Consider the following 117,157-nt stretch of genomic DNA (forward strand, 5'->3'; position numbering starts at 1 on the left):
AACATAAAGGTTTGAATTTCTGAGTCATTGCCCAGCGGGAGACTTAAGTGAGAGAAACTCTAGGGATCGTTTCATTGGGTATGGATGTTTTTTTTTCTGTTGTCATTCCAGTCAAGTCATATGACACTAGGGGCCGTTGCCAAACAATGAGAAATTGTGTTGATTTGCGTGAATTGCACGATTCATTCAGGCAAGACTTAAAAAGGGGGGTTTATTCAAATCAAATGAAAACACGTCTGGACTATGGCTATAAATTGTGGTCTGGGCACAAGCTTAGCAAGGAGTTGACTTTTCTGGGTTTGCTTCAGTTTGTGTGTGTTTAGCTGCTAAAGCAACTATGCGTCTGGGATGAGGCTCCCGCAAACTGCGTCCCTTCATCTTACTCGAGATTCGTTTTGCATTGGCCTATCTGAGCTTTCCAATTATTATGTTATTTTTATTATGGAATTTATAAATATCAAAAGCAGTGTTTTCGTATAGTGAGGGCCTTGTGATGTGTTCCTGCTTTGGTTACAGTGCAGACTGGAAGAATGAAAGCCACACAACTGTCCTGAATGATTAATCACGTTTTGAAAATACAAATCTCAGCTTATGAAACACCAAAAGCAATATTCTACTTTGACTCTATTGAGTGGGATACAAGAAAATCACCTTCAACATCCACTTTCGTTGAACTAGGAGTATCTCTAAACACCTTTTTCTCATTGTTGATGTAGTGTGTGTGGGTCTTTGCATGACTTGGCAAAAAGCACTCCAGCCCCATCAGAAGAAAATGCTTCCGAGATCCAGACTTATGTTTTCAGAGTCAAGGCTGTCAGAAATTCAGCTTCTTGAAATTTGAGTGGAATGAACTGAACAAACTATTTGTTTGAGCTTGAGCAGGAGAAATCTATCCCAAATAGATCCTTCTCTGTCAACCAAATGTTTGTTTGCATCCCACTGCCAAACCAGACAGCGTCCAGGGAGGAAGTTTCTTAAGAGCTTCTTGTGCTACTTGAAGAACATGCTTCTAGGCAATATTGGCTTTTTAGTCTGAAGACTCAGTAGTAAAGTAGTAAAGAATCAACAGTATTAGATTTCAGAGACATTGCCATAAAACCTCCAACTGAGAAATATTTCCAAAAGGAAAACAGGTTGCATATGGGATAGGTGCATACATGACACATCCCCACCTTTCCCTTGACAAGCAAAAAATGGCACATTACACAAGCAAAATAAAAATGCAAATGATCCTCCAAATTACAGTATATTGCTGTTCATTTTTTTAAACCTCTGTAACAGGCAGATATACAAATGTTAGATGATTGGACAGCTGTACAGAAGATGCTACAAACAGCTTTGGTGTTAGCTGTATAACAGCTGTACAAATGAAAGCAGATGGTCTGGAGAGCTGTACAGATGCAATGTTACTGATGATACAGTCAGCTGTTCTTAGACAGCCCCGATAGGATCTACAAACAACTGTATCCAGGTTTGATGTTACAAGAGTAATAATACAACAATAACACGAATAAGTTAAGAAAAAAAAAAGAAAGAAAAAACACAATGAAATAAACCCACAGCCTCGTGAGCTCCCGTTTGCAGCCTTGCTCCTGTTCCTGACCGGCCGGAGAGCCACGCGCCGTGCGGCGACGCTATAGCAACCGCGCGTTTACTTCAGTGCGCGTGTCAGTTTCCAGGGTAACCGGGTAACTGAATTCAGTAAGCGACTTTTTCCAAAGGGGAGAAACGTTTTGCGAATTGGCCGGTAAGTCAAAAATTAGTTAGCAAGTGAAACATTCAATCTATATTTTAGCAGGTACCGCTTTCGATTCCTTTGTTTATAACCATGTTTTGCATTTTTAACTGGGCTGAGATCTTTTCAGCCGTCTGCAGTTCACGCAGGTAAATTATGGTTACTCCGAAGTTAGTACTTTGTCACCGTAGAAAATTAACGGGACACCAATAAATATTAAAAGTCAAAAGTGCCATGCTCTGAATTAAAAACCACATATTTAAGTAATTTTCGTAATATGATTAAAGGATTTGCTTTAAATAGGTCGCCGGGCAAATAAACTATTTAAAGGGTAACTAGCTTCAGGTGTTTTACAGCTAACTGGTTAGCTCGGTTAGCCAACGAAGATGAAGGCTATGGAGGATTTTGTTTAACTAATCTGCTTACCTATAGCTGCCAGAAGTGACAGTCTTAATGACCATTCAGTGTTAGGGTAGACATAAATTGCTAATTTGAAATACTTTTATAACCTAACTACTATGTGTAATTGAGTATTCCATTTCATAAAATTAGATACACGGTTACCGCTTGGAAAGAAAAACACTATAGATTTTGTACGCTATGTCCCGCTGCCCGTGGTTCGAAACTGGCGAGGGGATCACGGTAAAGTGTGTCATTCTCTGAATTTTCTGCCAACTTCGCTCAAGGAGCTAGTAAGTAACTTCTCATGAAGGCTCTGTTTGTTGGCTTTGTGGTAAACTGGAACTAACAGTGGATGGAAAGAGCTACTGCTGTCAGGATGGTTTTCATGGAGTCACACTGCCTTCCCTGGCCTAAATGATGGTCTCTGCACTGGCGCACCTCAGTCCCTTACCAAGGCTTTCCAACAAAATGCTGGAGGATGCAAAGTTTAGAGTCTTGTTATCTTCGGCAAGGCAGAGGTTCCCCAAAGATCTAAGCATAAAATAAAGGGCTAAGAAGGTTGCATTATCCTAAAATGTGCCTCTCTTCCAGAGCACACCTGCATCTGTTACCATGGGGATTGCACTAACCAGAGCAGCGCAGTGGACCACGGCTAGTTCTGGAACTGGCAAACTAGAAATCACTCCTCTTAATGAATCCTTGCTGAAAGAAATACTCGACTTTGTGGAGAATTTCAGCTCCAGACACCCCCAGGAGGCAAATTTGGAGTTTAAGGAACCTCTGAAGTGGAAAACAACTTTAGATCCTTGCAATTTTAAAATGGAATATGAAGTCAGGTACTCATCCTGGACAATATATACTATACAGCTGTGTGTATGTGCATCTGATGTTGTGTGAACCTATCCCTGGTCATTCTTTTTTCCTTATGAATACATTTGAAATCAATGCTTGACTTCCATAAATGGGATTCATGTGTGTTGATCATTGTCATCATGAATTTCACATTGATTTCAGAATACAGATATGTGAAGTGAGCAGTGACATTATGTTTTATTACTTTGCAACCGTGTGTTGTGTTCTGTAGCGGACAAACTGTAAGGTCAGTGGAAGCCAGCAGTGACGGGCAGCCCCTGCTTCATCTGTCCTCTTCCACCATCTGTGTGTTGACTTTTAGTCAGCTTACCAAGATTGTACGGATAGCAAATGATAAAAAGTTGAAAGAACTCCGGACTTGCCTTGAAGGTAATGTGAGACCACATTTTATATACAGTAGACTAGCTTTATATATTGCATGGAATATATTATTTTCCTTACATCTTTGTCTTTCTTTCTTTTGTCTTAGAAAACAGAGATCCAGTTGCAAAGATTCTGGGGCCCAGCTTCGCCACCGTGGAAGGAGAGGACACCTCGGTGCTGCGTTTCTTGGAGAAAGTGAACAGCAATGAGGACAAGGAGCATGATGTCAGAATTAAACTGCTGATCCTCCTGAAACAGCTGGACACACAGCTGCTGAGCAGCTTGCTGAAGCAGATCTCTCAGTACGTATGACTCCTATTGCATGGCAATTGCAATATGATGCTGTGAGAGTGATGGACAGTGAATCGCGCATGCGGTTGTGTTGTAGGAATGTGCAAGTACATTTGGTTTATTAGTGAGGATATGTACCTTTTTCCATTTTTCTTGTCGGCAGAGAGATCAGACTCAGCCCAGACACCGTAAAGAATGATGTGACCCTGCTGAAAAGCTTCTGTGGAAACGGGGAGCAAAGGGTGCTGATTTCTGTGCAATATACATCAGGTTTGAATTACTCTAGTACTTCTAATCTGTGACAAAGGAGGTAATGCTGGTTATTCTTAAATACAAAGATGCCTGCATTCTCTTGGCTTGGAAAATATTACCATCGAATTTCAGGTTGGCAAAAAGAATATAATTGGTGTTCTATCATTAAAGCACCATTAAAGCAAAACAGTGGACAGATTTGAAGAATCATAATTAACCCTTCATAGAAATGTATTTCATAGCAGGTGATAAATGCATCCATTTGAAAAATGTGTCCCACGTGCAGAGGAAAATTGAAACCTTCTATGCAAATACTTAGGATTGCAGTATGGCTGTTATTAATATATTATATTGTCATGATGGGGGTTGATTTGAAAGCTTGATTTATAACAGCACGGAATTTAACCTATAAGCCCTGTTGTATTCGGCAGTGTGTTTCAAAGACACCCACCATCTATCCTATCCATTCACACACCAGTAGAACCTGTAGTTAATTTTCAGTTCCCAACTTTCCATAGTTTTGTTGACACTCAGTTTTATTGACTAAGGTCACTTTGCATGGTTTGAAAGTTTAATGTGAACTCATGACAGGATGCATGACAATATTCTGTATTGTGATGATGGGGAAAACCTCAAATGTAAAGCTTACCAGAGCTGCACCATACTGCATCATGTTTTTCCCCCCCCAACAGTACAGAATATGACTTATACAGTCTTGTAATTCTGTTTTTCCTTATTTTTTTTTAGATTATGAATATTTGAATGGTTGTCGAACGCCTCCTTGGCGTCAGGTGCACGGGGAAATTTGTTATCTTGTCATACACACGTGTGACACTGATCCTTTGTATGTTACTTGTAGTACAGCTGGAGTCTTTCTAAATGGGGTAAGTTAAACATTAAAAAAGTAATACAAAAATGTTAATTTGTTTGACAAAAATTTGTTGTTGGAGGAATCTTTTTTTTTTTTGTGTGTAAAATTGTTTGCATGCATTAAAATGGCAATGCAAACTCCTGTCTGGTTACCATTTAGCATGTAATGATTTTGGGTTCTGGGTTAATTTTGTATTTTTTTTTAAATGTACCGATTTATAAGAGACAGATTTTTCAGAGACAAATTGAATTGCAGCAGCACATTGAGCAGAATTGCATAAAGTCCACTTTGTTAGCTCCCGTTATGAACATTGCACAGAGACGTGGCAAGTTGTCAAGGAACTTAATCTTAATATAATTTACAAGACACACAGTGACTCTGTAATGAGCTTAAATTAATGATTCTTACATTGTTTCCAAAACATTAGCTAAGTGTCACTGAAAAGTTTAGTGACTTGTATCAACATTTCAGTTCCAGATTCCACTTACTATAGCATTGTTAAGGAACTGCAGTCACTCTGCTAACTACATGTAATATCAAAAATGGCAAAGCTTCCACATTCAGATTAATAACTTAAAAACAGAGATGTAATTAGTACCGATGGCCTTGTGAACATTTGGTAAAAGGGTATTGGTTTTATGTAATTGGTGCTTAGCCACTGCTATGTATTTTGTGAAGCCCTAGACATTCATCTAAGGAATCTCTAAAGAATATGCAAACTATTTCTCAACAAAGCTCATATTTACAGGGAATTAAACAGGAAGGGGATGAAAATGCCTATGAAAGGAAAAGTGACATCTATAAAGATCTTGTGACACTTCTGAAACACCATTCTCCTCATTTTGCTGAACACATAAACAAACAGGTATTTTAGTCTTTTTTACAATTCTCTACTGCCCTTATACTTTACACCTATCTTTGTTCCTCCCTCTGATGCTGTCCTGAATAAATGGCTATGAGATGGATTAATCATTGCTGAAAAACATGATATACACATATTTAAAAATTATGTTCTTTCTCAACTCGTAGTAGGTGCTTTGCTTAGTACTGCTGGAAAACTCAGGCAGAGGTTTGTTATACCTTAGATAATGATAAAATACCCACAGTGAGGTCTGCCAGTTCTTGGAATCCAGCTATTTAAATTTTAGCTGGAGGTACATTTTCTCTCCACAGATTTAACAAGAAACTGAATTTGAATAGTAGTTATTAAGTATTAGTGGGTCATTTTGGAAAACTTTGATTGCTTCAAGCTGTCGAATACAACAAAAGCATTTCACACTTGGTGTAGTTTTGTTTATAGTAGCAAAATAGTTAATAGAGGTAAAGTATGATTTTTTGGACCAATTAAATCATTCCTGGGCAAGGTAACAACAGTTGTGCCTTGCAAATAAATGTAGTTTCACGCAGATCAGAATATAATTTATTATTTTACTGGGACATGGGACACCCTTGCAATTGCAGGAAAGTTGCTGCAACTACAAGGTATGCAAATATTTTTGCTGGCAGAAAAATATGAGAATATTGTACTGGGCAGTTCTGAGCCCCAAGTTCAACCTGACAGAACATGGCTTGGTCAGTTTGGGACACACAACCGTGGGCAGGGCCAGGGTGGTGTTCTTTATCAGCACAGCATACTGAGAAATGTGTAGGATGATTTCCGCAGTGCACTGAAGCAGCCAGAGCCAGTGTGCCGTTCATTTCAATGCATAACTGCCCTTCTCAGGTTTTGGTGCGGTACTACAGATAATACTGAAATTGTGTTGGTTAAATGTATTTATGTAATGTCACTTCTGTTAAACTTAATTTGTAATTATTTAATATGTTTGTTTAGAATCAGTTATAATCAGAAGCAAATACTTAGCTTTTTTGCATAAATAGCAAGATGAGCGCAGATTTTTCTGGTGTTTTTGGGCCACTTTTGAAATATATTTCTGGCCTTGAGCTATCAAAATGGAAATTCTATTAGAAAGGCCGATTTCCTTTTACTGTTCCTGCAAAGCAAGTTTTTTTTCCTTTTTCGAAAGTGCAGATGTTATCTATATACTGTATATGGATTACAGATGTAAACCCAAATAGACAAGAATATTAATTATCTGTTGTACTGTGGCTTAAATTATAATTCAGAATAATGTACAACAGAAAATGAATGTATTGCAGAGTTTGATAATTGAGATTCAAGTAAATCAAATTTAGAGGGCAAAAATAAGCATTTTCCTGGTCTGTTATGCAAAACGGAAACTACCAGTTGTTAAACCATTTAATTTGTGCTTACAGTGAAACAAACCTTGACCAATTAAAGTGCAAGACGAAACAGGATACATCAGTCGTGGTTTTGTCCTATTAGAGGTACCTGCTGACTAGTGAGATGTGAATGACTTTTCTTATGACCTGAGAGAATGAGGATTGGCCAGCTGTATTACAAATTGTTTTATAAAGGTAGACCTGCTGTTTTTTTTTATGGTTACGTGACTTACAAGTTATTTCATGATGTAGTGTGTTTGTGCTGTAGTGCCTCCTGAATGTGACTTTTCATTTTGTGGAAAGTTCATTCTAACCGTTTTAATCGCCAGGTCTGCAAGTCCTGGAATTTCAAGTAAAACCAAACTCTGCAAGGTGACATCCAAAGCTAACAAATGAACACATCTGGATGTTTTCAGTGTTAGAATGCATATAATTTTGTAATTTTATTAGATCAGACATCTTCACTAAATGATTAAAAGGCTTCTAGACAATAGCAAAATCAAGTGTATAATGAGTATGTAATGTTGGACGATGCCATGCAAAAGTCAAAATTTTGTCTTTTCCCATCTTTCTATGTGAGTTATTCTGTAAGCAATGTTGAGCACTGCGTGGTTTTTAATGTTTTCTTTTTGTGTTCCTGGAAACCTTTGTTTTAAATAGTGGATTGGCTTGAAAGCTGCAGATTTTTGTACCTTCTAATTTCACTTTTCATATTTTTGAACAAAACCATTAAATGAAGTATTCCAGAAAGATCTGATTCTGACACAACCTCAAAATGAGCACAGACCTGCATTACAGTAAAGGAGCAGAAGTGTGTACTGTTAACACAGTTATGTGGAAAAACACATTGCTTGTGCAGCCTGACCACTTCTGAATCATCTCAGTATTTAAGTAAATAAATATTTCCATAAATATTGGAATTGAAATATCTAAGTATTTTTGTTTTAAAGTGTAAATCTAGTAATTGTTTAGCATATTTATCCTAAACGTGCAATTCAAGCTTAATAAATTTAGCACAGGCTGTTTTCTGTACAGCAAGTGTCTGTCATTAAAATCTTTCCTGCCTGCAAACCATTCATATGTGTTTTGTTGGCATGCTGGCATGGGTTGTAAAGGGGGGGGGGGTTCAAACCTCTAAAATTATCACTGAATAACCGTGATACAAAAGCTTTACTTTCTAAATGCCAAGCTTTAGGTTTTAGTGTCTGGAATGTGAAAAAACAATAAACGTTTGATATTGTTCATCAAAGTAATTGAAGGGCCCTCTCTAGTGTAAAGTACTGAAGTGTGTTACGTATTCAAACTTTATTAAAGACGGCATTGTTCCCCCATTCTTGGAAAGGCAGTTTTATATCAATAGTTACTGATATGTATTCACAGTTTAGTTTTATATGCACTTTCATGGGATTGATGTCTACCCTTTCAGACATTCATGTGTGATGTGTCTTTCAGAAATGAGTAAAGAGTCTACAGTACATGTCAGATGTAGGAAAATATGCCATTCAGCTTTGATAGAACTTGAGGTTTTGTTAAAAAGAGCAATCATGGAGAGGAAGAGGTTTTAACAACTCTAAACTGCATAGAATTTTACTAGGAAAATTTATTGTGCATTTTAATGCTAGCATTTCTCTGTAAATTGAAGAAGGTTGTCCCCTCCCCCACACTACCACCATTTTTTAACAGGATTTCAGAGTTCAGAAAGAGCCTCCATCGACACAAAAGATTGAACATGTGGAACCGGTTGGCGCTGAGGAACAAGGCCAAACCCAAAGGTCTTACGAGCATCAAGAAAAGAATGTGCATGAGAAGGCAAGACAACAGCCTGCACAGAACAAGCCAGGAAGCAAGAAGAAATTAGAACCATCTTCAAAATGGAAGAACCTCGGCTTAGGATCTCCTTATCAGTGCGTAATGAGTCCTTTTATGGAGGTCAAAAGCATTAAAATACTCCCACGAACCATTCATTGTATGCTCTAGAGCCAATATGACCACTGCTTTAATGGGAATTCCCCAATGACATGTTTGCGTGCATGTATGCTGTCTGTCATGTTTCCATTATGCTTCAGGACTTACAGAAAAAAGCATGATTATTATACACCCATCTAGGTTAACATTCTGATGAGCACAGCTCTCTTCTCTAATATAGAAGATATCTGGAAAATTAATGTCAGAACAATCACAAGCATCCCTTGATAAAATAGGATTCCAAATTAATTAACTGAGAGGCAATAAAAAAAAACCTCACAATTCTTAAAAATGGACCGCAGACTTCGGGCTCTGGAATCTATAAAGAGTTGAATCAGTCCAATTATCATAAGTTTTTGATTTTGTGCAAAAGGCATTGTGTTGTTATGATAAACTGAGTAATGATGTCACCACACTTACCTCAAGGCTTATTATTACTTCAGGGAAGAAGATGATAGAAAGGCCTCAAGGAGTAGCATTCTGGAAAGTTCTCTGCAGGGCATTGGCAAGAAAAAGGCAGAATTGTCCTCATCATCTTTACATGGACACCAGTCTTCACAAAAAATGTAAGATGCCTAGATGTTTTGCTACCTGCGATTGCTTAATGTAAAAAATAATTTCATTTTGTGTCCATTAATTGGCATTGCCGAGTCTTTTCAAATTCCTGATAACAAACTTCATATATGTAAATGTATGTGTCTGTATATAGTCTACCTGTTTCTCTGTGTGTGTGTGTGGCTTTAGCATTCTTGTTAGTCCCTAAGATGAAAACCTGTGTGATGTGCTGTGAGTCGCTGAGACCTGGTACACATACAGATGGGTCCTTAGGGTCCACGGCATCACAGAACAAATATTTATCATCATCTATACTACACTGTGTGGGAAGTGGTTGTGTTTGCTGACGAAGGGCTCCCTGGAAATGGAATCTCAGTCTGTGGGATTTGTGTCTCTGTGGCGCAGTTTGTGTTGGTGCATATGTGTATGTTACAGATTTCATTGCTCCATAGTGTATCATCATGATGCTGGTCTTTTAATGTCCCAGTTTACTTAAAAAGCCATATGTGTGCGTGTGCATGTTTAGTGCATGTTTCGAATCTACTGAGTGAAACTTTTGCTATTTTGCTTTACCTGCTACCTGCTATTTTGATTTTGAAGATATTGAATCCTTATAAAATCTTTCTGAAATAACAGTCAACCCCTACGCTGTTTGTTTTTATAATTTAATGGGTTCAGGAACCAGATGTATCAATGGTGCAGTTGTAGGGACGAGCCCACACTCACCGCTTGCAAAAATAAACTGAAACAGTTGGAAAGATTTGTTAATAATTGAAAATAGGTTATATATTTTGTACTCACTGGAACCATGTTTGTGTCGCCATCATTATGGGTGTTTAAGGAATTCCAAATGTGCACTTAAATAACATATTAGATAACATTCCTGATAAAAGATGTATCACTAAACTACCCCACACTTCTCCAAGTAAGTTTATTGCCGTCATTTTTAAAGTAGGCTAAATGTATTGTCCTGCTAATGTTGAATTATTAGATTTTGATTTTCCTTGTAATTAATCTTTTTATAACTATAGCAAGTTTGGTTTTATAGTTCAGTTTTAACATTATAAATACAGTTATATAGAAATTCTATATACTGTTATATGTTTGCTGCTCTTTCTATATAGCTTATGTTCCAGGATTTAATACACTAGTAAAAAATTGGAATTTGTTGTACTTTCAGCCTTAATTGATGTAGTGAAGCTTTAGGTACTGCTGAAAGTGGAAATAGTACTTAAAAAAGTGAAGCTGAAGTTGGGTTTGGCCAGTAGTGAAACCTTAGATGGATGATGCCCAGCCTTGTATCTGACCAGCTCTGGCACGCTGTTTCTGCACTGGGATGTTTTTGGCTTTTCCTGCTGTTACCCCCAGCTTCACTCATGTGTGCATTACTGGCCCAGTAAAACTCATATCAAGACCAGCATGTTTTACAGTCTGCTGTTTCTCTTTAACATGCTGTGTGCTAGTCTAGCAATGCTCCTCTACCCTATCCAGTTCCTAAAAACACGAGCTCTTCCTGTAGATATTGACTGAGTCTTGTTTCTGTAAATAAGCAAGACCCCTGGAGGCGGGCCCAGCTCTGAGGACCAGAGCGAGAGCTCCTCAGAGGACGAGGAGGACGAGGAACAGCCAGAGCGCAGGCCAGAGAGCCACGCTGATCTGCCCTCCGAGTACTGGCACATCCAGAAGCTTGTGAAATACTTAAAGGTAAAGGCAGACACGTTTCCTTCATGCAAAAGGTACTTCTAATAAAAACTGTTTGCCATATAAAATTGCCTTTAATTCATGCAGTTTACACATATCTTGCTTTTAAGGCTGCTTTCTGCATCCATGACAGACTAGAGACTGAGTATTTATCAGTAGGTAATTATACTCAGTACAGCAAACTGGCCAAGTTAAAAATGACACCGAATAAAGGAATGTGCTGCACATCAGTGTCAAAACCCAGTGGGAAAAATGTCTGATTCAGTCTCACTGACACTAACACTGCGACCTGTTGTATATCAGCATTTTCACTGAGAAGCCAATGCTTACCTTGACTGGGTCACATGACAATGAACAAAACGGATTGCAAAGATACCCCTCTCATTTAGAAATGTTCCCCGCAGACTGCATTAGGGCCTGGATTTAATCATAAACACTGGTACGGGTTGCCCACAACTGAGAGCTCTGGAGCCCCCCCCTGCCAACACAATTATTTGGCTGACTTGCTGATATTTTTGCAAATGAGTTGAGGTAATTCCCTTTCTCAGGTCATTTACCAATGCAACAGCACCACAGGCTGCAGTGAAATTCTGTCTGATTTTGTCAACTCCTTGGTTTCTTACAACGTATCAGAGTACACAAACTAAGCAGAACGTGTTATTATTTACTGAGATTGACATGACAGCGTTTTACGGTAGCGTGGCGTTCTATCACACACAGATGTGTAGGTTTAAAGGGCACTATGGAAACAGTTTGGCTTACAGTATTGCTTCACGCCACTTCAGTTACTCGTCCTCTCCCATTTCCTTCCAAAAGAGCAGCATTTAAAGTGGATCGATGCCTTCTTTTATTGCACTGATTATCTTTATTACGTGTAAACATCATCACACCATGTGACAGATGCTTGTCCTGTTCAGGATGCACAACCAGCTTATGTCTTATGCTTCTTGTTATAGACTTACCACAACCGTAATTAGTCCTGAATATGGATGGATGTAGAATTACAAAACAGTTATGCAACAAGGTTTGCCATTTTTAAAGGAAACTAAGCTACGCAATCTAAGGCATTAGTGTGGGGAAATGGAATGCAGTCAGCCTTTAGCTTGTACTTGCTTTTTTGCTAAGTTCTGTGAAATTGCTGCTCATTCATAGGAAAGCTGTGGAATAAAGCTGTAAGCAAAAAGCCAGCTGATGGCCCTGGAAAAGCTCCTTTTTAAAAGCGCACCCAGCATCCCCGGCCTACTCTCCGCTGGGCCCGCCTTTCCTGCATCGGCCTGCTGATGGAATATACTGTATAGCCACTAGCCTGCTGTCAGTGCCAGCTTTCACTGGTGGCTGCTCTGCGTCCTAGTAAACACTCACTGTTTGCACTAGGCTGTGGAAGCATCCCCACATGATGGATGGCGGTCGGCTCGAAATAGGACATAGTTTATGATTTCTGAAGTCAGAAATATTTTCACCCTTTTTGCTTCTTACTAGGATTATCTTTAACGCAGCTATAAACCATTTGTACGCAAAGTTCAGGCATCTTAATTTTATAACAGTGCAAACAATATACTGCATACTTTCCTCAGCAGTTGCATTTTCTCTTGAAACACATAAAATTCAGCAGGATTCTTACTACTGTGCCAGACCTATTATATTGTGTTTAATCATTATAATTTGGACTGGAACAGAATTTTCTGAGTTGGATGATGTTTGTCCAGTATATTCATTATCAGCACATTCACTACCGTGTTTCTGTGACTGTAGAAAATGCATTTGTAACTTGCACCTCCCAGCATTCTCTGTCTGGAAGGCGTGCTGTGAAGTTATTTATGGGAATTGTCCAGTAGTCATTTTATAATATCATTACCATCAGAGGTTCGAAGGAACCCTGAGCCAAACTAAATATCTGCTTTATTTTAGAAGCACATTTTTTTCCCCAGTGTATATAGGACATTCGTATTTGAAAAAGATCAAGATTTTCGTAAAGTGACATAATAATCTCTATTAATAGTGCCATCATTATGGATTTGTGTGCAGGTTAAAAAAGCGTATCGAAATATCCATATGAAGGAGTATATTTTGAAAACTGCCTGCAGGATTGGCTTTCAGTACAGGCTTTCATTCATTTTTTTTACAGCAAATTAAACCAGCACATCCACTTGACGCCAAATAAATGTAAGAGAGTGTATTTAGAACTACAGTTTATGGTCTCAAACCTGAACTGTGTTCACTTACTGTGTAAGTGGTCAATAAGCATGCATTATAGTTCCCATACTGTTTAATTGGCATCTACGTGCAGGGAACCACAGGGTGTTTGTTTTACAAGCAAAAGCAGACTGTCTTATTGCTTAGAACTAGATATATATGGCAACAGAGGACTTTTTCATAGAGTATCATTTTCACATCAGCTGCTGCCAGTTATATTACACCCCACTGTTTTGTATTAATATCCTATATATGTAAGTTGCACTGCACGTTTGATTCGATAATTGTTGCACGCACGATTTGATACAATAATTGAAAAAATGTGATTCCTATTAATATATTTAACAATTTTGAAAACACTTTCACTTTTTCCTAGGAACCAGGACTAAAAACAATTTGAATAATTCAGCCTTCACTGTACTTTGTAAAAATAAAAAATCACTCGCATGCAAGAAGTTTTACTTGATAGACTCTTTATAGCTGAAGTGTTTTAAAAAATAAGTGGAAACATATGTACTGTACTTTAAAAAAATCTAAATTAGAAAAATTTGACAGACAGTTAGTTATTTTTTTAAGATTTTTTTTTTACCCCAAAAAAAAGTTTTTTGCCAATCCAAATGCATTGTCAGAATGTTGTAGTAATTTGTAGGGGTAGTGCAACGTTTATAAATTTGTCATAAAAATGTTCAGAACAGCTGTGTACAAAACAAATAATTGAAAATTTTTTCAACCATATGAATTCGCATGCTGAAACAAAATAGTGCATCTTCTCCGGCCTAGATTTTGACAGATTTTAACCCTTGTTGAAAATATTACCCCCTGCTGGTACTTTCTGGTACTGCAGGCTCACATTCAATTCTTGTAAGAAACGATCCTGTTATGTCAGATAATTTCCAAATGCTCTGCTTCTGCATGATTGAAACCACAGCTGTATATGTGGCACATAATTTTGCCAGATTATTTCAATGGATTTTAAATTGCAGCTTTGTGCTCCTGCATTTTTTATTTAAAAAAATTGCTACAAAATTTTAATAGTACAATACACAGAAATTATTATTGAAAATTAATTACATAATTAAATACAACCTACAAGGTAAATACAGTGTATTGTTACACATTGGACAGGATGCCAGTCTATCGCAGGACACATACAGGCATACACACGCCCACATGCAATTTGAAAAATCATAATACATTTTTAAATATTTTCTATTGAGGAAACATGCAAATAACATACTGTAAGAACTGCATCTCAGCTCTCAAAGACAATGTAATTTGAATATTTTTTTCAGTAAGAATTTACACCAGAATTTCTTACAGTTTTTCCCTTTCGTTACATCGGACTTGGCTGCAATCTCGTAGTCTTTTTTTCATCCCTAGAGAAAATCTGAAACCCTGGGGAAAGAGAGAACAGCACAGAACAGTCGAGACATGGTATTAGCCACAGCGGCTCAGAGCCAGACTCTGAAGCGCACGTCATGCCTCGTCTCCAGTAGCATGGGTCAGAGAGTGTCCCAGGATGTCACCACCGCTTTTTAAGGCATAAGTGCTCCGTTTCATGCTGCCAGCAGGGCATGCTTCACCCCCTGGAGGCCTAGTGGGTGCTATACCTTTCTCTGATTTTTATCTTCTCCATTTACTTTGGAGGTGATTTTAAGTGAAGTGCATTTTAAAATCCCGCCTACAGTATAAATTCCAGGAATGATCGTCTGTACTTATATGGTTGATTTATCATGTAATCTGAACGTGTGTTGTCGGAGTGGTGGAGGTGCTGAGTGAGGTTTGCCCTCTGATACATTACTAATTGACTGTGCGTCCCAGACACTGAGTAAATTTATGAATTGCCTTCATATTTTCCTACATTGTAATGTGTGATATTTAAAGATATTTTTCCTCAGGATGTAATTTAAGAGGACATTTAGTCACTGCTATTGTTATTGCCAAGTCTAGCTGGTAGCAAATGTCTTGAATGGTGGTTCTGTGGGTTTATGTACCAGAGCCAGGTGTAGCAATACAGTCCAGAGACACCTGCACAGTACAGTTAAACAATCTGAGTCAAATGGTCATCCTTCGTGCAAACTTTTTTTGTTTTTGATTGTTTAAAGGCAAGGCTGCTTACAGTAACTATTCATATTTGAGTAATGCTGGCACATGATATGTTTAACTAGAACACTGGAAATAATACTGCATGTGTCTTAGGAATGGATGTTCTGCTCTCATATGAGTATATTCCAGGACATCATGAGTATTCCTGCACCATAAAACCCGTGAACTGACACATCTGCCGTTAACATGCTATAGGAAAGTCAGTGAGTGCTATTACAGCCAATTTTCCACTGTTGTCATTGTTTTAAACAGTGTCAACACTGCTTTAAGGGCAAAGGTTTTCTGATTTTTGTTCTCGACCCAGTTTTCTGTATTTACAATGTATGATCTCAATCCGCTGAGTCCTTTGAAGATTAAAATGGTGAAGACAAAGGAGTAGTTGATCAGCTGCTGTTTATGGACAAGTGGTTTACATTTGTTCTGAGATTATAATATGGTCTGCACATGTGGTGTGTTACTCCGCTCTCTTATTCGCCACTTAGACCCATTTGTTAAAACTGATGTCCAGAACAAGCAAGCAGTATTGTGTTTGATATGTTTTGAAAATTATATTTATATTTCATTATTACCAGTTGCAGAAGATGTAACTTATTTGATTTACAAAAGCTTTCTGTAAGTAATTTGGAGTTTTTTGTCATCTTATTCTCTTAAGAAAATTAATCAGAAAGCCAACCACTTCTCAGAAAGCAAACAAGTACACTGTTTCAGATGCTCTCGAGTTAATGTGTAGTTGTATCTAATTCGTAGCAGCAGCCACAGAAGCAGCCTGTACTACAAAGCTTTAGAAAATGAAAATCCGATTGTTCCTGTGCCAAGAGATATTTTACCTTTGTGTGGAGTGTCACATTTCAAAGTCGCAGTACATGTGTTGTGCTATATCAACCTTGGGCTCTGCTTTCCACCTGCCTTGTTGAAGGTCTGTTTGTTTTCAGCCATTTTTGCTTTTTGAAATTAACTGGATTTATTTTCGGGAAACCCAAACAACCAGAAACACAATGTGGAAATGTTTTTAAAAAGCTGTGTTGAAGGGCAACTTCTCTGGCTGCCCTTTGTACAAAAGTGTGTTTGATTTGTAGCACCGTTTAGAGCAAAAATATAAATGCATAAAGTAAATAAATAAATTAAGAAATTAACCAGTAGGCATACCATACCACTACCTGTGAAAACCTCTGTATTTTCTCTTGCTTTTAATTGTTCTTTTTTGAGAGGTAAAATTTTTATATAAAGGTTATTAAACCAAAATAATTCCAGAGTACCCTGTTTTCAATATTGCAAAATGTTTTAAAATATAAAAACACAAAGCAGTTGTTGACTTTATAGTTAGTAAGTTTCTAATTTTAGGCAAAGGAAGTTAACGGAGTGTGTGTATATAGCAACTGTCAAAACACTGCATTGAAATGTAAAGTCCTCATTATCTTTTAACATTTCAGAATTCATCTTCCTGGAGTTTCTAACTTAGGTCGTTGTCTAGGGTTTCTGGATGTCATTCAGGAGTCAGAGGGGAATTTGATTTATCAATTTTTCATTCCTCTATGTTTGCAGTTGAAAAACCAAGATCTTACCAGCCGGAGGTAAACAAAGTGACAGCGAAGGAGGGGAGCTCAGCGGCAGCAATGCCCCCTAATTCATCTCCTCCAGCTATTTCATTAATTCACGCTTTGAATTATTATTGCAGGGAGGCAACCAGACAGCCACTGTAATTGCTCTCTGCTCAATGAGGGATTTTAATCTGGCACAGGAGACCTGCCAACTGGCCATCCGGGATGTAGGTGGCCTTGAAGTTCTCATTAACTTACTGGATACAGAAGAAATCAAATGCAAAGTGAGTAGCGCTGCCAATGGACCTGGGTGCCGGCGTCATGCAGCTGTAGCTGCTGCCCAGTGTGGGTCCAAGGCACAGCCGCCTGAGCCATGCAAATCAGACAGTAATTAAAGGATGTAGCATAACCTTTATGTCTGCCTTCAAATATTTCATTAGGTATATTTTTGCAGTATGTGTAATGGCAAATTCTTTAATCTTTCTGTGTGTATGCTTGGATACTTGGGCTTTTGCCCCGACTGCTCACAGCATTGCTGCATGCTTAACTTTTAACCCTTAATTCACCTTAGCAAACTTCCACCAGACCATGACAATGTGGAACTCTGGTCAATAAACCAATTCACTGACTGTATTACTGTCCATTGCACTTATTACTGCGTTGTACTTCTTACTGCTTTATTTGTCTCTAAAGTTGCACACTATGTATTGTTGCTGTGCTGTATAATCACTGCTTTGTACGCTTCCAGGTAGACTGCTTGTGAGAATTAAACACAAATGTTTCCCTCACCTGCATTCCGACAAGTGTTAAGTGATGTGAATTGATTTGATGTGAATTTAAAAATAGCCATAGTTATGTAAACTGGTATTTTATGAACTGTTTTATGAGGCCTGGAAAACGAAAATGCTGTCTCTCACTATCAGATCGGGTCACTGAAGATATTGAAGGAGATCAGCTGTAACTCGCAGATCCGGAGGGCCATTGCTGACCTGCAGGGTCTGCAGACCATGGTGAAGATACTGGATTCCCCAGATAAGGAGCTCAAGTGTCTTGCTGCGGAGACCATTGGAAATGTAGCGAAGTTTAGGCGGGCCAGAAGGACTGTGAGACAGCATGGGGGAATCAAAAGGCTGGTGAGCTCAGAGAAGGAAGTCTGACTTGGGATTTAATTCCAAAACACATTTGCAGTCTAATTACACAAACAACAAGTACAGGGACATCAAAGTCATCTTGCATAACAGATAGAATGTCTCCGAGCACCCTGAAACCAGTTTTGTTTATTGACGGAGCAGGCTGTGATTAAAACTGCTCAGATGTATATTTTCCTAAGTTTTGTATCGGATGTATTCATTCTAGATGCCAGATATTGCAGCTGGAGATCAATTTCATACAAAAATTATGGGACCACCTTTGAACCTATGGTGTAATAGCTGCATGCGTCATTTAAATGCTGAGGAAATATGGTTCAGCACATGGTACCAGCCAGTCATTTCACCAACTCCAATTCCTGCCTGAAAAGCCCAATAATTCCCGCACCAAATGGTGTATATATAAATAATGTAGAATCATGGAGTAATTGTACTGCAGATTACATGTAATGATGCCTATCGAATTTTATGGGCACCGGATATCAGTGATGATGACACTGGAATTCTGACTTAAAGCAGATCTAGCTGTTGTACCCTTATGTGGGGTTGCATGACCTGAATTAATTCAGCATGAAAAGTACAGCAGGTGAAACGGTTGTACCTTCAGAAGAAGGTCAGCTGAGTTCCCAGTAAACTAGCCCCAAAACTTGCTCTAAATGAAGTGCTTCTCTTACATGTTTAACCAATTGCATATTTAATTAATAATTACGGTTGTGTCGGTGCTCTGTCCAGTCAGTAAACTGGTCACCAACCACATGTCATGCTGTTTCTATAAGGTGGAGCTCCTGGACTGTGTTCCTGACAGTGCCACCCTGACGCAGGAGCAGGAGAAGGATGTGGAGGTGGCCCGGTGTGGAGCGCTGGCCCTCTGGAGCTGTAGCAGGAGCACCTGGAATAAAGGGGCCATCCGTAAGGCAGGGGGCATCCCGCTCCTGGGCCGGCTCCTCAAGTCTCCCCACGAGAACATGCTGATCCCCGTGGTTGGAACACTGCAGGAGTGTGCCTCAGAGGTGAGTTACCTCCCTTACCTACAGCGACCAGTCCAGGGAGGCCACCTCCTCTTCACTTCTGAAACCGAAACAATTTATATATACAAAATCTCCTACAGAAAACATACAGGATTGCAATTCAGACTGAAGGAATGATCGAAGATCTTGTCAAAAATCTTAATTCGGAGAACCGTGAGCTTCAAATGCACTGTGCTAGTGCCATCTTCAAGGTACAGTATGAGCATTTAAAGTAATGCACCTTACTGAAGAATTTTGAAATAATTTCAGTGATAATCATGCAGTTCATTAATCATCCAGCTTCACTGCAAGAATCTCTAATGTGTTACCGCTTCAATGTCTCTGATCTAGTGTGCAGAAGACAGAAAGACACGTGATCTGGTCAGGAGGTACGAAGGTCTGCGGCCACTAGTGGCTCTCCTGCAGGAGACTGAGAACAAGCAGCTTCTAGCTGCTGCTACAGGGGCCATCTGGAAGTGTTCCATCAGCATGGAGAATGTAGAGAAGTATGGCTGCAGCTATTGACCTTCATTAGTGTGGTTGACTTTTAAACTGCACAGCATTTACCGTTCTGCATGTGCCACGCTGATTGTACCTGACAGTGCAGCTCCCACCTGCCTTTGGAAATACCACCATCCCCTCCGGTATTGCTAAATTAATCACTGTTACTCTTATTTTGGCTTGTGGTATTCATTTTATGCACTAAAGTGCTAAATTCAAGTTTGCGTGTTTGCTTCAAAATCCAGGGAACTGCTCATTTAATAAACTCTGGTACTTTTTATAAATTTTCTCTACTGCTAATGCATTTCAGTTTTAAAAGCAGTAGTTAAAACAAATCACGTTTCAAGGACATCATATGTCATACATGTGAATCCAGTACTTTGAGACATTCTTGAAAGCCGTACTGTAGGTCTGGCTCTGTCTAGGGTGTGCTTGTCCGTCGTGTGAAAAGGTTCATCACAGTTGTAATATGTTGTGTATTAGTATAGTCGAGTCCTGGCTTTTGAAAGTCAGTTTTTCCACATCTTATTTTCAGAGTTGGGTAGATGTGATTATTGGACAGCAGGTGACATTTCTGTATTTTGTGTTAAATATAATCTTTTATGCTCTGATTTGTAAGAGAAATGCGTTGATTTTATAGTGACCGATGATGTGTACAGTTTTATTAATATTGAGTAGTGGCAAAGTAATGTGGCTTGGAATGACTGTTTAGTAATGTCAGATGAAGTTTAAAATAGCTTTTAATATAAGTCATTCTGGTGTTTTTTAAGTGTCATTTACATCCTCAAAGACTGACGTTATTGCAGGGTTTTTCCCGGTTTTATATTGTGTCCCATGATTTTTAGTGGATAACCTTTCCTCAAAAAATAAATACTGCCAAGGAACCGTATCCCAGCAGCCCGCTAACCTTGGAAAGGTACAGCCGTAAAAAATGATTTAGCTGTATTTATTTTCAAATGCTAAGTGAGGTCGGGGCCGTGAAGAGTCAAACTTAAATCTGCTTTAGTTTATTCCACAGGAGCCCTTCGACATAAATTCTAGGCTTCATTTGATGCAGTGCATCATAAGCAGCAAACTGATAAGTCCGAAGTCCCATTTTGGCAGTTTTAGGTATATAAATCAAATACAGTAAGTTTTTTTTTTTTTTTTTAAATACTGACATACTAACAAGACGTTCACATTCACTTTCTGATCTAGGTACTAATACATTTTGACTGGTTGAGGGTTTATAAAGGTTTTTCAGACATGTCCTGCATTCGCTGTGTTTCTTACAAAGTGTGATCTGTCGTTATAGATTATCTAACAGTAATGAAAGATTCGTGCTCCTCCCTCCCACCATGTCTTTGACCTGCTGGTCACCTAAGAGGGTTGTGACCCCCAGACTGGGAATCCTTGAATTAGGTGTATCATATGCTATATATCTGAGCCTGTTTAACCAGACTGACAGTGTGTCTATGTCACATATGTAGTGAATATTCAAATATGGGTGGTATTTTGTCTTTCTTGGGCATGAAGTTGATTCTGTGGTGGTAATAAAAATGTGATGTCTTAGAGAGAGACAGAGACGGAGAGATAATGTTTAGTAAACTGAATAAGAAAAATCGGATAATGGCTGCTCTCATCCATGCACACGGATTTAGCTGGGATTTGTCAGTCAGCAATTCAGTTCAATTCAATTTGTTTTTATATAGCGTAGTTAGTTTCTCAACATTACGTTGTCTCAAAGCGCTTTGCATTGTCCCTGCCCAGTGCCCCCCAGAGAATAAGACAGAGCTGATTATAGCAAGGGAAAACTCCCTCATCGAAAGAAACCTTGGGAGGAACCAGACCCAATGGGGGAGCCCATCATCCAGGGGCTGGCAGAGGAACTCCAAAATAACAAAGTCCTGATTTATGAAGTAGAATTGTGTATAGTCCAGGTATAAATGTGGAAGGTCCAGTGGAATTATGGAAGCTGATGTCTGGGCAGGCAGGTGAGGAAGCTGCTTCCTTTGGCGTGCTGGAGGGATGGTGGGTCCAGCAGCAAGCAAAGGAGGATGGCAGATGTGTAGCCAGGCTGGGTGGGCAGGCAGGGAACTGCCCACCATCAGGAGCTCCAAGACAGAAAAAGGAACAGTGCATCAATAAAACTGTGACAGATAGTTGAAAATTATACAAAGTAATTTGTAGTGCGGTGTGGAGGCTTCAGCATGTCTAATTAACTATGGCAGCTTAACTAAGCAGAAGAGGTGGGAGGGAACACAGGCAGTAGGAATCCCTGAGCACCAGCACTCAGCAACACATGGGAGATGTGAAGCCAGATAGACAGCACTGGGAGAGATGGGGGGCCGGGGACACAGGCAGGAGGAATCCCTGAGCACCAGCACTCAGCAACACATGGGAGATGTGAAGCCAGATTGACAGCACTGGGAGAGATGGGGGGCCGGGGACACAGGCAGGAGGAATCCCTGAGCACCAGCACTCAGCAACACATGGGAGATGTGAAGCCAGATAGACAGCACTGGGAGAGATGGGGGGCCGGGGACACAGGCAGGAGGAATCCCTGAGCACCAGCACTCAGCAACACATGGGAGATGTGAAGCCAGATTGACAGCACTGGGAGAGATGGGGGGCCGGGGACACAGGCAGGAGGAATCCCTGAGCACCAGCACTCAGCAACACATGGGAGATGTGAAGCCAGATTGACAGCACTGGGAGAGATGGGGGGCAGGGGACACAGGCAGGAGGAATCCCTGAGCACCAGCACTCAGCAACACATGGGAGATGTGAAGCCAGATTGACAGCACTGGGAGAGATGGGGGGCCGGGGACACAGGCAGGAGGAATCCCTGAGCACCAGCACCCCAACAACACGAGACATGTGAAGCCAGAGTGACACTGCACACCCAGTTCATCCAAAATTAATGACAGTCCCCATCCCCATTGGTACTGCACACTATAACCATAACTGGGGTTGGGAACTAGCATTCTACTTTGTCACCAGACTAAATAAGTGCGTTTTTAGCCTTGACTTAAATATCGTGAGTGAGTCTGAACCTCAGACATTTGCTGGTAGACTATTCAATAACTTTGGAGCCCTGTAACAGAATGCTCTGCAACCAAATGATGGTCCACTCTACGCACTTCCAGGTTGGCCGCCCCTTGAGGGGGAAGCAAGCAAGGGGCGATGAAATAATGGTTGTGGATTTTGAGGGTGTCATGTATGGGATGTAGAAAAAGCCAAAAAGGGTAACTCTCATATAACCCAAAGGTCAGCCATTTACTCTCCGCCCACCCTTGATGTCTGTCCGGGACATCTTTGGCCTGGGCCATAATGTCTGGGAGATTTACGGTGGCAACCCTTTCCTCAGGTAATGGTAACGGGGTATCTGGTACCCCACCATTGATGTCTGTGTCATTTTTCACCAGGACCAAAATCTCCGACTGGACTGTTCCTAGGTAATATATTTCCAGCTGCTCTGCCCAGGGTGTAAGTGTCCTGCTCAGATAACTGCTCTCTGATCTCACCCTGCCTAACCTTTCCTTGGCAGCTCTCTGCCATTTAAGAGCCCTCCCCATATGACCCTCAGTTCCTGGGGTTATAGTATAGCAGGTTACTCGTCATGCCCCCATTGGGTCAGAAATTCTTTCATGAGATGCCGAATGCCAGGAGTGGGTTCAGTCAGCTCCTTTTCCAGTCTGTCAATTTCATTCAAGATGTCGGGTGAATGTTTTAGATCATAGAGGAAAGCATCACAGGACCCTTCAGCCTCTCTGGCACAGCTTGGATGTTCCTGGCAGCCTGAATGTCAAAGCAGGGATGAGCCGATCGGTCCACATGTCATAAACCACAGAATCCAAGTGGATGCACATGTAATTTGGCTCAGGTGGGAGCAGGCAGGGGTGTTGTGTTTGACTGGGGTGGTTCATCTCACAGCCCTAGCAGTCTTTTACCTGATGCCTCCTGATGACTACAGGCAGGAGTATTACTAACAATGCTTTTATACTGTGCAGCATCTGTTGACACTTGGCAGGGCGGGAAAATCAAACTGCTGGCCCTTGTCTGCTCACTCAGTGACTGGTGATGAGGGGGGTGCAGGACATATCATAGATTCAGTGCTCACTTCATCAGATGACAGCAAGAATGCTTCATCGAGCGAATCTGTAGCAGAGGCCATGATCTTTCTTTTGTTCAAATATGTGTGTCCAAATCAGCATGGTACACAGACTCCAGCGCAGTGCATGTCGGATGATGAGTTACTAATACTATCCTCTTGGCTACATCACCAGTCAATCCCCTGTGATCTGAGTGGTCCGTTCTGTCCCATCAGCTGAGTTTTTTTCTGATTTCTGTACCATCAATGCTTGATTGACTGTCAGGCTCATTGCTTCATTTCAACATGGACATCACAATAAAAAAACAAGGTCTCCCATTCGGATGCTGACAGTCTCAGCCAACTCTTGTCAGATATCATGGGATCTGTTTCACTATGGTCGAAGGGGGAAGGAGCCTGAGCTGGTGCGCGAGGTTGTGAAATTCCGGCTAGATATAGTCGGGCTCACCTCGACGCACGGCTTGGGCTCTGGAACCAGTCTCCTTGAAGGGGGTTGGACCCTTTTCCACTCTGGAGTTGCCTGCGGGGAGAGGCGCCGAGCGGGGGTGGGCATACTTATTGCCCCCTGGCTGGGCGCCTGTACATTGGGGTTTACCGCGGTGGACAAGAGGGTAGCCTCCCTTCGCCTTCGGGTGGGGGGACGGGTTCTGACTGTTGTTTGCGCTTATGCGCCGAGCGGCAGTTCAGAGTACCCACCCTTTTTAGAGTCTCTGGAAGGGGTGTTGGAGAGCATTCCTTCTGGGGACTCTCTTGTTCTGCTAGGGGACTTCAATGCTCACGTGGGCAATGACAGTGAGACCTGGAGTGGCGTGATTGGGAGGAACGGCCCCCCCGATCTGAACCCGAGTGGTGTTCTGTTGTTGGACTTCTGTGCTCGCCACGGATTGTCCATAATGAACACCATGTTCAGGCATAAGGGTGTTCATATGTGCACTTGGCACCAGGACACCCTAGGCCGCAGTTCGATGATCGACTTTGTAGTCGTGTCGTCGGACTTGCGGCCGCATGTCTTGGACACTCGGGTGAAGAGAGGGGCGGAGCTGTCAACTGATCACTACCTGGTGGTGGGTTGGCTCCGCTGGTGGGGGAGGAAGCCGGCCAGGCCTGGCAGGCCCAAGCGTATAGTGAGGGTCTGCTGGGAACGTCTGGCTGAATCCCCTGTCAGGAGGAGTTTCAACTCCTACCTCCGGCAGAACTTTTCCCATGTCCCGGGGGAGGCGGGGGACATTGAGTCCGAATGGGCCATGTTCCGTGCCTCCATTGTGGAGGCGGCTGACCGGAGCTGTGGCCGTAAGGTAGTCGGTGCCTGTCGCGGCGGCAATCCGCGAACCCGCTGGTGGACACCAGTGGTGAGGGATGCCGTCAAGCTGAAGAAGGAGTCCTATCGGGCCTATTTAGCCTGTGGGACTCCAGAGGCAGCTGACGGGTACCGGCAGGCCAAGCGGGATGCGGCTTCGGCGGTCGCTGAGGCAAAAACTCGGGTTTGGGAGGAGTTTGGTGAGGCCATGGAAAACGACTTCCGGACGGCTTCGAGGCGATTCTGGTCCACCATCCGGCGGCTCCGGGTGGGAAAGCGGTGCAACATCAACACTGTTTATGGTGGGGATGGGGTGCTGCTGACCTCAACCCGGGACGTTTTGGGTCGGTGGAAGGAATACTTCGAAGACCTCCTCAATCCCACCGACACGCCTTCCGATGTGGAAGCAGAGTATGGGGACTTGGGTGTGGACTCCCCTATCTCGGGGGCGGAGGTCGCTGAGGTGGTTAAAAAGCTCCTCGGTGGCCGAGCCCCGGGGGTGGATGAGATCCGCCCAGAGTTCCTGAAGGCTCTGGATGCTGTAGGGCTGTCTTGGTTGACACGCATCTGCAGCATCGCGTGGACATCGGGGGCAGTGCCTCTGGACTGGCAGACCGGGGTGGTGGTCCCCCTCTTCAAGAAGGGGGACCAGAGGGTGTGCTCCAACTATAGGGGGATCACACTCCTCAGCCTCCCTGGTAAGGTCTATTCGGGGGTTCTGGAGAGGAGGGTCCGCCGGATTGTCGAACCTCGGATTCAGGAGGAGCAGTGTGGTTTTCGCCCCGGCCGTGGAACAGTGGACCAGCTCTATACTCTCCGCAGGGTTCTGGAGGGTTCATGGGAGTTTGCCCAACCAGTCTACATGTGTTTTGTGGACTTGGAGAAGGCATTCGACCGTGTCCCTCGGGCAGTCCTGTGGGGGGTGCTCCGGGAGTATGGGGTGCCGGGCTTCCTTTTAAGGGCTGTTCGGTCCCTGTATGACCGGTGCCAGAGTCTGGTCCGCATGAGCGGCAATAAGTCGGACTTGTTTCCGGTGAGAGTTGGACTCCGTCAGGGCTGTCCTTTGTCACCGATTCTGTTCATAACTTTTATGGACAGAATTTCTAGGCGCAGCCAGGGCGTTGAGGGTGTCCGGTTTGGTGACCTCAGGATTAGGTCTCTGCTTTTTGCGGATGATGTGGTCCTGTTGGCTTCATCAGACCGTGACCTTCGGCTCTCGCTGGGACAGTTCGCAGCCGAATGTGAAGCGGCTGGGATGAGAATCAGCACCTCCAAATCCGAGACCATGGTCCTCAGCCGGAAAAGGGTAGAATGCTCTCTCCGGGTCGGGGATGGGATCCTTCCCCAAGTGGAGGAGTTTAAGTATCTCGGGGTCTTGTTCACGAGTGGGGGGACGATGGAGCGGGAGGTCGACTGGCGGATCGGTGCGGCGTCCGCAGTGATGCGGGCGCTGCATCGGTCTGTCATGGTGAAGAAGGAGCTGAGCCAAAAGGCGAAGCTCTCGATTTACCAGTCGATCTACGTTCCTACCCTCACCTATGGTCACGAGCTGTGGGTAGTGACCGAAAGAACGAGATCGCGAGTGCAAGTGGCCGAAATGAGTTTCCTCCGCAGGGTGGCTGGGCTCTCCCTTAGAGATAGGGTGAGGAGCTCGGTCATTCGGGAGGGACTCAGAGTAGAGCCGCTGCTCCTCCGCATTGAGAGGAGTCAGATGAGGTGGCTCGGGCATCTGATTAGGATGCCTCCTGGGCGCCTCCCTGGTGAGGTGTTCCGGGCATGTCCCACTGGGAGGAGGCCCCGGGGAAGACCCAGGACACGCTGGAGGGACTATGTCTCTCGGCTGGCCTGGGAACGCCTCGGGATCCCCCCAGAGGAGCTGGATGAAGTGGCCGGGGAGAGGGAAGTCTGGGTTTCCCTGCTGAGACTGCTGCCCCCGCGACCCGACCTCGGATAAGCGGGAGAAAATGGATGGATGGATGGATGGATGTTTCACTATCCTCCACCTGGAAGATGTGCAGCTTCAGTTTGCTGTAGGAGAAGACACAGACCACTTTACTGCTGTCCAGTTTTTCTCACATAGTGCTCAGCTCTTCCAAAGGCAAAATCACAGGAACCCGTCTACAGGCCAGACATACCTTCATAGGCACCCCCAGAGTCTATGCACAACCTGAGCTGCTTCCACCATTCTCTTCCAGAGTCATAGGTAGCAATACCCATTCTGTACTTGCACCATCTTCATTTTTGTGTGACAGATTGAGAGGCACGTCCATATCTATTCTCTGCTTCACCACACAGTGTATTTTCTCTCAGTGCACTTCTTCAGGCTGTGTGGGTGCTAGTAGCAATATCCTCAAGGTACTGCTGAGCCATGGTCAGCAGACCCTAATGTGTGTGAGTGAGTATACACTAATTATTTTTACCTCATGCCACACAATGGCCAACATCCTTCATAATTTAAAGGACCCCCGCAATAATTCACTGGATATTGTGGTCCCAGCCGAAGATGTCCCGGACAGGCAGCAAGGGTGGGCAGGGAGGGGGGCTTGTACCACCAACCTAGTAAGTGGCTAACCATTAGGTTCTGTGAGAGAGTTTGTTTTTTTGGCCTCTTCTACACCCCATACATGATACCTTCAACATCTGCAACCATTATTTCATTTAGACATATTGTGCCTCATCCAGCCCTCCAGAGAAAAGAGACACAGACAAGCGTGTAAGCAAAGAAAAAAAACATTACTTTTAATAGGTATTTTTCCATGAACATTGATTCATTTTCCAATTCTCTAGTATTCTCAGGACACTTACACACCACCCCTGTGTTTTTTGTATGCTATGTCCCTCCCTTTCATTCTATGTTCCAGAGCCTTCATTTCCTGATAGTCTTTATCAGAACTACATATTATGGGGATAAGGTGCACAAGTGGCAGAAGTGAAAATCCACAGGTCTTGAACTGGCACTACCAACCTGATGCGATAATGGAATTCTTTATTCGCAGTGTTTTGAGGATCTGGAACCCTAGGCACGTTGCTGACTTTGCAACAGTAGCAGACCAAAAGAAACCACCTTGAATGGCGGCACTCGATCAATTACCCCCCCCCCCCCCCCGCCCCCCAGTCCCCCTAAGTTGACACTGCCACGGACACACACTTCCCTCTTAATGTGGCACTCCGGAAAACTGGAACTGCACTTTCTGACACTCATCAGAGACTTTTCTTCGTGGCGGATCACGTACAGTACATAACCACTGTCAGAGAATCATGATCCCACATCTCCATACCAGTCAGAATCTTCTTGCTTATTGATTTTGTTATCTTAAAGCATTGCATTCATAATACTTTCAATGAACAAGACATGACAGCTGTAATATAATTTAATAACAAACATTATAATCCTATAATTATATTTATTTTGTTATTAGTGTATATTAAAGTAATTAAGGTATGTTATGATAAGGTATACATGCTGCTTATGAATGTTCTATGAATGCATTACGAAGGTGCACTGAATGGTCTACGAATGCATTATAAAGGTATTAAAAAGGTGCCGTCAAGGTAAAGCTTTACTGAATATTCATAAAGTATGTATGTGACTTAATGACTATGTCACTGCTCGTGACCCCTATGACCTTTAGGTCATAAATCTTTGGGAAACAGGCAGAATCTTTATACTCTCTGTAAGGAATGACCAGATCTTACAGGCACAGGATGACGTGCCTTGGCAGGCAGATTACAGCATTTGAACGGACAAACATCAGGTTGACATTATTCAGGGATCAGATAAGGCATATTAAATCAGTCAAAGCGCCTTCCGCTCGAGGTGAAACGGACCTTCACACACAGGCCAGAGTTACATGGAGGCAGAAAAAATGGGCCACCTTTCAAGAGCAGGCCTGGCAAGGTGTTAAAAGGAGTTCACCGTGTTACCCCGAGTGCCTTTAGTCGCTCAAAAGTAACAGTGCAGTGATGCCATGAAATCCTGATACCCCATTAATACAGTAGAAAGTCATTTGGCCGTGTGATAAGAGCACAGAGTGTTTGCTAAAGTTTCTCCTCATTGGATGTTTTCCTATTTGCTATTTTGTTTTCTGGACACTACAGCTCGTTGGGTGTGAACAAATGTAACACCGGACACAGCTACAAGATGAAAGCAGCAAAATTTCGTGAGCGTGTCCAGTTGTAGAGTCTCCTAGAATTCCTTGAATAAGTTAAAGTGTTGAGTTTAAACTAAGACATTACAGTCAAATGAAAATCTACAACCGCAGTAGGTTTCTGGGGATGTTTTCAGGGTGGGTTCATTTCAATAATAATAAGAGCAGTTTTTCAGCAGTACATGAGCAGTTTGAGTAGCACTTGTGGTAGATAAGTGTTCAGTGTGCAGCCGTGTTTGGAAGCAGCGTTATATATAGGCTCTCAGATGTGGATGGGCTGCCTGCCTCCACACCAGATAACATATGGTAACTATTTGCTTGATTAATGATGCATTAAAATGAGGAATTATTGATGGCAACAATATAATTACATTTATAAATAAGGGTGTTTATTTAAATCTTCCATTCTGTTTTTATAGACGTATAATGCAGCAGCACAGCATTTTTTCTGTTCAGAGAATTTTTTTATTGATTTAAAGAAAATATGAAAAGACCAAACCTTTCTCCTTGGGGTAAAATTATATTCTGTAACAGTCACATTTCAGTAGGCATAAGAGATTAAACAAAAAAAAAAAGAGCTTTGCAAATATTAGGACAAGGGTTGATAGTCTTTGTGTAATCTAGTCACAGTTAATGAGCATCCTGCCTTTTAAATACCTCAGGACGTGATCCACTGTATGTAATTAGTAGACAGGGCTGTGCTTTAACAGCACAGCAGCATTCCTGCTGTTTCCCAAGGGGGCCGACATGACATGAAGGCTCAGTGAGTCCGCGTTGCTGGACAGGAGACTCGCGTGTTCCCTGTGTGTGGCACAGTAGGTCACTTTAACAAGCCGACCCCCGGTTGTGGCTCCATTACTTTGGACCTCTGTATGTATAGTAGTCTTGTAATTAGCCTGCATTTTGTTTTTCAGGTGACCATTTCAACAATTGAAAAAGGATGTCTGAGTGCATGAAAATAAATTTTTAAATTATTAACATTACTGTAAATGTTTCTGGTTCTAACCCATGTTCATTCCATCAGGAAGGAACTCCGCTTACTGTATAGTAAACATGCTGTTACATCATGCAGGAATTCACACGTCTGTGCGAGTTATAGTCACGCTCTGGCTTTGATTTATATACCGTGCGGCTCTTCTGTAGATAACACATTACTGGTGGCACATGAATAGTTGCTGGATTCGGCAAGCCTGGCCGCCTCGCCATTCATTACCGTTTTATGTGCAAGAGAAGTCTTTGTGGAACGGGACCAAAACCAAATGACCTTGGCCACATTCAACAACAGTCCCGTGATGCTTTCGCCAGAAACCATAACTGTGAATAAAGGCGGCCGTATAACTCGGGTGAACATCAGAGGTCTGTTGGCTTTTTGTGAAACCACAGTATATCCCATCATGCCGCATTTTCTCCCTTTACCTGCTGTTAAGGTCAACTACAGTAAAGTTTTGAAGCCACGTAGCTGAGTAACCTGGATGATGTCACCAAGGGTGATCATTAGAGTCATTGGTGTCAACGTTAAAAATGGCTTCTCTGTAGGTTTCAGGAGTACAAGGCTTTGGAGACACTGGTGGCCCTGTTGACAGAGCAGCCCGAGGAGGTGTTGGTGAATGTAGTGGGTGCCCTCGGAGAATGTGCCCAGAACCCCCCCAACCGGGCCGTCATCAGGAAGTGCGGCGGCATCCAGCCCCTGGTCAACCTCCTGACGGGAACTAACCAGCCGCTGCTGGTCAACGTCACCAGGGCCGTGGGCGCATGTGCCATGGAGCCGGAAAACATGGCGTGAGTCTGCCAGGGCTTCAGCGGTAACCTTAAGAGCCTGGGGATGCCACAGAAATGCCTCTGGGTGAAACTGGGCCGCAGTAGCTGTACTCATTTTAATTTACACTGTGCTCATAGCAGATATATTTGCTGTAATCACCCGGAATTGGAAAAAAAAAATCATGCATTTATTTTGTGTGCGCATAATTTCAATAGAAGACAAATTTCTCTTTAAAAGGAGAGGGGGGGTGTTTTCAAAAATTAACACAGGGAATATCGTTGGCTCCAAGAATTCTCTCATGAGCCATTTGAATGATTTGTATTTTCTCAAGGAACTATTTTTAGCTCTTTTTTTTGTAGCATTTACACTTAGTTTTGGAAAGACAGTCATTATTTCCACCGGTGTTTTTTTTTATATATCTTGTGGTGAAGGCTTATTTTGAGAATTGTGTACAGTAGTTTGCTGAGCAATTAACATAGTTCACATTTGATTATTTCCTGTCTGAGACCGATCTGGTCAGAGCTGTTTCTGAAATTAAGTGCGTGGTGTGACTCAGGCAGGGGGCGGTGTCACACACCAGCATGTTGGGGCTACAGAGGCGTGACTGGAATCCCCTTTGCCCTTGCTATTACCCCTTGGGGCATTTACTGTTCTCCTCCAATCTCACACCATTTACAAATGGACTATTTTTCTTACAGCAGAATTTGCCACCCCCACCCCCTGCATGCATGGATGACGGTTTGTTTGCACAGGAGAAGTGGTATTATGAAACCATCTAGAGAACATCATCTGGTCAGGGCAGGCGAACCGCAAGCCAAGGGGCAGGTCTTTGAGTATCTAACAGACGCTCTGACTCGCCCATCTGGTTAGCTTTACTACAAGACGACACGGTGCGTCAGCCTCAGCCACCAGCCCCCCCACCCAACCCCCCAGGCTTCCCTCCTGCATACTCTCCACATGCGGTATTTGAAAACTTCCTCAGTGCTGGGATGTCCGTAATATCCGTCATTCCCTAATTCCCGAGTCTCACTGCATTCATATTCCCGCCACATGATCCTAATCACAAGGAAACAGCACGGCAAAGGCAATTTTGAGATTTAATAATGTGACCCATCTGTTGATTTTCGGGGACACGCACCACGTCAGGGACCTTGGTCAAGGAGACACGTGGCCTTTAAGGCTCACCCTTACGGCTGTCCTGTCGGAAAATATCCATACTCGGAAACAGCACTAAACGGAGTGCTTCAGTCTATCTTTGTGCTCGATTTAATGGGCCCCACGGACCTTAATCTGACGTAATGGGCCCCCAGGCTGATTTATGTATGATGCCATGACAGATACCACGAGGAAGACGCCTCTCGCCCCCAGTCATGGAATCACTTTGATTAGAGCGTGTTTAAGCAATTAGGGCAGGGGTCTTGGTACATGATGCGTGGGCTGAGCGCACATGGGAAAGACGTTACGTGTTATTTATGCCAGACAGCAGACGCGCAGTGGCGGCGTGGCCACATCCCCCATCCTCGGCTATGGTGTTGACCGCGGCCGCGCGCCATGAAATATGGCCCGTGCTTAAGTAAACTTCACCCAGACAAAATGAAATATGGAGAAATCTGCTTCTGTAGCTGTTTGGCTTGGAAGGAATCACTGTTGACAATGAGGGGAGCGGCACCCTGTTTGCCTCGCCTTTTAATGGGTTTTTAAACACATATACGAGCCAATACATATATAGGGCTCAGCATAACATTCAGCGGGTCCTCCGTGTGTGTTTAATAACTTAGAGTGGACTTTCGTCAGGTGGGTAAAAGGCCCTCAGTCGGATGCATGAAGAAAAAAAACTATTAAAAGTTGACGCTAAATGCTGTCTTATTTTAGCTAGGCCTGGTGTGCCTTTCAGTGCTGGTAACGGCAAATGAAATCCAGGCCGAAGCCAACAAAAGAGGCCATAACCCACCTCTAATTGTGTTGCGCTTGGAGCTTGAAAACACACTAGATTAGATGTGCCTTTTGATAAAGTCCTGTTGAGGCATCTCCCCTTTCTCTGTGTTACAGGGTAATCGACCGCTTGGATGGCGTTCGCCTGCTCTGGTCCCTTTTAAAGAATCCGAATCCAGATGTGCAAGCCAGCGCGGCGTGGGCAATCTGTCCCTGCATTGAGAACGCGAAGGTAACGTGGATCCAGGTCACCATGTCACGGGCGCGGCCCTGGTGCTCGTCCGAAGTGTGAAGGCGGGATGCTGTTTGGAGATCGCCATGCCCATGCACCGGTGTGCCATGAACTCTCCAGATATCGCTTTAGAGCTGGGAAATGGTACTTAGGGGACACTGGTGTGCTTTTTAAGAGTGCGCAAGGACACCGTTACGAACATCTTGTGGTAGAGAACTTTTGAATTTTCAGTCTCAGGCTGCTGGGGAATATTAAAGAGTCAAAAATCATACTGCATCATATGATGCCTTTGGTAAGCTTGTATTGTAATTTATTTATTGTTCTTTAAATATAAACGTTCACCTTGCTGGCAGTATTCTCATATCACCTGATATTCTCTTTAGATTTTGAGTCCTTCAAACTCACTTGGCATAAAGGTTTATGTCTGAGTGTGTCTATGTGTTATATTTAACACTTCAAGCCGGCATTGCGCTAGCAGGTGCTGCAAGATGAAGATTTGTGTTCCTTTGAAAAGGGATTTTTTCTGGCTAAAGAACAACTTTAAAATGATGTATGTTAACCACATGGAAAAGAGGGCAGAAGATCTTATTGAAAGCTAACAGAGTTTGACAGTGTTTATCTGACATTTAGCGTGCCAATTTTTCCTCCTCTAAGAATACATGCAATTGCAATGATTTCTGAAGCGGAGGCAATGACAAGAGCTAAACAGTTCATTCCGCTTGTATAGGGCAGGAATCCGATATTCCTTGGTGCAGTAGTTTAGATAAAGCACATATGGTTCTGATTAGCAGCTACGGGGCAGATTTACGAGGGAGTCGTGCTGGAAGTCCAGCTGGATGCATCCTCTTCTGATACATTCTCTACGGTCAAAAAGAAACAGGTCCGAATAACACGCCGGCATTTATTAATAGAGGGGAAGCTCACTAATGCTATGCGCTTTCAATCCACTGCATTTTTCATTTGAAGCCGTGCTAATGCTAAACCACTGCATTTTTCATTTGAAGCCGTGCTAATGCTAAACCACTGCATTTTTCATTTGAAGAAACAGTTTGGATGTCCATGGACCCCCAGCCTGATAGCAATGGCTGTGAGACTCATTCATTAAGAGTCTCTGATGGACAGCACAGGATGGAGCGTCGATTTTAAGACTTTTTCTTTCCGTTTATGTACTGCGGGGTTTTGGGGTAACCTCCAAACGGTGAATTATGTGTTTCAGCCTCTTAGTTTCGGTGCTCTTGGCTATATAGGAAAGCAGGTTTACTCTGGTTTTTCTTTTTGGACGTCATGTGCAGGGGTCCATTATGTGGCGGGTTTATCTCTGGTCACTATCCAGGTCATGAAAGAGACGCTCATAGCCTTTCGCAGCTGGTGCCTTTAGAAAGCCGCGTCCGTCAGCTTCTGATCATTAGTATTCCTCAGGAAGCGCTTCCTCTCTGCATCGGCGGGTGGGGGGCAGGGAGGTCGGCTCTCTAACAGAGCTCATCTCCTGGCACGGCTTCTGAGGCGGTGGGCGAGGCCGCCCGTGCCCCGCTTCTGAGTGCTGTCAGGCCTCGGGCCTGGATGCTCCTCCACAGCATTGAGCGTGGCCTGCCATTTGCTCTTCATATCCCCCATAGCTGTGTGTTTCTGGCAGATTTCTGTGAAGGCACGGATCTGGATGAGCTTATGACAGACGTATGAACATCTAGCTACAATAAGCGCCTGATTTGTCAAGAGAAAACTGGCCAAAAATGGTCCTTTTTTGAGCAACAAGAGTGCACATTTAAAGGCATGTGTCAATTATTTAAAAAAAAAAAAAGCAGAACATCTTCAGCTTTTACTTTTTTCTGTATAAACAATAGGATTTTTCTCCTGGTAGAAAAAAAAGTTGATAATTTGGGCCCAAAGTACACAGTGGATATAAATACACTCCATTACACCTAGAGCACCATCAGTTGGAGCCAAACTCAACAAAGTGCAGCTTTATACACAAAAAGTGTTCAGGAAAGAAATTGGTGCTGGACAAGTAACCATAGAGTCATTGTACCTTTCAATATCTTTGCATCAACAAACATGAACAAGTACCTAAAAATGGTCCCATAAAATAATCATTATTGTTTCTAAGTAGATAATATCCCTGCGCTTTCAATTGATCATATGCACCCCACTTTTGCTTTGTTAGTGTTGGTTGCTGAGGTGAATGTGTCGCTGTTTAGCTCTCAGTGGTCGGAGTGACTGCCCTCTTGCTGCAGGATGCCGGGGAGATGGTGCGCTCCTTCGTCGGCGGGCTGGAGTTGATCGTTCATCTATTGAGATCGACAAGCAAGGACGTGCTGGCAGGCGTCTGCGCTGCCATCGCTGAAATCGCCAAGGACGAGGAGAATCTGGCAGTGATCACGGACCATGGGGTCGTGGCCTTGCTGGCGAGACTGACAGATATGGTGAGCGAGCAGCCAAAGCCACAAACCTAGCGCCATCACCTACAGGACCCTGCCTCCATACTGTAACCGCAGTGTTTCCTCCGGCAGGAGGATAACCTACTCCGTCGTTACCTGGCAGAGGCCATCGCCCACTGCTGTGCGTGGGGGGCCAACCGAGTGTCGTTCGGGGAGGCGGGAGCTGTGGCACCCCTGGTGCGTTACCTGAGGTCCGACAATGCCTCGGTTCATCGGGCCACGGCCCAGGCCCTGTTCCAACTCTCCAAGGATCCGGACAACTGCATCACCATGCACGAGAATGGAGTGGTCAAGGTACGGACCGTACGGGGGCTGCAAGGGATGGGGCTACGTGCTGAGCCACGTCTCCAAAGTCTGATTCGGGGTTTCCTCGTGATTTCCATCATCCCCTTTATTCATCTGTGCATAAATCGGTATTCGATGTACCGCACAAAAAAGGCACAAACTTAGCACTAAAAATCTAAACGCATCTCGGTTTGTATATATGCGGTTTTCATTACGTGCAATAAAAAAAAACCACTGCTAATAATACTTATAGCTATTCTCAGAGCCTTTGATCATTAAAGCTGAACAAGGCCGGCATTATTCTTCACGGAAGCACGGCCTCGTTTTCTAGCAGCCATGGGAATCCAGGAAAGTAAACATTTCAGCGTGTGAAGTACCACTTCTCCGACTGAAGATGCCATTGCAACGCCATTCTGCAGTCTGTATCTCGGGAAACTGTTGCCACGAGTTGCGCTGGAACATGGGAAAGAGCCGTCTGCCCACACTGTCACACACAATGGCGCCGGGGCACGGTGGGTCGGCGTGAAAGGACAGGGGCGTCATGGTACCGAAAGGATGTTTTGTTTAAGAAGTGCTAAAAATGCTTTTGACAGGGTGCATTAACTCGGGACAGTGCTGACAGCATGACGCCGTGTAGGGGAGCGAGTTTGGGGTGGGTCAGGAATTCGGTTTATGACCTGTGCTTGCAGGTGTAAATCACAACAAGGCTCAGCTCTTGCACCCCCTGAGAAAGGCAAATTGCTTGAACTCCTGCGTGACACATGCCACCTGCAAATTGTAAGTGAAAAATGCAGTAAATACTGTTAGCCACTAAAGTCTGCTCTGAGCATCTGTTAGGCAAATGAGTAATATTTTAACGAGTGTATCACACCTAGCATAACGCACTGCTATTAAAACACAACGTCTGCATCTATTGAGTGAGCAATAAAATAAAATAAAAGCACCAGCTGGTAACCTGGCCTCAGTCAGTAATGGTTTTAAACGTCATACCAATGATTTATGTAATGTAATGAAGGAGGTTTATGTCTGTATTAGAAGCAGACCCCAACATGTGTTTGTTATTGAAGAGAAGAGAAGACAACTGATTCCTGTGTGGTGTGGGGGGTCTAGGCAATGGAACTATAACCGATATAATGGTTGGGTAGGTGTATGGATGCTTTCAAATGTCGTAAAGGATGTTAAGGGCCTTAAAGTATGTTGAGATTCCCAAAATCTAATTATCAGTTAGTGCTGCAGTTGGCACCATGTCTGAGAAAGAGAAGCATAGAGGGAAAGTTTCTGTACGTGGACATTTGTGTGTGTACTATGCAGCTTCACATGAAGCCCCCCCCCCCCAAGTGTCTGTGCTGTAAATTATAAAGCGGTTCTGCCTTTGCAGCCAGATACTCTTTCCCCATGTTCACTTAATGGTGCACTTTAGCCTGATCTGCTGTATGTGGTTCAGCCCTGCCCAGAATTGCTCGCTGAAACGAACCCTCGGCATTCCGCAGGCGTCCTGTCCAGCTAGAAAAAGCCGCCTTAGTGTTTTTTTTTTACTAACCGCAGAAAAAAAAAATGCGACAGATTTTTAAAAAATGCATTTATTTTTTTTTTTATTTTACAAAGCAACATTTATTTGTTAATTAGAGAGGAGGAGTGAATATAATTTAGTGTTATTAATGTACTAGCACAGATTCAACATGTTCCATAAAGTATTTTGGGATTTTAATTGGCTTGTGAGAAAAGCCCCTATCACCTTTATGACTCTGAGGAGGGATTCTGATTAGAGATCCTAACCGCTTTAGGAGTGGAGAATGCATATATCCTGGCACATAGTGCATGTGATATATGGTCTGGTTCAGTGCACGGGGTGCTAAAACATCATTTCCTGCGGCTACGGAGACCACTCGACACGTTTATCAAAAAGCAATGCTGGCTCTCCGTCTGTCACTTGGCCAAATTTATGTTTGAGTGTAAAATTCAAGAATGCCTTCTGGTATTATTGCAACAGTATTTCAAAACCCCCTCTATTTTTTTGGTTCTCGCAAAGTTCTCAAAACACGCTCACCCACAAGCTTGTATAATGATTTCCTATGATTTCACTGAGCGTATATTTCTCACTCAGTATTCCGCTCAAAAGTAACTTTCCTCCCCAGTATTCTTAATGGTGTATAACTCAGTTCCCTAAGCTTAGGGGAGGAAATTAAGCATTGAAAAGAAAGCATTTTACACTGGAAAATGCATTACTGGACCCTCTTGATGCTTTTATTTTATCGGCAATTCAGTCCTTGAAATATTATAAGCCTATAGTTACTTTGTTTCACCGAGTGTCTGGACAATAGAAACAATTAAAATCACTTCCATTGTTGAAATCTGCTGCTTTCATTTATTCAAACAAATGTTTCATAATACAGTGAAATGCACTTCATTCAGCTATTCATATAATCAAAATGCATTTTGTGTATTTCCTAGATTGTTTTGTGCGCGGTGGTTTTGTTGTATTATGCGTATGCCTTTTGTCAGTGTGCTTATACTCATGTGTGTCCATCGTTTTTGAGCTGAACTCTATCTGATGCCCTGTGAATGCATTCCCAGCAGGGAGCGGATGGTCAGACTGTGATAGAGTGCCGAGATGAATTGCCCTCCAGTTTGGTTTGACATATATGCTTGGCATCTCACAGCTTTATAACGATGTACTTTATTTTGTTCACCATTCAAAATCAACACCCTCTGCTCCACGCCACACATTATGACCAGAGGGTCGGAGGCTGTTTGCTCACTTCATAAATCCCTATCGACAGCTTCAGGCTGCTTTTCTTTCTGACAGTGTCTTTCATAAAGGGGTCTTTGTGAGGAAAATGGGGCTCACTAAACACAACAGGATCTGCCACTTGTTTTCAGCTGTACGTATGTAAAACAGAAAGAAACAAAAACAGAGATAAGCTGCTACCAAGTCGAGGCGCACGTGCAGTGCGGCCCGTAAACCACTGCCAGCCGCTCTATGTGCCCCTGCTCAACTCCCCACAATGTCGGCCATTACTTTCGGTCCACGATTTATGGCCATTATTGCAATTGTGGGAAGAACAGAACTTTTCGGCTATGTAAAAGAGTATTTCTAAGCTTCCCCTCAGTCACACTATGTGTGGTACAAGGTGGAGAGCAGATGACACTGCTTTTGTACCACAGTTCCACTGTTCTGCCATTTGTGAGGAATCTGTTTGTTGTGACTTTGAGCAGTGAATATACAAATCTCAAGCCAGGCCTTTTAATTGGAGCCCTAGTTCATGATGCTCTACTTTATAAAGTCCAGCTAGGTGACATGGAAACACAGGACCAGCGCAGGTAGCATTACGGTTTCAATCTTCATTCATTTACATTTAGCCTAGACTAATTTAAATCCAACAGGTTATCTGGCTAAGCAAGAATCCTGCTTTCTGGAACAGGCCCCAGTTCTAGCCAGGCTCATTATTATCCATCGTTAGCAATGACAGTTAACAACAACACATTTCTGAGTTGGATTTCCACTCCGGGGATTTCCAGAGACTAGGAACTCAGAATTTCCAAGTTCCTAGTTCAAATGGAACACAGCATTAGATCAGAGCAAGGGCATAGGTTTGGTTTCAGCATTGGCAGGGACCAAATCAGCCCCAAACTCCCTGCCCGCGCAGACACACACGGTCCTCCCACAGTATCGGTAGAGATGCGTCCCTTGGATCATTGTGTCTACAATGCAGTTTGCATCTCAATAGGGATCAAGCTTTCCAGGTACCGAAGCACAGTTGATGTCAAAGGTCAGCATGGAAGAAAGACAACAAAGGAACTTTGGTCATGTTTTATTGTCATCCATCCCTCCATCCATCCCATGATTCTCAGTAACTCTTTATCCAATCAGACCCCCATAGTCAAGAACAGGGGTCCAAAACTACCAGCCCATGGGCCACCTCTGGCACGTGAGACAGCTTCACACGACTTGTAATATGTTTTTGTTTTACTAATGAATTGATTTAATTGATTACTGAGCTTTAAACAGTTTGTCCAGCGTCAACCAAAGGTAGCAGCATTCTCCCAGGCACAACATGCAACGTGGGTTTGTTTGGTGTCAGTACAAACATTATGGAAGGCAGTTACAGCACTCTGGGGATCTTCCAGTCTTTTAGGAGTACTAAGTCTGAAGTAGTCATATTTTGGTTCTTAATCTTTGTGCACACCACCCACTACTTCACGGCAAATGCCAGGTAAGTTAAGCTCAATGCATGATGCTTGAACTTCAGAATGGGGGTTAATGTCATGGTTTGTCTGTCTAACTTTGTAATACTTTCTGAATAATGTAGGCTGGAGCTTCCAGTGTTACCTCCTCTTGTAAGAGCACTATATGTCAGTGGTGTAGTGAAGATGGCACTTTTTTTGCCTCAGCCTTAGAGCTAGTTAAAAGCCCATTTGCTGAGAATGAATTCCATGTATGATTGTATATTTATTCTTGAAACAGAATGTAATATTACCGTGATAATACTGATAACTGATAATTTTGCTCAGTATAATCGTGATATTGCATTTTCATACCATTTCATCTCTACTTTGTACTATTGTATTCTTTCTTTAATTGATTTGAGGCCTGTTTTTTATAGGTGAATTTAAAATTTCAAGTTGAAAAAGATGGGGCACAGGATGGGGTTGAAGTTTAGGCATGCTGCAAAATAAACTATAAACCTTCCCACTGGATTGGAAGCTTACTAGCTTACTATTTCTTTTAAGGAAAAAATCTTGCTAGCTGTACAGGAAGCCTAAATTCTATTTGCCTTGACCTCCCTCAGCCACTTCCTCCTTACAGAGCCCTCTGCTCAGCCAACTCTGTGAGTCAATGCAGTTCTCCCATGGAGGGGAAGGTGAACATCTCAGACCACTCTGTTATGCTGTCAGGTGGGAGGGAGTAGGGCATTCCTCAGGTCCTCAGGAAGGAGCTAAACCTACACTGAACACTGCAACACCTATATGTGCAAGAAACAGAGATGTGGGGGATGGGTGGCGTCCTAGAGTGCCCCCTGCAGGATGCAGGAGCCGGTTGGTCCACTGCCTCGGGTTCATTTCTCAAACGACAGTCCAGTTATCGTGTTTCCAGGTTTTTAGAATATCTAACAAGCGGGGCATTATGGTTTTCTAAAATCCCAGCTGGGGGGGTGGAGGAAGAGAGACAGCCTTATCTCTGCAGTAACTGGCCGCTTCAGAAGTCGGTATTTGGCCAAGTCTGAATAACACGCAATGGGGCTGGCAAAGGGCTGCTTCTGGCACCTACCACGCGTCCTCTGCCTTCACAAAAGGGACTTGTCCGAGTCGGCCGTCCGTTTTCTCTGCCTGCTGAATATTAGTTTGCTTTTCTGTGGTGTTTTTGATGCTATTTCTGAAGCAAGCAGCCTGTGACAACCTCCACAAAATGCACTTACAAATGAGATATTAGGGGAAGGCAAGACCTCTTATGCAGTTTTCCCAGATTAAAAATAAAATAAAAAATTAATTAAACTAGACTGAATAGTGTAACATTTTAATGGTATCAATTAACCAAAGAGTCTGTCCTTACAGATAGAAGCTCCATCTCTCATCTGTTTTGCTTTCCATATTTATCTTTCAGAAGAAAATTCTGGGAATATTTCCTCTCCTTCTCTCCACCCTGGCACTCTGCTAACAGCATAAATATGTCGAAGACTCTTCTAAGTTTGCATGTAACATGTGAAAGGCAGAGGGTTCAAACTTGTGCATATAGACATTACACGGTGAACAGTCACATAAAAATATCACATTGCACACATTTAATTTAAAACATCTTACCAATGTCATTTAATATACCAAGAAATATAAGAAAATATGAGCATTTTTATCCCAGATGGCCAGTTCTATTTCACATACCTGTCATTGCCCTTATGGTTTTCGGCCATCAAGATCTGCTTCTGTTCTAATTTTTTAACATGCAGTTTTTCACTCTTACATTTTGTCAAAATTTTGTGGATGAAACGAGACAAAGTTCATTTTCTCCCCGTCTAGACATCTAGGCCAGGGAAAGACATGCACTTCCTGAGGAGTGCAATCTCACTCCCAAGGAGGAGTGCAGCGGGAGTGACGAGGGCACGTTGGGTGTCTCAGAGCTGCGTTTCAGGGCACTGTGACACTCTAGTAACACAAACACAATGAACAGATTTAAAATCTAGCAGTGCCAATTTTTTTTTCCATCTAAAGTGTGTTTGTTTCCCATACAAACCACAGTTTACCCAAAATCCTTTTGTCTCTTTTTGATGTGTATACAACAATGAATTTTCCACATCCCCAAAAAAATTATTTCTTAGATTAACACTACATAGCAATATACGAAATTTTTTAAAAAGAGTAAAAGTGTTTTTTCCCTCTTCCAGTAGATTTTTGGAGAGAAAGGAATCATGTCCTGGAAGCGGATTAAACAGCGTTTATTATGTGAGCCATTAAGGGCGGGATATGATCTGACCTTTGAGCCGCGGGGCCGCGCTCTTCGTGTTTGGCTTTGAGATGCCTGCGCCGCTTGTGAGACGAGCGCTTTCATCTGAACAAACTTTCAGAAGCACATGTTCGCAGCTGCTGCCAGCCCTTAATCACGCCTTTTAAAGTTCAAGTCTGTGACACACAGGCGCCTATGCTTGTAGTTTGGGACGCTACGACCCGCTTCCACCCGTCAGCTGCTTCGGTTATTCATCACGCAGCAGCGTCGCGCTCCACTCCCTGTAAACGCTCTACTTTTATGGATGAAATTCGCAGCCTCCACCATTTCATGCAGCCAGTCATAAGTAAACCTGTCTTGTCCCCTTGTCTTGACCAGCTGCTCCTGGGCATGATGGGATCCACAGACGAGCTCCTCCAGGAAGCGGCGGCCGGCTGCGTGGCCAACATCCGGCGGCTGGCTCTGGCCAATGAGAAGGCCAGATATGGATAAAAACAAATAAGTAAAAACGAATCGGACGTGGAGGGCGATGCGGATTCTGTGAGTCGTCCCGGCGTGGTCTATCAGCTACGTGCGAGGTGGAGAGCTCCCCCGGTAGCTCACTCTGGAAGCACATTAAAGGCCGCACTGTGTGGCGAGCGGCAGCAGATGTTACCAAGCTGATGTTGGCTTCCAGATCACCCCTCTCACACAGCAGCAGGCAGTCTGCAGATCCAGCCCATCCCCGGGACTCTTTCCATTGGGTTTTATGCGAGTGTTTATGAAACTCCTTTTCCTCAATGACTAAGTTAATAACAACATTACATGCCTTGTTTTTTTCTGTGTATGCTAATGCCAAATACTGTACACATTCCTTTCGGTTAAACAAGGCTTCACCTTGTATGGCCTGGACGTAATACATATGAGTGAGACAACTCTGAACAAGTCACATGTGTTGTTTTTTTAAAACCCATTTTAAAGTAAAAACGCTACAATATTTATGCATGGGGTGATGGTGTTAAAAGAAGCTGTTGTTCCTCGGTACATGAAACTAATTTAGCTTTATTTCTAAAATCTGTGCGATGAAAGATACCAGCTTAGCCCTAGAATGTGGGAAATGAATCACGAAAACATTTAGACTTTAATATCTGAACAATGGCAGCGTTTCTGAACGATTCAGGTTCATCTAAATATACACACAGTTCCGTCAGTCGGGGATCATTCGTCAAGTAACTAAAGACAAGTGCGCTGAGGTGCTGCTCTGCCAGTGTCTCCCTTCCCTCTTATTACTCATTTCTACACTCCCCAGTCTATCGTACTTTCTGAATGCAGCGGCTTCTCAGATGGTGCAGAAGCCCATTTGTAAAACGCTTTAAGCATGTCTCAGATTTGACGTGACTTATTTTTACTATTATTATTATTTTGTAATTTTCATTAACCTGTAGTTTCCTGGTCCTAATTAACTCCGCAGGATATGTGTTTGGCCAATGTCCCTGCCAGGAATCTCTTGGGGTTTCTATCATTAATATCAGAATAATATAAAAAATAATCTAAATATCAGAAATATGGGACTGAACTCTTCCTCATTCCAAAATATTTAAACAGAACCAGCTGCAGCTCAGAGGTGCAAGAAAACTACAGAGCAGGGAGGTCAGACAGCTTTATTTTGGTTCCGATTATTGTGAAGGGAACTCCTCCCTAAAGGAGCGACGTGGTGCAGGGGTGAACGAGAATCGTCCTGAAGTGATTCAAATTAAATAAATACCGAATGATTAATGGCATTTTCATTCCATGTAAGTGCACTTTACAACCCCCAGAACGTGCCACATTTGAAAACACGTAGGAAACGTTTAAATGAAAGCATTCGGTAACTTAAACAGTGAAAATAAAGCCGAATAAATATTTTCTAGGTGCGGATGCCAGTAACTGCAAGGCCAATAAATACAATTACTAAACAAAAATTGCATGTTCCACTAAAGCCAAGGAATTTGAGACAAAAAGCCTTAGTCCGTTTTTGAACACTTGCTGTCCATCAGCTAGCGGTGTTCACCTTGAAAAATTTATCTCTAATGCTTCCAAGATACAAGCTTACCAATGAACAATTATATGAACTATTAAGCCACATTAAATATTACTTTAATGATGTATTCGATGTACTGGTCAAACATAACAGTAATGTTTTATCATTAAACATGCTGTTTCTGAATGCCTGGTGAATGTAGATAATCTTAATTAAAACTTCTAGTCAAAAGCCTCTTTGCATTTGTCCCCGTTGCTTAAGGGCCTATAATTTTTTCAATAGATGTGCTAGTTTTGCACTTTCCATTATAAATTGGGAACGTCAACGTGAACCGGGTGACTGTTTTGAGAACCATCCAGTGCTATTTGTCAGAATTCCACAGCCCGCTGTATTAGTGGGACCACAAGTCCTCGGAGAGGGGAAACTACTACTTTGAGTGCAGTCCGGCCTGCACAGGGACATCATTCATGGGAAATTAGAGGTTCTCTTCTCGATCGCTCTTACGCTTCAGCGGAGGCAGCAATTAGGTGTAGCTCAGTCTTTTGGTCTCTGTTGTCGCGTCAGTTACTCATGGGACTCTCCTGAGGAGACACGAATAGGGGAAGCCCTACCACCGTTCCGTGACCCTTTTCAGGACATAATTGCCCATCTCAGCAGCACCACTCCCTGTGTTGCTGTGTCTGCCACCAGGGTCACCCTGCTGACCTTCAACCTACAGCTAACCCCAAGCTGACGGGGTTCAAACAACTCGCCAATGACGTGTGACTCAGTCATCATCTGACCAACTCTTTCAATCTGTCTCAGCCAGTAAATCATACCCACTCTTCAAGGATATGTGTGCACACTCGTTCAGATACCTATAACTCTCTTTTCAGGCATTCTACTGCAGAGAAATTATATCACCTTCAGTCGACTGTTTTGCAGACTCTCCAAATTATTACTTCATACTGCAGTATAAAAAACCAGCAGTGGCTCACACACAGTTATTTATTTACCTCTTTGTGTGTTTGTCTTGCCCTCATCACTCGCTCTGTCCTGCCTGTTGTAGGGTTTTCAGCGTGTTGCCTCAGGACTGCTTTAACGCGGCTCGTTGGAGCACCTCCGATCCCCACCGGCTCGTCCCACGCTGCCCTGGTCCGCATTCCCTAAGATTAAATACATCATGAAATATGCCTGCATGATGTTTTATTTGCCTCGTTGCCCTGATTTAATGTTGGGATGGCCATCTCAAATTATAAATAATTTGCTGACTAGACAAAAAAAAATGCACCTTGACTGTCTTGTATAGTTAGAACCATTTCAATGCATAATGATTAAATGTTTGGTCCCCTTGATGTGACCCTCTATTAGTATGTGGTATATTCTTTCATAGCAGACTAAAACACTGACTTGAAAATAACTAGAAAATGTCACCTACAGCCCCTATATAGGGCTGGGCCCCCTGATTCTACCAGCTAGGGTATCCGTGTCCCTCCGACGCCTCTGCACTTAGAGGTCCCTTCTGATATTTCATCAGAGGATATTACCTTTAAATGTATGGTCCTCCACCTCCTACAGCATCTGGTTACCAAATTAGGCAGCACTGAGCAGAACCTCGAGGTCCAGCTGATGCCAGACTTTTTTGACTCACAGACCTTTTACTGTTAGTACAATAGGTACCACAGTAACAGTGGTTCCAGGTTCAGATTCCAGGGAAGAATAATGTGTTTTTGGTGCTTAACTGCTTCCCATGGGTACTGTGGTAAAACTCCAAAATTCAAGTTATGTTAATTGTTCTTTATCTGACCGTATCTGCTATAGAAACAATATGGTCATCTTCAATGTAATTATACTGTGGCGAGGATGGTGTGCAGAGAAAAGAGAGGCAGGAGACCACATTGGGCAGGCTAGTGCCAGGCATTTTTTTTTTCATTCCCAACATTTTACCTTCTATATTTCCCTTATCTTGTAAGATTGCGATGGAATTGATGCTTAAATTGGAAGGGGACCCTGTAATATGTAGAGTATAGCTAAGCACTATCGGTCCGCGATTTGGGTTAAGACGAAAAATAGACTCTCATTTCTGCGACCTGCTGGAGACGACCGCGGGCTTGGAGAATGCTAAGCCGTAAACTCAGGCTGGAATTAAAAAGTCACATTTCATAGAGTGTGAACCATCGTGCAGCTGTTAGCCAAAGAGTGCTGCAAAGACGAGCGTTAAACACGGGGGGAAAAAACGAGAAACAAGCAGATTATTACTCGGCTGCAGCTGAAATCTGCTGTGAGATCTACAACATAAGAGCTGGCATCATTATCCCGGGCTTTCTCGTGTGATTGGTACGACACCCACAGTTGCTGTACTACAACACACAGGCGATTTATGGCATTGCAAAACGGTGCGTAATTTGTACTTCCCGCCTCGCTTAGTTATGCCCCGAAGGATGCTGACCCATCTGACTCGCGTAAATACAAAACATAGACTGAAGAGGAACACCTGTTAGTACTCGGGAGGTACTCCTGAGGTTTTAACAAATTATTAAACAGAAAATATAGGCCTACTATATTAATTTTCATATGATTGACTACCATCGTTTACTTTTGGTGAGTTCTAGATTTAATGATGCAATACATTTTAGAATAAATTCAGCGATTCGATGCAATATAATTTAGCCTGTTTTGGTGCAAATTGCATACTGCTACGTTCACCGCGCAAAGTAATATGAGTTCGTTGGGAAGCATTTTTTTCCACATTTATTTGTATGTAGTTTTACATCTCATAAAAACAAAATATGTTTTTGTTAAAATCACATTTACGCACAAGTTAATATGTTAATAACTAGATTTTAATTATTAGGCAAGTAAAATAAATTCACAGGACCAAATGAACCGCCGTCTCCGGAATATTCGCGTATGTTTTGAAATCGTTTTGCAATTACTGATTTTACGTAAACGTCAAAATAAAACTAAATGAATAACAACGAAAGGTATTATTAAACCAATTACCCACCCATTATCAAGTCAACACTAGATCATTTAATCAGTGATCTTTAAAATTCCAGATTCCTACCGAAACACCGATTTACATGCCTATAAAATGTCTGTGGTTTGCAGTTAATTACTCTGATCCGTCAAAATCTTAGACTCAAATGGTTTTCTATAGGCTTCCCGGAAAAGAGTTATCCTTCGTAGGCTTTAGGTTCTTCAGGCTTCTGAATAGTATTTTCTTTCTTGCAGATGGTCGTATCCTCGTGGATGTAATTAAGAAATGTATATACGACAACAAAACAGGTTTTACTATTGTATTGTTATCTAAAACTAAATTATCACTGTACTGGGTGTAAATATTGCGCTAATAGTGAGTCCCGTACTCAAGATATTCATTTTTAGGACAGACCTCCTACTTTGTAGTCTAATTATAGAATATATATTAGATCATTGCAATGCTTTGAAAGAGACAATGTAAGGTTGTATATATTTTAAAAGTTAACTTTTAACTTAAGCGCGTCCTAAGCTGTGAGCGCTCCTTAAACTTAAATCGTTGTCACTCGCTTAAAGTTCCAGCTATTTGCTTTGCACAAATTAGTCCTGCTGATTCGCTAGTGCTTTAGAATGTTCTCATCTTGAGCAACATTTGTTTAGGTTGCATTACCAGATATGCCTAATGTAATGTTATTTCTTCCAATATACCTAGGTGGAAATTTCTATCTGTCGAGGCACCGTGCGCAAACAGCCCCAGGCCGTTAATGTGAAAGGGCTTTGCAATGTGGATAACATGATGCGCAACCGGACAGGAACAGTCCAAGACAGTAGGCATGGAGTAGGACTGTTTGTCCTTGTGACTGCTTGATAACGTAGAATAAAATATAAATATAAACGCCTAAAACATATTAGGCTATTTGTCTGATTTTCACGTACTCATTTCTACCGCAGGTAGACTATATATTGTAGGGACGTTTTTGATCACGCTAGTAACTTTCCGGCTACAGGGTGAAACGGTCTAAAAAACAGGAAACTAGTTTTCCGACACAGTATACAAAGTAATACCTTGAGCTAAAGAGCAGTAAATGGATACGGTTCAGACTTGAAGCAGCGAGAAACACTGTAAGCGCTGTATCCCTATGCCCCCCCCCTCGCCCGGGCCACGGAACAGGCATACTGCATTAACTTTATGTTCGCAAACTGCGGCCTTTAGCTAGGAAACATGAGAACGCTGCGATATTCAGATTCCCGGGAGCCGTATCGCCAACTCGGTGAATAAAGCGGCGAGGCGAGCGCGGTTCGTGTGGTTTGAGCTCAGGAACTTAGATGGGGAGCATGTAAGAAGGGAATGGGACACTGTGAAGGGGATTGTACGCTACACAGAGACAGGTAAATAAAATCACTATCTGCAACACGTCACCGTGACCGCGCTTATGTTTTTATACACAATGTTGCATCTCGCGCTTCATATATGAACCGACGTTGTTTGTCGTGTGCAAGATACATTACAACTGAGAACGTTTTTCGGTACGCATACATTTTGAATTGTGCATTTTTAGCAGTCGACAGCTTCATGTGAATATTTTGGTTGTGTCTGAGTGAAGTATAATACCAGAGTTTCGCTTAAAAAAACAGAAATATAGGATTGATCAAAGTAATATAACCATGTATCAATATGTAAGATATTTTAAATATTTAAAGAATCTATATTTTTGTTCAGTTGTTTTTGTTTGTTGGAAAAGAAGAGTTACACATTGAATCGATTAAATTATACTTACAAGTTAGAATACTTGTTTGTACTTTACATATCCTTCTATAATTACAAACGTGTGTTCTTGTGCTGTGGATATCACGATACACTATTTGATAAATAGTGTTTATAAATAATATGTGTCCCCCTTTGAGTGCTGTTTTGGTGTATAGTTTGTTTTTAGTTGTTTTGAGGACTGGATTTAGGGTCCAATGTTTTACTCTTAAAACGATCATATAACGTCGGGACTGAAAGCCGTATCGCGTTCGGTTTTGCAGGGGAGGAAAAGGGATTCTAAGTGACAGGCTGAGAAGGTAGCGCGGCAGCTCTGGGAAGCACATTGGAGTAGCAGCGAACCAAAGATGAACACCATCGTGTTTAACAAGCTGAGCAGCCAGGTCCTTTATGAAGAGAAGGCGAAAGAAGTGGAGAGGACCAGCAGAAACTATTTAGAAGTAATCGATGGACAGCATCCAGACTTACTTTCAAATAACCAGGCGATCAAAGACAATTCTGGCATCAGACATAGGAGATCTGGGTATGTATATCACCTGACTATTTCAATTATTATTATTACTACTACTAGTACTTCTACTACTACTGTTCAAGAAATTAATTTGCGCGTTTCTTTTTTGAACATGAGCATGCAGGGGATTATTTATATATTTTGGTATATCATGGATTTGACCTTCACTGTTCGTATAATTGACAATATGAAGTATGACAGAGCAGTCATATAAAATCCAAAGTCTGTTTATATGTGTCCTGTACCCTTTTACTTTGTGTAAAAGTCCATTCAAGGACACATCACATCTGCTTCTAATATATGAAAGACATTTGAGATAAACTGCTTGTAGTATGTCATCAGTAATATCCAGATTTTATTTAGTTTAGTTTTATTTAGTTTAAAAATCGCAATATTTTTGTCGTCACGTTATTGTTTGGAAATAAAATTCTGGGTCAGTGGAACAAGTGGATTATATTTTTTCAGAAGTAATTGTTTACAAGTTCGTCAATTTCCGCATTAATGCCAGAGTACACGGAGTTATTAAAATAAGTGAAAGTATCCTACGATATAGTATTTTTAAAATATCTACACGTGTGTGGTCCAGTCAGTAGTGGGCACTTTTAGAAACCTTGATTTGAGAAGAAGCCCTGCCATTCATTATTTCTGTAGGCTTCCATAGTCACGGGCGCTGACACGCATTTTACTTGAGGACAGTACAGTAGTTCCTTATACGCCTGGACCTGAACCAGCAATACATCCAGCCCGACGCTCTCTGAAATACGAGTACACCTAAATAAACATCCTCGTTAGGGTTACCGAGACGCTCAATGCCTGGAAGAAAAGACTGAACCGTTGCACCTCTAGCAAAGGATACTCCATTTCAAAAGGAGTATCGATGTTAATAAAGTAGCGTATATTAATATAAATACGAGAGGGGTTTCACCAGAACTCTGTACAGGGACGAAAATGGTTTTTATTCTGTTCGCATGTATCTAGATTACAAGGATAATATTTGTGGAACATAAACTCGACCAGATCGGAGATTTGAAGGAAATACTTTAGACCTGCCGAAGTTTCGAGGTCCTCAAAGCTCCACACTGACATCTTCTGGAGCGGCAGAAAAGCCAAGTGCAGATAGCAGGTTTTCAGCCGCAGATGAAATCTAAAATGTTCTGTATTTTACATGAAAATATCTATCGTACAGCATTCGACTATGTAATGTGAAATGGAGACAGACATGCTTTTAGTAAGAAAAACCTGTCATTTGTAGCCTAATTGAAACCTAATTTAAATTTTACGCATCTGCAACAGTCTAAGATTCATCCATACCAAAATAGGCTACATTCTGATGATTCAATTATTTTGATATTTTTACCGCTATCGATGTACTTTTGTACTAATAAACGGATCTCCAGCGGATCAGTATTTCTCGGTAACTGACCTGCGATCGCGCAAAATAATGCATTCTTAGGTGCTGTTGGCGTGAAACCGTAACTCGGGAATGAAGAATTACAAATGTCCATTTTATTACCATTTAATGTGTTCCTCCTGAACCAGGCACATAAGCATAAAAGGAAAACGTATATATCAGTTAGTGAACTCCCGTCAATTATATTTGGACGGCTGCGTTATAGTTCTTACATTTGCCTTGGCTTAATAAAATCGCATTCGTTTTGCTTAAACGAATAATATAAATGTTTTGACAATTAGAAATACGAATATTATTCACATTTACCATACTTTGGCGTACATGTTTTAGCTTTTAATAGAGTATCAGTCGTATATTGCGGTTATAACTGCGCGATGAAAAAAAACAGCTATATTCAGCAATTCGACGTTTAAAAATAACTCCTCTATCTTATTTTTTACTGTTGCATATTTCCACGAGCTTAACTGTGGCGGATTGATGGATGTTTTCCCGCAAGGTCTCGCCAGAGCGGTGGGAAGGTGCGTCACAAGCGCCAGGCTCTCCAGGACATGGCGCGTCCTCTCAAGCAGTGGCTGTACAAGCACAGGGATAATCCTTATCCCACCAAAACCGAGAAAATACTGCTCGCTCTGGGCTCCCAAATGACCCTGGTACAGGTGAGTTACTGCATGGTTCCACCTCTACTCATTGTAACTGTAACCAGAGTTTTACTAAAGGGTACGATCGGAGCGTTGCCTAGATTTCAAGGATAAGATTTCAATGATAAAATCTGTTGTTAATTGTCAAATATTGAATTTGTTTAAATGCATTAATAAATATATTACCACACACATTATGGAAATGGTTTCTCACTTGTTAAAAACGATATATTTCTGCACAGCTTATTATCTTAAATTGAAAAACTTGACAGCTGCCTCTGTGTGTTACAGGCAAACAGACACAAAACATCAATTAAAAATAACATTATTTCATTTGTCTATTTTGTGCTGTGGTGTGTCAAACCTCTGGAGATGTAAAATGTAGACTGATAAGACAGAGCTGACATGTTTATTGATGTCAACAAAAAATGGAAAATAGCGAAATATTGTAGATTATTTAACTCTGTGTGTGTGTATATATTTTTTTCTTTTAATTAACTAATTGATTTAATATTGTGAGTGGTTTCCTGTTCCTTCCAGCATTTGGGGTGTGTCTCATTTGCTCACCAAACAAAACATGCACAGGAGAAAAGTCCATCTCGATCTAAAAAAGGCCAAATAGACTCAGAGGTTTTAGTTGGTTATTATGGTCTGGCTATAGGAACCATGTGTACCTGAGCCTCCCAGCACAGATGCCGGTCCCCAGACCATTGTGGCCCCCAAAACAGGTGTAGGTTTCTTGGGCAGGAGACAGGGGTCAGAGGGCCCGTCGTCAAGGCACCTCAAACTCACATCAGCAATGTTTTCTCCAGCCTCAATCGGGAGGGTTGATGGAGCCACTTCGAAAGGCACACCCCCCCTCGTTAGCAGGGCATATTTTGAGATTGACTAATAACTAACAGGACATGAGTTACATGTTGTTGATGAGAAAGGTTTCCTTTAAATAGTGCAGAATCCCAAATAAAGTGTTCCACCATAAGGACATTAAGCTCTCCATAGCTTGCTTGAAATTTATTAAGCATGAGAAGTTTTTCTAGTGGAACATCCTAATAGTTTCCGTTCCACATGATTCAGGGAACCCTGAACTGGATATCGTTTTATTACACAAAAGGACGCCGTGTGGAAAAATGTATGGTTTCGATGCACAGAGCAGAATTCCGATCATGGCAGAGCTGTTTTCTTGGAGTTAACATTAAGTCATTGAAGGTTAAGGCAAAACTGAGATACAGTAGGCATGTTACACTACCAGCTTGTTTATCACTCATGAACCTGGGCGCCCATGCTCTTCCACTGGTACAAGATGGAGAAATCCATGTCTTAAACTCTGAACCTTATTCCCCCCCTTACCCGCAGGGGTAGCTAAACCCTGTAGTGACGTATTCCTTTTCATAAGGGATGATTTTGTTGCAGGTATTCTCTTTCGTGTTAATGACTATTAACTTCTCTCCATCCTTCCCTCTTTCCCCTTCATTCCATCACTCCCTCTCTCTCCCCCCATTTCCTTTCTTCCCCACAGGTTTCAAACTGGTTTGCCAATGCCAGGAGGAGGCTGAAAAACACAGTGAGGCAGCCGGACCTGAGCTGGGCTTTGCGGATCAAACTCTACAATAAATACGTGCAGGGCAACGCCGAGAGACTGAGCGTCAGCAGCGACGACACATGCTCAGAAGGTACGCCTCCCCCTTCACATGCAAGAAACACCGGCCCCTCCAAGTGGGTCGCTGACTGCTTCCTGTGGCCGTTTTCGCTTCTAAACAGATGATTATGTGTCATAAAGATGACAGCTCTTTGGGTACCTCAGGATGCTGGGCGGGGAGGTCCTTTGGTTTGCGTCCTGCAGTTTAAGAAGCCCTAGCGTGTATTTATTGTGGTCAGAAATGTGCCTCTAATGTGCTCTTCCAGGGGGATGGATGCACATTGCAGGTTTGTAGGGAATGTGGCCTCTTGTTCTCGCTGTCCTCAGCTTAATAGATCCAGAGGACAAGGGGCGATTCCATCTAAACTTCCACCGTCAATTTCTGCTCCGGAAACCTCGACTTGATCTGCTGTTCACAGCCCCTTGGATGAGTGTGACCTCTTGAACTCTGTGACCCCAGAGTCTAATTGGGGGGAACATCTCAGCAAGACTGTATCCCCACCATATTTGGTTGGGGGTGGCTGGGCTTCAGCAAAGTGTCCCAGCTGGCAATCAGGTGTGACGATTCCAGCCCTGTTGTTGTCTCACCTGACGGGGACTCACACAAATAGCACGTCTGCTTCAAGGAGCAGGGGAATTAAACACAAGCCCATATGTTTCCAATATACATATACGTACCATGATCATAATTTGGCATCGCTGAATCGAAAATTAAACCTGCCCAAAATAACCTCTTGCAGACTTGGCACTGACAGTATCTAGAGAGCAGTTCTCTTCATTTCAACACCCCCCAGGAGGATATCTGTTTTTCAGCACGTTTTTTATCTTCAGTATTTCCTTTCATCAGACAGGGCCAGGATTTTAATTCAGCCTCAAGCTTTATTTATTGCTACAAGGAATGACAGAAATGTGCTCTGGACTGAAAACGCATGGGCTCCTAGCTCAAGGGTCTCAAGTGACTTTTAAATGGATTTAGGAGGGTTCTGGCATCAGTTCTGGTCATTTTTCAGTGGCGTCTCCCCTGCCCCCCCCCTTCCTCAACTTTCCCCAGACGGAGAGAACCCCACACGGGCCCAGACAGGCACGGCCGAGCTGAGCAAGCCCATATACCAGAGCGTTATCAAGGAGGAGGGCGTGGTGGTTGGTGCAGGGCTGCGGGCCCACGCGCCGCTCACTGAGGATTACGTCTCGCCGCCCAAGTACAAAAGCAGCCTGCTGCACCGGTACCTTAACGACTCGCTGCAGCATGTCATCACCTCCAACTCCATGGTGGACTCGCGCAAGAGGAACCACTCGGGATCCTTCAGCTCCAATGAGTACGATGACGACCTTCTCTCACCCTCGTCTTCGGAAGCGGAGGCCCACTTTGTGTACCGGACTGGTAAGTGGTCCAGATTTATATGAAACTGGACTCCACCTCCTTTTGTCTGTAAGACCTTCTTCTGAGTACCTTTATGGGACTTGGCTTGCCACATTTGGCAGGGCAATAGCGCCAGCTCCTTGGACCCAGAGTCTTCTACCAACTCACACGTCCCACTGTCCCACAGCGCCGTTTGGTCCTGATGAGAGACTTGACACATTTGGGAAGGTCTGGATGTTGACCCTGGAAGGTGTATTCCATCAATTTAGGAAGCAGTGTCCATCACAAAACACTGCATATTTGTGCTGCGAGCAGAAAATTGAATACTTGTAGAACCAGTGCAAATATCTTGTTGGGGAAATTCGAGTTTCCCGAAGTATCAAAGCGAGGTCCACACATGGACGGTTCCCTGCCCGGTGCCCCTGCAGTCCTGAAAAACGTGTACGGGTGCCATGAAGAGAGGAGCACATTTCATTTCTGTAATCCAGGGGCTGCTGGTTTTGTAGCTGGGGGTGGTAGGTGTGGTGCCTGACACTTTTCATTCGCCTTCACTGTTCTCGCTGGAGACAGACGTTTCTGGGCCTTCTCAGTGTGAGCACACGTGGCCCGAGAGCAGTAATTAAGGCTTAGGTGTGGCAGATGTGAAGATGACACACTGCTGTGTGCTTGGGGTAATCTTACTGGAAAGTACAGCCTTAAACAAAACACAAATTCTTTATGAAGCACAAAGAATTAAAGCAATTTTCTTGCAATCTGTAGAGGCGTGAAGCGAATTTGGTACCTTAGACACACAGCAGCGTCTGTTATCGTAATTCTCGAATAGATACCTGGAATGTGCCTTAGAAGCGAAAAGTATTCCATCTCCCTGGTCGATTTAACTTCCTTGGACCCAACGGATTCTCTCGGGTTATTGAGTTGTGGAACTTGCTCTGGGGGAGGGACAGGCTCACTGTTTCACGCGAGGTGACTCAAGTTACCCACATGGCAATTTTTTAAGGAACAGGGGCACCTGTTATGGTCTTTTTGTCAGATCTGGGGGGAAAAAGATTATGCATCTGATCTTGTGATAAAAATGCAAAAAAAAGTTGAACCTTTTACTCTTTAAGCTTCCCATTGATACAATCCAAGATATTTATGTAGTGAAGAAACTGCTGGGCCATTTGACGGCTACGGAACGTCTGTAATTTCACCCCTTTATTTCTCAGTTTGAGCAGAAGCAAGATTTTCCGAAAGGGCGCTTGGAAGCCATGGTTTGGATTAAGCGTGCGCAGGCCTCACTTTGGATGCAATTAAGCGGAATTGTCATGCTGAATTATCAGCCGTCCAGTTGTTTAGCTACGCTAATAGGGCAACTCGTGATGATTTACGATGGCCGAGGGCGTACCTAACTTTGTGTGGCGGTCAGACGTGGCAGTCGACGGACTGCTTTCGATTTGTCCCGCCTTTTCATCAGAAGAGTGAAACGCCTTTTTGTGGGGGGGGGGGGGGGAGGGGGGATCCTTTCGGGAATTTAACTGAAAACAAAGAGATGGAGAATTCCATTGGTGTTGCCAAGATGCTTAATGCCAAATCATCCCTTAATTGGGACATTAATTGCCAGGAATTTTGCATGCAGTACTGATGCTCCACTACCATTTGTACTGTTTGTACTTCTGGTTTGTTTTTTTTTTATAATTTCAAATATTTCTTCAGTTTTATAGTGTTTTGAAGTAACTTAGGAAAAGATTCAGAGATGTTTTTCCCAATGAGATGCGGGCACCAATTTATGTTAAAAATTCACAAGTGAAAGTTCTGTTTTTTTCTGGCTCGTTGTTACTCGTTGTCCTGAGATGCCTTAGAACTGGAAACACACCTTTGATTTACAGGACTTATAGTGAGCTGCCTTAAGCGCAAGCAACATCTGACACATAGTTGAGTCAGAAGCATGTTAAATGAAAACACTAGGGCTGAATGGACCAGAGAGGCTCGTAAGGGCTATTCAGACTGGGTCGCAGGCAAGAGCCAGGCAGTTATTGAATCCTGGAGAATTCATACAGTGTTTAGGAAGCACTTCAAATCATCTCCCTTAATGGAAACGTTTTACATCAACAGAGCTTCACTCACTCAACTGAGAACGTTTTCAGGGGTGTCTCATTGCAGTTCTCTGTTCGAACACCAGGAGTTTAACAGAGCTAAAAATAGAGTTACGGTAACTCTGCCACTTTGGGGATTAATGCTTGGGCTATCATAGGCTATATCCTAAGGTCTCGCCTTGGGAAAAATGCAATGTTTAAGCGTATTAAATCTGGCTGATCGATCCACTGTCACTGTCTGTCTTCCCCCTTGGTAATTCTAATATCAGCAACCCCCCCCCAAATGCAAAGCAAACTCTATCTCTATAAATTATTGATGCTACATCATTCTTAATTCCCTCTCATTTGTCTTTTGTTCTTCTTGGCCTCTGCTTCCAAAATAGCTCAAGTAGATTGGGGTGGGGGGGCAGGGGTCTCCTAGCCACGTCACCTCGGCCCCCCAGAGAATTTAATCCACACCTGTCTGGAAAGGTCTGTTTTGGGACCAGTGGCTGCCGAAGGACTCAGCTTTTGACATCTACACACCCTGTCACACATCTGCTTTCTGTCTGTTTCTGTTAATCCAGTGACACCCGAAAAGGACAAATGGCTCAGCATCACCGGAGTGTAGACAGAAATGTAGCCTGGGTTTAGAAACGGCCACATTATACAACACACTGGTGCTGTCAGAAAGAAAAATCGCGTTAAAATGCTTTAGAATGACACCAAAAACACATTTGGCGTGAACGGTTCCTTGGCAGGAAGGTGACAGCCGTAGGCTGATGGATGGAGGTTCCTTCTATCTAGAGAACCCCATCATGGTGATTCACTGGTGTTTAGACTCATTTTCCCCAATGTTTTTGTGGGCTTTCTTTTTTTGGGGGGGAGAATAACGGAGAAGGAGCTACTATGTTTGAAAAACTTAACTGGCCAATATTTACTCACGGGTTTTAGGTTCTCCGTCAACGTGAGGGGACCTCGCCGCAATTGCTGGTTATTGCCCGTATTTTCTCTGAAGTCAGCATGCGTCATAAAAGTCGAGCGAGGGAGCGCAGCGGTGAAGAATAAATGAAGGAGGGAGACATATAAATCTCGGCGCAGGACGCGGAGTGACCTCTGCAGGCAGGGTGCGTGTTACGTCAGCGCTGGAGAGGCTTCTGTGCAAAGCAACAAAGGAAAGCCACAATGCAGAACCGCCCCTTTAACATTTAAAAAGAGAGAGTAAAAAAACAACCACAGCTGTTTTTTCATCGACCTTCGACCGGTCCTAGATTTTCTGGGGCGCGAGCGTAAAGTCCGTGGGCTGCCCCATGTCCCTGTGGCGAGCATTGCCCATTGGCACAAACAGAGAGACAGAGATTCCTGCCTGGCTGCATTTGGTTGAAATAGAACTGAACTAAAACTCAATGGGTCCCTGACCGATGACTGTAATTTAGTACGAAGCATGATGACAGTCCTAACACGGCACATTTACGTGAATGTTTTTAGCGGTGGATAGCAGTCAAGGTTAACAATTGACGCATTTCTGTTGCTGATCGTACTTAGATTTTCGCACGTCGGCCTGGTGGTAATTTCAAGGTCGAAGTTAATAAGCTAATCAGAGGAGCCAGCTGCGTTAGAAGTGGAAGGTGCCAGACTTTTGTTTTTTCCCAGGATAGCCGAGAGGTCAGCGTTGGTGACCTAGGTTACTGTAAGCGACTGAAGGCCATTGTGGGGTTTGCCTGGGCTTTGCTGATAGGCGTGAGCTATAGGGCTGGAGCACATGGAGTGTCTCATAATGGAGCAGAGTAATCTGAATCCCAAACATATCATTTGGGCAGGAATGCAGGAAGCCTATTTTTGGCTGGGAGAGACTCTCAAACCTGGTGACTTCTGAGATTCCTGAGGTTTTGTTTTGTTTTTTTTTCGTTCGACCCACATCATTCTTTGTTTATTGCAAACGGCCCTGTTTATTTCTTTAGATGATCTGTGAACCACACAGTCATCAGCAGCACGTAGACATCTCTTAAATAGAAGCAGATCTTTTTGTCTTTTGGTCCCCGTGTACTTGAGCTGCCACTGCACATCTGCTCGGCGGATTTCGCCTCCAGCTTGCATGGCGATTCACCTCGATAGACGTCAGCAGAGGAGATCCTTTTGCTGCTAATGCTTCCCCCCGGCAACTTGTACACGGCGCTGCGTTGTGGGTCTCCCTTGTCTGGGCCGCCCACTTGCCTCCCCCCCCCCCCCACGCGGGTTTGAGCCCTGAAGGCCACGCTCATTCTTGCGTCCGGCCCCGCTCGGCCTTGCGAGTGCTGACTCCGCGCCAGCCATCTGCGGCAAGGGATGCATAAATCTCCGTCACGCTAATCTCCAGCAAGGGCCAAGCCCCGCGGCATTGTGGCGGCATTCCCCGCCACCCCGGTGATGCACGTGCGTGTCGGCGAGTGATGATTTAACTGACTATTTACTCCAGATTTTAAGGTCCTCTGCAGCTCGGCTGTTTTCGTTATGCTCGGATGATCAGGGCGTGTTTACTGATACTTATAAACAGTCCCTTTTTTGTGATGGGGGAATGATGGAATTGCATCTTTGCAAGACGGGAGATCAAGTGCCGAAAACATTGATCATGTGACGTAAATGTAAAACCTGGCCCCAGTATGTTAAAGGGATATTAACAGGGCTATTTCTGCAAATGTGGTTACTTTTTACAAAATGTACTCAAGGTGGTGACTGTGGAGGCCTTAACTTAGTATACCTCCCCATATGTATGCAGATATTGCTGCATACATGTATGCTGGCCAGCTTCGGCCTGATGATGACCTTGATGGTTTCTACACAGAGCAGAAGCCAAGACACATGCTCAAAACCCTTATGAAGCTTTGGGAGTCCGATAATTTCAAATTACGATGCGACGGTGCAATCATTTGATGTATATTTTTGCATCGTGTTGCAATAAATGTATCCCATGCCGTGATGTGTACTGTGTACAGCTGAAGATCAGCTGAAACTCCTGCCCAACGAAGACCTGGTTTCTCTGAATTAATTATCCTGCACTTTTCACATTCCTGAGCTAGTCCATTGGCTCTCGGTTGCAGTAAGTGATGTGTACCGCCCGCGTCTGTATGCTGAGCCGAAACGCAGAGTTGGCACCATGCAGCCCTGGGCACAGATGCATTTTCCAGCTCGGACAAGCAATGCAGAGATCAGGCCGATGCCAGAGTCTCCCTAACTTCATTCACAGACTCCTTTTGGCATCATTGCCCCCCTGAGCCGGCGTGTCCGTCAGTGACGGTTGGCTCTCCACACCATGTCTCCTCCGCTTCTCAGACAGTGTCTGGACGACACGTTTTGAGGAAACCCTAAGGACTACGGGAGTTGCAGCCCTCGTCAGTGCTGTGGTGTGTGCTTTATGCTCCCCCCCCCCCCCCCCCCATATCCAGCAAGTCACAGTTGCGTGTTTGCGTGTCCGTATTCTATTTTGGCAGAGGATGTGTCTGTGTCTGCAGACCCCTTCACTAAACACGGCCTTTGTGTTTTTCTACCGTCTGTTTATTGTTGTGTATCGCTACGAACAACAGCAGATGTACACAATAATAGCCCCCCTCCCCCTTACCCTGGACAGGTGCGGCCCGTCGATCCTGATTTGTCAGCGGTGCCTTTCGTTCCTCCTCCCCTGCCTTGCTGGTCCATTTCGCCGCCTCCTCTCTGATTATGCTGCCGCCTTCCCCAGCTTAACAGTGGGCCTGTGGACACTTAGGACCCAGACGCTCAGCAGACCTTGCAGTAGCTGGGGAAAAAAGCAGCTTTGGTGATTTATTAAGGATCCATAGTTTCTTTGGCATGGGAGTTGTTTTAAAAATGTGAGTTTTAGATATTTTAGGCAAAGGAGATTGGAAATGGTCTTTTTTGTGAGCCCGTCTCCTTCCAGTTTTTCCTCCTCCATTCCCCGTAGCCCAATCAGGGCGGGGCTTTGGCCAAGCCAGATTTCGCCCCCCCCCCCCCCGGGGCTTGCTTGGTGCAGCTTTGCCACAAGCAGTTCCCCAGTCCTACTTCCGAGATCCCAAAGCTCTATTAGACCCCAAAGGCAGGTGAAGTCCAGCTAGACAGCCAGTTAATCCAAAGACAGGAAGTCTCAGTCCCCGAAAGGAGTGTACGTCCCTCCACCTTTTCAAAACAGATCTGCAAATCTGATAGCAAACCCAAAATGTGATCCCACATTGCCCCCCCCCCCCCCCCAAACCTTTGAAACTGCTGACATGTCCCTGCTGAGAAGTATGCATAAATGTCAGAACACCTTCACCTCAAGGAGACTGTCAGGTTTTTGAACTCCAGTCACATGCATGCCCACTCACACAGTTGAACGACAGTTCAGACTAAGTCACATGGTGCAGTGAAATGATCTGTCCTCAGGCCCCTGCAGAAGATCCATGCAGCCCACTGGTTGGCCAGAAGGTCTCTTGTCCACCATATCCATAGATCCTGTGACCTTTTTTTTGAAACATGTAGTCACACAAAGTTTCAGTTGTAAGACAGTTGTAAGAAAAATGTGTTGAAAAAAATTAAGGGTGGCTTGACAATGTAACCACTTCATGGATGTAAATGATGTATGAAGTGGGTCAGGTATAATGCCTGTTACCCTGACATTCGGCAGGTACCCCTTTTACTCTCAAGAAAAGACGATTGTGACTACGTTTGTTTTGGCTGGACCTGTGGGGAAATTTTGAGCGCCTCACCATACGAATCCGAGAGGCTTCCCAGGCGGGGGGATGGAGCAGACGAGAAGCGCTGAGCCGTGTGCACGCGTGTTCGCGGCAGGTCGCTTAAGCTGCCATAATGTCAGATGATCATTTTACAGTTTATGTTCCTATCTGTCTCTCTGTGAGGGAGAAAAAATGGACAAGGTCTCAGTGGAATTAAGCTATTACTGAAGAGCGGGGAAACAACAGGAAATTTCATAATGGACCTAATACTTGCCTTCGGCCATACTGGCCGTGTACCGTAGCTGTCAGCTCAGGTCACGGTACGTTTGAAAATTTTCTGTGCGCGAACGTAAAGAGTGGATGCTTTAAATTATTTGGATCGGAAGTGGCTTGGATGGCGGTCTGAGTCCGGGATTAGTAACTGGAAACAGGATCAGCGGGATGATCGGAGACAGCGTGCCGTGGAAGGTCACGTCCCTCGGGGCCCAGGGCTCACGCAGGTGGTCAAGCCCCATTTTTTTTCCCCTTAGTCTGGTAAGGAGGAACTGAGAGGCTTGACGGGTCAAACCCTTGGAGATCCCCCTGCTCTCCCGTCGGGCCTCCTTGACGGCCGCAGGCACCAGGAAGGAGGACTGATGGCAGAGTGGAGATGCGTGTAGAGAGAGGGGCCCCTAAACACAACCTGACGATATAACAACTCTGTCTCTCTCGGTCGATGGCCTGTGTGGCGGGAAGAGGCCAATCATTAAAAACCCAAACATTAAGCAGCTGCACCGAGTCCGGGAGAGGACTGTATCCGCAGACGAAAACCAGGAGCATGCTCTGGACCGCAGTGTGCGCACAGTGCAAGCCGGCCATCCGACCCGGCTGTTAACTCTTATCTTGGTAACAAGAAAATAAGCTGTACACCCTGGCCACGCTGACAGTAACGGCAATCCCGGCGCCGTGATTTACCACCACGCCAAATTCTCTCTCCCCCAACTCTGCCGGGATCACCTGTGTTTTGTTAATACACAGGGTGTGCCTGAAGTTTCCATGTGCAGGAAATCCAGACTCCCTGATGGGAGTCGCTGGTGCCAAACCAGTGTCGTCGTCGCTCGGCGAAACCCGTTTGCTATCCTTGGACTCCGGGGCGCTTGCTTCAGAACTCCAGCCAGTGCGGCGGCCCAGCGAGCTTCACGCCGGCTTTTCTCGCTCCTGCTGGTGCCCCAGACTGGTCCCAAACCTGCCTGCTTTGGTCCCCCTCTCTCAGCTCTACCTGAGGACTGGCCGGGAGCCCAGCTAGTGTACGTTCACATTTAGCGAGAGAGACAACAAGGGAGGAAAACAAAGGCCAGCTGTGCCAGATTGCAGTCCGGCTGGACTTTTTAATCAGACCAGCCATTCTTCTGTAATGCTTTTCATATGGGCCTCAAATTGCCTTTTCGGTTCACGCGTTAAGCGGCCGTGGGTCGGTGATCTCTCCATGAGATGTTATTTTCAACCTCGCAGATTTAAAGCGTCTTGGAGGGGAAAAGTACGAAACGTTCTGTCTGTCTGTGACATACCGGCTACATTTTTTCCGTCGTTTCCATAGGCCGTCGGCGTCTTTTCAGCTGTCTTACGATCACATAAATTTGTGTAGGAACGGGGCGAGTGAATGAGCCGTGTGTGGCTCAGTGGGTTATGAGGCTGTGCTTGTGATTGGAAGGTTGCTGGTTCAAATCCCAGGATCAGCAGGGTGACCTCACCATTGAGCCCTTGAGTAAGACCCTTAACTCCCAGTTGCTCCAGGGACTGTCTGACCCTGTTTTCAAAAAAAAAAAAAGTTTGGATAAAAATGCCTGCTAAGTAAATAAAATGTAAATGCCCACCAACATTTACCAAAAACAGGACAGCTGTGCAGATTGCATGATCAGTCCACTGCATGTTTTGTAATTAACTTCTGCTGTTTGCTTTCAGAGGCTGTGGAACACGCGTCGGCTAAATGTGACACGTGAGTGCGTTCCTCACATCGCTTCTGCCTCTTTTACTGTTACGATGAGTGAGACCTCCACTTACACAATGTCCCAAACTGTTTCTTTTCTTATTTTCTTCTGCCTGAAACCACAGTGCGACGGTGAAGGAAAAAGGACGGGGCAAAGATGAGACGTACTGGAAGGAGATCAACGCCGCCATGGCTTTGACTAACCTAGCACAGGCAAAGGACAGCATATCAGGGACAACCAGCTGCATCATCCAGAAATCCTCCCATATATCAGAAATAAAGACTGTCAAAGTGCCCATGGTACAGAAGTATTAACTTACCTTCTATTTCTATGCAACATTCCTTTTGAAGACATTTTTTAGACTATAAATTGAATAGTTTTCTTGTGGTTTTTGTTATGTCTAATTAAGAGAACAGACAATCTTTTTTTTTCCAATTCTTTGAGCAACTCCTTCTGTGTTCACGCACATGGCAACGAGTGTTGATAATGGCATTGTTAGTTCAATGCAGAATCCTTAACGAGACACTTTCGTAATGTTAACTTATTTGATAGGCATCATTTTCTACTCCAAAATTTGCTATTGCACCTTTCCTGAAAGTGCCTTCAAAGAAAGCAGGAGAACTCAGCCACATTCTGTACATTGTGCTCTGAAATGAAAAAAAGTGCTATTTTAAAAAGTTTGAAGTTTGTTAATTTAAAACTAATTTTTAAAATGTATATTCATTATTTAAGAGATGTTCGTTATGCATTACTTGCCACATCCCTCTGGTGCATTTTTGCCTGACAGAAGTGTGGGGGTTATACTCATCCTGAGTACCCTCTAGTAGCACACTTACAAACGTGGACACGCGCACACACACAAACGTGCACACACACAGCACCATTCCAGGCGAGGTCTCTGTGGTGACACTTCATGCTGTTTTGTCTACCCCTGTTTGTTCGTTATGGCTATAAGGGCCACAGTGTTATGTCTCACGTCCGATCTGCCAGCGGTAGCTGTGAAACTGTCTTGTCAGTCTCAGTGATCCAATACTAAACAAAAGAACAAATAAAAATAACAAACATCTTTACTGTACATTTATTAATAAATGCTGACGGCATCACTACCTGTTTATACCTTGTAATTGGAAAAGCAGATTTTATATTGAGGGATCTTTGGAGGTAGTGATTAGAGTTCACTTCAAAAGCTGAAATAGACGTTGTTTTGATGAGCTGTTTTCATCTCTTCGCAACAAACGAACTGAATAAACAGAGGGGTCGTGACCTTAAGTGCTGTTTTTCATTCCAATTATCAGTGTTATATTTGAACAGTGTTTCCTTGGCGTACGTTTCTATCCAGAACAAAGCACTCATGGAAAGGAATAGTCTCCAGTCGCCTGCACCATTTGATCCACTGTCCTCCGTCAGCTGTTTAAAATTAAGCTCAAATCGCTGTTTACAAGAACCTGGCGATGTACTTACGTGTTTGATTTTTATTTTGTTCTTCGAATCACATGTCACAGTATTATCTCTGTCAGCTAGCAAGTGCTCAGTGTTGTTTTGTTTTTTTTTTTTTGCTAGTGATTCTTGTGGTTAACGCTGTTGCTTGGAGTAAGCCTCCCTTTATGCCATACCGCAGAAAGTATTGTGTTCTCTCCTTACACCGTGGGGGAGAATCACGTTCCAGATTTATGAAGTGTGTACATACGTTATACTCAGAGTTGCAATAAAGGAGGCAGTGTGTGGCTCCGTGGGTTAGGCTGCTGTGCCTGTGATTGGAAGGTTGCCAGTTCAAATCCCAGAGTCAGCAGAGTGAATTTCATCATTGGAGCCAAAACAAGGCCCTTAACCACAGTTGATACAGGCACTGGATAGACCCTGCCTTCTCAATTGTATGTCACTTTAGATAAAACCCTCTGCTAAATAAAAAGAATGTAAATGAATGATGTCCAGCTGAGAGAAGGATACAACTAAATAACAGTAGCTACCTGTTTTTGCTGACTCTCTAATTTAACATTTATCTCGTGGGGGGCTGCTACCCGTGTGTCAGAAGTGTATGCTTCTCTGCTGGCTTCTATTCGACAAGGTGTGCTATGCTTGATCCAGAGGATGAGAAGCCGCCCACTGCAGCCGGCTCTCATGGTCGTGTCGGCGACGCGGCCGTGCCGTTAACCGGGCCCTCAGCCCCGGCGACGACACGCTCGAGAGCTCTAGCAGGATCCGCTGATGCTTTCAAACACGCGATTGCCTCCATCCCATGTCCAGTCCCACCCTAACGTGTCGATCAGCGCGATCACAAATGGAATCGCCGTAGCCGGTCCTGTAGATGATCCTGTAGCTTTCCGTGTGTGTTTTTATACACCTGATCCTCCGTGGATGACCGGGAAGAGACAGGGACGGGGGTGGGGGGCAATTCACTGTATGGTTCTAATACCTTTGATGCTTTCCGAAACCGAACTACACCTCACATGCGGTATGTAGCCTTGAGACAGACACCGGAGCACAAAGACACCACTGTTACACACACATCCTGTTGGAAAAAGGGGGGGGAGAAAAGAAAAATGGCTTGGTGCTCCATTCTGCACAGACTCTGTCCAAGAGGAACGAAGAATCCGTCGCAGTTGCTTTGACAAATTATAAATTATTAAGGATTGTAAAAAAAAATTGTGAAAATAGTCTCTTGTTCAGTGTTATTAAGTTATACAAATTTTGATTTTTTTTTTAAGAGACTGGATTTTTATCCAATGACCAAATGCTTACTATTCCATTACTATGTCTGATTTGCTTTTACAAAAAAATGTTTTTGAAGATTTACAGTTACTTCTTAAGAACAATGAATAAACATTTTGAAAACTTACAGAGTACAGCCTTGTATTTCATTAGTTTTTTCCTTTCACCTTCAAGTGCACTTTCCTATTTACTGTCCCAGAGAAATTTGTTTGCATTCTTATTGTATCTATTAGAATATATTAGATAGATACTGAGCAGCTCCCACTACATACACAGTGATTTATAAACACGCATAATGATAGAACACCAAGACAAATGCCCGTAATTTACACAGTTCGCACAGATTTCTTAACCGAATAATTTGGAAATAAACATACAGTTAATAATTCATTACTTTTTTTGAATGTGCATCTGTTATTTTGAATACTGAGCTTACGTCAAGAGTGACCTATATTAACCCCCAAGTCTAAATGCATTTTTTTATGATTAACAAATAGCATCCATTGTCAAATGTAATCATTTTCGAACCTTTCAGTAAAAAACAGGGTCTATTCTTATGTTTGTTTGTAATATTCTCCACAATGCAGAATGGATTATATGATAATTCATCATTTTTTAGGTTAAAAAAAGTTCAAAAGAAATTCCATAATTGGCTTACTCTTCTGAACATTGCTGCATTAAATTCAATGAATATCCTATAAACAGTGAAGGGAAAGTTGAGACAACAATGCCTTTACATTGGTTTGTTTCCATAACAAAACAGGTCATCTCCAGGGTCACCAACCCTGATCTGCAAAATGAGCGGATGGACGCACTCCAGCTGCCAGACTTGATTCATGTGATTACGACTCATTAATATTATGAAAGCGATGCTGGTAGCGGCGTCCTGCTTTCCTTGGCTCCTCGACGCATGAACGTGCATCACACCTGTACTTTCCCGCTACGTTTGTTCCACACGCCCTCCGCTTCACTCCTGAAGCGTGCGTTTTTAACCGTGTGGCAGCCATACCTTTTCCACACCCTGTGACCAGAGCTCCAGTCCTCGTTTGCACAGTCTAGCAGCCTGCTGGAGATCTATCTGGAAAAATATAGTCGGTCTTTGGTACACCCGGGCAATTCGACAAGGTACCGTGTGTGATCAAGGCTTCAAACGTATCATAACAAAAGAACCAAAAAAAAACCTCATCATGATCCATTTCTCATTAAAACTTCTCTGAATGATGTTATCAAATCCTTTGACTACTTCTACAGTTTTTATTACCATCAAACAGGCCCAGAAAAGCCCTTTGTCATTGAATATGGTGACTCCATTTTTTCCCTTTTAAAGATTACTGGCACGCTCCGAAGTTGTCCCCACATGGGAGACAGACAGGTCGCGTTGCTTGCTTGGAATACAAATCGACACACTCCAGGCCGTGTTTTCTTTATTCCACCTAAAAATTCAAGTTATCGTCGCAGAAAAGCCATGAAGAATGAAAGGGAAAAACAAAGACTTTCATAAAAGGATCTCAATGAAAAAGAAAGCATTCCCTATGTGATTAAGAAATATGAACTCCTTTCTCACTGAAGTGATTAGTTACCTTAACTAATGGTCCCAAAAACACAATTAGAATTGGGTCTGATTCCATACTGGGCCACAATGCTCCAGTGTTTAGTTCATCAGAGTATATGTTTCCCTACCATTCATTAGCTATGGCCCCGATTGGCAATAGCAGACATCTCTGGATCAGTGCACCTGCACCTTGACGTCTCCCAGCAGATGTGATGCACCATCTTCCTCACATTTCTTGACTGATTTGGCTTTTCCAACTAGCTATAACAGTCAGTCAACTAGGTGGTTGGTGAAGAAGTTAAACAGTGAAGAAAGTGCATGTGAAAATCCCCAAACGTTCAAATGAAGAAGGTCTTGAAAAAAATTACAGTTCTGTGCCCCCCAACACATGTTCATCGTGACACCAAAACATGCAAGAGTGAAACCTGCATGCTTAGTGTGGTGCAGTCTAAGATAATTAAGGGCGTAATTCCGGCACTTTCTGTGTCCCGCACTCCTGCCCACATTTTCTTCTCAACTTATTCCTGCCAGAACATCAGAAAGCTTTTTACAGACTTGTTTCAGCATTAGTGAGAATTAAAATGTTACTATTTTTCAAACCAGACGGAGAGGGTTACCCGCTAGGTTATGCCGAGCTCATTAATGGATTATTTCCTCAGGATCTCTATTGGTTTTAGGCACAAAAAAATGATGAATAACAGCTTTGTTTTCATCTTCATTATTATATTAAACTGGCAGATGTTCTCCTCTTCCTCTGGTTCCAGTTCTGTTGCAAGATGGTAACCAGTTTCTAAGTCTGCTTTCTGTAAGGTAACCTAGGGCAGGGGAAATATTTCCTGTCTTCATTTCTTATAATAAACTCTCAAGAAACCACCAGAAGGGTTTTTTTAATGTAAGCTTACAATAAGCTGTCAAAGAAACCCACAGGAAAATGCCCTTTTGGAGCTGCGTTGGACGTTTTTTCAAGTGGAACATTTCCCATTTCTGTGTTTCTTTTAAGAATGAATGTGTCTTTTTGTCTTTAAACTGCAGTAACTACAGCGAAAAGGTCTTGACTTCACGAAGGGAATCAAGAGAAGAGGTTAAACACAACCACAAATATATAAACCAGGACCCTCATTTACCTAACTTTGTGTAAATTTTATCGTGGACAAAATGCGTACAGACAAAAATTTAAAAATTGCAAAAAAGTGTGTACACACAAAAGAAAATGGCATTTATCTAACTGGACATTGGGCGCATTTCCCCTCGGAAAAGTCGAAACTATCTTGTAAATGTGCATACGTACAGCCTGAGATTCTGCCCAGTTGCAACCCACAAATACTCATAAATGGTCAATGCAAATAAGCTGCATGCTCATATAATATTTAAATCAAACCGTTCTGATTGCGAAGGCCGACGAAAACGGCTTTAAATAATAATAATAAAAAAAAAATAAGAAGAGGCATTTTGAACAGTCCGAGGTAGGGGCACGACAAAGGGTTGTATTTGGGAGCCCAAGGACATTTATCACAAACAAGAAAATGTTTAGAAGTAAGGCCAGTGTGACTATAACTATTGAGGGGAAACCAATATCTTCGCCCTCAGACTTAAGCGTATGGCATCCTATGATAAGGGATGCAGTATTTGCGGTGTTGTGCCAGAACAGACGGGAGGTAGATGTAAAAGTACTTAAAATGACACAAGTAGCTAAATTAGCACTCGCTTCATTGTCTGCATCTACTGTGCCCATATCGCAGTACCAGTGCGCTGGATTGCCCCGATTACATTTGGACAACTGGATATCGTTGGAAATGTAGTTTTTACGTTTGTCCGTTCACCCACAGTGTAGGGAAACATACATTTAATGCAAAACAAAGAGCAAAAACATTAACATAGTGCAAACTGTAAACAAATTAGTAAAAATAACTGTGATGGTCCATGAAAACTCGTTCCCTTCTAATAATTCCATTTACGTAGTTATACTGACAAGAACGCCTTTCAGAAGTCGATCTATGAATGCGAATTCACTTAGGATTCACATTTAGTGCCACTTGTGACAATTACAGATATTAATAATTCATGAAAGAGCTTACAAGACGTAGTTGATACAGAATAAATTATCAAAGGAAAATACAAAATCTTTTATCTTACAATATATCATCTTACAATACGGAATCTGAATAGAATTAATAAATATAATAATAATTAAAATACATTCCAATACACGTTTTTTAGAATTGCTGTTTTTACATGAAGGCGCGGGTTGATGGTATGAATTGTTGGCATGTGCGCGGTCATTTCGCCGTTTTACTTGCAGTTCCCTGCTTTAGAATGGGTGTCGCCTTTTCCCGATTTGTCCAATATGTTGCGTACTCGTCCTCTCGAGTTTCCGTAGATATATGCATTTTTCACCCGTCAAATTATGTTTGATAAATGTGGGATTTTGCGCACATTTCGGGCGTCTTTATCTCTTTACACAACTTTGATAAATGAGGCCCCAGTCGTCTGTGGTGGGGAAGAGGAGGGGGGCACCTGACCTCATTAAAATATTTGCCCATGAGAGGGGCATTCTGGTCTTCCCGGTCTACTTCTCATCTTACCTGTCCACGTGTCCAAGGTGTGTGGGACCTTGCTCATTGCCAGCATGTTACCATGGTGATGTAGGACCCTGTCTGATACTTTAAATGCTGATAAATGCATGAATGGAAATGGTTACAGTTAATGATCCAACTGGTCTGGTTACTATTATAAAAAAACGATCTGTAAGAAAGATACAGGATAGATCCCGTAAACTGTTTACTTGAAGTCAATCCCTGCAAATGATCTCTGTTTCTTTCGTTCCAGAGGCAAAATCAGCCACTGATAGAACCAGACCGTCCTACATGCAGCAATACTGCACTTGTAATTCTGTCTTTGGCTTAAGCTGACGCAGAAATGACTTTTGCTATGTTTAGGGATCAGAGCCAATCAAAGCTGCATGTTTAATTAATAACCTTGTTCAAGTTTGTGACTAATGCTGCTTTACCCATATGACCTGCTGAGGCCATCATAGATGAACCCAAGTAAGAATCAACCTCAATCCCCCCAGCATGGAAGGTGACTTCCTAGCCATTTGCATCCCAAAGTCTAGGCTGCCCAGGATTCTGCACCATGGCGGATGGAAAATATTCGACAAATCAAAAACATTGCCCCGCGGTCTCCCCTCAGGATTATGTATAGTGAAATTAAAGAGTGTTTTTCTCTCGCATCGGGGAACCTAATACCACCGCAATACCCTACGCTCCTGTTCCGGACGATATTTGACATTCCCTGTCTGCGGTGAGAGCTGCATTAGGTCGTCCTACATCAGCAGTAGCAGCTGGATAGGTTTATAACAAATAAAACAGCTGTGGGCTTGCAAATTACAGAGGGGGGAAAACAGGCCTATCTCTCTTAGTATTGGTCCAAAAAGAAAGTAAAAGAAATTCCTTCGTACGACTACAAACCACGTACATGCAGAAGACATTAAAAAAAGGCAGCTGTTAGGAAAATGTGCTCTGGCAGTGGAGCATAGACGACACCACATGCACTCGCTAGGCTGCTCTATGGAGAGCCTCAGAAAAACAAATGGCAGCACCATCCACCCCAGATCAGCGGGCATGTAGCCTCGACACACACACACACACGCCTGTCACTGTGGCTGCTCTCTGCGATACCCCACTCTAACACTACTATTCCTATCCTGCCCTAATAAAGGAAAAACAAAGATGCGAAAATTTTTGAAGACAAAAAAACACGTCCAGCTCTTTCGGTTTCTTAAGAAAAGCAGATGCTGTTCAACAAAAGCAAGGATGCATCATAGCTTCTGTGTTTCAGGAACCACGCTGTTCTTGGAGGTTATCTTTCTACCCGTACACTAGGCTTGAGCAGTGTTAAGGCAATAGGGTATACCACGGTATTTATACCGCGGTTTTTATACCACAGTATTTGGGTTTTTGAAATTACTATCAAAATACTGTAGACCAAGGTGTAATGCCTGGAAGGTATGACGGTATGAAAAATAAGATACCGCCATAGTTTACCAGACACAGGAACCCCAGCTCTGCGGAGAAGCACATGACTCTGTGTTGAGGGGTACCAAGTGCCCAGGCCTGGCTCCAGTGAGGGCACCGCCAGCCAGTGGCGTGCACAGACATTTTGGGGGGCAAGTGCTCCAGGGGGAAAAAAGGGCACTTTTTGCATATGTGGAAAACCTTTTCTTTTTATAATAAAAAAAACGCACAGATTATTCCGCCGTGTTGTCCGCCGTGGCTCCCAGTCGCTATAGTTAGCCTACTATGCCTACTCCAAGTAGTCCTATGTCATGCCGCTGCTACACGCCTCACAACAAATGAACTGCAAGCGTGTTCACGTGACACGGTGACAGTGAAAAAGCGACAGGGTTCGGGTGTCTTTGAAGAAGGGGCACAAATCAAGCCATTATTTTCACACCTTTTTAAATCGCGCAGCTTTAAAAAAAAAAAAAAAATCACGTCTTTCAAAAGGGCACTTTTTTAGACTGAGGGCAAAAGGGCAAGTGCTTCAGCACCACCTCGTCTCTATCTGTGCACGCCAGTGCCGCCAGCCCTGGTACAGCCCATGGTCAACCCTCACCGCCAGCTGCCGAACACATCTTAGAACCATTCGGCCTCAGGGCGCCGCCAGCGAGGGAACGATCCTGCAAATTTGGAATGGGCCCGGCATACTTCAACACTGCTATGTCTTCAGACGTTATACATTGCCTGTGTGGCACATAATAATAAATATGTACATAAAGTTATATTATTATTATCTGCACAGGCAGGCCTGAACTTATATAGTCTATGTTGGGAGGCTCACAGTTTAATGAATTTGTTTTACAGGACCCTACACGCCGCTGACTTTCCTCCTTACAGAAGTGCATCAAGCCGGTGAGGTACAGAAACAGCAGCCCACTCAGCAGGTTCCCGATCGCAACATTAGGCAGTAGACGGCTTGCATCCTTTTGAGATATTAATTTAAAAAAATTATTTGGAAGAACTGCTTTTTCTTTTTTTTCTATTTTAACAATAATATCAACAACAACAATAATAATAATGTTACAAATAGGTATTATATATATATATATATATATATATATATATATATATATATATACTGTATATATACACTCACCTAAAGGATTATTAGGAACACCTGTTCAATTTCTCATTAATGCAATTATCTAATCAACCAATCACATGGCAGTTGCTTCAATGCATTTAGGGGTGTGGTCCTGGTCAAGACAATCTCCTGAACTCCAAACTGAATGTCAGAATGGGAAAGAAAGGTGATTTAAGCAATTTTGAGCGTGGCATGGTTGTTGGTGCCAGACGGGCCGGTCTGCTCAGTTACTGGGATTTTCACGCACAACCATTTCTAGGGTTTACAAAGAATGGTGTGCAAAGGGAAAAACATCCAGTATGCGGCAGTCCTGTGGGCGAAAATGCCTTGTTGATGCTAGAGGTCAGAGGAGAATGGGCCGACTGATTCAAGCTGATAGAAGAGTAACTTTGACTGAAATAACCACTCGTTACAACCGAGGTATGCAGCAAAGCATTTGTGAAGCCTCAACACGCACAACCTTGAGGTGGATGGGCTACAACAGCAGAAGACCCCACCGGGTACCACTCATCTCCACTACAAATAGGAAAAAGAGGCTACAATTTGCACAAGCTCACCAAAATTGGACAGTTGAAGACTGGAAAAATGTTGCCTGGTCTGATGAGTCTCGATTTCTATTGAGACATTCAAATGGTAGAGTCAGAATTTGGCGTAAACAGAATGAGAACATGGATCCATCATGCCTTGTTACCACTGTGCAGGCTGGTGGTGGTGGTGTAATGGTGTGGGGGATGTTTTCTTGGCACACTTTAGGCCCCTTAGTGCCAATTGGGCATCGTTTAAATGCCACGGCCTACCTGAGCATTGTTTCTGACCATGTCCATCCCTTTATGACCACCATGTACCCATCCTCTGATGGCTACTTCCAGCAGGATAATGCACCATGTCACAAAGCTCGAATCATTTCAAATTGGTTTCTTGAACATGACAATGAGTTCACTGTACTACAATGGCCCCCACAGTCACCAGATCTCAACCCAATAGAGCATCTTTGGGATGTGGTGGAACGGGAGCTTCGTGCCCTGGATGTGCATCCCACAAATCTCCAAAGCTATCCTATCAATATGGGCCAACATTTCTAAAGAATGCTTTCAGCACCTTGTTGAATCAATGCCACGTAGAATTAAGGCAGTTCTGAAGGCGAAAGGGGGTCAAACACCGTATTAGTATGGTGTTCCTAATAATCCTTTAGGTGAGTGTATATAGCACACACACATACATGTATATTTCAATTCCTATATCTATAAGTTACTCTAAAAAGTAATAATAATAATGATATTGATCGCTCAACCTCTTATGCACCCATTCTTGTATGTGCAAGTGTAGGTCTGAACTGATTTGTCACTGGATGTGCTGGTAGTTGATGCCGTCGGGGGGTGTGACAGTAACCCCCCCCCCCCCCCCCCCCAAAAAAAAAACTGCTTTTTCTAAATGTTCTCATTTTGCGTGATGCCCACGTCCATGGATTCAACAATATAGGTAAATGTTACAGGTTAACCTTTTGGAATGAATAGATTTAGCATAAGTTAAGAATGGCTTTTAAGAATCAGACTTTGTCACACCAACATGTGAAGCGCATTTTCAGAATCGCATCAATACCATTCCAGACAATCTACCCGCGCTGTTGTGGTTGGTTCCTGCCATTTGCTGGCCTGTAAAGGAACAGCAATCTGCCAGCTATTTAAATAACTACACTTCTGCCCAGATGGCCTTACCACTGACCCAGCTATCATTCTGCAGTCTTTCGTTGTAAGGCTGAGTTCCTCTTGATTAATTACCCTGCCCACCAGCCCATCATTACTGGGAGGAGAGGCTCACTCAGACTGATGTGGAGCCCTCCTCCATCTCTGGCAGGAGTCATCGCTACAGTCCTTCCCGCCTCCATAATCACACGAGGTCATTAATTGCCACATGCTCTCAGCTACACTGACACACCGGCATGCACCATCTCCCTACAACTGTCAAAACGTGGACGGTGCCAGAACTGATTATGCAGGGTTATAAATCGAACTGAAAATAAATCAGGATAAGCATGCACTCTAATCCACCAGGAGTGTGTATATTATCCTGGGTCCCCAATCTGTGCCTTCCAGAGGACATACAAAACTATGGCCTTCCTAGTAAAGAGGTGTAGCCTGTGACCTCATAGAAATTCATGTGCTACTGTCTGCCAACTGAGTGCATAGTAGGAAATATTTGGGTTGAATATGTGACCGCTGCAAAATGTTGGCCGCAATAGAGCCATCCGGGGCTCCCCCCGGCAGGTCCATTGCTGCGGGGAATGCAGGCTGCAGCAAGTGCGTCTCCTTGGAAAAAGAGAATTCTGGGATTTACCATCGCAGAGCAAACAGTTCAGTGAAAGGTGCTATGCAGAACAAAGGAGGATTTGGGGATTTCTGTCAGCCTACGTTTACCTTGACAGGGGGCACGGAAATCATCGTAGAAGGTGTTTGGAGACTCTACCTCCACCCCCTGTCAGACTGGTTCACCGTCGGCCATTTTTTCCTAACCGCAACCCAACCATCACTTTACAACGCAAACTGTGGCATTTCCTCAGGGTGCACTACAATGTGAAATAAATTCATGCCGGGCATTAAACACATTTCACATGAAAGCCTCCCTCCCCCTTACAAAAACAAGTTTGAGGGGGCTCTGTCACAGGTGATTGGCACAGTAAGTCACACCAGCTAAACCTTTGTGACAGCAGAAATCCTGAACAGATGTACGATTCCGCAAATAGTTCAACAGGCTTTTTGGACATTCTCAAATAACGCGACCAGTATTTAAAAATCATATATATGTGTAAATATGATTATACCACGTATGGACTCCCACCCAAATAGGAAACCCTAGTAAAGCAGCATTACAACTGAAAATGTTTAACGAGTCAACCAGGTTGTCTTTAACATACACAAGTGCCATTTTTACGGTTAAATATTTATTTCTTACATTTAGATGCTGTAAAATACCTTTCCCAGAGATGACAAAGGGGGAAATTTACATTTAAGAAGAAGGTGTATGCACACATGTACAGAGGATGGACAAAATAATGGTAATACCTAACAGGGCTGATGTGTGACTCAGCGGGTTTGGACACTGTACCTGTCATCAGAAGGGTGCTTTTACCCTTATGTCCTTGAGCAAGACCCCCAACCCCCAATTGCTCCAGGGACTGGCTTACTCTGCTTTCTCAAAACGTATGTTACTTTAGATAAAAGTGTCTGATAAACAGAAATGTAAATATATTAATTTCAAGGAGCTAATAATGATTAGAAGACATAAGATCTCCCTCAGGAAAAAGCTTCACTACTTCTTAGAATGCTATCATGTAAGTCCAGAGCTGTGTGTAGTGGCATATTGGACCATTTTTCTTCAGCTTTTCAAGTGGTGAAGGAGGTGGAAATCTACTTTGCACTCCAGAACTTCCCATAAAAGTTCAATGATGTTTACATCTGGTGATAGGGGAGGCCGCGGTAGGTGTTCAACTCCAGCCTGATGTTCATAAAAGCACTTGTGGTGCATGGAGGAACACTGTTCGCACCGCTGGGTGCAGCTGGCCCTGTAAAAATGGCCTCCTATCCACTGAACATGCAGAGCAAACATCTGACCTAATGGCTCCAGTAAGATGGCTGCCAAAACACTCACTTTTATAGCTGACTCACTCAACCTAATATTCTTCACTTTTATAGCCATGTTTCTGTTATTTTGCCTACAAAAAATATAAAAACTATAATATCCATATGCACAACCATCTTGTTCAGTGTTCTGGCCGCCTTCATTTGAAGAGTGTGCATATCAACAAATACTGTTTGCTATATTCTATGATTAGAAAAAAAAACCTTTCTCACAGTACTAAAATGCATAACTTCCATATAGTGAAAATGTGAGATTTGTTACTATTTGCTAAAGCTTTGCTAAAACACCTATTTTCCCTCAACAATCTTTATTGCTTTTGACCAGCCAGCTGGTCTTACGTAAGACTTTGATATAATACTGCTTAATTCTTAGTCCCTGTACAAGTGTAATTTTCGCGGGGGCTTCCCTTGTTCAGCGATGGTGCACCAGACATCATACCTTAGGCATATTGATATCTGGGAGGCAGATGGGAGGAGCAGGATGTTGACTAAGCTAGAGTGGTATTACGGTATTTCCATATATTACAGTAGTTTCGTTTAAAAAAACCACAACAAGTTCAGCAAATTTTGTCGGGGAATACCACATACCGTAGTATAATGTCTGGACAGTACGACTGTATTAATAATTAGACTGGGGGGGGGGGGGGGTGCGGTAAAATTTGCTGACTTGGATAGGCCAGGCAATTTTACAGTCACTGAATAGCGGAGTGACAGATTTCCGGGACATTGCATGTCAGGAAGCTGCTGGTTTGCGGGACAGTCCCAGCACTTTTGGGTGAAGTAGGACGTCTGGTACTCGGAGACGGTAATTAATCTGCTAAGCTTCTGCTTGGACGTGCAGCTCTTCCCGCAGCGCGGAACAGACTTCATCTTCATGTATGGCGAAAGACCTAGACGCCTCGCGAAGACCAAAAGTAACCTGAGTACAATATTACTTGTAGAGATTGCAGCCAAAATGAGTACCAAGAAGTTCTACAGTACCACAGTTTAGTAATACAGTGGTACCTCGGTTCTCGAACTCATTAGAACTCGAACTTCTTGAAAGTCGAACAAACCAGTTTGACCTAGAACTCGATCTGAATATCAGAAGTCGAACCGTGAACGCCAACCTAATATTAATTTTACGCGCCAGGAAATGAGTCATACTACAACGCAATTCTTACTTGAATGCCTTCTTCACAGACTGGACGATTAACCAAATAAAGCAGCGCAACATTACAGTAACTAACAATAAATAAACCACTAACTTACGTGTACTATTAGAGCATTTATGTAATTTATTTAAACTTCATTTTACCAGGTAAATTAATTGAAAACCAGTTCTCACTGCTTTACGTGATACTCGGGAGAAATAGCAGATTACGCATCGGAACTGTCTGGGATACAAACGTCATGCGTGTAACTAAACTCTTCAGCCAATAAGGGCAAAGGTGTGTCGTCACGGAGGCGGTTCCAGTTTGTGCAGCCGGGTGAGAGGTCGCAATGCATCTAACCGTAATGCATTGCGTCAGGATCAGAAAGAATGCATTTCTTTAAGCCAGCGCTGTAAGCAAGTCGAACGCACCCAATGACCGGACTGGGGAAACAAACTGAAACGCGGACTTAATACAGAGGACTAATGACAACAACCAGAAACAGCTGATCACATGGGGATCCCACACGAGGTTAACGAGGGGGCGTGGCACACGGAAGGAGCGGACGATTGGGGCATGACAGAGGTAATGTTGGGATAAGATCTTTATCGTTTTGGAAGCCATTAAGAAAAAAATGCTCTTCTTGTTTTATCCTGTTCATTTTGTGTTTAAATGCTAAAAAAAAAAAACATATTTAGGTGTAATTTTGGGGGGCCGGGAACCAATTAATTGGTTTTCCATTATTTCTTATGGGAAAAATTCGATCAGAACTCGAACTTTTTAGGATTCGATCCATAAGTTCGAGAACCGAGGTACCACTGTACTAGAAAAACTATGAAAGGAATACAATACTTTGTGATCTTGATCAGGTAATTACCTTGACTATATTTATGCAAATTCAAGGATTAACAATGGGCCAGTTTTTAAAATACCAGTCCATTCATTTGCCCAGCCTCTAAGCATTCATCCAGTGAGGGTGAGGGGGGGTCTGGATCCTGTCCTGGACAACAGAGGGACAGGACACAAGGTAGAGAACATCCCGGATGCGATTTGCATACTAAAAAGTGTATTTTATTTTTTACATGAATTGTAATAGTAAAACGTTTTTAAATTGTCCAATGCATGTTCTCACACTGCATCTGCAGTATACCGGAGCAAGCTGTTTAATTGTATTTTTAATTATCCTTGTTACACACGACACAACAAAAGCGTCATGTAAACTTCCCCGAACAAAAATACACAGTAATTAGCACAGGCGGGCATGAATCACCAACCCCGAGAGATGACCACATTTCATAAAGGCGGGGGGAGGAGACTAAGCTTAAATATCAACCCCCCTACCTATTTAAAACAGATTCAAGGCATGACTATCACTTCAATATGATGTACTATACAAAACCGTTGGGAATTTAGCTCAAAATCTCTCCGCCTGTCCAAAACCACCAAAAATTACCTTAGACATCACACCAAAGAAACTGACTTATAATGAATAATCCAGGAAAAAAAAACAAATCACTCAAGCAAGTGAAAATAAGCAGCATAATTATAATATTGGCATATATTGTGCGTGTTTATTTATACGAAGTAAGGAATCTATTTCTGTATATGTCAATCACCTATAGCTTTAGCGGGCTGGTTTTAAATTTTTTTGTTTAAACGATGAAAGTGGAACCATTGCATTAAAGCATGTTGTTTTCCACGGGAATGTGTTTCAGCTCTACGGAAAAGTAACACTTTTCCATGTTGACACAGTGTGATTAGTTTATTATAGGAGCCGCAGTTTGGGCGCGCTGTCTTTTATTTGCTTGGTGCGGCGTTATTGAGATCCGGAGGTTGCGTGCGGTGCGCGGTGATTGACAGCCGGCGCAGGAGCCCCGGAACCGGGAGCGCCCAAAAACGCATGCGAATTAAAGGATGGGTACTGCCCTTCACCGGCCTGTAATTTATTTCCATAGCATAGCGCTGCTCCCGCTCTGTCCCGCATTCACCCCCCTGCTTATTTCCACAGTAACGCGAAACTGACATTACAGAAACCCTATTGAGCTCTGGATTTCAGTTAGAGTCGTATCGTTTTGGACCTTTCCCTTTTTAAAACAATGCTTTGAATTTAAAGAAAACTGTAGTATTTTTAATTTTTTATCCATCATTACTCTTAGTGAAAGAAAAGGTAATAAAAGAGAAAAAAGTGTTTAAAAATATATTTAGTGATTATTATCACGACACATGATTTTGACTCTTACGAGTTTCTTTTACAGCGAAATGCGCAGTGCACCTCTCATTGTTCAGAAATTTAAAGAAGGGAGCATCGCTGAAATGTTTCCAGGGGTGGTGACAGACTCATTTGTTTTTGCGATACGGTTATAATATTCCTGGCTTGGGCTGCGTGGGGTGGGGGACGTCGGCTAGTTGATGGCTCATTGGTAGCAGACGTCCGGCCGGCTGCTTCTCCTGCGCTGATCTACAGCACCGCGATGATGCAGTAGCGGCCAGGGGGAAATGCATCAATAGAACCATTACAGTAAACAGTCACTCATACAAGCTGTAGTGAGAATAACTGCTGCCAAGCATTAAACTATTTTTATTCCACAGAACCAGTTCTGTATATTCGGGGCTGTTTATGTCTAAAATATTGTTTATTTAGCTGAAGGCGACTAAAAACTTCTACGCTACAGTAATAGAAAGTTAAAACAGTAAAAGTCACTCGCAGCTTGTTAGGTCCGCCCTAGATCCAGCGCTAATACGCGTCCGCGCGTCAAGCACAAACAGTACCCTGGAAAAAGCTAAACATCCCCTCACAGATCATTAACACACTATTCAGAATCGACAATCTTAAAATACTCAGACGGTTGTAGAGCAGAGATTGGTCGCCATTTTTACAGAGGTCAGAACACAACGAACAGCACACGGAATGGGCCATATCAACAAGGCGTCCAGTAACCCACACCCGTGCTTTGGTGCAGGAGGAGGGACAGCGCCCCAATGCAGAGCTCACTGAAGATGCAAGTAATGTTTCAAATATATTTTTTTTCCAAAATGAAAACAATAAATCTGTTCATATATACAGAAGCACAGCATGGGCATGGATACCATATGTTAGATTCAGAGGGCCCAGAACTCTACAGGGGCCCTTGAATACATAAAATTACACATACAATTTGGTGAGGGGGCTAGAATTTCTAGCTACGCTCCCATACAAATACACTAAATACTATCTCTCTTTGGTTGCACTCCTGAGGACCAAAGCAATTGCAGTTCCATCCATCCATCCATAGCAATGTGATTATTAGGCTGCAGGACTTCTAACAGCAACTGAAACATGGACAGACCCTTCACAAAAATGACAAAAAATAATTAGATGTCTTTAGGCAAGTCTTTATTTTACAAGAAACTAATGTTCAGCAACTTAAGTACAGCAGCCCTAGAGTCCATTGAAAGGTGTTATATACTGTGATTTCATTGACACATAACATGGATGTCAAACATGAATACAGTGTCACGATGCATAAAATAAAGTATGAATTGTGTAATTTCATAGCATAAAGACACAGAAGCATGTTAACAGGCATAGACGCGCAAAAAAAGTAATTTAAAAAGTCATTTTTGGTCTGTTATACACAGAAGGTGGACATATAGTCACTAATATTCTTCATTGCTGAACACGGATTGAAAAGGCATATAGTGTTCAAATATACACTAACAAATCCCATGCAGAAAGAAAAAAAAAAACAATATAGTGAATTAATAAGGCATGCATTTTAACACAATCCTGTGCAGAACAGCATACCCACTCCCAAATAACCAGCCTTATTCCCATGCTAGGTATAGGTTAACAAAAAGATAAGAGGAATATGGAACACACACAAAGGACAAATATAGGGTTAGATAATAGTGACAGAGGTGGACACCTATCAATCCAGGAATGGCACCGAACGCTTTATCGGGGAAACTGGAGTAGGTCCCCATGAGACCATAAGTTTCTCAGATATCCTTATTTCCTAAATGACTTTCCCAGTTACCAGACACAGCACAGCGATCTGAACCCGATGTGCTGACACCCTTCTGAGGGGACCGGCCTACGCGGAGTATGTGTGCGCTCGTTACAGAAAATGAAAATAAAACGAGACATGTCGTTTTTATCGCTATTTTGTGTACCACACCAAGGCTCTGCGCCAAGCTGATTTATAAACCCTCTGAAACACGTTTTAATGTGTGTGGTGGGCCGACATTATTAAAAGCTGTAAAACACCAGTCCAAAACGTCTCTTAAACGGATATTTCCTGCAACTAGCTAGCTGGCTCAGGTGAACAGATAGTTGTGCATAACGTAACTGGGTCATGGCATCATGGATTAAAAAAAAAAAAAAAACTCTGCAACTACTCTTTCCTAATGCATAATTCTGAACAGAATGTGCTAGAAAAGGCCGGCGGTCAATTCCAGGATTCTTGGAGAGAATAAGCTGTGCTTACCTAAACAAACCAAGTCCCAACATTCAGGATTTTGGGAAAGGAAAAACAGACACATTCACAAAAAGGACATCAAGCGAGTGACATTAAGCATACAAGATAAAAAGTTCTTTTTAAAAATAAAAAAAAGGACAGGAGTAGACTCACCTCAGCCATCAGTTTGGATGGTTACAGGACTCTCGGGGGCTGAATATGGCCACCCTCGGCTAGGCTTGGACAAGCACCTACCCGACACTTCCCTGCACATATCACGTTACCACAGGGAATTCCCAAAAAGTGCTGACAAGGTGCTCCTCACGCGCATTTCGAGTAGGGGTATGGGTAAGGGAGGAGGGCGTGCGGGTCTGCAGGAAGTGTCACACAGTGCCACCACGATACCAGGAAACGTGCCAATAGCACCGTCCCGAAGGAGGCAGCCAGTGGGTGTATGGAAGAGGACAGGTGCGACAGGCCAGGAGCCGGTTAGATACTAGTAGGTACAAATGATACTTTCATCACTTCCTTTTCCTTTACGTCTGACATTTTGTATGCGCGAATGTGTATTTTTGCATTTATGTTTTTTTGTTGTTGTTTACAACATGGAGCAGTAACCGCCGCACATCCCGCCTCTTGTCAGCTGTGGGTCGGACAGCCGCACCCCGCGGCCCTGCGCCTCGCTCTCCCACAGCCCGGGCGTCTGGATGATTTTCTCCACCAGCTCCTCGAACGCGCACTGCACGCCATCCCGGGTCTTGGCGCTGGCCTCTGCGTCGGGTAGGGACGGGAAAAGACAACACCGGTCAGATTAAACTGCTGCCCGCTCATGCAGGATGGGGAGCTGGAGGCCAGGAGGCCGTCGGCCTCCACCGCGGCTTTTCAAAGATAAATGGAAAGTTTGTGATGTGATTGCCGGCTCTTACATAAACTGGGTGCATTCCATTCCCAACAAGTTCTGTTCGATTTTCAACTCGAGATATGGTTAATTCAGATGGAACCAAGCTTAAGTATTTACTGGTATGTATGGCTATACACAAAGCCTAACATATTACCCACAGGCCAAAAATAATTCCACCATAACCAGACTAAAAATTACAGCTGAAGCAATGCACCAAAGAGACCTATAAAAAGCTTTAAATTACCAAATTTCAAATAACTTTCACTGTGACCCCGGCGAGATGCAACATGTGACATCGGAGTAAAGCTACAAGGTAGAAGCCATGACTTTTTTTTTTTTCAATAAATAATGATATTTTTCCCAACTGCTTTTAAAATTTATTTGACTGGCTGTTCTAAAATGGAAGCCCTCTTAAGCCACTGATACCCTTGACGAAAATGAAAAACCAATCTGAAAGTAAGCCGTGCCTTGCTCTGCCATATAGTTAGCGTGTCCTACGAAAGGGCACTGAAAGCTGGATCTAAATGACCTGATTCTGGATAAGGGACAAAAACTGTACAAAGAGGACAGCACATCGGCGATCACATTGCAGCGAAAGTATGACATTAATTCAAAAAACAGCTTCCTTCCCATAATCGTCTGCAACTGCTCTTTACATTCTCTGAGGGGTTTTTCTACTTTCTTACCTATAAAAAGCATGGAATGCTTCCTCGCAAACTTCAGGCCCTCACTCCTGTCTACCTCATGGTTCTCCTGCGAAAAAAAAAAAAGGACAGCAATTTAAAAAGGTCCATCACCCATAGCTGTCGGACACCACAAACTGGATGTGTTGAACAGATGGCACGGAAGAGGAACGTGTTGCATTAAATCTTAAACAAATTGGTAATAGGAGCAGGGCAGTAACAGCACATGTGAAAAACATTTCAGTAAGAAAACAGGATACATAGGAAGACATCTGCATGTCTCTTTAAATCAGCTGAAATTGGGAAATAATCATCATGCCAGTGTTGGAATTGACAACAGCGGCTATCAGCCCTAAGCTTCTGCTAGTCAACAGAAAATGATAGCGAATGAAAAATATTCAGCTACCTTATCGATTTTGTTCCCTACGAGCATCTTCACTAGGTCGTTCCGTGTGCTGTACGTCTCCAACTCGTTCAGCCAGTTATCGAGTTTGGCAAACGTGTCACGCCTCGTAACGTCGTACACTGAGAGAGACAGAGTGAAACAATGGGAATGAAAACAGAACAGCAGTTTTGCTTTTGTAGGTGGGGGGAAAAAAAAACACGACATGCTACGGAAATCGTCTCTTTCAGAGAGGTAATTATACTAAAATTTACATGCTTACCAAGGTTACTCAGGGTGCCAGTACAACAAGTAGAGCAGCAAAAATGTACTTTAAAATAAATGTTAAAATGGACGCCTGCTAAATCATGTGCTCAGGAGCAGAAGTGGAACTTTGTAGGCTGAAGTGTCACCTTCCCCTTCAGATAACAAACCCCCATCCTCACCCAGAATGACTCCCTGGGCACCGCGATAGTAACTGGGAGTCAACGTCCTGAAACGCTCCTGACCAGCAGTGTCCTGCAAAGCAAAAGCCACATCGTCAGCGATAAACAAGGAGGACCCAGAAAGATGCACACAAAACAATATAATTAATTCCATAATTTCTAAAAAAAATAAACACTTAGGGCAGCATTCTACACTTTGCTGTTACACCACCTCCTGGTTGTTTGGAGAAACTGCTCAATAACAACTCAAAATCACACACAACTTGCACTCGTCTCAGGTTTTGTTTGCAACATTGTTTAAGAGGGTGTTAACGATCAAACTATCATTATATAGTGGACATAAAGCCTTGTACCTATGACTCAATTCAGTCAATGTGCAAAGATGCATATTGTTTAATCTAGATCTTCCTCATTTAACAACCTGAATTTATTTTTGCTATTAGTCAACAAGCAATTCACTAATATGCTACAAATACAATTTAGAGCATAGCATTATAGCATCATATTAAAATGCATTTATCCGATAACAGCTGGGTAATCTAACAGGAATATTTTCCCAAAGTCTTAAAAAAATCATATTATTCAAATAAACAGGAGACAGAACACTCACCCAGATAGCGAGCTTTGCCCTGTTGCCATCCACCGATATCGTTTTAACTTTAAAGTCAACGCCTGCATTAACAGAGGGAGCAGTTCAGAGAGGAACAGTCATTCATCCCTGTGCCCTGATGGCATGTGTGAAAATCTGTAAGGCAGAACCTGTTGCTCAAATAGAGGAGGAGTTGAGGGATGAAACAAACATCATAAACCACTCTATACAAAAAAAAAAGAATTTCACAGCAAACCAGAACTAAACTGAATTAACATACACAAATGTAGACAAATCACTTAAGATTAGGTCTATGTCCATCTCTCCACACTGCAGTCTTTATGATCATAAGGTACTTCACCCACAATTCTCATGTTACTATAAACAAACAAAAAAATACTAGTGCAAGATGACGCCTTGGTCAAACTTCAACCCATATTTAAAAATGGCTGCGTGAAGATTAGATAGGGCTGGGGTGTGGGGAGGTAGGGGCATGCGGTCACTTTTCTGACCTTCAGTCACATCAATCCTCATAGAAGAAATTGCCAGATCTGGCGCCCACCTCGAGTAAGTAAACAACCTCTCAGCAGAGGGCTTCAGAATTTACACAAAGTAACGTGTGGATTTCACAGCAGGCAACTGCACAACAGATGCCCAGTAGCAAAGCATGCATCTGTTTGAAATATAAAAGAGGTCAGTAAATGACAGCCCGCATTCAGCCATTCGGAGGTTATGATTTTATAAGGAATCTGAAACCGTGGCATGGATACAAGGCTAGAAATATGGCAGCGCTAAATAAATAATAGTAAAACAAAGAAGTCACTTTAAAAACCACCGCGCAGTCACAGAAGCTCTCAAAGGGCACGTTTAAATTTTTTATATAAATACCTCAAAGCCCTTCTGCAGAAAACGCACTCCTTGACCCAATGGATCTGAGCATCTCAGCCATCTGGGCAACCTTGCTCAGCTACTGACCTGCCTTTTATGGCTTAGCGCCCATTATCACTGTGACCCAAACTGCACCCCTTTCACAGTCTTCAGCAACGCCAGTGTGCTTTTTTTTTTTATAACTTGCGACACCTGCAGTCACCCGAACTGTGAGCCACAGCCACTTCATATAAGCCTAGTGACCTGGGAATTGCTGTACAATGCTGCCACCTAACACACCTACATGGTAATACACCTTTTGAAATTCACAGGCATCTGCTTTCAGTCTTCAAAAAACCCACAGTGGAGCAGTTTACAAACAAAACATGGGATATTTTTATTTTAAAATACAAAAATGTTACAATTTAAGTTTAATTAGGAAAATATAGCATTCTGATTAGATGCAGTGATTCTAATTGGCATTTCTGAAAATACTATGTGGTGACACAATTGGTTCATCACCAGTCCAAACAGATTAGTGGATGTTTTAATCTTCCTCACAAGCAGCTAACAAAAAGCATAAACACTCACATAGCAAGAATTTTCACAGTGAATGTGCTTACAATTGCGTGATATGAAGACTTACAGTCAGTATTTCTTAATTGCCCGCGTTCAGTATATCTATTCAGCAGTCTTACTTCAAGCAAGGCAGAGAGAGAGAGACAATTCCATTGGCTACAGTTACGTTTTAAGCACCAATATAAAGGGCACTGTACTTCAAGGGGGACATCTCTTTTATAAAGGAACAATGACGGGACGAGTTAAATACCACCATTACATGCCAAGTGGGGGGGGGAGGCTTTTATTACACCTGGATCCCAAAAACGGGTTGGTACTGTTACAACACTGTGTAAAAAAACTATGCAATAGAACCCAATATTACGAAACATCCAAGAGTAATATTCACAGTGTACAAGTCCCAGTTGATCAGTAACCATGAATTTTTCATTGTTCATTCACAGAAAGAAAATAATGTAGTTTTGCTACATATTTCAAAGAGCAGAATGATTACAGTGGTAGATCCCTGACTGTGACAATTCATCTTTGATATCTCTCTTTAACAAACACCATCAAACCAAAACAAACCTAAAAACATAGGGGAACAATCAAAAATAGAATGCTGGGTCCCTACACATTTCTTCCAGTTTGATATTTACCATAATTTTCAGTATCATGTAGTAAAACTGAATTGATGAAATATTAACAGGTAAAACCTCATAAATTAGCCTGCTAGCCTGACTATAATCAAAGCAAAGAAAATAGATGTTTATCATTGCCAACTATACTGAGTTGCTTTGGCGGTATTTCAAAAACTGTCTGACGAGTCTCTAATGGCAGCCACATGCTGCAAGTTACTTACAGTAGCTTTTACTTACTTAGAGATGGGCGATGCACATTTTTTCAGTTCCAATCCATTTCCGATACACAACTGCCGATACCGATACAGATTCCGATACATGAGCTCTTTTTACTTTGTTATACTTTATATATAAATTTTTTTAAGCTAGTAAATACAGATGGAAAAAACGTATGACAAAAAATATTTAATTAGGCTACTACAAATATACATAATGTACTGTTCCACCTCATCTGTTTTAAGCGTTTTTGAGGCATTTGCAGTTCAATATGAATATATTCAAAGCAAGTATACACAAGTGGCGAATGCTTATAATTTTAACACAGTTTTTCTCCCATTGGCGTCAGCGCAGTTACACTTTTGTTGCAATTGCAGCCCCTCTTGTATCACAAGCTGCAGCAAGTTCGCAAAAGTCCAATTTAGTGACTCCCAAATCATCCATTGCTTTGTTTTGTCTCGCAGTTGCATGCGCTTTGTTAAATGGGATTGTCCATTAAACGCTATTCCCACCTCAAAACTTTATTTTACATAGATTGCAAATAGCTGTGCTACTGGTTTCTGTTAAAAGCGTAAAATACTCCCAGATTGTCACGTCTTATCTTACGCTCCTCGTACTGCGAAGGGTATGCGCATGACGTCACAGCAGGCGGAAGTCACGGTACTCACACCCACTGAGTAGCAAAAAAGACTGAGGGGCAGAGATAGCGTTCGATTTGAATGCCGCAAAAAACACATGTAAAATGGGAAAGAGCTGTCGTGCGATTCATTGCCAAAAACTAAATAAGTAAGTATAGGACGTGGATCAGTCACGCATGGCCAATACCCGATCCGTCAAATAGGTCTGGATCGGCGCCGATACCGATCCGAATATCGGTATCGGTGCATCTCTACTTTTACTTACCGATAGTCGCTGCAAGTTCAGGATCAAACATATCGTCTGTGAATCTCAACAGAAGGCTGTAACAGGGAAGGAGAAAGAAAAAACAAGAGATGGAGCTTTACACAAAGTAAGAAGCTTAAATTCCCTGTAATTAATACAATTCAAAAGGAAGGAGAGGGGCCCTGACCACTCCAGCTAAAAGGAGGCAGAGAAGCCACATATTTCTTCAGACTATAGATGAATGGTGGACACAAGCAAGTGAATAACATTTTAATGTGCAATAGGCCTGAAAGTGGATATGATGCACTTGGCTTCCTGTGTCTGATTCATACTCAATTAACCACTCCTCTTGCCAACCATGACACAGATGTTTCTCACACTTCAGGCGGCTGCCCTTCCTAACAGGTCACACTGCTAACAAAAGGCTTTCAAATAAGCCGCTAAGCAATCACATACTGTAGTGCCTCAAAGGCGGCTTCCACGGAGACATCCTGCCCATCACTCAGACACCCTGATCTCAAAGGACCACACTCTCATCGAACCATTAAACCATTAATCACTCAGGAATGAGCGCAGACTGGTGAAGTCATGCCAGGTGACCACTGTCTTCTGAGCTACTGCTTTTTGCTGTACTGCAGGTTTCCCCATTCCAGTCCTGGAGGGCCAGTTTGTAGTGCAATTTGCAGATTTCCCTGCAGATCACACCTACTAAACCAGGTAATTAGCTGATTAAGATGTATTTGAGCAGACAAATCTGCAAACTATGCTGAATTCTGGCCCTCAAGGGCTGGAACTGGGGAACCATGCTATATTGCATTAGCTATGACACTAATTAGCTTTCACCGCCTTCATCGATCTTTGAAAGTTTTACAAACAAGTCCTTTCTTGTGGACGAAAACACTCACTCTATACATGATCACTTCTCTTGAAGATATGCAAATAGGTTTTGGGTATAGGAGTCTAACTCTACTCAGAGGGCCTTGCAAGTACAACTGATGACTGAACCGCACTGGAAGGTAATATGACATCACAGGGTAGAGTCCATTTATACATTACACGTTGTAATCTCATAGCCAGGCATAGAAAATACATAAATTAAAATCACCAATAAAACATCTCACCAGCTGTTCCAGGGTATCCATCTTTTTACTTCTAATGTACACGTTTTGTGTAAAAAAAAATTATTAAAAAAAAAATCACTGTAGTCACACAGTCCACATCACACAACTGATTCAGTGAAACGATATCTTCACATCATACTCTTAAACAAAGATATTTTCTCATTATATATCATACACTAAAAAGCAGTTTTCAGTTATTAGCCATTGAACAATATGTTCTATACTAAGAAAATATACAGAACACATCTGACAGTTTACATATGAAAAATATACAATACTTTTGTTCTTGAAAATGTTTAAAACCTAACACAGATAATCTTGCAAAACACTATGACAAATAAGTGCTTTGCTTTAAAGAATAAAGATGTAGATATTGAATATGTGGCCAATCAGATGAAAGATTATGCTTTATTGAGAAAAAACGTTTTAGTAAACGATTAGGAAACAAAATATTAATTTTTAATTCTCTCTCTGTGCAACACCCAAAGAGTAGGCTTACATTTTGTTTAATTCAATTCCTAAAATAAGGCAAGAATAAAAATAGAAAACCAGTTGGGATCACATGTGTATGATCCTGAATCTGTACTTAAAATTGAACAAATCCGGGCATAGTTTTAGTTCCAGTAGTGCTTAAACATATGATATATAATTTAGTATCATATAAGGTGCATAATTATAAACTCAAGAACATTACAGTATTATAATAGCTGAGGAATTAAATATACTAAATACTATTTTATGGCATGTTCATTGAAATATTGTTGTACTTCATTAATAGATGCAAGCAATCAGAATTAACAGTGTATTTACTACATCATTAGAAATTAAACCAAAAGCTTGTGGCTTTACATTATTGGATTCAGTATGAGCATTTCTACAGTTTCCTTTGTTGCGAGTTTCTTATCTCCTTAAGAGCTTCCAGATCTACATCTGAAATCCCTGGATTGAATTAAGCACAATTTTGGGAGAGGAAAAATAAACAGAATAAAATTCAATTTTCAATACTGTGCAGTTCAAACATATCTGCAGTTTTTCTACCAAAGCTCGGTGGAGTTAACCGGTTGTGTACACAAACAGTTCTTGCAGGTTGTTAGTTTGAGACCCAAAGGTGTCTTGCTTTGGTTTGTTGTCAACAACAGATGTTTCTCGGACGTCCAGCCATATTATAAGAATGTCTTTGTTACGCAGAGTTTGGGAATGAACCACCCCCTTCATCATGAAATGATGTTTTAACTTTGACCCAGCCGCATGACAGACTCATATTAGAAAAAAATAGCCAAAGCTGTGGATTTGGAAATTCTTCTTAACTGCCATTAGGAGTACAAGTACCTAGCCATCTAAGTACTACTCCCACTACCTGTTAATCCGCCATCTAGGACAGAGAGCAGTTAAACCATGTTTTTAAATTTAAATCCAGCATACTGCGAACTAGCAAACGTGAATAATACTAGGCTACATTTCGCAACGAAATGTATCTAACATACCCAGGCTTGTTACAGCGGATGCTCAATTGAATTATTTCATTTTAGATCATTGTTATTGTTCCTCAGAAGGCCACCGTAACACCGGGGCCTGCCTCGGCAGACGCTGGACATTTGTTAGCCGCCTAGCATGCCGCTCCGGCCGGCCGCAGCCACACACTAAAGGAGTCGATTTGCGGCGAGCAAAGGCGACTAAAATAGCTCACCTGGACTTCCCGACGCCGCTTTCCCCGATTATGAGGATTTTCAAAGTTGTCAAGACGTCGTCGTCCATCTTCCCTGTCACTCGAAGCTAAGCAGCCGCAGGGAGACTATCGGTCGCGAGCAGATCTGACGTCGCCCAGCGCTTTCAGACAGCGAAATCCGGTAGTGCGGTGACGTCACGCGGAGGCCGCCGCGCCGCCGACTGCCAGCAGGGGACGGTATAGGTGAACAAATAAATGTTACGTGTTCGTAGGCTATTCTTTCACCGTATTCTTTTATCAATTGCTTAATGATATATTTATCTCAACCGAGCAGTGTCTGGAACTCAAATGACATGCATCTTATAGGAGAATTCCATGAATATTACTTGATTAAGGGTGTTACAACTACATACTTGCTGGACAAACTGATGTTTAATTTATTTTTATATCTTTTGTCTTGTCAATACGTTTAACTAACCCTTTTCCCCTCATTTTTATGTAAAACTCTGTATATGTAACGCTATATATGTAATCAGTTACCATGCCGCACAATGAATACATATACATACTCACTAAGTGATTAATGTGATGAATGATTTTGTAATTGACTATATGAAATATATTTTTCAATATGTGAAACACTTCTTATTGAATGTCAGCCCACATGTCAAGCCACAAATTTTTACTTTTATTTTGAAACAGTTTTTTTGATAGATTTTGTTTAGGCTACAATATACAAAAAACAGATACACCTGCATTTCATGTAAACCTGTATGTGTCATGTCCGGGTATGGATGATGGTCCATAATACAGCTTTCAAGCTCAGACAACTTTATTTTAAACTAAACTCAAAATACTCAAAAACAAAAGAGGCCACGATAGGTCAAAACAAAGGCAGGCAAGTGATTAAAGAGTAACAAAGACTCAAACTAAACAGGCGGGAACATGGAGTACATACGCAGGTGCAGAAAAGGGTTTTCAACAGGGACCATCTAACAGCAAACTCATTCAATAGCTGACAAAGGAACAGGAACAAGACAGGGATATATCTGAACAAATAACCAGGTTTAGACAAGAGACATTAACAACTATTCAATTAACTGGGAACAAGGATAACGGGAGATACAAAGAACACTGCACATAAATGCAAACTAGGCACAGGGGCAAAATATACAGTTAAGGCGCAGACAAGGTTAACCAAGAACAAAGACTAACATCAAGGACCTAACCAGAGTACACATGGAACATGATTCACACATCAGGTTGACAAAAAAACCAAAAGTCCAATGTTGCTGAGCTTGATCTCACAATGGTCTGAGCCATTAGCCACACACTCAGCCCATTCAGCTAAGCAGCAGCCTAGTGTATAAGGAGAACTATGGGGACTGTGACTGGGGATAAACCTAATAGCAGGGCTGCCCAGTCCTGTTCCTGGACATCTAAAATCCTTCAGAGCTTAGGTGCAGTTTAACACACCTGACACCGCCAGTTTAGCTTCAACATAGCTGGCTCTGATGCTGTGATGCTACTGAAGGGCTTGATTATCTGTATCAGATATGTTAAATTGGGGCTGCACCTAAGCTCTGCAAGGTGGTAGATCTCCAAGAGCAAGGTTGGGCAACCCTGACCTAAGGGAACACAAAGAGCTGAACAAGATGACTTGTGGCACCTGCTGGTCAAACATGGAACTACGGCATAGGACTTTGAACACAAGAAAAAGGTTGATGACTTGGTGATAGGGACAACCACAGCATATACATTATATTGCCAAAAGTATCGGGACACCTGCCTTTACACACGTGAACTTTAATAAGATCCCATTCTTAATACACTTTAATATGGTGTTGGCCCACCCTTTGCAGCTATAATAGCTTCACCTCTTCTGGGAAGGCTGTCCACAAGGTTTAGGAGTGTGTTTATGGGAATTTTTGACCATTATTCCAGGAGACCATCTGTTAGGTCAGGTACTGAGAAGGCCAGGCTCACAGTCTCCGATCTAATTCATCCCAAAGGTGTTCTACTGGGTTGAGGTCAGGGCTCTATGCAGCTCAGTCAAGACTTGCTCATCCATGCCCCTATGAACCTTGCTTTGTGCACTGGTGCACAGTCATGTTGGAACAGCAAGGGGCCATCCCCAAACTCTTCCCACAAAGTTGGGAGCATGAAATTGTCAAAAATGGCTTTGGAATGCTGCAGTATTAAGAGTTCCTTTCACTGGAACTAAGGGGCCAAGTCCAACCCCTGAAAAACAACCTCACACCATAATCCCCCCTCCACCAAACTTTACACTTCGCACCAGTGGTGGCTGGCCCATAGGGGACGCTCGGGCGCCGCCCTCCCAGATGTGGGGGGGATATAAAAAAAAAAATATATATATATATATATATATATATAAATATATGTATATATATATGTGTGTATATATATATATATATATATCACTGTCAGTTTTACTTAATAGTGTGTGCCTACATGCAATCTGAATTATTTAAACATTTCCACCAAGTGACTCTCATTCAACAGTGAATTTCCACCGACAGATTTCCACCAATCATTTCTCTTCTTGGGCGCTCAATCAAAGCGCCCCAGAAGTGCAGCGAAATAGCCAATCGTGTATGGTTGCTAGGCGAAAATAATTTGGCCTATCAGCATCACCGGATTAAATGGTTTCGGGGCGCTGGAAATTTCGCCCCTGCTACAGAAAAAAAGGGAAAGTTTTGGATTGCTCTCAGGTCAATCAGTCAGAGAGAGATGATAGCGACGATGACAGTTGAGGGGCAGCTTCCACCAAATTCGGTGAGATCGTTATTGAATTACCCTTTTGCGAGAAGGACGATGGTGGAAAAAATCCACGTTAAGGACCTGGGACCCGACAAGCCCGAAATAACTGTAGCTGTAAATTGTTACAGGCTACAATATACAAAAAACAGATACACCTGCATTTCATGTAAACCTGTATGTGTCATGTCCGGGTATGGATGATGGTCCATAATACAGCTTTCAAGCTCAGACAACTTTATTTTAAACTAAACTCAAAATACTCAAAAACAAAAGAGGCCACGATAGGTCAAAACAAAGGCAGGCAAGTGATTAAAGAGTAACAAAGACTCAAACTAAACAGGCGGGAACATGGAGTACATACGCAGGTGCAGAAAAGGGTTTTCAACAGGGACCATCTAACAGCAAACTCATTCAATAGCTGACAAAGGAACAGGAACAAGACAGGGATATATCTGAACAAATAACCAGGTTTAGACAAGAGACATTAACAACTATTCAATTAACTGGGAACAAGGATAACGGGAGATACAAAGAACACTGCACATAAATGCAAACTAGGCACAGGGGCAAAATATACAGTTAAGGCGCAGACAAGGTTAACCAAGAACAAAGACTAACATCAAGGACCTAACCAGAGTACACATGGAACATGATTCACACATCAGGTTGACAAAAAAACCAAAAGTCCAATGTTGCTGAGCTTGATCTCACAATGGTCTGAGCCATTAGCCACACACTCAGCCCATTCAGCTAAGCAGCAGCCTAGTGTATAAGGAGAACTATGGGGACTGTGACTGGGGATAAACCTAATAGCAGGGCTGCCCAGTCCTGTTCCTGGACATCTAAAATCCTTCAGAGCTTAGGTGCAGTTTAACACACCTGACACCGCCAGTTTAGCTTCAACATAGCTGGCTCTGATGCTGTGATGCTACTGAAGGGCTTGATTATCTGTATCAGATATGTTAAATTGGGGCTGCACCTAAGCTCTGCAAGGTGGTAGATCTCCAAGAGCAAGGTTGGGCAACCCTGACCTAAGGGAACACAAAGAGCTGAACAAGATGACTTGTGGCACCTGCTGGTCAAACATGGAACTACGGCATAGGACTTTGACACTGGGAGAACACCAAGACATGGACTAGATTAGGAACACTACAAAACACTAATAATATGTGTTGTTCATCAGGGGAAAGCAGAAAACATAAGAAAACAAAGGACAGAACAGAACAAGACATGAACCAGTCCTGACAGTAGATGCTGAATCATTCAGTACAAATGTATCAGCCAAATAAATTAGTATAGAAATATGTATGTAAAAAGCACCTTAACAAATAACAAATAACCAGCAAAATAAAAGGAAACATAATCTTAAATGTCATGAATCTGCCATGAACACAAGAAAAAGGTTGATGACTTGGTGATAGGGACAACCACAGCATATACATTATATTGCCAAAAGTATCGGGACACCTGCCTTTACACACGTGAACTTTAATAAGATCCCATTCTTAATACACTTTAATATGGTGTTGGCCCACCCTTTGCAGCTATAATAGCTTCACCTCTTCTGGGAAGGCTGTCCACAAGGTTTAGGAGTGTGTTTATGGGAATTTTTGACCATTATTCCAGGAGACCATCTGTTAGGTCAGGTACTGAGAAGGCCAGGCTCACAGTCTCCGATCTAATTCATCCCAAAGGTGTTCTACTGGGTTGAGGTCAGGGCTCTATGCAGCTCAGTCAAGACTTGCTCATCCATGCCCCTATGAACCTTGCTTTGTGCACTGGTGCACAGTCATGTTGGAACAGCAAGGGGCCATCCCCAAACTCTTCCCACAAAGTTGGGAGCATGAAATTGTCAAAAATGGCTTTGGAATGCTGCAGTATTAAGAGTTCCTTTCACTGGAACTAAGGGGCCAAGTCCAACCCCTGAAAAACAACCTCACACCATAATCCCCCCTCCACCAAACTTTACACTTCGCACCAGTGGTGGCTGGCCCATAGGGGACGCTCGGGCGCCGCCCTCCCAGATGTGGGGGGGATATAAAAAAAAAATATATATATATATATATATATATATATATAAATATATATAAATATATGTATATATATATGTGTGTATATATATATATATATATATATCACTGTCAGTTTTACTTAATAGTGTGTGCCTACATGCAATCTGAATTATTTAAACATTTCCACCAAGTGACTCTCATTCAACAGTGAATTTCCACCGACAGATTTCCACCAATCATTTCTCTTCTTGGGCGCTCAATCAAAGCGCCCCAGAAGTGCAGCGAAATAGCCAATCGTGTATGGTTGCTAGGCGAAAATAATTTGGCCTATCAGCATCACCGGATTAAATGGTTTCGGGGCGCTGGAAATTTCGCCCCTGCTACAGAAAAAAAGGGAAAGTTTTGGATTGCTCTCAGGTCAATCAGTCAGAGAGAGATGATAGCGACGATGACAGTTGAGGGGCAGCTTCCACCAAATTCGGTGAGATCGTTATTGAATTACCCTTTTGCGAGAAGGACGATGGTGGAAAAAATCCACGTTAAGGACCTGGGACCCGACAAGCCCGAAATAACTGTAGCTGTAAATTGTTAATTTACTTTATCTGTGAAACTGCTGATTTTGAGAAGGAAATTAAATTATGTTTATGAAATTGTTGTCATTTTCTGACTATTCATTTGAATGCTTATACTGGACTAGGAAGAGAAATCTATTGGTACGTAAGCCCCACCAATAATTTTTTCACCAGCCGCCATTGCTTGGCACAATGCAATCATGCAAGTACCATTCTCCTGGCAAACCGCCAAACCCAGACTCGTCCATCGAATTGCCAGACAAAGAAGCGTCACTCAAGAGAACACTCCACTGCTCTAGAGTCCAGTGGTGCTGAGTTCCTGAGAGCGACCCATTCTTTCGCAAATGTTTGTTGAAGCAGTCTGCATGCCTATGTGCTTGATTTTATACACCTGTGGCTATGGAAGTGAATTCAGTGATTTGAAGGGGTGTCCCAATACTTTTGGCAATATAGTGTAGCTTAGTTTCCATGTTCAAAAAGCCATTCACTAACCCCTTGAAGCTTTGTGAAAGGACGCATTGACATCCTGGAAGATTCTTCTCCCATCAGTCCGGAAATGTTTCAGAACACGGTAACTTGGAAATTCAGGTGGGGTTTGTATTTATTAGCAGTTACCTTGGTTTCTAAGGGGTCGAGTGGTCAGAAACCATGGCAATTAAATGCACCCAAAACACACTAGGTAATATAAAAGCCCCGCTTGTATAGAAAAGAAGACAACATTTAAATTGAAGCCTGACATTTTTTTCCTCGATTGAATTCCTTCACATTTCAAAAATATAGGAAAATCTTTATCACAGTGTAATTATACAGTGTAAAGTAAGGTCCGTTTCACTGGTAATAGATAACTACTATAATAATTTTCGGGAAGACATCATAAATCAGACTATGGGGTTTTCCCTAGTATTCATGTACTAAACATAAGGAAGTAAAACGTTTCGGTGTATAAATTACCCTACATAAACAGTGGAAGGTGAGATAATGTCAGAACATGTGATTTCTTTAGAATAGCACTAATGATTTAGTTGGTTTAATTTTTTACTAGTATTACGGAAGACTATTCTTGACACAACAGTGTTGCCTCACAACGTTAATCAATAACTAGGAAGTATCCTCATCAAGCGGATCCGTTATTAAGGCAGTGTCCTTATCTCCGCTCTTCATGTCATCCAGGTAAGTGAGCGCTTTGTAAAGAGGTGAAAGAGCTCATTCTACGGACTATGGAGCGCTGCCGCACGGACTGCATCGAAAAGCCTCTGTCTAGGCTTTTTATGAAGTTTGGACGCTTTGTCGGCTCATACCCGATATGGTTTTTCATAATCCCTATGCTGATTTCTGCAGGACTGGGAGCAGGGTTTTATTTCCTTAAAGCAAGAGAGGCGAATGACATCGAGGACCAGTTTACACCTGTAAATGGGCCAGCAAAGCAAGAAAGAAGTTTTATCAAGGACAACTTTCCTTACAATATGTCCATGTTTTCTAGTCAGAGGCTCTACACCGAGGGGACATTTGCATCACTGATTATCACTCTTACTAATGAAGAAAATATATTAACGAAAGAAGCGTTTGAAGAAATAATCGCCCTAAACAAGCAGATACAAGAGATATCTGTGAATGACGGAAAAGAAACGAGTACTTTTCTCGATTTATGTGCCAGGGCTAACGGACAATGTGTCCCTAATGCAATACTTCAAATCATAAACAACGACGCCAGTAATATCAACACCGTAATTAAGTTTCCCCAGCATTCTGCCGGCCGTGAGTTATTTTTTCTCGGCACCACTGTCGGTGGGGTAAACGTGGATGCCGAAGGAGTTCTCCAAAGTGCTCAAGCCATTAGACTGTACTACTACCTAAAGGAAGACACAGAGACCCAAGCGAAAGCTGCTTTATGGCTGAAGGCCTTCCTTAGCTTCTCTGCCAATCTGAGCATGCAAAGTACTACGGTAAGGTTAGATTATTTTGAGAGAAACAATTCGTTTAAGCTTACTTTATATGTATTTACTTATTAGGCAGGTAATTAGGCCTACATAAACGGTCATTAATTAAATATATTAACTTTATATATTAAATGTATTAAATTGTACAATTATCTTTATTATTTGGTTAAATAATTTTACAATTTTTATCTTTTAAAACACGGATATAATATTCAGTTATGTACGTAGGCCTATATATGTACAAATTAATGTATCATGTATACACGACGAAGGACCAGACTTTTCCATTTCTGGTGGTAGGCCTATATTTTTTAATCCAGATATTTATTTGTATACTAATAGAGTCCATTACTTGTGTTTTTTGACAGATTTCACGCTTTACATCACTATCGAGGCAGCAAGAGATGGACAGAAACACCGATGACGTGATCCCATTGTTTTCAATTACATATTTTCTCGCCATAACTTTTTCAATTACATCTTGCATGAGGTTCGTGCATGTTTGAAATTAAAAAAGTTTATAGGCTACCCTACTTATTACGAACATTACTGGTTCCTTTAGGTATGTAAAATGTCAAAAAAAAAGTCCACACATGAAATCAATGACTAAAAACCCATTTTAAATAGCTTAATGTGTGACGCATTACAGCCATAGCGAAAGCAAAAGTCGGAAGTAATTTTAATTAGAAAAATCTAAAAAAAAAAACTATAAAAGAAAAACGCACATAACATGCTTGTTATTTATCATCTACCTCACTTGTAGATGGATTAAAAACTTGTTTTAGCCATGGGCGTCGTTAGGTCCGATAACTTGCTATTTTAAGCTTAGCACCGATGCCAACGTTCCTTCAATAAAAAAGAAATATATGAATTCAAGCCCCAGGTAAACTTGACTTAGCCCCTGTTTTTTTCAATAGCTAGAAACTCCCATAGTTTTAGCTATCCGCGAAGTCGCATTGCAGTAATCGCAGCAATATTTGTTCAACACAAATGCAAAAAATAGAAATGACCTCAATCCTCATATCCCTAACGATATGTCGTTTTAGTGTCTACACAATCTGCCAGCCCTTTTGGTAAAACTGGGCAATTCAAAATGCAATTTAAACTGTATAGATATAACTTAAACAAATAGGCCTATCATAAATCAGTGGTCTTAAACCTTTTTCAGGCCAGGGACCCCTTAGTGGATAAAGAGACAGAGCAGTGACCCCCCCATCTTATTCACACATTATGAAATTGTGTTACAGATTAGGCCTGGCCCATATTAACATGAACATTAACTATATTAACCTGTTAATTTATGAACGTGAATAAATATGAATGATCCTATTAACATATTACTTTGTACTGATGCTTAAAATGCCAAAACTTTAACCATTAAAAGTATACAGAATTAAGATGAGCATTACTTGCATGTGACTGTGCTCATTAACACAGCGCTTTTTCAGCTTATGTCACATTAGTCCGAGCAGGGCACCTGTACAATAACATTTGAGCTAAATAAAGAATCTAGATGACAACCAACCAGTATATTTTATTCAGGGAGCAATTTACAGTGATTATTTAGTAGTGGATTGACTTATAACTGGTTTGAGGAAATTTATTTATAAAAATACTTTTTTAAATTTCACAAAAAGTAGTTTGTCATTCTACAATGTTTCAGCTCTGCTGTGGACCTCCTGGGGTCACGGACCCCTAGTTGATGAGCCCATTTTCAGCTATGACCTAGAGACAATAACCATGTAGTTTTCATTTACAAATATAATTTTTAAACAGAATGATGTTAACATCCCATTATTAACATAGGTAAAAACAGGTATGTTTGCAAAATGATTTTATAGTCACACATTGAAAACAACAGACATTTCAGTGTGTCTTCCTTGTGTTTGTCTTCCTCTCGATCTTTCAGGCTGGACAACGTAAGGAACAAGGTGTGGGTGGCTTCCTTTGGCGTAATTTCCGCTGGCTTGGCTGTTTTATCCAGTTTCGGCATGCTGCTGTATATCGGCGTTCCCTTTTCCATGACGGTCGGAAACGCTCCCTTCCTGATCCTCGGTGAGGCCATCAGTCGATATGATATGCTTTTTTGTAATATAAGTGCGCCTGTTGGTGTTTAAATTCTTGGGGAAAAACAGCTGATGTCTGGGTAACATTCCTTCCATATTTTAAGTCCTGGATATAATGTTATTATTAAAAAATAGGACATGATAGACGAACAGCTAATTAACAGTGGAAAAAATATGTGCCATTTTCATTTAATTTCATCACATGATATTCAGTAGTGTGTCGTTGTGTGACAGGAGGTCTTGAATGAGGAAACATGAAAAGAAATTCTATTTTAGGATCTTTAACATTTTATGATCTTTGTCAGGTAGATTATCTGTAACGCAGTAAAACCCTGCTTCCTGCTGTCTAGGGATCGGGGTCGATGACATGTTCATCATGATTGCTAGCTGGCAGCAAACGAATGTCCATGATGATGTCAGGGATCGGATGGCGCACACGTACAAGGAAGCGGCCATTTCCATCACTATAACCACCCTGACCGATGTCCTGGCCTTCTATATCGGCACCCTGACTGGGTTCCGCTCTGTCCAGTCGTTCTGCCTGTACACCGGCACTGCTATCCTCTTCTGCTATTTCTACAATGTCACATTCTTCAGTGCCTTCATGACGCTGAACGGAAAACGGGAGAAGAGCAACAGGCACTGGCTGACCTGCAGGAAGGTTCCGCAAGAACATTCGGCAGAATACTCCAAAGGGTACAACATATGTTGCACAGGAGGGGCTTATGACAAGAATACTGGAGCAGAGGAGATTCAGCCAATTAATTTTTTCTTTAAGAAATATTATGGGCCATTTCTAACTAATTCCTTCACAAAACTGTTTGTTGTTTTATTGTATGCAGGGTTTCTAGGGGTAAGTATTTATGGCTGCTTCCAAATTAAGGAAGGCATAGACTTGAGTAACTTGGCCCCAGATGGCTCCTATGTTGCTGATTATTATCGTGATGAAAAAACGTACTTCACAAAATATGGCCCGAACGTTATGGTGGCAGTGAAGGGAAAATTTCCTTACTGGAATAATACCGAAAGAGCCAGTCTTAAGAAGACTTTAGAAAAGTTTGACAACTTGACATTTATTGATAGCAGTTTATTTTTATCTTGGCTGGATTATTTTGTAAGGTATGCTGACAATTCTGGCATAGATATAAGTAATGAATCCAATTTCACAGCAAACTTACCCCAGTTTCTGCAGTCAGGCTACTTCCAGCAAGATGTTAACTTCACAAATGATGCGATTTACGCATCCCGTTTTTTTATACAGACTGTAAATATAACAGATGCCATTGCTGAGAAGAATATGTTAAATGCACTCAGAGCAACTGCTGAGGAGGGATCAACCAACAATGTCTCTCTGCTTGTGTATCATCCAGCATTCATTTATTTTGACCAGTACGCTGTTGTGGTGGAGAACACTGTCCAGAATATCATAATTGCCACGGTGGCCATGTTGGTGATTTCGCTGTTGCTTATTCCAAACCCCATCTGCTCCCTATGGGTGACTTTTGCCATCGCATCTATCATTGTGGGTGTGGCTGGCTTCATGGCACTGTGGGATGTCAATCTGGACTCTATATCAATGATCAATTTGATCATCTGCATCGGCTTCTCAGTGGACTTCTCTGCCCACATCTCATATGCCTTTGTGTCCAGCAGTAAATCGAGTGCCAATGAGAAGGCTGTTGAAGCTCTTTTTGCCCTGGGCTATCCTATTGTCCAGGGGGCCATTTCTACCATACTAGGGGTGGTGGTCCTGTCTGCATCCAGTAGCTACATCTTTAGGACCTTCTTCAAGATCATGCTCTTGGTAATCATCTTTGGAGTGGTTCATGGTATTATATTCATTCCCGTTTTCATGAGCTTCTTTGGCTGTTGCAGTAGGCCAGGTAAAGTCAACAATGAGAAAGGTCAGCAGGTAGATCCTACAAATGAACAGAGGAACAAAACCATAGGTATTTATCATAATATGGGGTATAAAGCTGATGGGTTTGGTGAAATTACATTTCCTACAGTCAACAAAATTGAAAACTTGAGTGCTAATGTACAAAATATTGATCATCTGCACAGGAGACCAACGCAAGGGTCTTTCAATCCTGACCCTGACTGCTATTGATGTCCTTGGTTCCTTGTGATGGTTGCTGCCTTTTTTTGTAGTTGTATTTTCTCATTTTGCTTAAGAAAGCTTGAAGTGATCATATTGTTTGTATAGGTTAAGAAACAGTGTCATAATGCTCTCACCTTGGAATGGCATGTCTGGAATTTTCATTTCCCAGAAATGCAGTGGTACAGAGAGCATCTGAAGTCACATTATCATCAGCCCAGGTCTAGGGACAGGCCAGTTTATGAAACCCAGCTGGTCTGAGTTGGACTAATTATTTTATTAAAGTTTTCTTCAGTATGACCTGCGTGAATCCTGGAGAGATGTTAAAACAGGAGGTGTTCCAGAAGATGCCTCTACAGCTGCCACATGTTAAATCTTTATTTCGCTATAGTATGTACTATGTATTTATTGTTATTTAGTTTTTAGTTTGCTTTACTTCAAAGGGTCGTGATTTCATTTGTTTGTTTGTTTTTTCTTTGTTTTTTGGTCTTTCTTTGGGCTTTCTTTGGTCTATACTGTTCTTTAAACCCTACTGCTCATATCTTTCTTCTGAAACATTTACTATACTTTAATATGTAGGATTGGAGTATAGTAAAGGATGGTAAGATTATTCTGCTGTTCATTAGGCAACAGGTCTGAGAAGTTTGCAATAGGTGTTTATATGGTTGAATTTTTCCAAGAGTTTAAAATGCAAAGATTACTTTTCTGATGAGAAATTTATGCGTTTATGTATTTTTCTAGGTATTCCAATTACTCTTCTAAATAATACATAGTGAAATGGCTTCAGCATGCTGTTTATCTCTGCTTAATTGTATTTTATAAGACATAATTTATTAAAGTTGTTACAACAGCGTCCAGTTCTTTGTCTCTGTCTACAGAATGAACTCATAATAGTGCCCCAAAATATTGAAAACCCATATCTATCTATCTATCTATCTATCTATATATATATATATATATATATATATATATAGATATATATACACACACACACACACATACATACACACACACAGTACTGTGCAAAAGTCTTAGGCAGTCCAAAGAAATGTTTAAAGCTGTTTATCTGGGTGGCAAGTGTACTTTGGCTTATAAAAAAAAACACAATTTAACATTAGAACATGTACAAAGTTCCTGATATCTAGTTGGATGGCTAGATGAACACCGCTTCAGTTCCCAAACTTCTCCTCAGGGGCACCTCAGCCGTTCCATGATTTTGTTAAATTTCACCAACAGCTCAATTAAATAATGAAATAAATTGGTTTAAAAAGTCAGTGACAGATTGACTAGCTGTATGAGGTGTGCTAGTGGCCAAGTCAAAAAATACATGGCTGCACTGGATGGTTGCTGCAAATACTGGGGTGATTTTAGCAGAGGTTCTGAAATGGCTAAGCTGACACACTTTGACAGGCATAATATCATAGTTTTACACCAACACGAGGATAATCTAAACATCATTTTCTTTGCCTGCCTAAGACTTTTGCACAGTACTGTGTGTGTGTGTGTGTGTGTGTGTGTATATATATATATATATATATATTAGTGCTGTCAAGCGATTAAAATTTTTAATCAGATTAATCACAGGGTTGCTGTGGATTAATTTCGATTAATCACAATTAAATATCATTCATTTTTAATCTATATTAATCACATTTCATTTTGCATGAGCAAACAGACTCAAGAAAAAAGGGAATATATATGCACTTAACATGTTTATTGAACATCTTGAACACGAGTCAGATGCATTCCATCTGCCACAGAAGTGCAATACCATGGACCCATATCAAAAAGCAAGATTTTTTACTTAGCCGGACAACTTGTCAGATTTAAGGTACCTCAGTTTAAATGGTCTTTATCTTCGTTCACTTACAGTTAGCCCGAACTACCATAAATCCGACAAATAATCCGACTAATCATGAAATCCAATTCTAGCCCGGTTAATTGCCATTGTTAGCAATATCAGTTGATAACACATTACGTGCGGTGCTTTACATATAAAACTCTGTAGCAACATGTCCACAGATAAGTTGGACGGTATAGTGTGAGTGACTCATTTAATGAGCCACAAATGAGAAGTAGTGCTTAAACAGTATAAAACTATAACTTTCCCTTCTGTTGATAAAGGGCGCAGCCATCTTGGATTCTGAACTTGGGATCCTCTGTGCTGCTCCAAGATATTTCTGGGATCTCCGAGAAATGGGAGCGCGCATGCCGTCACTTCCAGCTTCAAAACTCAGAATCCGATTCGGAATACGAGTTCCGAGGGCAAATGGAACGCACCAAAACTGCCCGAAATGGGTTGACAGAGACATTTCATGGATTTTGAGTTAACTGTGTTAAAATTTTTTATCAGATTAATTATGATGATGGATTAATCTGCGTTAACCCGTTAATTTTGACAGCCCTAATATATATATCTATATATACATATACACATACACACACACACAGACACGCACTATATTGCCAAAAGTATTGGGACATTTGCCTTTGCACACACATGAACTTTAATGACATCCCATTCTTAATACATAAGCTTTAATATGGAGTTGGCTCAACTATAACAGCTTCAACTATTCTGGGAAGGCTGTCCACAAGGTTCATCCCAAAGGTGTTCTGTCGGGTTGAGGTCAGGGCTCTATGCAGGCCAGTCAAGTTCCTCCACACCAGACTCTATGCAGCTCAGTCAAGACTTGCTCATCCATGCCCCTATGAACCTTGCTTTGTGCACTGGTGCGCAGTCATGTTGGAACAGGAAGGGGCCATCCCCAAACTCTTCCCATAAAGTTGGGGGCATGAAATTGTCCAAAATGGCTTTGAATGCCCCAGAATTAAGAGTTCCTTTCACTGGAACTAAGGGGCCAAGTCCCACCCCTGAAAAACAACCCCCCTCCACCAAATTTTACACTTAAGAACATAAGAACATAAGAAATTTACAAACGAGAGGAGGCCATTCGGCCCATCAAGCTCGTTTGGGGAGAACTTAACTAATAGCTCAGAGTTAGGGTTAGGGTTAGGGGTTAGGGGTTAGGGTTAGGGTTAGGGTAAATAAAAAAAATTTGTAAGCTGTACAGGGAAAAAATTGCAATAGACAATAAGAGAAATCCTCCGCTGGTAGAGACAGAGCAGTCATTCCAGCAGAAGGGATATTGGTTCACAAAATGACTGCAAATGACTGACAAAAATCAAAATCAAACGAAAGACTGAGAATATCAGCAGACTAGGGTGTGATGCTGGTCTTTCTCGGATACAGACACAGTTTTCATTTCAGCTCCATTTGGTTTATGTAGAATATCAAAGCTTATTAGTTTGGATACAATAGGTAAAATAAACATGAATTGGAGTGGTTATTTTTTTTATAGAGGTTGCTAAAGACACTTTGGATGGAAACTGACTGCTTTATGCTGGTATTCGATTATTTATTTTTTATGCAGTCAGTCTCCTGTCAACTGGCAAACCCAGACTCATCCTTCGGATAGCCAGATAGAGAAGCATGATTAGTTACTCCAGAGAACACGTCTCCACTACAGTCCAGTGGCAACGTGCTTTACACCACTGCATCTGACGCTTTGCATTGCACTTAGTGATGTAAGAGCCATGGAAACCCATTCCATGAAGTTCTCTACACACCGTTCTTGAACTAATCTGAAGGCCACACGATGTTTGGAGGTCTATAGCTATTGACTCTAGAGAAAATTGGCGACTTCTGCACACTGTGCACCTCACCATGTATTGTACCTGCTTCGGGTTTTTACCTATCATTTTGTGGCTGAGTTGCTGTTCCATTTTGTTATAATACCACTAACAGTAATATTTGTAGCGAGGAAATTTCACAAGTGCACTTATTATCATGGTACCACGCTTGAATTCACTGAGTTCCTGAGAGCGATCCATTCTTTTGCAAATGTTTGTAGAAGCAGTTTGCATGCTTAGGTGCTTTTATACACCTGTGGCTATGGAAGTGATTGGAACACCTGAATTCAATGATTTGGAAGGGTGTCCCAATACTTTTGCCAATACAGTGTATTTTACCACATGTGCAGCATGAGGCAAGACCTATAACAAACCAATTGCTCTGCCACTATGTGGTTTAGCTAAATGTGATATTGTACCTTAAGTTGTACAGCATACTGTATATCACATCTCCTATATAATGATTGAGTGATGTACAGATTGACTTATGACACTATATTCTGGAACGTGACCCAGATGTAAGTCGATAGATGTGTGTACACTCTTTCTGCCCTGATGCCATAGGCATTTCACAATTTGTCCTGCTGCCAATGTTTTTATTATCTCACTCCTAGTATGAAAGGAATCTTGGTTGTATGTCTCGGAGGCATGGTAAACCTTGTTTTTAGACATTTTTTTGTCCATCCCAGAACTGGTTCTTAATGAAGTCAGGTGCCTAGTGACCTCCAGCTATATAAAAATTCAACCACTGCCAATTCAAATTGTGTTTCTAGGTATTCCAAGGTACACAATGATAAATGCACAGCATTACATTATACTCGTCAGATTAGCTGCAGTGAGCCACTAAAAGAAAGTGACACCTGTGTTACTTTGGACTAATGCCTTGATAAGATTCATCCCTATTCCATGGAAGAGGATGCCTATTATCAGAACTGCATGCAAAAATTCTTTTGCAATAGCTGCTTGAACACCAATCATATGTTCACGTGTATTCATGCAAATGACTGGCTAATGGGACAGAGCCATTGAATTTTGGAGCGTTTTGATCCACCAACAGGCAATGACAATTCTAGTTTTTAGAAGGGATGGGGAAGGGAAAAGTGACAGAAAAGGGTCTTCACTGGGAGAAATTAAATCCCAACACCAACATTATCCCAACACCCAACACTAGAAACATTAAACAATGTAGATCTGTATGATTTGCCAGCAGTAAAGCGGTTTACGGACCACGATGCACTACCTCTAGTCACATACCTGGACATTATAAATTATCTTGTATTTGGAACAAGGGCATACATTTTGCATGTCTTCAAGAGTTATAAATCCCTTAATATTCTGTGATTTATAATGCTATGATACACATATATATATATATATATATATATATATATATATATATATAATTACACACACACACACACTAGAAACAAATGTAATTCAAAGTCTTTAATATTGTCATTTTAAAATTTGCACGACAATGTCTTCATTGAAAGCATCCAAAATACTCGTAAAGTCAATTTTACTCATGCGATGTGGCCTGACAACATAAACAACATAAACCAGGTATTGATCGACAGAAATTGTCCTAACAGTCAAGTTACCTTTTAAAACAGGGAAGGGATACAAATGATCTGGGAGCTGCAATTACTTAATATCTTTGTTCAACCTCTAAGATTATGATTACTGTTTAAGGTGAACTACACAGACATGCAGAGTACAGTACCTCAACAATCCTGCACAACACCGATTACTCTCTCTATGTGTGATGTCTTCTCCTCACCTCCTCAACCTGCTTCCCTCTGTGTTTTTTCCATGTATGTAAGAAAGGCAAAAAAACAAATTCCACTGTCCAGTTTTCTCCTTGAAAGATGGTGTGACCTACTGTTGCAGTTCTGACGCAGCAGGTCTGACCTGCCATGGCCACGGTTTTCGCGATCACAGCGGAAAACCAGAACACGACCCCCGACACAGCAATTGCCATTAAAAAAATGCTGCATAAACAATTGTTACGCAAAATTCAACGCGGCATGACATCAGTCGCACAGCTACTATTGCAGTTGGGTTCTGCAAACATCAGATGCATCTTCAACATGAATGTGCTTGAAGGCAGGTAGATCAATTACAGCTGATTTACAAAAGAAAAGAGGTAAATGTTCAAACATTCCTGAAAGCATCTCTATCATATTAAAATATTTCAAATTAGAATGAGTATAACAGTTAACATACATAAAAGATTGCAATATAACAGAGTATTCATACGGAGTTTGTATGAATCTTTGTTGTGTTTGATTATTTTGTTCATGTTCAAACAATTTTTGTACCCTGTCTCCACCTTCCTTTATCTTTAAAGTTTTGTATCATCCATGAGTTTATGCTGTCCGATTGATTTCTGTTCTCTTTCTTTCCCATCCTGAATCATTAATACCAAGGAGGAAAGTGTAGTATTTGGGTCCAGCAGTTTAACAAGTGGGATGTTCACACCTCGATCTTGGAAGATGAGGTTCTGGATGGTCATGACAGACATTGAGTCAATACCAAGGGCAGCAAGGGAACTGTCATCATTAAGCTCATTTTCATCCACACCACAAGCTTCGCTGACTAAAGACCTGATATATTGATCAACAGAGGACTGAGAGGTGTCCTGCTCCACCCTGGTTTCTGGAATTTCCTGGTTTTTTAATCCTTTAACCACCAATGGAAGAAAACGCATTCTTTGTGGTTCACTCTGAGAAAGGACAAAGTTGTTCATGTTCCTGAATTCAAATTTGCACACGACCTGCTGAGGGTTGTTCAGTCGCAGACTTTGTTCTAGGCTTTCAAAAATATCTGGTACTTCCATAGTTCCCAATCCCTTTGTCTCCAGGAACTTTTGCAGGTGATCCTTGTTTGATAGGAGGCCGAGATTCAAAGCTCCCCAGTTGATGGCCTGCCCAGGAATTCCAAGGTTTCTCCGATAGAGACAGAAGCTGTCCTGGAATGAGTTGGCTGCAGCATAGTTACATTGTGCAGAGTTACCGATAAAGGATGCCACAGAGGAGTAGCAGACAAAGTAATCTAGCTTGCAGTGTCTAGTGGCATGATGCAGATTCAAAGTCCCACTGACCTTGGGTTTCAGGACTTTTTCGAAGAGCGATTTGTCAATTACATCGATCAGCCCATCATGCAAGACCACTGCACTGTGAAAGACACCCCTGATTGGATAAGAAGGAAACTGCAGTTCAATGTCACTGACTACCTTATGGACCTGCTCGGAAACAGAGATGTCACACTGCAGACTCACAAGTGATGCTCCACTTTGATTCTTTATTTCTCTAAGCTCATGCTGCATTTCAGGAGACGGAGCTCTTCTGGAAAGAATGACAATGAATTTACCCCCTTTTTCGGCAATGAACTTCACTGTTTCAAACCCCAGCCCCGTGAGTCCTCCCGCCACCATGTACACTGATTTTTCTTGGAAAAGTTGTTTCTTGCTGTCAGGCACTGGTATGTTGGATCTTTTTGCCTTTTCCAAGTCATCCAGCACAATTACTGGCATAGTCTTAGAGCAGAAATAGGACTGAGTTTCTTCATCTGCTAGACAACAAAAGCTTCCAGAGCCCATTGTCTGAAATGTGGTGCTGTGCAATTTTAAACTTTTTGATGATAAATTCATTGATTTCAGCCAATTGTAAATCTTTGCTTTCTCCTGCTTCAGATGTGCTTTCTGAAAAACTTTGTCCATGTGCAGGGTATGAATGTGAACATTTTCATTGTCCATTCTATTGTTTGAGAGAGGGATGGATCCTTCATTATCACAGACGACAACAATGTGCTTTACTGTGGAGACACTACATGCTTTAAAAACTAGACTAGCTGGGAATGGAGGCAAAAGGACAAATGCATCACATTCATTCACCATTTCTACTAGTCCACTAAACTCTGTCCCTATTAAAGACATCCATCCAGACTGCTTTGCCATGTGCACCAAGATTTGCAGGAGACAGGAGTCAGGATGATTTGAGAAAATGCCCATCTTCCTGACCTGTTTTAATTTAGGTAATGCATGGTGCAAAATCTCCCATGATAGGACAAAGTAAGACACACAAGGCACTTCCTTGAGAAATGGAAGTCTCTTGGTCTTGTAGCACACGGCCTCTGGAATCATGACTTCGGAGGATGCAACAACAGGGTAGCATGAAGCAATGTGATCTCCCACCTTCAGCTTCCTCACATCCTTCCCTACAGCAGTAACCTTGCCACTGAAATCGAGGGCCAGAAGCTTGTGATTCTGAGTTGTGTGTTTGTTCCAGTATATTTTCTGACCGAAATTCAAGTCAGAGAAAGTGACAGAGAAGTAGTCGGATGAATGTACACATAATTTTTGGAGCTGCACCTCCACTTTCTGCCCCTCCACACAACTTTCCCTGGCAGAAGGAACAGCCGACAGGCATGACATTTTGTAGGCATCTGCAGTTTGCAATGTGAAATGTTCTAAATCCACAGAATTAACTTTTTTCTCACTGCTGAAAGTGGAATTTGCAACTGTACGAGTCACTTGTGCACAATTAATCTGACCTTTGTTGATGACCAATTCAAGGTATTTGCTGCAGGGGTATGACTGTATCACATGACCTAAGGTTCTGATATCCTCGTTTGACACAGAACCGACATCAATGAGCTGAATTGACATGTTTATATATTCAACTGCACAAGATCGTACCAAACCAGGGAGCACAAAGTCTGGACTAATGGCATCAACTGAACCACTTTGCAACCTGTAAGTCACTGCCCTGATGCCACCAGAAAACTTCTCATCTTTCAGCTTTACAAGCAGTTGCCGGTAAATCTCACAGATATTAACCAGGCACTCAAGGACCTTCTCTGTTTTCATATCGCTAAGCTTCTGAATCCCCCACATGAACAGCACTTCACTGTAGTCCTTGCTATTAATGCGATCATTTGGCTTGGAAAACAAGGATTGGATGTCAATGTTTTTGTAAGAGACTGGGATTGAAATGCAAAATGACTTCTGGTGCAAGTACTGACACAATTTCTTGGCAACACCAAGTGTGTCTGCAAAGACTAAGGCTCTGGGTTTCTCGTTGACATGGACATCCTCTGAGACAGCTGTCAGTTTATTCTCAAAGAAGAATTTCTCAATGATATTTGTGGGACTACCCAAAGATTTGATCCGGACATGTTTCAGCTCAATTAGAACATCACCATTTTTACTGGCAAAGCAACCACATACCTCATAGTAATCTGGCCCTTCAATGGTTCTTCTTAGATATATCACCATTTCTCTCTGAACGGGCATGGAAATTACCATTGATCCTATGGCTGTAGGGAATCCTGGTCCCTGTTTTGATCTGGAAAAAATAGCTGCCATTTGCAAAAAGTAATCTAGTACCACAGGATGAATGTGGTAGTCATGCAGTTGGCCAAGAAGTTCCTCTGGGACAGTGACTGCTAAAGCAGCTTCCTTGAATTCCTCCCCAAAGTGCACATTATCAAGTTGTTTGAAAACTAAGCTGTACTGAAATCCTACATTAGAAAGAGTGTTGTATATCTGTTCAGCCTTCAGCACTGTTTTGCATCTTTTGAAGATAGAATCTACAGAGATGTTGGGCTCTTCAAGAGACCCTTCGTCGGATTGGCTAATAGATCCTGACGTGTAAGTTGCTAATGGAGACTGCACTTTAAACGTTGCTCCTGTTTTTGTTGGCTGAAGCAGCACTCTCATTTCAGGTGAGTTTTTGGAAAGTGTAAATGGATTTTGGAAGCCGACCTCTAGTTGCAGGGAGCTAAGAGGCATTTTTGGTCGAAACCATGCCATGAATGATGCAAGACCCAGCTCAACATACAGAGATCCAGGGATGATGACAACTCCATTGTTTTTGTGCTGAGATAGATATGATGTTTCTTCAGAGTGCAAATTACAGATGAACTCTCCGTTATCAGTTGTCTTAGAAATTATGGGATGTTGAAAAGTGGACATTGTATCATCATTTCTCTGTACTGCACGAAGATATGTCTCTTTCTTCACAGAATCAAACTGATACCTTGGTAAAGGTGTTGGTGGTCCTTCCCACCCTTTGTAAAACTGATCCCAGTCAACTTGCACACCCAACTCAAAGAGTTTGGACACAAGAGTGAGGAATGTCTCATGGTCTTTCTCTGGCTGCACAGAGGAGAACACTGGGGTGTCATTTCCCAGTATCTCCTTGATGTTCCTTTGTAGGGCTCTTTTTGGACCTATCTCTACAAAGACAGCATTCTTCTTCTCCCTTGCTGCTGACTTTACAGCTTGCTCAAATGCAACGGGATCCCGAATGTTCCTTGCCCAGTAGGTTCCAGTGGTGAAATCACCCTTGGAATGCATCTTTCCTGTCACGGTTGAAAGCAGCTCCATCTCTGGATCCTTCCCTTGCAAGGTACCTATGTTCTTCTCAATTTTGGCCAATATAGGATCCATCATATGACTGTGATATGCAGCAGGGACATCTAAGATGTGGAGGAAGAGACTGCTGCTGTTTTTAGAAGTTTTCAACTTCTGATGAAGACTGTCTACCGCTTCTGCATCACCCGACAAGGTGCAGGACTGGGGACTGTTCATGGCAGCCAAGCAAACTTTTCCTGAATAGGCAGGGAGAAGCTTCAAGATTTCTGATACTGACATGTTGCTGGCAACAATCATTTTCCCACCAGTGACTTGACTCTGCAAGTTACTGCGAATGTAGATTACCTTCACTGCGTCCTCTAGGGACAGCAGACCAGAGCAATGGGCAGCAGCAACCTCTCCAACAGAATGCCCAAGAATGGCATCTGGTCTCACACCCCAGTGCTTTAACAGACTGCAAATAGCAACTTGAATTGCAAATAGGAGAGGTTGCACAACATCTGGCTTAGAAGAATCACCATTGTCATAATCACTTTCCAGTTTTTGCAGGATGCTCATGCTATTGTACTTCTGGAAAATGTTCTCAATCTCTAAGATTTTTTCTCTGAAAATGCTCTCCCTTTTTAGCAACTGCTTGCACATGCCTCTGTAAGTAACCCCGTTTCCACAGAAGACAAAAACTAACTGGGGGTCTGACTTTAATGGCAAGAACTTTTTGTTAAGGGATGATTTAAGTTCAGTCTGTAGTTCACTAAGAGAGGAGACCATGAAGACTTTTCTGTACTTGTGCTTTGCATGGCTCCTTCTGCAGGCTGATGTGTAAGCTATGGCTTTTACTTCTAATTTATTGTCAGTACTTATCTTTTGCACTGTGTCCTCCATCGTCATTTTAAGTGATTTCTCAGAAGCTGCAGATAGTACAAATAACTGAAATGAATCTTCAATGTTTGATTTACATATCTGTGGTTCTCTCCATTGTCTCACAATTGCATGTGCATTTGTCCCACCAAATCCAAAGTTGTTGATTCCTGCGACCCTCCCAGCTGGACCAGAAATTTCCCATTTCTCTGCTTTGGTAGGAATTTTTATATTCAAGGCTTTGGCATCTATACTGGCATTATCCTCAGAATAAAAGACGGAGGGAACTATGGTTCCATGGTGCATCATCAGAAGTACCTTGATGAGTCCCGCTACTCCAGCTGCAGATTCGGTGTGGCCGATGTTACCTTTGACGGAGCCAATGTAAAGTCTTGCTGATCCTGGTGGTCTGCCTTTGGCAATAACTTTAGAGATGCTGCTAGCTTCTGTGGGATCTCCCACTGGAGTTCCAGTCCCATGAGCCTCTATGTACTGAACCTGTGATGGATCAGTCTGTGCAGAGTAAATTCTGCGCAGAAGCTCTTCCTGCTGAACCATGGATGGCTTGGTGATTGGAGTGACGGAGCGGCCATCTTGATTGACCGCAGTTTTACTAATGATCCCCCACACATGGTCGCAGTTCCTTAGAGCCTGTTCATAAATGATAACATATTTGCATCAGCAAAATTGGTAGGAAATTTCTTCTGCTTATTCATCTAAGGTTACTGATCATTCTGAATAATTTTAGCATATTACCTCCTTCAGCGGCTTCAGGAGGACAATCCCACAGCCTTCTCCCCTTCCATATCCATCTGCTCTACTGGAGAACGGCTTGCTGGTGCCATCAGGTGAGATCATTTTTGCTTTGCTAAGAGCAACAAAGACTCGTGGTTCCATGATACAGCTGACACCTCCACACAGCGCCATCTCACAGTCCCCTGGAAAGATATAGAGTATGTCTAAGAAGATATTGTGCGTAATGCTTTAGCAGAAATATACTTAGATCAAAAGATATATACACAGTATTGTAGTGCGGGGCAGACCAAGACATCGCAGGAGCAGGACAAAGATATTTGCTTGCCAGGGAAAATGCACTCTTTAATAGCAGTCCTTAACAGGATTATAACAAGCACCCAACAAGTACCGAACCAATTACCCAGAGCAGAAAAACAAGGTAAAGTAAGGTGCACACATGGTGGGAAAGTTATACAGGCTAAGAACACACGAGGATCATACAGGGTACACACAAGACATGGGCAAACGCATGCGCAACAATAGGGAAATGCAACCATTAACAACAACAATACAATTACAATTAACTACATGCGGGCCATGTTGGCACATGCTGGCGTTACAGTATTATAAACTATAGTAATTTGGGACCCCTTGGCATCTAAAATTTTTCAGCAGGGCTTACTCAACTATGTTTCACAAATTCCACTCTTTCCATTATTATTTTTTGCTCAATGTAAAAAGATATTACCGGCATATTCCCTATATCTTAGCTCCTGTAACTTAAACATGAATAGATCCCTAAAATTATAATATTTTCCTAATTCCTATGATTCCAAACAGCTTGATATAAAGTTCAAACCAAAATAAACCTGCCAGTTGAACTTGAGACATTTAGCCATCCCCGTTGGGGTATTGGTGTTGCCATCTTGGGAGAAATATTTAATGTTTACAGTTTGAATAAACTAATTTTCCCAGCATGTAAAGAGGACAGAGGAGATTGTGACACAGTATGGTTACCTTGTCTTATGGCTTGACAGGCAGAGTGGAGAGCCACCAGGGAAGAGGAGCAGGCACAGTCAATGGCGAATGACGGCCCAGTGAGGTTGAAGGTGTAGGAGATCCTGTTGGCAGCTATACTCATAGCTGTCCCTGTGCCGGTGTAGTGGGATATCGACTCTGTATTCTTAAAAATTACTTGCTCAAAATCTCTGTTCATGAGACCTATATATAGAAATATATATGAATATGCATCAATATAAATTTATAGTTTCACATGCATCAGATTCCTTCAACTCCAGCTGCCTTTAAAAAGTTTTTGTTTCATGGAAATTTTATTTGGACATTTTTTATTGCTTCAAGTACCTAATTATACAGCATTGTATCAATGAATCAACATGAATAACAAAAAGATCACTTTACTTACATAAATAACCGAATGCATATGTTAAGTATATATGAAATATAACACTTTTAATGCAATATGACTTGTTAATGGTTTGTCTTCCATGGCAAGAAAAGGACAAAAAGTTACCAATGAACACCCCTGTCCTGGTTCCGCTGGCCTTCTCCATCGGTATCCCAGCATCCTCTAGTGCTCTGTAGCTACACTCCAGCAGGAGCTTCTGCTGAGGGTCCATGTAGTCGGCCTCTGCCTCAGTGATGCCAAAAAACTTGTGGTCAAACTCATTAAACCTAAACAGAGAATGAAAGTCCAAGATTTCAATAAGTTAATCCCAAATGTGGACTGGAAACAGAGGATAAAGTCCTGTATTTGTTGACCAGGAAATTATTGTTGGTCCTTTAGGAATAGTACAGCTCTTGATGAATCCCTCTGTATATTTCATTATAAAGTATTACACATACAATATTATATTCACCAAATTATACTTCCATAGATCAAATGAACAGGATTATAGTGTAATACGTTGATCATTCACAGCAACAAACAAGCAAATAAAAATTAGTGATCCTGACCAGGAAAACTGGCTGAAATATAAATGGTTGTGATGATGGATGGATGTTATTTGAGAAACACTGCAGTACCTCTCAATAAGCGCGGCTTTGGCTGTGCGTGATCTTCCAGCCTTGCTCTCATCAGGATCATACCAGTGTCTGACATCAAACCTCTCCTCTGGAATCTCAACAGCACAGTTCCTCCCTTCCAAAAGAACCTTCCAAAAGTTCTCAAGACCTTCACCTTCAAACAAATAATACCAGAACTACATTTTTGCTGATATCATAAAACAAACGTGTTCAATTATATCTTAATTTCCTGACCTGTTTTTGCATCAATATCATTCACATTTCAACAATAACTAAAATAAAATAACCAAGTTTATAGTTTGTTTAACTATAACGGCTTCACCTACAGTCATACAGCTTCACCTAGATCACACAGAGTAACAGAGTAAATTAAAGAAAAAGGAGAACCAGACTGAGATTCGTTATAAATAATATATGAACATATAATTATTATGATAATGTACTGAGACCTCTTACCTCCTGGGAAATTGCATCCAATTCCCACTATGGCAATGTCCTCATTAGCTTCTTCCATTTTCTAACAGGTGCTAGGAAAGTAGTAAATAGCATGAGCAAACAGCACAATGGATATGTATCCCACAGCATTATATGCTATCCACAGTCGAGCATGCCGGCATCACACAGGCACAAAAACGCAGTGTGTAAATAAAACACATAAGCAAACCCAGGGGAAATAGTGAGAGCTTTCCTTTGTGAACACACCTTTTCTCCGTCGTGTGTTTTCTGGTCATCCCTGGATTTGATGTTTTTTATATACAGGGATTGAAAAAAAATTACTAAAGGATGACTAATATATGCTATCAAGTTCTAAAAGGCACAGTATGAAGGAGAGGTCAAGGGTAGCCTTCCTTACAGTCAATACAAAAAAAATTCCATGTGAGTGATTATTAACTTGAAACTACAGGGAAGTAAATCCCTAGTTTTCATGTCATAAGTTCCTGCCGACAAATGTTGGACTTTTCTTTTATTGAGTCAATTTTTGTCAAGTTAAGTCAAATTTTGTCCACAAGCTATTTAACTTGAACATGGAAAGGCTGCATTACATTGTAAAATGTTTTGGGGAAAAAAAATGAAAACACTGCTGCAT

The 117,157-nt window shown here is 42.2% G+C and overlaps 5 protein-coding genes across 13 annotated transcripts; 3 read left to right on the forward strand and 2 right to left on the reverse strand.

Moving 5' to 3' along the window:
- Positions 1-1,613: 1,613 nt before the first annotated feature.
- odad2 (outer dynein arm docking complex subunit 2) lies at positions 1,614-49,479 on the forward strand. Of its 7 annotated transcripts, none has more exons than XM_023823709.1 (20): positions 1,614-1,747; positions 2,729-2,973; positions 3,222-3,379; positions 3,480-3,675; positions 3,828-3,934; positions 4,664-4,800; positions 5,536-5,652; positions 8,712-8,932; positions 9,437-9,559; positions 11,099-11,252; positions 17,224-17,370; positions 18,010-18,219; positions 19,011-19,244; positions 19,343-19,453; positions 19,593-19,747; positions 30,817-31,059; positions 33,089-33,203; positions 35,435-35,623; positions 35,711-35,932; positions 49,345-49,479. In XM_023823709.1, exons 2-20 carry the CDS (start codon positions 2,750-2,752, stop codon positions 49,366-49,368), a joined length of 3,087 nt encoding a protein of 1,028 aa, XP_023679477.1. In that variant the 5' UTR covers positions 1,614-1,747; positions 2,729-2,749; the 3' UTR covers positions 49,369-49,479. The 7 variants fall into 7 exon arrangements, 5 of the variants coding, with proteins under 5 accessions (XP_023679477.1, XP_023679474.1, XP_023679476.1 ...); XM_023823706.2 differs by lacking the exon at positions 49,345-49,479 and adding an exon at positions 42,738-44,573; XM_023823708.2 differs by lacking the exons at positions 1,614-1,747; positions 49,345-49,479 and adding exons at positions 1,759-1,884; positions 42,738-44,574.
- Positions 49,429-66,173, forward strand: mkxa (mohawk homeobox a). The gene is made up of 6 exons (XM_023823711.2): positions 49,429-49,604; positions 51,500-51,659; positions 53,158-53,311; positions 54,329-54,658; positions 63,312-63,345; positions 63,462-66,173. The coding sequence occupies exons 1-6, from the start codon at positions 49,429-49,431 to the stop codon at positions 63,649-63,651; spliced, it is 1,044 nt and encodes a 347-aa protein (XP_023679479.1). The 3' UTR covers positions 63,652-66,173.
- A 14,691-nt stretch (positions 66,174-80,864) lies between these two features.
- rab18a (RAB18A, member RAS oncogene family) lies at positions 80,865-91,076 on the reverse strand. Its single transcript, XM_023823667.2, has 7 exons — positions 90,918-91,076; positions 88,131-88,186; positions 84,967-85,028; positions 84,357-84,429; positions 83,935-84,053; positions 83,532-83,598; positions 80,865-82,715 (listed from the first exon to the last, which is right to left on the reverse strand). The coding sequence occupies exons 1-7, from the start codon at positions 90,983-90,985 to the stop codon at positions 82,543-82,545; spliced, it is 618 nt and encodes a 205-aa protein (XP_023679435.1). The 5' UTR covers positions 90,986-91,076; the 3' UTR covers positions 80,865-82,542.
- Positions 91,077-96,802: 5,726 nt separating this feature from the next.
- Positions 96,803-103,215, forward strand: ptchd3a (patched domain containing 3a). Of its 3 annotated transcripts, none has more exons than XM_023823486.2 (5): positions 96,803-96,849; positions 97,600-98,204; positions 98,567-98,688; positions 100,108-100,253; positions 100,615-103,215. In XM_023823486.2, exons 2-5 carry the CDS (start codon positions 97,725-97,727, stop codon positions 102,372-102,374), a joined length of 2,508 nt encoding a protein of 835 aa, XP_023679254.2. In that variant the 5' UTR covers positions 96,803-96,849; positions 97,600-97,724; the 3' UTR covers positions 102,375-103,215. The 3 variants fall into 3 exon arrangements, with proteins under 3 accessions (XP_023679254.2, XP_023679253.2, XP_023679252.2); XM_023823485.2 differs by lacking the exon at positions 96,803-96,849 and adding an exon at positions 97,317-97,431; XM_023823484.2 differs by lacking the exon at positions 96,803-96,849 and having other exon boundaries at positions 97,396-98,204.
- A 4,271-nt stretch (positions 103,216-107,486) lies between these two features.
- Positions 107,487-116,810, reverse strand: LOC111850038 (uncharacterized). Its single transcript, XM_023823465.2, has 7 exons — positions 116,773-116,810; positions 116,527-116,597; positions 116,071-116,224; positions 115,559-115,719; positions 115,045-115,248; positions 114,049-114,230; positions 107,487-113,943 (listed from the first exon to the last, which is right to left on the reverse strand). Exons 2-7 carry the CDS (start codon positions 116,582-116,584, stop codon positions 108,400-108,402), a joined length of 6,303 nt encoding a protein of 2,100 aa, XP_023679233.2. The 5' UTR covers positions 116,585-116,597; positions 116,773-116,810; the 3' UTR covers positions 107,487-108,399.
- Positions 116,811-117,157: the final 347 nt, after the last annotated feature.

The sequence above is a fragment of the Paramormyrops kingsleyae genome, chromosome 1 (genome assembly GCF_048594095.1).
Source record: "Paramormyrops kingsleyae isolate MSU_618 chromosome 1, PKINGS_0.4, whole genome shotgun sequence".
Classification (NCBI taxonomy): domain Eukaryota; kingdom Metazoa; phylum Chordata; class Actinopteri; order Osteoglossiformes; family Mormyridae; genus Paramormyrops; species Paramormyrops kingsleyae.

What these genes read in the sequence shown, in the direction of transcription:
- odad2 (XM_023823706.2), top strand. Translation starts at nt 2,750, where the DNA reads ATGGGGATTGCACTAACCAGAGCAGCGCAGTGGACCACGGCTAGTTCT. An exon ending in ACTCCGGACTTGCCTTGAAG is followed by an intron (nt 3,380 to 3,479) that starts GTAATGTGAGAC and finishes CTTTTGTCTTAG; the next exon opens with AAAACAGAGATCCAGTTGCA. An exon ending in ATGGGGGAATCAAAAGGCTG is followed by an intron (nt 18,220 to 19,010) that starts GTGAGCTCAGAG and finishes TGTTTCTATAAG; the next exon opens with GTGGAGCTCCTGGACTGTGT.
- mkxa (XM_023823711.2), top strand. Translation starts at nt 49,429, where the DNA reads ATGAACACCATCGTGTTTAACAAGCTGAGCAGCCAGGTCCTTTATGAA. An exon ending in CCCAAATGACCCTGGTACAG is followed by an intron (nt 51,660 to 53,157) that starts GTGAGTTACTGC and finishes TCTTCCCCACAG; the next exon opens with GTTTCAAACTGGTTTGCCAA. An exon ending in CGACGACACATGCTCAGAAG is followed by an intron (nt 53,312 to 54,328) that starts GTACGCCTCCCC and finishes AACTTTCCCCAG; the next exon opens with ACGGAGAGAACCCCACACGG.
- rab18a (XM_023823667.2), bottom strand. Translation starts at nt 90,985, where the DNA reads ATGGACGACGACGTCTTGACAACTTTGAAAATCCTCATAATCGGGGAA. An exon ending in TAGGGAACAAAATCGATAAG is followed by an intron (nt 83,599 to 83,934) that starts GTAGCTGAATAT and finishes TTTTTTTCGCAG; the next exon opens with GAGAACCATGAGGTAGACAG. An exon ending in GCATTCCATGCTTTTTATAG is followed by an intron (nt 82,716 to 83,531) that starts GTAAGAAAGTAG and finishes TACCCGACGCAG; the next exon opens with AGGCCAGCGCCAAGACCCGG.
- ptchd3a (XM_023823484.2), top strand. Translation starts at nt 97,479, where the DNA reads ATGGAGCGCTGCCGCACGGACTGCATCGAAAAGCCTCTGTCTAGGCTT. An exon ending in TGAGCATGCAAAGTACTACG is followed by an intron (nt 98,205 to 98,566) that starts GTAAGGTTAGAT and finishes GTTTTTTGACAG; the next exon opens with ATTTCACGCTTTACATCACT. An exon ending in CGCTCCCTTCCTGATCCTCG is followed by an intron (nt 100,254 to 100,614) that starts GTGAGGCCATCA and finishes CCTGCTGTCTAG; the next exon opens with GGATCGGGGTCGATGACATG.
- LOC111850038 (XM_023823465.2), bottom strand. Translation starts at nt 116,584, where the DNA reads ATGGAAGAAGCTAATGAGGACATTGCCATAGTGGGAATTGGATGCAAT. An exon ending in CAGGACAGGGGTGTTCATTG is followed by an intron (nt 115,249 to 115,558) that starts GTAACTTTTTGT and finishes TTCTATATATAG; the next exon opens with GTCTCATGAACAGAGATTTT. An exon ending in CTGTCAAGCCATAAGACAAG is followed by an intron (nt 114,231 to 115,044) that starts GTAACCATACTG and finishes ATATCTTTCCAG; the next exon opens with GGGACTGTGAGATGGCGCTG.